The sequence below is a fragment of the Ceratotherium simum genome, chromosome 11 (genome assembly GCF_057802395.1).
Source record: "Ceratotherium simum simum isolate JZ-2026a chromosome 11, ASM5780239v1, whole genome shotgun sequence".
NCBI lineage: Eukaryota > Metazoa > Chordata > Mammalia > Perissodactyla > Rhinocerotidae > Ceratotherium > Ceratotherium simum.
In genome coordinates, this window is record NC_141910.1 from 49,798,261 (window position 1) to 49,903,025 (window position 104,765).

Here is a 104,765-nt window from a genome sequence, read left to right on the forward strand (position 1 = left end):
CATATTGTTTAATCTCCACATTTTTGTCACTTTCCCAGTTTTTTTTTTCATGATTGATTTCCAGTTTCATAGCATTATGGTCTGAAAAGATGCTTGTTATGATTTCAATCTTCTTAAATTTATTGAGGCTTGCTTTGTTTCCCAACATATGGTCTATCCTTGAGAATGTTCCATGCGCACTTGAGAAGAATGTGTAGTCAGATGTTTTTGGATGGAGTGCTCTGTATATGTCTACTAGGTCCATCTCATCCAGTTTTTCATTTAAGTGTACTATTTCTTTATTGACTTTTGTCTGGATGATCTATCCATTGATGTAAGTGGGGTATTAAGATCTCCTACTATTATTGTGTTGTTGTTAATGTCTCCTTTTAGGTTTGTTAATAGTTGCTTTATGTACTTTGGTGCTCCTATGTTGGGTGCATATATATTTATAAGTGATAAGTCTTCTTGATGGAGTGTCCCATTTATCGTTATATATTTCCCTTCTTTGTCTCTCTTAACCTGATTTATCTTGAAGTCTACTTTGTCTGATATGAGTATGGCAACACCTGCTTTCTTTTGTTTGCCATTAGCTTGGAGTATTGTCTTCCATCCTTTCACTCTGAGCCTGTGGTTACCTTTAGAGCTGAGATGTGTTTCCTGGAGGCAGCATATTGTTGGGTCTTGCTTTTTAATCCATCCTGCCACTCTGTATATTTTGATTGGGGAGTTCAATCCATTTACGTTTAGGGTAATTATTGATATATGAGGGCTTAATGTTGCTGTTTTGTCACTTATTTTCTGGTTCTTTTGCATTTCCTTTGTTTCTTGTCCCATTTGTTTTGGACTGCGAATTCAGTTTGGTTGTTCTGTCTTATGACTCTTCTAGTTTTCTCTTTGTTAATCATATGTGATTTTGTTTTGATTATTTGTTTAGTGGTTACCTTGAGGTTTGTATAAAAAATCTTGTGTATGAGATAGTTCCTTATCTGATGGCCTCGTATTTCCTTATACTACTCAATTCAATCACTTTCCTCTTCCCCTTCTAAGTCGTTCTTGTTGTACCTTATTCTATCTTGTGTTGTGGGTGTGTGTTTACAGTGGTGAGGTTATATTTATTTTTGGTGAATTCCTTCCTTTGATATTTGATTTTGGTATTTAAGTGGTTGCTAACCTATTCCTGTAAAGATCTACTATTTTTCTAACTTTCTCTACCTATTTTTCTCCTTGCTCCAAGCTTTGTATTCCGTTTCTTTTCTTTTTATTAGGCCTGAGGGCCTTCTTGAGTAGTTCTTGTAGTGGCAGTCTTGTGGTCATGAACCCCCTTAGCTTTTGTTTATCTGGGAAAGTTACTATATCTCCATCATATTTGAAGGAAAATTTTGCTGGATTGAGTATTTTTGGCTGAAAGTTTTTGTCTTTCAGTATTTTGAACATATCATTCCAGTCTCTCCTAGCCTGTAAAGTTTCTGTTGAGAAATCCACTGAGATCCTGATGGGAGTTCCTTTGTATGTTATTTTTTGTTTTTGTCTAGCTGCCCTTAATATTGTTTCTTTGTCATTGACTTTGGCCAGCCTTACCACTACATGTCGTGGAGTGGGCCTTTGCCTGTTGACATATTTAGGTGACCTATTGGCTTCACTGACTGGTATTTCCAGCTCCTTCCCCAGATTTGGGAAGTTCTCAGCTATTATTTCCTTGAATAGGCTCTCTGTTCCTCTTTCTCTCTCTTCTCCCTCCGGAATACCTATAATTCTGATGTTACATTTCCTAATAGAGTCAGATATTTCTCAGCGACTTTCTTCATTTCTTTTTAGTCTTAGTTCTCTCTCCTCTTCCATCTGGAGCATATCTGTATTCCTATCCTCTATAATGCTAATTCTTTCTTCCATGTCATCAACTCCATTCTTTAAAGATTCCAGATTCTCCTTTATCTCCTCCATTGTGTTCTTCATCTCCATCAGTACTGATTGTTTTTTCTTTATGATTTCAATCTCTTTTGTGAAGAAACTCATAATCTCATTGAATTGTTTGTATGTGTTACCTTGTATTTCGTTGAGTTTTTTTTATGATAGCTATTTTGAAATCTCTGTCATTTAGGTTATGGATTTCTGTGTCTTCAGGGTTGGTTTCCAGGTGCTTGTCATTTTCCTTCTGGTCTGGTGATTTCACGTACCTTTGCATTGTGGTTCCTGTATTGGCTTTATTTTTCCTCATCCTGGAAATATCTGGTTGTAATTTCCATCTGCCGCTGCTGTGTGGGGGTTAAGGGCTGTGTAATCTGAGCCCCCTGTGCTCTGCCCTGGCTGTTCCCTATGATCCGCTGGCCATTTGGTCCAGTCTGGTCGGCTGAGCTGCAGTGTCTGGCATGCGGGGAGGAGCGGGGACTCTCTCTTTTGCATGCCAGGTCCCTGGTGTGGGGGGCTTCTTGCTCACCCCTCATTATCTGCTCTCCTGGGGTGCTCAGATGTTGATGGTAGCCCTGTAGCTGTTCTGAGTCCTCTGTGTGGGAGTTTCTCACTGGCGCAGAGAACCCAAAGAGCTACAGTTTCCCTGAAGAGGGCCGCTCCACCCCCCTCTCTGGGAGCCACACGGACCGGGATCACTGATCTGATGGGGAGGGAGAGGAGTTCTCCTTACTTCTGCCCACTTCCTCCAGGGGCCCGGCACGTTCCTCTTTCAGATGTGTGGCAGTGTGGATCTTTCTGATCTTGCTTGTTGCTGACTAGGAGTCCTTTGTTGGTCTGTGACTGTTCCTTTTGTTGTATCTTATCAGGGGAAGAGTTTATGGGAAAGCTCACTCCGCCATGATGCTGACGTCACTCAGCTTGTGGATAATTTGTTATTCAACAATATATAAATAATATACTTTATTAGTTTTCTAGGGTTGCCATAACAAATTACCACAAACTAGGTGGCTTAAAGCAACATAAATCTGTTTTCTCACAGTTCTGGAGACCAGATGTCTGAAATCAAGGTGTTGGTAGGACCACACTCCCTCTGAAGGCTCTAGGAAGGAATCCTTTCTTGCCTCTTCCAGCTTCTGGTGGTTCCAGGTATTCCTTGGCTTGTAGCTACATCATTCCAATCTCTGCCTCCATCTTGATATGGCTTTCTCCTCTGTCTTTGTGCCTTCTCCTCTTCTGTCTCTTATAAGAACATTTGTCATTTGATTTAGGAACTACCTAGATAATCCAGGATGGTCTCATCTCGAGATCCTTAACTTAATTACGTCTGTAATGTTCTTTTCTCCAAATGAGGTCACACTCACAGTTTCCAGGGCTTAGGATGTAGACATATATTTTTAGGAGTCATCATTCAACCTGCTACATACAGCATCATTATTTCTTCCCAGAGCTGGTGCAATAACCTTTTGACTCATCTCCATGTTTCTATTTTAGACCCCTCTAAAGACACACAAACACCCACAACCAAACCAACACCCACAAACAGAATTTATTTTAGAATAAAATACCAACTTCTTACTATGGTTACAGGGTAGGTAGATCTGGCCTCTGCCTATCTCTGACCTCACTGAGCAGGTACTACTGATATTATACAGGCTAGCAGGTGGCCCTCAAGTGGGGAAGAATAGGAGCTAAGCTGGTCCTGATGAGGATGGGAGGCCAGTCATTCTAAGGAGGAGCATGTGAGTAACACACACCCAGAGGCTAAGCTGAAATCAGTAAGTAAGTTTCATGGAGGTTGGAGGGAACAGCAGGGAGTGGGATGGCTGGGACACTTGCAGGAGTTGAGACTCAGAAGAAGGGGACAGAGCTGACGTCAGAGTGGAAAGTTAGAGACACACTTGTGGGGTTAGCATAGATGAGTGAGTGCATGGAAGAGGCACAGCATCGTTACAGCACTGACGTCAGTGCACTTATTCCTCCTCTGCACATGTGTAGTGGTGCCAGGAAGAGGCAAGACTCAACAGAGGATTGTACCTGAACACAGCAGGCACCTCATGTTCAGGGGATGGGTCTTGTCAAAAGTAATTTGTGCAGATAAGTGAGTATAAGAGCTGTTGAGTAAAAAGAATATGAGTTAAATACATGTATTTAAGTTCCAGTTTTTCCACTTACCAGGTGTGGACTTGATTAAGTTGCCTGCCCTCTTTGGCTCTTGGAAAATTCATCTGTAAAATGAGGATAAAAGCATCTGTACTGGGTGCGCTGGATTGGGTCACTCAGTCTCCATTTCAGCATTGTTCTCGCTGGAGAGGCTGGAGGAATAAAAACTGCATTTCTCAGACTTACCTGTAGCTAGAGTTCAGGATGTGAATTTGATTCTACCAATTAGATACATTTGTATGATTTTTAGAAAGTTAGAGGTGAAATGGAGGCCATTTTCCAGGAAAGAAAGTTATAGAAACATATGGCATTCCTGCAGATGGTTCCAGGGTCCAGTCTCCAGCTTCCGGGGTGTACAAGAAGAGTGTGGGCGTCCACAGCTTCTTGACCTAACTTCTAACCCTGATTGAGGGGGTCCATTCTCCAATGTTCTGGGCATGAGAGGCAGTTGGCAGGGTAGTGGCTTTTTGCTTCTGTGGCTGCAGTGACAGTCTCAAAGGAGTAGTTCCCATGGTGGATCAGTTCTGTATTTCTGGGGATTATTCCAGGAGGACCAGTCTGGAATCTGATCCTTATGCCCTTCTAATGATTTTGAAAAGACCTAATTTTCTGAATCAAGTCCCTTCTTGCTTAAAATTCACAAAGTAGTTTCTGTTTCCCAAAATGAAGAATGAGACTCATAGAAAGGCGTGAGGGGTGTTGCCTGGGAAAGCCAACTGACTCATCATGAAGAAGCCTCACAATGTAATACAGCATTTACCTTGGTGAATACACTGAGGTCCAGGTTGGGCTTTAGCTTACCAGTAGCCTTGTGATATGATATAGTAGGATTGGTGGGCTGGGCTGACTCATGCTGACAAAGCTCTCAAGATGAGAATTTATGAAATAAGAATGCTGATTTAATAATTTACAATGAGGAAGGCAATGCTAAGAAGACTAGATGCAGGTATTAGCCTGACTAGCACTTTTGTCAATTTGGGTCAAGCCACATGGCAATTCAAATTATCAAAGGCTACTCAGTGAGCAGGCAACAGGGGCAAAGGAAGAGCCACACAGGGGTGGACTTGCCTCCTGGGCCAGACTGACCAAGGGTCATGGGCACCCTCTCCCATGGACAGTGCTTGAGTGGACTCTCCAAAATGGTGTCCCTGAGCAACTCCTTTTCTGTGCTCTCAAGGCAGATCAACCTCCCTTCTGATCCTTGACATCTCCCATCAGGTTTCAGCCAAATTCTGAAGACCTGGGAGGAATTCTGCTACTTATGCGATGCTGTAAATCTCTATTTCATTCCATACATAGTGCGTTCTCGGCTTTACATCTCAAAGGGTGCACTTACTTCTCCAATTTCCAAGGTCTTAGAGAAAAACTGCCCAAAGTATATACTTCTCAGGGTTGTTGTGAGGATTAAATTAAATGAAATCAATGTATATATTCAAAACACCTGCCATAATATCCTGCACATGGCTGCATACGCAGTAAATGTTGATTTTGTTTTTCTTTTTTCGCCCAGATTTGAGCTTAACTTTAACAATATTAAATATTTTAATAGAAATCTTTCTAACGCACATTGTTTACTTACTTGCCTTCTTAAGGAGAGAAAACCAAACAATTTGGCTGTTTCTTATTGACTTTTAGTCATCAACAGACAGCCATAGTACTATGTTTCAATATAGTGATACTCTCTGGAGTTCATTTGGGTGTAGACTGACTTGTTTCTAAGCCAGATGGCCCTCCATTCCTTTGTTTTTCTGGTTCCATGTTTCCCACTTAAGATTTATAATTTCCTCCTTTAAAATCATTTGTCCTTTGTTACTCGTGGGTATTGGCAATCTGCCTGTCTTTATCAAACCACTACCTATTTTACTCTAATAATACTAATCTGCTGTAGGTTCCCCAATCAGGTAACCAGCCCTGTCAGAATTGCACATAAAATAAGAACCGCTAGAGCTCTGAGTGAGCATCTAACAGCGTTGCCTATGGGCTCCAGGCAGGGGAGAGACATTCCAGGGAGAGTAGCTGCAGGTGGAGAAGAAGAAGCAAGTTTGAGAGACCCAGACATGATGAAGACAGAGAGGCCAACCAACAAGCACATGCAGGTGTCAAAGTCAGTCCAAAAGGATCCTACAACCAAGAGGTCAGTGCTAACAAGTAGATCTGAGTCGTCCTGGGGCAGAAAGTATTTTCTCTCTGAATACATAGTGCCTGCCAATCAGGTAGAATTTACCATAAAAATGTGAAGAACTGCAGGGAGCAGTGGGCGGAGCTCAGATGATAAGAAAATTCAATAAGAAAATTCTTTTGGAAATTATCATGTGGGATTTTAATCCTACAGGCTACATCAAAAGAGTAGAATTTCTCTTTGTGATTATCAGACTTGGTTTATGGCACCTCTTCGTTTTCAAGCCAATCCTGTGTGTTATCAAGATGTGAATATTAACACTTTTTTTTCTGGCATCTTAACCTTGCCTTAGGTACAGAGGTGAGAGCCCTCAATCAGCACCCTTTGAAGTCCATGCTTGATGGGAAAATGTAACTGGCTTCCAAGAGAGAGTTGGGAAGTGCTGACACAGAGACGAGACGTGGACGTGTGCAGGCAATGAGGAAATTGCAATGTGAACATAGATTGCACCTCTCTAGGCAACCTGCCAGCAAGACACATTACCAGGACTTGGCCCTAATTTCTATCTAACCCTCACTGTCTTTAGAAAAGTGTGCAACATCTGAGCAAAGATCAGCTGTCATCAGGAAGAATCAGCTTAATATTGACAATGAAGAGTAAACTCTGGCTTTTACTGAAAGGACTATGTTTAGCAAAACATCCCATTATGCTATTTTTTGACGTGAAAGAGTAGCCCTGGGAGAATTTTCCGGATTGGCTGGCAGCAATCAAAGAAGATGAAACCATTGTGTACAAATAATGAAAGCAGAATTTTGAGTGTCCAAGGGCAACCTAAGAAGGGACAAAGTGAGGACAGCCCCCATGCCCTCCATCTTTCTCCTCCCACTGAAGACACAAGGAATAGTCTAAGGAAAAGAGGGTGTGTTGGAGAGAGGACCTAGCAGGATGCACACAGCTGAGAAGGGGAGGCAGATGAGAAGTTCTGTATTCAATCCTGGGAGTGTGTGGGGGTTCAGACCGCACTGCCACTCTCCCAAGATCTTCAGTAGAGCTCTCCTCTTCACAGCTGCCTGTGTGGTGGTGCTTTGGGAAAACAAGGGGAAGGGACTGAGCTCCAGGTCTGGGTTGCGGCAAGGTGGAGAAGAAACAGCTGCAGGAGGGAAGATGTTGCAGAATTCTGTGACAGGAGGAGTTGGATCAAGCCACAACCAGGACAAATACAAGTCTCAGAATTCCCAGTGATAGAAGTGGAGCGAGGGCTCTCATCATATGCAGGATCAAGTTCAACCCACCTTTATCTAAATCTCAAGGACAGTCTTTCTGGGTGGTCTGGAGAACATGGGGCAGCCAGGATCAGGGCAGCCAGGAGCTGCAAGGTTTGGCTTAAGGAAGAGAAGGCTGTCAAGTACAAGGCAGTGCAATTAGATCCCTGTGTCCTGCACTTGGAGCAGATATTTCGACTTAATATTCTCTTCATCTCTTGGAAGGTGCTAATAACTTAACTGTCTAGAAGCCGGAGAGGGAAGCGTTTCTTCTAGTGTTTCCTAGACTCTTTCCTTCCCACACTGTGTTGTCTGACTGGCCAACATGGTTTCCCACTAATTCCTAAAAGCTTCCCTGTCCTTTCTTCCCATTGTGCACAGCAGGAGGTTGTGCCAGTTCATGCTTCTCCGACTTTCCAGAACACATGGTACTTCCTCTTTGTGCTTTAAGTCTTAAAAGACCTTTGATGGAAAGCAGTAAAATTCTGTCCCACTAAAGATGCTAATTGCAGGGTTTTAAATACTTGATGAAAGGCCCTTTCCTTTGAGGGGGGAATATCTTCTTCCATTTAGAAAATGGAATTTAGATCCTCAAGATCAGGTTGTGCAGCTCCCTGCCTGGTGCCCACATGAGCCTTCCAAGGAATCCCCGTCTGGTTTTGAAGTCATGGGGTATAAGCGACCTCTTGTTCTGAAAGAGGACAAAGCTGAGCAGGGGAGTAGAATGTCAGACAGCTACATGTGCTCTCTGGAAGGTTCCATGTGGCTGCCAAATGCTTCCCCTGAAAGAGTGGAACAGAGTGTCCGTGACAAATTTTGACACTAGGCTATCTAAAGCTTTTAAGAGCCTCAGTCAGAGCCAGAAGTCCTTATTCATCAGAAAGAATTTTGTGGTTGAAAGGAAAGTTTTGGACTAAGTTTTTTCAACTTCATGAATAGAACCAGAGTGAAGTTTATGGTAAGTAAAGCTTAGTGAGTCATAGCAGCATTATTCACAAAAGCCAAAAGGTGGAAGCAACACAAGTGTCCATCGACGGACAAATGGATAAACAAAGTGTGGTATACGTATACAATGAAATATTATTTGGCCTTAAAAAGGAAGGAAATTCTGATACATGATACAACACGGATGAACTTAGAAGACATTATGCTAAGTGAAATAAGCCAGTCACAACATACTGTGTGATTCCACCTATACGAGGTACCCAGAATAGTCAGATTCATATAGACAGAATGTAGAATGGTGGCTGCCAGGGGACAGGGAAAGGGGAGAATGAGGAGTTATTGTTTCGTGGGTGCAGAATTTCAGTATGGAAAGATGAAGAAAGCTCTGGAGACGGATGTTGGTGATGGTGGCACAGCTATGTGAATGTACTTAATGCCACTGAACTGTACATTTAAAAACGGTTAAATTGATGAATTTTGTGTTATGTATATTTTATGATGCACAACAAAAGCTTAGCGAGGAATATATTGTGCTGTTTGCAAAAGTTTGCATTTCTTTAAATCATGTTTTTCAACATGTGGTCCATGAAAGCACTCATGAGAAAAAGATTCTGTGGTTCGAATCAGCTAGGGAACCCTCCATACACAAAGCACGTTAAACCCAGGAAAGTCCCTGACAAGGCCTGCACTGAAAATTATTATTCTTTGTTTAATCTAGTATTGCACACATGTATTTGTCCCTTTTCCAGTGATCCCTTAAACACCCATTAGAACTGGTATTTTGCAAAATATCTATTTAGAAAGCACTATTTAAATCTTTCTCCAATCTGTATAGGAGATGTGTCTGGAAAGTAAAGGGTGGTTTTCTTCATGGACTTTGGAAGCTCAATTCTTATAGATACACCTAGTGGACTTTGTGATTAGCAGTTAAAGATTAATTAATTTGTTATGCTTTGTTAGTTCAACAAAGAGACCATAAAGGAAAAGCTCTCAGCGTGTAGATAGGTCCTCTGACCTACTTGCTTGAAAATTAGTTGTTCGGGTTTTGCCAATATTGGAGGCAACCTCTCTCACCCTGGTGGTGGCTACCTGGATTTCAAGCATATGACTTGCAAATGTAAATCAGTCAGGTGACAGTAACTGTCCCATAACTGGCTTTTTTATTTGCCAGGGGCTTCCCTTTACTCTGACTTATATAAGTGGTCTCCTAGGCCTGCTTGGATGGAGAAGCTAATGTAAGAAATGGTTTTGCTTTCATATTATTATTTCCTGCTTGGATTTTTTTCCCTGCATTTCCATCTAGGAATAGTTGCAGAAAAAGAAATTATCTCATTGTGTCAAATTTCATATTCTCCATCTCTAAAATAAAGAGCTTGGATTAGATTCCAAAAGTTCCTTCCATCTTAAAAAACAGTTTTTTCAGATAAAAGGAGTAATTTTCCTTTTTCTTGGTAAGCCAACATTTCTGCCTTTACCTTGTGAAGATTTTGAGGTCTAGATATTTCCTCTAAGTATTTGCAATTCACATACAGTGTATATATTTCAAACCTACAAAACACTTTTCTTAACAGTTTCATTGTTCTGCCACTTTGCCAGGTTTTTGACAGATTGTTCTTAGAAAAGGTGGAAGTTTAAAAACCTAGGTTATTTCAGAAGAGAACAGAACATTTAAAAATGAAACAAAGCAAAGTCTTAAAAACACCCATAAATGGTAACATTTAAGGACAACCATTAAAAGAATTGAAGTGGAGTGTAAAACTTCCAAACCAGAAGAGAAAGAAATAGAATAAGAAAACAAACACGACAGGAACTCAATATTAAAAAAAAAAAAACAATAAAAGAGAAAAAAAGAAACATAGAAAAGAAAGCACAAATTAAAATGGTAGGAACAAGCCCAAATATTTAATCAATAAAATGTGAATGACTTAAATATGCTAGTTAAATAGACTTAGAGTGGTTTGGAAAACGATAAAACAAGATTCAGCCATGTGCTTTTAAAAAAAATATACTGAAAACTTACTGACATGGGAAGGTTAAAAGTAAAAAGGATAGAAAAAGATAAAACACGCAAATCCTAAACAAAAGAAAGCTGGTGACAAGACATCAATTTGAGATAAAATAAACTTGAAGAGAAAAATCATCTTTAGGAGTAAAGTGGTCTCTACATAATATTTAGAAAGCTTAAATTACTAGGAAGATGCTTCAATACAGTTTCAAATACATAAAGCAAAATTGATAAGATACCTAGAATTACCAGGAGAAATGGGCGAATTCAGCATCAGAGTGGAATATTGCCATCATTGAGAGGTGAAACAAATACTAGGATTGTGGTTGGGATTAACCAACAAGGTATGTCATTTCACTTATAAAATTTGGCTGAGTGCCTATTTAGTGGTGGGCACTGTTCTAGACTTTGGGTTAGTGTGGTGACACATAGTGGCCCCTCCTCTCATGGATCAGAGTCAAGGTTCTAGGGCAGCATGGAGAAGCGTGACCAAGACACCTTCTCACCATGGCATGGAATTTGGATGTGTAGTTCTCATACTTTGGATTTAGGTCTTGTCTGAGTCTTGTCTCTAGCGCTTAGGAACTGCATGATTAGGGATAGTAATTTAATCTCAAACTGCTCATCTATAAAACGGGATGTAATGCCTACCCCCACGTAGGTGAAGACATGACATATGGTATTTGAAACTCTTAGCACAATGAGTGGCATAAATTCTCAGTAATTAGTAGCACTTATTATTATTTGTTATTTTGCAAAAAGCTTTGAATCCACAGTTGCTGCTGAACCTGATAAAGTTTTAATAACAATCTGATTAATAATGATACTTTGTGGATGAGTATCAGACGAAAACCTATTTTCCCACAAATCCTAGTTTTCCAGTTTTTTATTCTTTTTAGCCAACGTTATAGTATTGCATATTTGGGGCTCGCAGTTGGTGAACCTGAATGCTATGGCCTCTCTTAACAGTTGTTTGTGTGCTTCGACATTCAGAGTCAGGGTAATGCAATGTGTCTTGCTTAGCACCCTGGTCAAAATGGTCACTTTTCCCTGGACATGTCTAGACATTCTAACAGGATGTTTGCATAAAATTCGGAATCTGAAACTATTAACTCTTTTCTTTAAAAAAAATAAAGTTATTTTATCAGTGGCTGCCTGTTTGTGAGCTGCCACTTCATTTTAAGAGATGAGGCCAGGGCCGGCCCCGTGGCTTAGCGGTTAAGTGCTCGCGCTCTGCTGCTGGCGGCCCGGGTTTGGATCCCGGGCGCGCACCGACACGCCACTTCTCCAGCTATGCTGAGGCCGCGTCCCACATACAGCAACTAGAAGGATGTGCAGCTGTGAGATACAACTATCTACTGGGGCTTTGGGGGGAAAAAAATAAATAAATAAAATCTTAAAAAAAAAAAAAAAAAAAAGAGATTAGGCCACACCGAATGTGGCCAAGATTCAAAACAGAGGTCCCAGGGCCTTTCTACCATCTCATTCATTTAATACATCAATAATTTATTACTAAATTCTTCTTAAATGTCAGAAACTTTCCTATGTCAGACATGGTGGAGAATGCAACTATGAAAAAGCCATGATTCCTACTCTGAAGAATCTTAGTGTTTAGTGGGAGAAACAATACAGATATAAAAAATCTCCCTAAGCACAGGAACAAGGCAAGGATGTCTACTCTCACCATTTCTACTCAACATTGCTCTGGAGATAATAACCAATGTAATAAGGTAAAAATTAAAAAAAGAAAAATAAAAGGCAAAAATATTGGAGATGAATAATTAAAACACTTTATTCTCAGACAAAAAACACTAGAACAAGTGAATTTACCGATGTCAAAGGATACAAGGTCATTATACAAAAACCAATTGTATTTCCGCATATTAGCATTGAAGCATTGGAAAAATGAAATTTGAAAAGCAGTCCCGCTTTTACAAGGATATCAAAACAATAAAATACTTAGGAATAAATTTAACTAAAGATGTTCAAGTCCTCTACACTAAAAACTATGTAGCATTGTGGATAGAAATTAAAGATCTAAATAAATGGGGAGATAGACCATGTTCATGGACTAGAAAGCTCAATATTGTTAAGATATTAATTCTCCCCAAATTGTTCTATAGAGATATAATCCCTAAAAAATCCCCGTAGACAATTTTTGTAGAAATTGACAAACTGATTTTAACACTTACATACAAATAGAAAAGATGTAGAATAGCCAAAACAATCTTGAAAAAGAACAGTTTTTGCTTCCTAACTTCAAGATTTATAAACTACAATAATTGAGATAATGTGGCATGGGCTTAAGAACAGACAAATAGACAAATGGAATTGAATAAAGAGTCCAGAAATTGACCCACACGTGTAGGGTCAATTGATTTTTAACAAGTTGCTAAAGGAATTCAATGGGATTTGAAAGTTATTTTACAAATGGTGCTGAAACAGCTGGATTACTATATGGAAAAACTGAATCTCAGCCCTACCTCATACCATACACAAAAATTAGTTTTATGTGGATCATATATAGACACATAAAGCTAAAACTATAAAGCTTCAATGAGAAAACATAGAATATTTTTGTTATCTTGCAGTAGGCAAAAATCTCTTAGAACAAAATTCATTAATCATAAAATAATTGATAAATTGGACTGAAACAAAATTAAAAACTTCTTATCAAAAGATGCCCCTAAGAAAATGAATAGGCAAGCCACAGATTGGGAAAATGTATTTGAGATGTATGTATACTTCAAGTAGATACTGAAACTCAGAACATATATAGAATTTCCACAGCTTAATTATACAGAGACAAAAACCTCAATTTAAAAGACACTCCACAAAAGAAGATATACGAATGGCTGATACACATATGAAAAGATGCTCAACATCATTAGTCATCAGAGAAGTGAAAATTAAAACCACAATAAGACACCACTTTACACCTACTCAAATGGTTAAAATTAAAGAGACTGACACAAATATTGGACAAGACGTGGAGTAGCTACAACTCTTATACATTGCCAGAGGGAGTATAAAATATTACACTCACCTTGAAAATCTGTCTAGCAGTTTCTTATGAAGTTAAACATATATCTATTTTAGAAGTCTATCCAGAATTTCTACCACTGATTATTTACCCAAGAAAAGTGAAAACAGGTCCACAATAAAGATTTGTACGTGAATGTTCAGAGTAGTTTTATTCAGATAGCCAAAAACTGGAAAAAATATGTACTTAATAGAATAATGGATGAATAAACTGCAGTGTATTCTTACAATGCAATACCATTCAGCAGTAAAGAAGAGGAGCTGCTAGAGCACACAACAGCGTGGGTGAATCTCAAAAACATTATGCTGAGTGAAAGAAATCGTATACCAAAGAATACGTACTGTATGATCCATTTATATGAAATTCTAAAACAGACAAAAGTAATCTGTAGTGATAGAAATCAGAACTGTAGTTGCCACTGTTGGAGGGAGGAGGGTGGGATTGACTGAAAGGGGCATTAAAGAACTTTCTAGAATGATAGAAATCATGGGGGTAAAATGAGTGTATTCATTTCTCAAAATTCATTGACCTATAAACTTACCATCTGTGCATCTCATGGCATGTGAACTAGAAAAGAAAGAACTCTATTACTAGGTAACCACTAGAAATTGTACCAATTCCTAAATCACAAATTCAAACATCCTATTCTCAGACTACATTCTTCTTGACCTCATGAAGCTCTCCACTTTGATGGCCCCACCACTTTTTCTGTATCCACCAGCTCTTGTTTCTTCACTTCTCTCTCTATCCAAGTGAGTCTGTGGCCCATTATTATTACCCCTCCCTTGTAAATACTCTCAACTCTTTAGCCTCTTTTCCTTCTCTTCCATTTGCCTGTTGCAACTCAACCCTGCATAAACCAAGCCACTACCTGTTCTGTGCCTGCCTGCATGCAGCTGTGTGTTTCTGGGCAAAAATCCCACAGTTGGGTAGATTGATACAACTTTCAGTCCTGTGATGACCGCTCTTACTCTAAGCTCACGATTTCCAGCCTCAGTGCCGAGATAAGCTCATTCTTATACTCTCCTCAGGGAAAGTTTGTACATTCTCCAGTTTTCTAGCTGCACTCATCCCATTCCGTGTTCCTCTCAGCTAATGGCCTTGCCTTGTATTAATTTTTTTAAAACCCCAAACACTATATAATACAGAAACTCTGTCTGTTTCTCCCCACCACCAAATTCAAACACATGGTGGCATTACCACTCAATTTTCCTCCTCTCTTGTGTCTGGGAAGAGGTGTGCATCCTTCTCTGCAGAGCCAGGCTCCCCATTCATGCTCTGAGTTCTAACGCTTTTTGCCTTAGATGACCTGTAGACAGCTTGTCACATATGTGAGAAATAAACCACTGTTTCTATAAACCACTGAGATTTGGGGATTGATCATTGAGACTGTTTAACCCAACCTAACCTGATTGAGACTCACTTCCTTGAAGTTAGATATGGCCAATGTGACTGGTTTTGCCAATAAATGTGAACAGAAGTCACATGTGTCACTTCCACGTGAGTTTAGCTTGGTCATATCTCTCCAGGCTTCAGAAGTCATGCTCTGGGTCCAAATGCAGTGGGGCAGTGAAGAATCAGGAACAAAATGTGGAGAAGATTAGATATGTATAACTTGGTAAAGAGAGAGAGCACGAGATTGCTTGGAAGAAGATCTTTTGCACCTGATACAAATGTGCCTTGACTCTCTCATCCAAGTTCTTACTGCCGGCTTTGGGCTTCTCGGCATTTTCTTGGACAGGACTGACCTGTAAGAGTCCTGAAGTCCTGGATGTCAGAAATCACTTAGTCCCATCCCTGCGTGGCTCCCCACCAGTGAAATGAAGGAGCATTGTGCACTTACTGCAGTGACCACTACTGATCTCACTATTCCCTCTTCTAAATCTCATCCCTAGGATCTTTTTCCTTGAAAGCTCTTCTGACTGGCCTGCTGTTAAAGGACATTTTTCAGTCTCTTGGAGACGGTTCCTTTGTGACAAAAATTAGTTCTTAGAAGTGTGATGTAAGAGTCCAGAGGGGCAAGCTTTGAAAAGGAAAATAGCAAAACCATCTTTTCCAACTCCTGTCGGTGACTCCAGCACAAGCTGTGCTGGGCTGAGGTTGGAAACCAGGGATTCTTAGAGCTCTCAGCTGGAGTCACTGGTGGAGACAGTTCCCTTGAGGATGCTTCAGACACCTGAGGCATCACCTAACGTCCGTCTGAATACAGTGGAATGCTCCTGAGAAGATGGTAAGCTGCAGGGGCCCTCTCCCCAGGTCACTTCTCAGAAGTAATTGTGGGCTTCTGAAGTCTGAGAGAACACCATAATTAGGGAGACATGCTGGGGCGGCCACAGGCACCCACATCCAAGACAGTGCTTCCCACTGGTCCCGCGGGTTGCCGCCATGTGCCCTCAAGCTGATCTACCAGCTCCTGAAAGTGACTAATGGTTAGGTGGTGGCTCTGCTGGGCATTTCAGGGCCTGCGGTCACTCGGGCCTTCAGGAAGTTCCTGGTGGGAATTTGAATGGCATATTTGTGTTATGTTAAGCTGTGTACAGAAACAGTGTCTTCCTGCCCTTCTCCTCGACATTTCCCTTCCTTTCCGTGGATGCTGGTAGGAAAGGGCTGGATCTCCAGGCCCTTATTGAGGGAGAAGACAGGTGCTAGGCATGTGAAATGGGTACAAAGTTGGGCTCTTTAATTCAGGTCACACCAATTACTGCTTCTTGGAGTTGATATCTGCTTCTCACCCCCTATTATTACACTCTGGGAAACTGGCCTTTACCGACAGGAGACAGGCGTTAACTTATTCCTTATCTCATTTTACAAATGGGAGGACAGCACCATGCTGCTTCCTACACACCGTGAAAGTGACTAACAGCTTCCCTACCTGTGTCCAAACAGAAAGGGATTTGAGTGTGGGGGCTTCTTCTTTCTTAGGCAGCACAGAAGACCCTGGGGGACACAATGGGGGGAAGGGAGGCTCTACTGCAGCAGCCCAGCAGGGCAGCTGCTCCTTTCCAGAATGGGGGTGAAAAGAGTTTATGTTAGCTTTCTAGGGCTTCTCTGGGGTCAGACAAGCCCATGTCTGGCCCCTCCTGCCAGAGCTGACTCCCCTGGCGTGGTGAGTTAGGTTGGCATCATGCCACTGGGAACCATGAGGCCACAGGGTGGGAAGATGTGTGTGGCTCTCTCTCCTTCTGCCTGGGGATGGCTTTCTTTGAGCTACATCCTGGCTTCATTCTTCATCCTCTGCCCAGACCAGTTTTCCCACCTGTCCATTTCTCACCCTTTCTTACAGTCTTCACTTGCCCATTTCTGGACCATTTCCATCCCTTTAGCAAATCTTCTTTCCCAACCCCTTCTGACGTGTTCCTCATGAGAGAGCATCCTGCCATCATTGCTCATCACAGAGTTCCAAATCATGAGGAACTCCCATGTGACCCCCTGTTTTCTGCAAAGTCCTATTTCATGTAAGTCAGCATTTCTGGTGACTGGGGTTTATTTAAGCAGAACTCACTTTCACTCCCTGGATTTTCATTGTTGGTTGTTGCTTTTTTTGGCTGAATAAGAAGTAATCATACTAAGTCAAAGTTTTTGTTAAATCTCAGTACACAGAAACAAACCAGTTATTACAGAAATAAAATCCAAATGACAACATAAGCTCTTTTTGGAAATTTATTTCACTTTCACTTGCTCCACATTGAGAGAGGAGTTTCACCTCCAGATAGGAGAAGGAGGCAGATGATTGGCTGAGTGGGGAGAGTGAAACAATATGTGTACGTTGAACATCTACTGTGGGCAATATATCTAACCCAGGTCTCATTTAATCCTCACCAGAGTGGATTATGACTAAGTCACTATAGTCACCCCCATTTCATAGATGAAGATATTGAAGCCAAGAGAGTGATTTTTGACAAAAGTCACGCAGAAATGGTGGAGCTAAAATTCAAGCCGGTCTAACTGACTCCAAAACCTCTCTCTTTCCTCCCCATTTACCTTGAGAGTTTCCTGGGACTTTGGCTAGAGACCAGCTAAGAGAAAGTAGAGAGCTTGTAAAGCTGGGTGGGTCAGTTAATAGAGGAAAACAGAGGTGTGAGCAGGGTCAGGGAGAACTGACCCATCAAAAACACCACCCAGGCTCCGCTCTCTTGCTCTGCCCACTTCCTTCCTTCTTCTTCCTTCTCGGGTAGGGTATCTCAATCTTGGCTCTGTTAACATTTTAGACCAGGTAATTTCTTTGTTGTGAGGGGCCGTCCTGTGCACTGTAGGGTGTTTACTAACATCTCTAGCCTCTATCAGCTGGACGTCAGTAGCAAACCGCCTCAGTCATGACAATAAAACATTGCCAAATGGCTCCTGGGGTGGGGAATTCCCCTACCCCAACCCTGCCCCCAGTTAAGAACTATTGTTTTATGGTGACCAACCATCTCAGTTTGACCTGGACTGAAGGATTTGCCAGGGATTCAGTGCTAAAATCAGCCTAATTGGGACCAAGCTGGGATGATTGGTCACCCTGCAAGTGAGATTTCATCTCCCGCTTAAATAAAGGCTGTGGTGGGAAAGGGGCATTGTGTTGACAACGTGGTTGTCCTGGCAATCTTCAGGTTCCCTAGGCTGTTGCTGTCCTAGGCACAGCTGCCTAATCCTCCTTTCTTCCCCCTGTAGCCTGCCAGGTGGGTAGGGGAAGTGGCCTGTGTGTGTGTGTTTGTGAGCTGAGAGGGGCAGCTGGGTGCTGGACTAGAGAGAGCCCATGGGTGCTGCCCGGGAGGCAATGTGCGTGTGTGTAACACTGGGATTTAGTGGATACTGGATGTGGGAAGGTTGTCAGCTCCGTGTTAACTTGGTCTATGCCTATGTGGTATGTGCATTTTAATTTATTTGGGATTTTGAAATATCTTTATTATGAGTTGCTCTGACAACTTATCAAGGACATTTTCCTGAGAGAAACAAATGAAAGAAAAACCTCAGAAATGGTTTGTCATCAGGAATATTTTTGCTGTGTTGTTGAGAATACATTTACAACAGTAATAACTATTTTGGTTCTTTGCAAATTTACAAAGCACTTCCAACATATATCATTTGTCCCTCAGCCTTCTGCTCTTGGTATCATTTGCATGCCCATCGACGGAATGAAAAAACTGAGTTCTGAAGGTGACAAGTGACGTGCTGAGGTCAAATGCCAGGTTTTGCGTCTGGGTCACTGGGCTCTGCATCTTGGGACCTCCATATTCCTCCAGGCTGTGGGAGAAGGAGTCCTGCACGTAAGTGCTGAGTCAGGGTTGCGGTGAACATGAATGGTAAAATGACAAGCATAGAGGTGGAGAGTGTGAATCCGCTCTATTGCCATGGCTATGACAACAGCGTTCCCCCTCTCTGTCATCAGCAATTGGGAGGATGAAGCAGGTTCCATGAGGGCAGTGCCCAAGACCCATGGTCACCTGACACCAAGGAACCCCTCCCTTGCTTAAATGTGCGTGCGCCTCTCTCTGTGCTCTTGGACACAAGTTTTGGGGATGTGATCGGCTGTGTTTGTTTGTCTTTTTCTTTTATGTAAACCAGTGACTTTTGCCAGGAACATTCTGTTTCCGGAAGCTCTAAGCTGGTTCCCTCCCATTGGTCAACTTGGTTTCATTTTATTGGAGTTTTTCAAGGTGCAGAGCAGTAATAACTGCCTGTGCCTCTTGGCAGTGAGGTATCTGGAGTTGAGGGACCCCAACTGCTGAAAATGACAGCAGACAAGTTGGTTTTCTTTGTCAATGGCAAAAAGGTAAGCAGGAGCTGGCCTTCCCTGCTCCCTGGGAAGGGATGTGCGTCCTCCAGAAGAGGGTTGTTCTTGTTTTCTCTCCTTCTTGTCCTTGTTTTCTCTCTTTCTTGTCCTTGTTTTCCTTCTCTCTCTCTCTTCAAAGGTGTTGCTGCCTTTGGGGTAACAGTGGGGAAAGAAGACCTTCTCAGTGCAGAACACAGTCAAGATACTCAAGGGGCAAAGGAGCGAGGGGGAGGGAAGCCAGGAGAGAGGCGTCTGTGAGCTCCCCCAAGCCTACCCACTCTGCAGCAGCAGAGACCCTGGCACAAAGCTGAGAAAGGGGGACAGGGTTCTCAGTGAGATTGGAGGTCACCCACCGTGCCCCTATTTCTTGTCTAATCATCTATATCCTAAGGCTTGTTGCTCTCTTTACTGAGAGAAGGAACAGGAACGTGTTTTCTTGCTCATATCAGGATGTAAGATGTACACAGCCTTTGATTCTGATAGTTCATGTATGTAAATATAATAGCTAACTTGTGTGAGGATGTATACTGACATCTTGTGGCAAAGCACGATTTTTTTTTTGTTGAAGGGCATGTTTCCCCCACCCTCTCACTTAGTTCTACATACAAATGTTGCAAATCTCTTACTTTGATAAAAATTGCCCACTGGGATGAACTTCATTGGTGTACAGGGACCTGGGGAAGCTGGGGGTGGGGTCGCGCAGGGAGGACTTATGATGTGGGTACCATCCTTGCAGCCCTGCAAGGATGAGAGTCTTTGCAAATTTTAATGCAGGTGCAGGAAGAGAGGGTGCAAACCTGTTACATTGTCTCCATCCTCCTCTTGCTCTCCCTACACCACTGCAGAGGTGTGGACGTGTCCCACCTACTTCAGCTCCCCAGTTGGGAAGGAAAGGGACGGTAAAAAGGCAGCCATGGTTGCACATTGTAAACGACCATGTGGACAGTTGAGTGAGGAACGTGCCCAAGGAGCCCCCAGAGAAGGGCTGTTTTATTTGTTTTGCTCTGTTGACACTTTTGAGCTGAGAAACTGGGTGACTTTTGAGATAATTTTCGAGAACTGAAATATGCCTCATAGGAGCTTAAAATGTCAAGTATGTGTTGAGTGACTAGCAAGGGAACGCCGTGAGCCATCGCAACATCAGTGCTCCAAAGGCTGTTGGATTCAGTTTGAGTCGTGCCACCAGGAGGCCCAAGGGAATGGGCTCAGCCATGCTCTTTTGGGTTCAGAGTTGTCTCTCTGAGCCAATTTCTTTTCAGGATTGGCATCTGGCAGCAAACCAAGAGGTAGGGCAAAGCTTCCATATTGGTGGTTGTCAGATTTTGCATCCAACTTTTCCAACAACTTTGCTGCATTCAGCAATTGCATTGCAGAGATTTAAGAAATAGTTGCTGAATTGGCTTTCTAGAGATGTTACTTACACAAAGGCATCTTCTGTGGAGTTTTTCAAAGCAATTTTTACATCTAGTGAGCAGCTGGCTTCAGTGACTTCCAAGGCCACCTCTCACTCTAAGGTTTGATTATTTACTAAGCCGTCAATTTGTGTGTGACAGGACAAGGATCTGACCTTCTTTAGGGATGGTTTGCTGTGATGCACTGGATCTGGAAAGGAGCGTTTCAAGGTAAATCTGGCTTGGTGAAAATTGTTTTTCCGTGTATTTTATTCTCTCTTTGGGAAAGCAATTGAAAATTTTTAGATGGTATCATCACGTCAAACCCTACTATCTCTGGAGGCTTCTACTACTGCCAGTTTCTGTGATGAATGTGCATGTTGTAATTTATAAATGTATGGCCTCTTGAGAAACTGCTGGAAAAGTGGGGAGGCAATGCAAGGAGTGAGGAGGTGAAAGCAGTGCTAGAAGAATAAGACCAAGCAAAGGAATTCCCCAGCCAAAGAAGGGCAGCCGTGTTTGTTTGCATTTCTATTCCCAAGATATTCCAGATCTTTTGTTACCGGATGTTGTGCAAAGAAGTTACCAAAGAAGCTGTTGGGATTGGTGACTCACTCTTAAATGTGAGCCTCCTACTCTTCCTGTTTCAGACCACTGTCCAGGACTCTGTCTTCACCAGCGGGGGGCCAGGAGACGGTATAAGGTGCTGACGATCAAATGCCTCACGAGCCTTCCATGGCAGTGATGGGCCATGGTGACTACCGTTTTCACATCTTCTGATCTAGAGTCAGAATTGAAGGGAAAGAGATACCAGGATTTTGGCATTTTGTAGCAACAGGCCTTTTGAAGGGCAGGATCCTTGCGTTTCTGAGCAGTTACTCCTGGTTAGTGGAGATTGTGGCACCTGGAAGACTCTGGGAAGATTCGGCAGGCAGGGCGCAGCTGAATGTGCTCAGGAGTGATCCCCACAAGAAGCAGGTGTCAGCTACAGAGAAGCTCAGAGTGGCATTCCCTCCCTCCCTCACATTTAGCAAGCTCCTCCTCAGGCCTAAGCCTATGGGATATGTATGCACAGGAGGAATATCATCTCTAAGACCAGGCTTCTGCCTTTAGCGAGCCTGTGAACTAGTTAGAGAGGTGGATTATGATTGGGCAAAGTAATATGTTACAAAATCTATTTCACAGAAAACTATCCCCATGAGATACTCTTCCCAGCCACTCAGCACAGTGCTGGCACAAAGTAGATACCCAATTAACATGGACGGAATGAATGGATGAATATTAAAAGCCCTGAGAAATCCTCTATTAAAGAAATTTCTTTGTTAATTTAAAATACAAAGTTTAAAAAACTGAGAAATAAATATATGAAGTATAAAATTTTCTTTCTGAACCATTTGAGGGTAAATTTCAGACATGCCCCTTCACCCCTCAAACTAAGAATAAGGACGTTCTTACAGAACCACAGTCTATTTATAAAAATCAGGAAGTTTAGTATTGATATATTACTGTTACCTAATCTATAGACCTTATGCAACATTATTCCAATCTTTCCAGTAATTTCACTTATCATTTTCCCCCCCAAGCCCAGGATCCAGAATTGTGCCTTGCAGTTAGTTGTCATGTCTGTTTAGTCTCCTTAGATCTGGAACAGCTCCTTAGCTTTCCTTGACTTTTGTGACATTGATGTTCCTGAAGAGAAAAGGCCAGTTACTCTTTATAACGTCCCTCATTTTGAGTTCGTGTCATGCTTTTTTAAAATGAGACTCAGAGTCTGCATTGCAGAGAATTGGTGCGTCTTCCTCAGTGTATTATGTCAGGAGGCACGTGATGCCAGTCATCCCCGTATTTCTGATGTGAACTTGGATCACATGGGCAAGGTGGTGTCCAGCACATTTCTCCACTGTGAGATTACTCTTTTTCCCTTTATAATTAATAACTAATCTGTGAGAAAATACTTTGAGACTATGTAAATATCTTGATTACCAAACTTTCACCTGCTAGTTTTAGCATCCATTGATGATTCTTGACTGGATCAATAATTGTGCTGATTATAAGATGGCCAACTATGTTTATTAGTTGGCATTCTCCTGTCAGAAAGAACTTTCCCTTCTCTCCCATTTGTTTGTTTATCAATGATCAGTTTGGACTCATGAGTTTTATTTTATTTTATTTTATTTTATTTTATTTTATTTTATTTTATTTTATTTTATTTTATTTTATTTTATTTTATGTTGCTGAGGAAGATTCACTCTGAGCTAACATCTGTTGCCAATCTTCCTCTTTTTGCTTGAGGAAGATTTGCCCTGAGCTAAAATCTGTGCCAATCTTCCTCTGTTTTGTATGTGGGTTGCCGCCGTAACATGGCCGCCAATGAGTGGCGTAGGTCCACGCCAGGGAGCCAAACCCAGGCCGCCAAAGCAGAGCATGCCGAACTTAATCACTAGGAGATGGGGCAAGCCCCATCATGAGTTTTAATTTTATTTACTGGATTATAACCCATTTTGGCCATTATTTGTTTGGATGCTCAAGTTTTACCAGAGCAATCTGCTTAACCCAGAGTTTCCTAAAAACTTCCCCACAAAGTATTTTTCCTTTGGAACACCCACCAGCATCCTATTGAGAGGGTTCCCATGAAGTTTGCTGGGGCAAACCCTGCAGCCGTGCCGTGAGCGTGGCACAGCCATTCTCTATAGGAATTCAAGAGAGGGTGGACTGCTCGTGGCTGGGGTGATATGGACAGCCTTTACTAGGGAAATGTTTGGGGTCTTCTGATAAGTCAAGATGCAGGTGGAAGAGGAATGGAATGGTCAGAGGCGTAGGAGTCAGAAGGTATAAGCTGTGTTTTCACTGGAGTATGAAGACCAGCTTGGCAAGGATGTAGGAGGGGGAAAGTCTGAACATAAAGATTGGGGACATATCGAAAAGGCCTTGAAAGACAGCCTGAGGAACTTTAATGTTACCTTGAATTTGTGGGAGGTGGTTGAGGGTGCTGAGCAGGGAACCAGTGTGATGAAAGCAGAGCTGCAGGACTCAAGGAAGGAATAACTTGCGGAGAGGTGGTGAGCTAGGCGCTCTAACTGCCTCTACAAGAAAGGTGATAAGGATCTTCATTTTGTGCATTTATGATTTCTTCTCCAAGAGAAAAGAAATGGCTCCTTGTGTGAATTTTGTAACCAAGACTTTGAAGGGACTAGACTCATGGGATGTAATCGTAAAAGAAAATTCATTTTATCTTCCACTTTCCTTTAAAGTTTATTCAAGGGGCAAATTCTGGCAGTTTCATGACCTTTTTGATTACTCTTAGTCAATGAAAAATCCTATGGTCATTTCTAGGTTTCCAAACACAGTTTCAATTCAGGACAGAGAGGTGAGGGTAGCAAGAAAGTTCTCAGCTAATTGGTGCTGTTGTAAGATGGCGCGCCACCACTGGGAACGTTCAGTTGCACATCTCTTGACTTGGGGATTGTGCTGTTCTCAGGCTGGCTGCTCTCCCTCAGCTTCCAGCTTTGGGAGGTCCACTCCACACAGACTCTGTTAGAGGTCCCATCACCTCCTGTAGTCAGTCTTCTTGAGAATGATTTAAATACCTCCAAGCCAGCTCTCTGTCATGCATGGCCAACTAGTGTCCATGGCTAACATTTCACATCTTTTGCTCTGCCACACTCCAGGAGTGCACTCCGATTCCAACACTACCATTTCATCTTCAGCTTGTTTGGTAAGCCTATCTCCAGCTGTTTAGATAGGCCAGACCACCACATCCCCTGTACCACAAAGGCCGCATTGGTAGCTTCCCACATAGCATTGTAGAAGCCCCCTCACAAAGTCAGAGGTATGAGGCAAACACCTCCTCCTCCCGACCTTAGAAAGACGTGAGACTTCTAGTACACTTCTCTCTGAAGAAACCCTTATCACAAATTCTCTCCCCTTAATCATTCCACACCTAAACCCTTTCACAATTGCTAACACGTGAGCAGTAGTAAAGCAGGTTTTCGTTGATTTCCTTTGATGATTTGCATCGGGAACTAGCACCTCACTTTGTAGACAATCTTCTGCTCCATCTGATTGACCATTCCATTTGCGGACCTTTGGTTTGAGATTTCCCCTCCATTTCTGACATATGTTAATGTTGTTGACTCTGATAACCCAGTGCATACAATACTCTGCTCTGAGCTCCAACAGACTGGCTCTCTACTGGCTGAGAGTACACACTCCAAGAGGCCAAGCCAGAGATCTGCATGCTATCGCTCTCAGCGGTCCCCCGCATTCACAGGTTGCTCCAGTGCCAGGAAAGGAGAGGACATGTTTGATTGGCAGTGGGCTTTGCCTTGGTCAGCTCAGCATGGCGGTTGCAACACCTGAGTGCCTTGTGGGGGTCCTGAGCTGAACACGACCGTAGAATTTTAGAATTGAAGGATGTCAGCACTCACACAGTTTGGCTTGTAGTTAATATGCTCCTTCTTACGGAGTTGTCAGGAAAAACACCTTAGTTTGCATACTACATTTCCACATCCCCATTAACTCTACAAATTCTTGAGGAAAACGATGGCTAAGTAGATCTATGATATACTTTTATTTTCTTTTTGTTTTTGTAGGTGGTGGAGAAAAATGCAGATCCAGAAACAACCCTTTTGGCCTACCTGAGAAGAAACTGTATCCTGACTTTGGAGTGGGGCGAGGGAGAGGGAGGCAGTGAGACTTGTTCTCTGGGCCTTGTGTCATTTTCTAGGGACTGGTGGGGAGGCCGTTAAGGGGAAGGAGAGAGCACTGGGTTAGGGCTCTGGGCTCCTGTGTTGGAGTTGTAGCTCTGTCACTCAGCAGCTATGTGGGAAGTCATTTGAGCTCTCCGAGTCTCAAATTCTCAGCCGTCGAATGAGAGGATTGTCCTTTAAGGTCTCTTCCAGCTAAGACTCTAGTAACGCCAAGGTTTAATCCTGGGCCTGTAAAATGAACAGCTCTGAAAGGCCCTCATTAGCCCTGGAGAGACTCACAGTCATTCCCTCTCAGGAGGAGAGGCACCTTCCTCAGCAGATCTGTGCTAACATCTTTGCTAATACACAAATGGGCTTCCTGGGGAATGTTTCTAGCTCTGCTGAGGAGGAAGGAAAGTGAGGGGAAGAGGTGTTTGATGGGAAGGGGATGCCTGAGGTGAGGAACTGTGTAGAGGTGCCATCCATTGCGGAAATGGCGGGCACTAGGAGGCATGGGGCAAGGGACTCCTGAGGGGGACCTGGGATGCAGCTCTTCTCTCAGCACGGGGAGGGCTTCTGTTAGATTCCCCATACCTTTTGTTCTTTCAGCCACCTGGAACAAAACAACAGTGGCCATATAGTAGGAGCTAACATTTAATGGGCATTTACTATACACAGGCGGAGCTCGAGGTGATGGTGTAGGTTATCTCACTGGTCCCTATAGCAAGCCCTTTTGACAGAGGAGGAAGTGAGGCCTGTGTGGCTTAAGAGACTTTCCTCTCCCTCTTGTATCTTGGGAAGATGCTGGCAGAACCTGGACTAAAGCCTAGAGCTACAATCTCAACCTCCCACACAACTGGAAACTCTCCAGGGGTCTGTTGTCAGGTGACACTCATCTTGACTTGTCAACAAACCCTTTTGCTCCCAGAGGCAGGGATGTCTGGTGTCTTATCCCAGGGACATATTTTGGGACAACAAAGGATTGCTTCAACACTCACGGAAGTGAGCCTGGAACCACGGCCTTACCTCTTGGTCGTTCACCTCCTATCAGATATTGGCTGGCTCTGGTGTACTCTGTCCTGGAGTTTCAACCCAGAGGAGGCAGGTCTGGAGGTTCACAGCACGGGAATGTGGTGGCTTTTTTGTAGAGGTGAAATCACTCTGTAGGATCAGGGGACTCATGGAGCTCCATTTCCAGCCCATCTCCTTGGGTGTTCTGGAAGGAGAGGCTCGTTCTCAGCGATTGTTGACATCAATTTAGTTTTCTAGCAAAGTTTTGAAGGCCCAAAGGCTTCAGATGTTCCTCATCAGAGCAATTGTCTGGTTTAAAGGTCAGCTCTCAAATGAAATCCCAGACTGAAAGTTGGCACATAAACGTGAGTCCTTGTGGCTTGTGGCCACCTGTGCTGAGAGTCGTTTGTGGGAGTGCCAGCAGGAGATAAGAGCCTGAGAGTTGTTTGTGGGAGTTCCAGCAGGAGATAAGAGCACAGCGTTGCCTTCTACCTCAGCTTCCAGGAAGGTCCCCAGGCTAGAAGAATTTGCTAGACTTTGGGCTGCTACCGTTGATCTTCACGTGCCCCCGGACTGAACTGCTGATAACTGCACATATCCTGACTAGTGAAAAGAGTGACTTAGGACATAGAAAGTACCCTCCCCAGATGTGTTTGGAAGGAGGCAGCCCCATGGTGAAGGAGGATCCCCCACATCTGGAGTCAGATGACCATGTTGGGTCCTAACACTCAAGGTGACACGAATGACTGTGTTACCTTGCAGGGCTCACATTGGCTCTTGGGTCTCAGGTTCTTTATCTTTTTTTTTTTTAATCTGTGGGGAAATAGGAGTTCCTGCCCCAACTGCTGACTAAATTATTGTGAAGATGAAATGGGTCCGTGGGCGTAAGGGCTGTTCAAGCATAAGATGTTATGTCATTGTTAGTTTTATTTTGAAAATGAGAGAAGTGACAAGACAATAATGACCTCAGCCCCCTCTGTCCTCAGTAGGTAGCTGGATGGCTTAAAGGCCAGCAGGGCTGAAGGAAAAGCAGCAACGGATCCCAGGTGTCTCAGGGAAAGTGGCCACCATAATCTGTGAATGGCTTATTACATAGGCACTTTTACAAACGCAAAGTATCATGTTATTTCTTCAAGTATATGTGAGAGATGGCTTCAGTATTGGTCCCTGATCTCAAAAATATCTTCATTTTAATTTCTGTTCACATATCCTATGGGCTGGATATTCAAAAGCTCCTGGTCCAGGCCTGATTTTGGTTCCCGCACTTCATCAGCCAAAAAAGTATAGGGTGAAAAGTCGGGACCCAGCAAGTCCCAGAACAGATCGATGTCTCTGTGTAGCCTGAGTGCCTTCATTGCATGCCCAGCTGGGTTGACGTGAGGGCTGCCCCTGGAGTAAAGCCAAGAATTAAAGCCTGGAGTGAAGCCTAGAGCCGCAATCTTAACCTCCCACACATACTGGAAACTTTCCAGGGGTCTGTTGTCAGGCGATGTTCATCCTGACCTCTGTCAACAAACCCTTTTGCTCCCAGAGGCAGGGATGTCCGGTGGCTTATTCCAGGGACATATTTTGGGACAACAAAGAATTGCTTCAGCACTCACAGAAGCGAGCCTGGAATCCCGGCCTTACCTCTGGTTCATTCACCTCCTATGCTCAGTCTTTGAGGTGCCTGATTGACCTGCCCAGTGAGACCACAGTGTTGGGGGCCTAGAGGACCACAGAGGGAATACCCTGACACCAAGAAAATCTTCAGATCTCAAGTCCCAGTCAAGTTCAAGTCCTAGAACTCAAGTTCCAGGGGATGACACTTGGGTGCTGCCTGATAGGACCCTGAAGATGTTCCCCTTCTGTAGAGTGGAGATGGCCCGTTCCCTGCCTTCCTGGGGTGCAGTGCAGGCTCTCTGAACGAGGAGGCCCTGGGGGTCTACTGCCTCCCTGGGGAGAGGGGCCTAAGCCCGTGTGTGGCAGTGGATGGCTCTACACTCGCAGCCCTGCCCAGGCACTTCTCAGCAGCCCAGCAAAGACTCTTCTCTGAGTTCCTCTTCCTTAACCCATGGCCATCCAGTGGGGCTGAGCGGGACCAAGCTGGGCTGTGGAGAAGGGGGCTGCGGGGCGTGCACCGTGATGTTTTCCAAGTACGATCGTCTCCAGAACAAGATTGTGTATCCTTTGCCTGCTGGCTGATTGCCTGTGTGAGGACTATGATGCAGGGGACAGCTTGTGAGTGAGTGCCTGTGTGTGTGTGCACATGTGACCTTTCTAAAATCAAGACTCATTTCACCTCCCAAGAAATCCTTCAGTAGGTGTCCATTTCCCCCAGGATAAAATCCAATCTCTTTGCTTAACACATGAAGGCCTTCCCAGTACGCCCCGTCTTTCCTCTCCAGTTTCCTCTCTCTTCATGAGCCCAGCACTCCATTCACGCAGAGACAATTGTGAACTACTAATGCTCCGTGCTCACTAATTTCTTGGTCTTGGTATTAGCTGTTTCCCAAGTCTTGGATGTCCTTTCTTCCAGGACTTCTCTACCTGGCTAACTCTTACTAGCTTTTTAGGACTGGGCCAAAAATCACCTCCTCCAAGAAGCCTTCCTTGATCTCCCAAGATTGGGTTAGGTGTGCTTTGTCTGTGCCAGTCCCATAGTGCCCTGTGCACAGCCCTCCTGATGTACTTTGCATAAGATGTTTAAATCTCACCTTCACACTGGCTTCTATTTTCCTGGGTTGATTGTAAACTATAGAAGAACAGAGATTTTGTCTTATTCACCATTATTTCTCAGCCCTCAGCAGGGCACCTGGCATGTAGTTGCCACTCACGACCTGATGTTGATTGTATAAATGAATGAGTGATGCATAAAGGAACGGAAGCGAGCAAGCTCTCTCTAAGCGGTTAGTGTCTCATGTGCCCTGGGGATTTTCCCCTCGATTCTCCCCACAGAGGAATGGGGGAAATAGAGGTGGGTGAAGCAGGGAAGCCAAAGTGACTGGAAGTTCTGAAGTTGAAGAGGCTAAGGAAGGGCCCTGCACAGAGAGGAGCAAGTACTGGACCTGGAACAGGCCAGAAACTCAGCCTCCGGGGTCGGGCTGAGTCAGACCCTGGTGAAAGTGACCCTAGCTCCCTTGCTCCAGCTCGGAGGCTTAGGGTGCAGTGACGCCCGACTCCACATGCCTCTGGAGGGGCTCAGGCCTCACCTGGAGGGAGAGCTTCCTTTGTTCCTAGCCCAGAGTCTTGGATGGAGTGGTGAGGACACTTGTAGAAGAGACAAGAACGTGATGTCGAGTGAAGAGAAATGACACAAAGCGTCACCGAGTCTCCCAGGCCCTGCCCTCAGGTTCACTCTGATGACCTGAGGGGACAATGGAATGACCTTAATCTGGGGTTCCAGCCACTTTCCTGCCAATGCCTGCCTGGCCCCCATCTGCTCCTTGCACCACGTTGCCGTGACGACTGTGGAAGGAATAGGAAGCACAAAGTCGAGGCTGCATCCTGTGCAGGTAACCAAGGGAAAGGGAGGCTCATGCCAAGGCTGCGCACTTGGTTTGTGTCCCGGGCTGAATGTCACTGCCGGCCCCCTCCACATCTCCTCAGGGGCTTTGAGGCAGAGAGAGGAGGCGCCCAAGCCTGAAGCTCCCTCCTGTGGTGGGGGTGGATGTAACACCGCATGGCCCTGAGAGAACCAAGAGGTCAGCTGGCTCTGGTGGCCAGGGCAGTCCAGCTGCACCAGAACTGGAGGGAGGAGAGGCAGGGGAACGTCCTCCCCTTGCTTCCTAGATTCAAGATTCCAGATGCTCTGTGCCCCTTGATAGAAAGCACACCTACTCCCTGCTCCCTCGAATGGTAATTCCATTGCACCTGTTGCCTCCCACGCAGATAATACAAATGCGGACTCCACCCTCACTAAATTGGAGGTTAGCAAGGGCTGAGCGAGAGCATAGAGACATACAAGTGTCTGACCACAGCTCTCTCCCTGGTGGTGTCAGGCCACCTGGGAACGGATTGAAATCAGGGATGCTTCTGGCAAGAATGGGCAGTAACCTGGGAGGTTTTGTGGCAAGAATCAGGAGGCTCTTAGTCAAAGTGGAATGGAGCGTAATGGGAGCAGAGCACTCTGGGAAGGAAAGGCCATTGTTCCCAGTGCTGAGAAAACCGAGGCAGGGGGTCTTTGGGAGATTCCAATCACAGAAGGTGCCAAGGCTAGGCCTAGGTCATAACCCTCCCTTGACCATTTGAGGAGACGGCATGTTCAGATCACACCTTCCTTGGACACCTTATGTGAATCTTGGAGTCAGGGCCTCCAATTGAGCAAGGTGACTATAGTGCTTGGGAGGAGCATCTTAGACCACCATGGGAGGTCAGAGCAGGGTGAGGGTGGTATTACTTCACCTCTACAGCTTTGTTTCTTAGTTAGGAAAAGGGGAAATTACTAAATTTGCCCAACCCACAGGAGATATGAGAAGGTGAATTAGAGCTTGTAATTTTCTTTTATTTTTTATTCTTTTATTGTGGTAACATTGGTTTATAACATTATATAAATTTCAGGTGTACATCATTATATTTCTATTTCTGTGTACATTATATCATGTTCACCACCCAAAGACTAATTACGATCACCCCTTTCACCCTCCTGCCTCCCCTCTTCCCTCTGGTAACCATCAATCCAATCTCTGTCTCTATGTGTTTGTTGTTGTTTTTATCTTCTATTTGTGAGTGAGATTATACAGTATTTGACTTTCTCCCTCTACTTATTTTGCTTGGCATAATATCCTCAAGGTCGATCCATGTTATCACAAATGGCCAAATTTCATTCTTTTTTTATAGCTGAGAAGTATTCCTTTGTGTATGTATTATCACATCTGTATCCATTCAAGTCTTGATGGGCACCTAGGTTGCTTCCAAGTCTTGGCTATTGTGAATAACGCTGCAATGGACATAGGGGTGCATGTATCTTTACACATATTTATCTTTGGATAAACACTCAGCAGTGGAATAGCTGGATCCTATGGTAGTTCTATTCTTAATTTTTTGAGAAATCTCCATACTGTTTTCCATAGTGGCTGCACCAGTTTGCACTCCCACCAGCAGTGTATGAGAGTTCCCATTTCTCCACATCCTCCCCAACACTTGCTATTTCCTGTCTTGTTTATTATAGCCATTCTGACAGGTGTGAGGTAATATCTCATTGTAGTTTTGATTTGAATTTCCCTGATAATTAGTGATGTTGAACATCTTTTCATGTGTCTGTTGGCCATCTGTATATCTTCTTTGGAGAAATGTCTGTTCAGATCTTTTGCCCATTCTTTAATTGGGTTGTTAGTTTTTTTGTTGTTGAGATGTATGTGTTCTTTATATATTTTGGATCTTAACCCCTTATCAGGTATATGGTTTGCAAATATCTTCTCCCAATTGTTAGGTTGTCTTTTCGTTTCGTTGATGGTTTCGTTTGCTGTGCAGAAGCTTTTTGGTTTGATATAGTCCCATTTTTTTTTTCTATTGTTTCCCTTACTGAGTCAGACATGGTACCTGAAAATATGCTGCTAAGACCAATGTCAAAGAGCGTACTGCCTATGTTTTCCTCTAGAAGTTTCATGGTTTCAGGACTTACATTCAAGTCTTTAATTCATTTTGAGTTAATTTTTGTGTATGGTGTAAGATAATGGTCTACTTTCATTTTTTTGCACATGGCTGTCCAGTTTTCCTAACACCATTTATTGAAGAGACTTTCCTTTCTCCAGTATATGTCCTGGCTCCCTTGTCAAAAATGAGCTGTCCATAGATGTGTGGATTTATTCCTGGGAGCTTGATTCTGTACCATTGATTTGTGTGTCTGTTTTTGTGCCAGTACCATGCTGTTTTGGTTACTATTGCTTTGTAGTATATTTTGAAGTCAAGGAGTATGATACCTCCAGCTTTGTTCCTTTTTCTCAGGATTCCTTTTGTTGTTCCATATAAATTTTAGGATTCTTTGTTCTATTTCTGTGAAAAATGTCATTGGAACTTTGATAGGGATTGCATTGAATCTGTAGATTGCTTTAGGAAGTATGGACATTTTAACTTTGTTAATTTTTCCAATCCAAGATCACAGAATACCTTTCCATTTCTTTGTGTCTTCTTCAATTTCTTTCAACAATGTTCTATAGTTTTCAGTGTACAGGTCTTTCACTTCTTTGGTTAAGTTTATTCCGAGGTATTTTATTCTTTTTATTGCAATTGTAAATGGGATTGTATTCTTAATTTTTCTGCTGCTTCATTGGTAGTGTATAAAAACCCAAGTGATTTTTGTATGTTGATTTTTTATCCTGCAACTTTATCATATTCATTTATTATTTCTAAAAATTTTTTGGTGGATTCTTTAGGGTTATCTATATATAAAACCATGTCATCTGCAGATCGTGATAGTTTCACTTCTTCCTTTCCCATTTGGACCCCTCTTATTTCTTTTTCTTGCCTGATTCCTCTGGCTAGGACTTACAATACTGTGTTAAGTAGGAGTGGTGAAAGTGGGCATCCTTGCCTGGTTCCTGTTCTTAGATAGATAGCTTTCAGTTTTTCTCCATTGAGGATGATATTAGCTGTAGGTTTGTCATAGATGGACTTCATTATGTTGAGTTACTTTCCTTCTATACCCATTTTATTCAGGGTTTTTATCATAAATGGATACTGAATCCAGATACTGTATCGTGTCAAATGCTTTCTCTGCATCTGTTGATATGATCATGTGATTTTTATTCTTCATTTTGTTAATGTGGTGTATCATGTTGATCGATTTGTGGATGTTGAACCACCCCTGCATCCCTGCAATAAATCGTATGTGATCATGGTGTATGATCTTTTTCATGTATTGTTGTATTCAATATGCTAGTATTTTGTTGAGGATTTTTGCATTGATGTTCATCAGTGAAATCGGCCTGTAATTTCCTTTTTTTGTGTTGTCCTTGTCTGATTTTGGTATGAGGGTAATGTTGGTTTCATCAAACGAGTTAGGAAGCTTCCCCTCCTTTTCAAATTTTTGGAAGAGTTTGAGAAGGATAGGTGTTAAGTCTTCTTTGAATATTTGGTAGAATTCACCAGGTAAGCCATCTGGTCCTGGACTTTTATTTTTTGGGAGGTTTTGTTTTTATTTATTTTTCCCCCAAAGCCCCAGTAGATAGTTGTATGTCATAATTGCACATCTTTCTAGTTGCTATATGTGGGACATGGCCTCAGCACGGCCGGAGAAGCGGTGCGTCGGTGCCCGCCCAGAGTTCCAAACCCGGGCCGCCAGCAGCGGAGTGCGCGCACTTAACCACTAAGCCATGGGGCCGGCCCTTTTGGGAGGTTTTTGATTCCTGTTTTGATCTCTTTACTGGTGATTGGTCTATTCAAATTGTCTATTTCTTCTTGATTCAGTTTTGCAAGGTTGTATAAATCTTAGAATTTATCTGTTTCTTCTAGATATCCAATTTGTTGGCATGTAGCTTTTCATAGTATTCTCTTATAATCTTTTGTATCTCTGAGGTATCTGTTGTAATTTTTTCTCTTTCATTTCTGATTTTATTTATTTGAGCCTTCTCTCTTTTTCTTGGTGAGTCTAGCTAAAGGTTAGTCAATTTTGTTTATCTTTTCAAAGAACCAGCTCTTTATTTCATTGACTTTTTCTATTGCTTTTTTAGTCTCTATTTCATTTATTTCTGCTCTGGTTTTTATTATTTCCTTCCTTCCAGTGCTTTTGGGCTTTGTTTGTTCTTCTTTTTCCAGTTCCTTTAGGTGTACTGTTAGATTGTTTATTTGAGATTATTCTTGTTTGTTGAGGTAAGCCTGTATTGCTGTAAACTTCCCACATAGACCCCCTTTTGCCATATGCCATAAATTTTGTTATGTCATATTTTCATTCTCATTAATCTTTAGGTATTTTTTAATTTCTCTTTTGATTTCTTCATTGACCCAACTGTTGTTCAGTAGCATTTTGTTCAATCTCTATGTATTTGTGGCTTTTCTGATTTACTTCCTGTAGTTGATTTCTAGTTTCATACCGTTGTGGTCAGGAAACATGCTTTGTATTATTTAAATCTTCTTAAATTTTTTGAGACTTGTTTTGAGGCCTCGTATGTGATCAATCCTGGAGAATGTTCCATGTGCATTTGAAAAGAATGTGTATTCTGCAGTTTTTGGGTGGAACGCTCTGTATATATCCCCTAAGTCCAAGTGGTCTAATGTGTCATTTAAGACCAATGTGTCCTTATTGATCTTCTGTTCGGATGATCTATCCTTTGGTGTAAGTGGAGTGTTAAAGTCCCCTACTATTATTCTGTTACTGTCTGTTTCTCCTTTTATGTCTGTTAATAATTGCTTTATATATTTAGGTGCTCCTATGTTGGGTACATAGACATTTAGAAGTGTTATATCCTCTTGTTGGATTGTTGTCTTTATCATTATGTAGTGCCCTTCTTTATCTCTTGTTACAGTTTTTGTTTTAAAGTCTATTTTGTCCGATATAAGTATGGCTACCCTAGCTTTCTTTTCATTGCCATTTGCATGGAGTATCTTTTTCCATCCCTTCACTTTCAGTTTGTGAGTGTCCTTAGGTCTGAAGTGTGTTTCTTACAAGCAGCATATATATGGGTCTTATTTTTTTATTGATGTTTTAATAGTTTATAACATTGTGAAATGTGGGGTTGTACATTTTTGTTTGTCCATCACCATATATATGTCTCCCTTCACCCCTTGTGCCCACCCCCTAACCCCATTGCCCCTGGTAACTGCAATACAGTTTTCTCTGTCCATGTGTTGGTTTATATTCCACATATGAGTGAGATCATACAGTGTTTGTCTTTATCTCTCTGGCTTATTTCACTTAACATAATACCCTCCAACCCCATCCATGTTGTTGCAAATGGGACGATTTTGTCTTTTTCTATGGCTGAGTAGTATTCCATTGTATATATATACCATATCTTCTTGAATCAATCATCAGTTGAGGGACACTTAGGTTGCTTCCACTCCTTGGCTATAGTGAATAATGCTGCAATGAACATAGGGATGCATAAGCCTCTTTGGATTGTTGATTTCAGATTCGTTGGATAGATTCCCAGTAATGAGATAGCTGGATCATAGGGTATTTCTATTTTTAATTCTTTGAAGAATCTCCATACCATTTTCCATAGAGGCTTGACCAGTTTGCATTCCCACCAGCTGTGTAGGAGGGTTCCTGTTTCTCTACATCCTCTCCAACATTTGTTGTTTTTTGTCTTGGTGATTATAGCCATGCTAACGGGCGTGAGGTGATATCTTAGTGTTGGTTTGATTTGCATTTCCCTGATGATTAGTGATGTTGAACATCTTTTCATGTGCCTATTGGCCATCTGTGTATCGATCTTCTTTGGAGAAGTGTCTGTTCATTTCCTCTGCCCATTTTTTGATCGGGTTGTTTGTTTTTATGTTGTTCAGTTGTGTGCGTTCTTTATATATTATGGAGATTAACCCCTTGTCAGATATATGTTTTGCAAATATTTTCTCCCAGCTGGTGGGTTGTCTGTTCATCTTGATTCTGGTTTCATTCGTGTTGTAGAAGCTCTTTAATCTGATAAAGTCCCACTTGCTTATTTTTTCTTTAGTTTCCCTAGTCTGGGTAGGCATGTCATCCGAAAAGATTCCTTTATGACCAATGTCAAATAATGTGTTGCCTATATTTTCTTCTATGAGTTTTATACTTTCAGGTCTCAGCTTCAGGTCTTTGATCCATTTTGAGTTAATTTTTGTGAATGGCAATAGCAGATGGTCCACTTTCATTCTTTTGCATGTGGCTGTCCGGTTTTCCCAACACCATTTATTGAAGAGAATTTCCTTTCTCCATTGTATGTTCTTAGCTCCTTTGTTGAAAATTAGCTGTCCGTATATGTGTGATTTTATTTCTGGGCTTTTAATTCTGTTCCATTGACCTGTGTGTCTGTTTTTGTACCAGTACCATGCTGTTATGATTACTATTGCTTTGTAGTATGTTTTGAAGTCAGGGATTGTGATGCCTCCAGCTTTGTTGTTTTTTCTTAGGATTGCTTTAGCTATTTGGGGTCTTTTGTTGCCCCATATGAATTTTAGTATTCTTTTTTCTATTTCTGTGAAGAATGTCATTGGGATTCTGATTGGGATTGCGTTGAATCTCTAGATTGCTTTAGGTAATATAGACATTTTAACTATGTTTATTCTTCCAATCCATCTGCATGGGATATCTGTCCATTTCTTTATGTCATCATCGATTGCTTTCAATAATGTTTTGTAGTTTTCATTGTATAGGTCTTTCACCTCCTTGGTAAGATTTATTTCTAGATATTTTATTCTTTTTGATGCAATTGTAAATGGTATTATTTTTTGAGCTCTCTTTCTGTTAGTTCGTTGTTAGCATACAGAAATGCAACTGATTTTTGTAGATTGATTTTGTACCCTGCGACTTTGCTGTAGTTGTTGATTGTTTCTAATACTTTTCTAGTGGATTCTTTTAGGGTTTTCTATATATACAATCATGTCATCTGCAAATAGGGAGAGTTTCACTTCTTCGTTGCCTTTTTGGATTCCTTTTATTCTTTTTACTTTCCTACTTGTTCTGGCCAAAACCTCCAGTACTATGTTGAATAAGAGTGGTGAGAGTGGGCAGCCCTGTCTCATTCCTGTTCTCAGAGGAATGGCTTTCAGTCTTTCCTCATTGAGTATGATGTTGGCTGTGGGTTTGTCATAAATAGCCTTTATTATGTTGAGGTACTTTCCTTCTATACCCATTTTGTTGAGAGTTTTTATCATAAATAGATGTTGTATCTTGTCAAATGCCTTCTTAGCCTCTATTGAGATGACCATGTGGTTTTTATTCTTTGTTTTGTTCATGTGGTATATCACGTTGATTGATTTGCAGATGTTGAACCATCCCTGCATCCCTAGTATAAATCCCAATTGATCGTGGTGTATGATCTTTTTAATGTATTGCTGTATTCAGTTTGCCAATATTTTGTTGAGGATTTTTGCGTCTATGTTCATAGAGATATTGGTCTGTAGTTTTCCTTCTTTGTATTGCCTTTGTCCGGCTTTGGTATCAGGGTGATGTTGGCCTCATAGAATGAGTTAGGAAGTGTTCCATCTTCCTCTATTTTTTGGAGTAGTTTGAGAAGGAGGGGTATTACATCTTCTTTGAATGTTTGGCAAAATTCACTGGAGAAGCCATCTGCTCCTGGGATTTTATTTTTTGGGAGGTTTTTGATTACTATTTCAATCTCTTTACTTGTGATTGGTCTATTCATATTCTCCATTTCTTCTTGGTTCAGTTTTGGGAGGTTGTATGAGTCTAAGAACTTATCCATTTCTTCTGGATTGTCCAATTTGTTGGCATATAATTTCTCATAGTATTCTCTTATAATCCTTTGTATTTCTGTGGTATCTGCTGTAATTTCTCCTTTTTCATTTCTAATTTTATTTACTTGAGTCTTTTCTCTTTTTTTCTTAGTCAGTCTGGTTAAGGGTTTGTCAATTTTGTTTATCTTCTCAAAAAACCAACTCTTTGTTTCAATAAACCTTTCTACTGGTTTTTTTTTGGTCTCAATTTCATTTATTTCTGCTCTGATTTTTATTATTTCTCTCCTTCTGCTGACTTTGGGCTTTGTCTGTTCTTCTTTTTCCAGTTCTGTTAGGTGTAATTTATGGTTGCTTTCTTGGGCTTTTTCTTTTTTATTAAGGTGGGCTTGTATCACTATGAGTTTCCCTCTCAGGACCACTTTTCCTGCATCCCATATGATTTGGTATGGCATATTTTCATTTTCGTTTGTTTCCAGATATTTTTTCATTTCTCCTTTAATTTCATCAATGCTCCATTGGTTGTTGAGTAGCATGCTGTTTAATCTCCACATTTTTGTCACTCTCCCAGTTTTTTTTTTGTGGTTGATTTCCAGTTTCATAGCATTATGGTCTGAAAAAATGATTGTTATGATTTCAGTCTTCTTAAATTTATTGAAGCTTGCTTTGTTTCCCAACATATGGTCTATCCTTGAGAATGTTCCATGCATGCTTGAGAAGAATGTGTAGTCAGATGTTTTTGGATGGAGTGCTCTGTATATGTCTACTAGGTCCATCTCGTCCAGTTTTTCATTTAAGTCCACTATTTCTTTATTGACTTTCTGTCTGGATGATCTATCCATTGATGTAAGCAGGGTGTTAAGATCCCCTACTATTATTGTGTTGTTGTTAATGTCTCCTTTTAGGTTTGTTAATAGTTGCCTTATGTACTTTGGTGCTCCTATGTTGGGTGCATATATATTTATAAGTGATATGTCTTCTTGATGGAGTGTCCCTTTTATCATTATATATTTCCCTTCTTTGTCTCTCTTAACCTGTTTTATCTTGAAGTCTACTTTGTCTGATATGAGTATGGCAACACCTGCTTTCTTTTGTTTGCCATTAGCTTGGAGTATTGTCTTCCATCCTTTCACTCTGTGTCTGTGCTTGTCTTTAGAGGTGATTTGGTCTTATTTTTTTTTATCCAATTGGCCACCCTATGCCTTTTGATTGGAGCATTTAATCTATTGACATTTAAAGTAGCTATTGAAAAGAATGTACTGATTGCCATTTTGTTACTTTTTTTCTGGGTGTTTTAGTAGTTCTCTGTTCTGTTCTTCTTCCCCTGCTCTCTTCCCTTGTGGTTTGATGGTTTTCTTTAGTATTATGTTTGGGTTCCTTTCTCTTAATTTTCTGTGTATTTAAAATAGGTTTCTGGTTTGTGATTACCATGGGGTTCGTATAATAACTTATGTATATAGCAACCTATATTAAGTTGATGGTCTCTTTAGTATGACCTCTTGCTAAAAGGTCTACTCTTTTACTCCCCTCCGTCCACATTTTATGTTTTCGTGTTCATATCTAACCTCTTTTCTTGAGTGTATGTATCCATTACCCTCTTATCATGGAAATAGATAATTTTAGTACTTTTGTCTTTTGACCTTCATATTAGCTTCATAGGTGGTTGATCTGCTACCTTTATTGTATATTTGCCTTTACCAGTGATTTTTTGTTTGTTTTATTGATAATTTTCTCATTCCTATTTGTGCTCTTCTCTTTTCCACTTAAATAAGTCCCCTTAGAATTTCTTGTAAAGCTGGTTTCTTGGTGATAAACTCCTTTAGTTTTTGCTTGTCTGGGAAACTTTATCTCTCTCTATTCTAAATGATAACCTTGTCGGGTAGAGTATTCTTGGCTGTAGGTTTTTTCCTTTCAGCACTTTAAATATATCTTGCCACACCCTTCTGTCCTGTAAGATTTCTGCTGAGAAGTCAGCTGATAGCCTTATAGTGTTTCCTTTGTATATAACTTTTTGCCTTTACCTTGCAGCTTGTAGGGTTCTCTCTTTATCTTTAATTGTTGACATTTTAATTATAATGTGTCTTGGTGTGGGCCTCTTTGGGTTTATCTTGTTTGGTGCTCTCTGTGCTTCCTGTATGTGGATGTCTGTTTCCTTCCTTAGGTTAGGAAAGTTTTCAGCTATTATTTCTTCAAATAAATTCTCCACCCCTTTGTCTCTCTCTACTCCTTCTGGGACACTTATTACATGGATGGTAGTGTGCTTGATGTTGTCCCAGAAGTCCCTTAAATTGTCCCTGTTATTTTTAATTATTTTTTCTTTTATCTGTTCAGCTTGGATGATTTCCTCTAAGGTTTCATCTAGCACACTGATCCGTTCTTCTGTATCGTTTACTCTGCTATTGAGTCCCTCTAGTGAATTTTTCATTTCCCATATTGTAGTCTTCATTTCTGATTGGTTCTTTTTTATATTTTCCAATTCTTTATTGAATTTCTCACTGAGTTCACCCTTTCTTCTCCCAAGGTCAGTGAGCATCCTTATGACTATTAGTTTGTACTGTTTTTCAGGTAGATTGTTTATTTCTGTTTAGTTATTTTTCTGGGGTTTTGTCTTGTTCCCTTACTTGGAAAGTATTCCCTTGTCTCCTCATTTTGCATCTTTCTCTGTGCTTATATCTATGTATTAGGTAGGTCAGCTACGTGTCCTGATCTTGGAGAGGTGGGCTTATGTAAGAGGTGCCTTATGAGGCCCAGCAGTGTGCTTCTCTCTCATCACCAGTTTCAGATGTTCCAGGAGTGCCCCCTGTGTGGGCTATGTGTTTCCTTCTGTTATGGCAGGGTTGCTCTTGCTGCAGGTGTTTGGGAGCCTAGGCTGTCCTCCTGGCCGGCTGGTTGCAATGCTCAGCTGCGTGTGGCTGCTATGGTTCTTTCAGTCACTTTATTGGGCATGGGGGGCCCCAGCACAGTTGGCTGCAAGGTCTAATAGCACATTCCTGTGGCAGTTTTTCTGTTAAGTGAGTAGGCCTGCAGCATGGCTGGTTGCTAGGCTCAGGGGCTTATAATTGCAGCAACCCTCTGGCGTACAAAGCTGTTGTCAGCTCTCTCAGGGTTGCAGCTGAGTGGGGCTAGCCCCAGACTTGGGAGCACCAATTGTTTCAGGCTTTGTTTCAGGAAGGTGGGGCTGATCCCTTATGTGGCTGTTTGAGAAGCACAAGTCTACTGCAATTGACAGACCCCACCACCCACAGGATCACACACCCTGTCAACACAGTCCTGTTCCATGCATGTGCCCTGACCCACTGAAGTGGACTCAGTCACCCCATGCAGGGGCCCCACACACTACACCAGTGCAGACCCACCCCTCATACACGTTCTTGCTTGCAGAGGCAGACCCACTCGCCAGGCTACAAAGGTTCCAGGCACCCCACATATGCGGGCCCACAAGTTGCCCAAGGCTTGCTGTTGTGTCAGTCCAGAACTTAGGGCAGGCTGCCTGCCCTGACTAAACTGGATTAAATTGGTGCTCTAGTTGGGGGGTCAGGGGCAGACCCTGGGCTAACAGAGCAGGGGAAGAACTTCAGTGGTGTCTGCCAGTGTCTTTGTCAGCACGCCTGTACCAGGTCACAATAATGGCTGCCACAAATGTCTCAGTCTCTGGGTAGGTCTCACCTCTCACTGAGATGCACCCAGAGCTATCAGGTGAGTCTCTTTTCACCACAGGACTGTGCACCTTTCTTTCTGGTGATTTTAGTTTGCTTTCTGAAACAGGTGAATTTGTGCATGGGACCTTTAAAAACAGGCTTTTTTTTCTGTTATGTCTGATAGCTTTTCTGGAGGTATTCCCCATTGTTGTTAATAGCCAGCAAAGCCAGTTATTATGACTCTTGTCTTAGTTGTGCTGAGTCCAAAAGCCGCTTATTGTGGTAACGCTCCCCTGCTCAGATCCCCTACTCCTCCAGGGAAGGCTTCGTGCCTTAAGGTTCCTCCAGCTGGCCATGAAGCCCTCCAGCTAGAAGGTGGCTTCTTTCTCTCCAGAAAGGAATTTCTGCCTCTTCCACCTCAGTCAGCACCATCCCTTGTTGTAGCGGTTCTTTTTACCCAGTTTTAAGTTCTCTCTTAGGGGTAATTGTTCCAAAAATAGTTGTAAATTTGTTGTGTCGGTGGGAGGAAGTGAGTTCAGAGTCTGCCTATGCTGCCATATTGACACCGTCCGGGGCTTGTAATTTTCTTTGAGGCAAATAGATGAAAGAAAGAGTGAACAGTTTAAACACTGGGATCATATCCATATCATCAGGCTAAAACAATCCCTTTCCAATGGTACAGATCCTTATGCTTGATGTACTTATTTTGGCTCCAGATAAACTATAGAGCCAGATTCACTTCTCCTTGTCTATTTATTTCTTTTCTCTAAGTTTCTGTGACACTAGGTTTTCATTTTCCTCCTATCTCTATGTTCACAGCATGTGCTGCCTCCTCCTCTGCTCAATCCTTAATTGCTACAGTGCCCTCTGGCCTGGGCCCTTGCCCTTCTCCACCTTCAGACTCCTCCTAGGTGAGTTTAATACTATCTACATGCAAATGGCACTCACATTTGTATCTTCAGCTTTGACTGCTTCTCGGAGGTTAGATTCATTATTTCCAACTCTTACTTGACATCACTATATGGATGTCTAATCTTAAACTTCACAAAACCCTATTTTTCCCCTAATTTTCTTCCTCAGTCTTCCTCCATCTGAGTTAATGGCAAAAGCATCCACCCAATTGCTCAAGACAAGAATCTAGGAGTCACCTATGATTCTTTCTTTCATATGCCACACCCGGTCCATCCAGTATTGTCTACTCTACCTCCAAAACCTGCCATGAAACCTTCATTTTCCTGCCATTTCCCCTATTGCTGCTTGGGCGGGGCCACCACCCCCTCCTGCCATGACCACTATAGTGTCCTGGTCTCCTGTTTCTACTCTTGCCCCCTACAACCCTGTTCCACCCAACAGCTAGAGTGTTTCTTTAAAAACACAAATTAGATCATATCATGTCCTGCTGAAAATCCCCTAATGGCTTCCCGTCACACCTAGAATAAAAATCCAGATCCCTACCCTGGCGTATGAAGAGCTGCATGATCTGGCTGCTGCCTGTTCCCCCGGCCCAATTCTCTTGTCCCAGTGGGTTCCTTTCAGCAACTCCAGCAATCTAGGCTTTTGTATTTGCTGTACTCAACGTCTTTGCATCTGCTGTTTCTTCTTCCTGGAATACACTCGTCCCTGATCCAAATCATGTTATTAAATTTAACTTAAAGGTCACCTTTCCAGAGCGTCCATTTCTGACCACTCCAAGCAGCCACTAGTCACTCTGGGTCATGTCATCTGGTACTAATTCTCTACATAGCACTGACTTCCACGTGGCGTTTTCTTGTTTGTTTTTGTCAGTATCGCCCCTACTAGGACATGAGCTTCGTGAGACCAGGGACCTTGTCTCCCTTCACTGCTCTGTGCCCACGGCCTCTATCATGTCTGGCACATAACAGGTTCTCAGTCAATATTTATAAAATGAATGACTATACATACTAGGCACTGGGGATACAATAGTCTAGCAATTTCACCTAACGTAAGTACCAAGAGAGACTCTCAAAAGGCAGAAAAAAAAAATGAACATGGAGAATCTCCTTGTGATAAAATCTTGCAGGTTTGAATGCCAATTCTGTGACAGTCAATGCATATAGCAAATTCTCTATGACACATTTCCCAATTCTTATGTCCACAGTGGATGTCAAGGGCTTCCTTCACTTAAGAATACAATGGTACTCTGTTTGGAATAAAATGTATTCAGGTGGTTGTTAATAAATGCTGGTTGGGTTGGATTGTGGGATAGTGTAATTACAAGAGCAGGACACAGGTCTTCCACTTGGACAACTCTCTTAAATCTCTGGGGCTGCTCCCTCCTCTGCTCAAGGATGTGCGAGCAGCTCCTTCTGGCTGTAGTCATTGCTATTCCTTGAAGGAGCTTTGCTACTAATAACTGACACTAGTTGACCATAACGACATGCCGGGTGTAATGTCAGGAGTTTTACGTGAATTATCTCGTTGAATCTTTGCCACAGCTCTAGAGGTAAATATTAGGACGGTCCTCATCATACAGACAAGGAACCTATGGCTCAGAGAGGCTTGGTAACCTGGCCAAGGTCACAGATGCTGAGAGGTGGCACCAGGGTTTGACTTGGTGGAGTGACTGCTACTCCACACTGTCTGTCAACATGGGCTGACTGCAGTTCAGCCATGTAGGGAGCCCAGAAGGGGTTTTGCCAACACAAATGTCCATGTCATCTGTCCCTTTTAGGAGAGAATTGCCAAAAGCCACGGGTCCCAGTGCGGGTTCTGCACGCCTGGCATCGTCATGAGCATGTACACACTGCTCCGGAACCAGCCCGAGCCCACCATCGAGGAGATCGAGGATGCCCTCCAAGGTACGGGCCTCGAGGCACAGCCGGGGAGGTGGGATGGCAAAGGGGGCTCTGCAGAGGTCAGGGCAGGGGGAGTGGATGCCGGGAGAGGGCTAGGAATTCGAGGCGCTGCCCCCTGGAGGAAAGGCTCAGGCCACCCCAACGTGGCGGCTATGATCTACTGGAAGGTTGGCCCTCTCTTGGAACACTTGGGTGGTTTGGGGACCTCCTGGGGTCTCCTGCTTTAGTGTTTGTCTTCCTGAGGTGTCTTCCTACCGTCCACCCACACTGAGATGTGGTGGCAGTGGGTGCCTGGCATGGGAGGAGACCATTTGGAAAACTCCACAGAAGCTAGTGACATGGCTTCCTTCCCTCTCAGCTTTCACCACAACAGGACTTTGCAGGGCAAAGGCCACATATGAGGAAGGTGGCCATGATTCTGACCTTGGGCAGAGACTGGCTCCCCACTTTGCCTTCTGTGAATGGGCCCAGAAGTCTGGACAAGGTGTCTGTTCCTCTGAATTGAGTAGAGAAGGATACCCCTCCATTCACCATTCAACCCATCATTTATTCAATCAGTTATATTGAGTCCTACCACATGTTAGGCACTGTAGAGTGTACAAGGGACAAAGGGATGAAAGACACTGTCCTAGTCTCAATGAGTCCACATGCTGAGGAGGAAGACAATATAGTTTGATAAGCTCACTAATAAAGCTATGAGTAGGCGCCATGGGAGCTTGTAGGAGGGACACTTGATTCAGTCTGGGCATTCTAGGAAGGCTTCCTGGAAGACGAGTTAGATGTTTTGAAGTCAGGAACACAAGGAGGAAGACAAGCATTATAGGTAGAGACAACAGAACGTGCAAAGAGAGTATCTAACCGAGCTGGGAGCAAAGCCACAAAGCCCTCACCTGCCCCGGGACCTGTGCTGACACCGCGGATTTGTCTTTGTCCCACAGGGAACCTGTGCCGCTGCACAGGCTACAGACCCATCCTCCAGGGTTTACGGACCTTCGCCAGGGTAAGTGGGGGCCCCGGGACAGCTGTGGCCCTGCTCCTGTTGCAGCAACACTCAGCAACCGCAGTTGGGAGGGATGCCAAGGGCCTCTGGATTACGGAGAAGAAAGATAAGATCGCCAGCTGGCGGGCCCTCCAGCTGCAGACACCTGGCATGGGCCGTGGACCCTGCAGTTCTTATTCAGGGAGGGGTTCTCATCAACAGCATGGGGACTTCCCTTCCTGGGAAGGCCTGGAAAGCTGGTCCTGGAAGAGGCATGCTGCCCCAGAGCTAACTTCCTCCAGGGCAGTCGGGCTTGGCAGCTTCCCTTGGAGACTGTCATGCTCAGCCACGGCACAGGTGCTGATGGTGGCATTTAATAACAACCCGGTCTGACTCAGCACCTGCGCCCCACCTCCCTTCCTCTCCCAGCTGCTTTCTGCAGTTGGCACTCTGCTGAGCCTGTGAAGCTGCTAATTAGATCTCCAGACAGTTCGTGAACCCCCGCAGTGTTCATATAACTCTGAGTGAGAAACCACAGCCGGATCTGCGAACATTGATTAATCAGACACAGACACACACCTGCCATCTGGCAGGGAGGACAGAGGGCTGGCCTCTCCTTTCTTGGCTTAATCTGCCCAGATTTCACTGATTCCCTGACTGGGTCAAGTTGATCCTGACTGCAATCAACCGTCCCCTCTCCATTTGATTCAGGGTTGAGGGGACAGTGACCGACTCCTGTGCTTTCCACTGACCTTTAGGGTGGGCACATTACAAAAAGGAGTGTTTCATCCAAATAGCTCAGCAGGGGTGGAGATGGAGATGGGCCCATGAGGATGGAAAACCCCACACCCTGAGTGCTGTTGATGATGAGGAACAAGGAGGTGTGGATTTAAATGGAAATGATTGAAAGCTCAGATTCAGACTCTGCAGACCTGGGTTCAAATCCTATTCCATCACTTAATCGATGCATGACTTCGGGCAAATCTCCTTGTTTCTAAAATGGGGATTATAATAATACCTACCTTATAGTGTTTGTGGAAAGTACTTCTTGTAAAGCTCTTAGAACAATGCCTGGCACATCTTAAGTATTAAATAAATGGCAACTATAAATTATGATGCTGATGCATGTCTTTCATTACTCAATATTTGATCTTCATAAATCGCTCAGGCTTCCCTGAGAACCAGGGATTGTTAATCTCACCCATGTATTCATTTCACAGGAGGCTTCTCAAAGAGGTACAGTGTAACCAACGCTCCTAGTTTCTCAAAAGGGAAGGGCTTTTGAGTGTAGCTGACAATTATGGTTCTTCCCAGGTTGGAGTTTTATTGTCATTGAGATGGTTCCTGATTCCTCTGTAACGCAGCACCCCACTCAGTCCAGCTGGCAGAGCAGAGCAGAGCAGAGCTGAGCGGGGTGCTCTGAGCAGCCAAACTGACTAGCACACAGGGTGTGCTCAGAACTCATGCACATTGTTCATTGGAGGCCCCCAAGGCCTTCATTCAGAGTCTTTTAACTCTTACTTTATACACGGTTCTAACTAACTTGATTCTCCAGTTTTCATGGCCATAGCACACTCTAGAAAAGGGTAAGGAGGGTCTGCTAGAGGGAGGCACACTGTTCCAGCAAGAAATGACAATGACCATCTAGCAGCAAGGAAGGAAGTGGAGGAACCATAAAAATAAGCACAAACTCAGCAGTCATTGAGAAAAGTAGACATCTCTCTGGGGAAAAAAAGGCATTATTCAGCCTCAGTAGACCTAGAGAGCAGTGACCCATTACTGTACAACACAATAATTTATGTCATGAACACATCAATGAATTATCAAGAAAAAAATCTACGTAATAATGTACTGGCACTTTAATTATCTGGAAAATGCACTTCTGTCAAATATATCCTTCCCCACAAGGACGTGGTGAGTGAGGCTGATGCCTTACTGTGTATAGATTCCCCTCTCTTCACTTAGGGCCCCCGGCAACACTCCTTCTCCAAGAAGAAAGACCAAAAGAAGCACTATGGGAAGTCCTCTTTCTTTATGCCTTTTTGTTTAAATATGGAGGAGAAGAGCAAGGTGATGGAAGGTCCAAAATAGAGCAGCTCTGAGATCCAATGTCAAAGCATTGAATGCGGGAGGGGTCTGCACGCAGGGCAGCATGTGCAGGGGGTTGAGGCAAGGGAGGGTTTCTCTCCAGAAGCCAAGTCTGATAGTGCTTTTAGATTCTCCAAGGCTATGGCAAGAAGTGCCTAACAAGTACTGGTGAGGCCATCAGGCACACTGGCTGGACACATCTCTGGACCCAACACTGCTCTTGGACATCCTTGGCAGGAGCCCACAAAGACCTCAGCCTGAGAGTCCCCCACCCAGGCCCCATAGCACTTGCCTGATCTAGAAGTAGAGCTCTGGAGTGCTGAGAGAACCAATGGGAATTTCTCTCAGAGGCTTCCTAAGGAAGCAGCACTGAAGAGAGTAAATGGGTCTGAAGATGTTTTGATAAAGTAGGACCTAGCTTTTATAGAGAAATTTCCTTAAAGGTAAATTTCCCTTTTGCTTTCAGGAGAAATCCTATTTGTTTATCATGAGTTATTTAGTCTACATTAACTAAGCAAGAGAAACTAGTCAAAGCAGAGGCAAGTGGGATAGGGTGGGAGTCTCTGCTATTCCTGTTGATGGTCGCATAGTTGTCAGAGCTCGAGTTCATTGGATATTAATAATCTAGGTTCTTTAACTCCTGTGAAAACTCTTTGCAAATATTTTTGTGTGAATGTTGGTCATCTCTCTAGGATGGTGGGTGCTGTGGAGGAGATGGGGACAACCCCAAGTGCTGCATGAACCAGAAGAAAGACCGCACGGTAAGGGGGTCCTTCTCTCGCTGGAAGCCTGGGGGCCAATCTCAGATCAAAGGAGCCTGTGGGCTCTCTCCTACTCCTGGTGTTGGTGGCTGAAAGAGGAAACGGTTATGCCGAGACTATGAGGGCAGTGAATGTGCACATCAGCCCTGGGTCCTCTGAGAAGACCTTCTTGTTCCTGCCTTCCAGGAGCTGCCTGCCCCTCCACCAGCCTGCTGGGGGTGCAAACGAGCTCTCTTGGATGAAGGGCTGCACTGGTCCTCCAGGGCACCTTAAAGGAGGGGATATTGTATCACCCATCTGTTCCCTTTTCCCCCAGGTCACTCTCTTGCCATCTTTATTCAACCCAGAGGAGTTCACGCCCCTGGATCCCACCCAGGAGCCCATCTTTCCCCCAGAGCTGCTGGTAGGTGACGCCCCAGAGAGAGGCCCAGCCAGGTCTCTGTGCCTGTTTCGCATCCCTGGGACCTCCGTGTCCTGGTCCTTTAGGTTTCAGCCTGCATTTCCCTTCCTTTCTCTGACACCCAGAGCTCAAGTCCCTCTGCCACACACTCCCACAGGCACCCACACTTCCCTCCTTTTCCCACGTGTCACTCTGAGGACAGGGAGTCAAGCTCTCTGGCACATCATGTACAGTAACAAATGCCCCAGAAGTACCTGCTGGCTTCCTGGCTAAGTCTAATGTGTAAGCCCCCCAAGCAACCCATTCTGCTCTCTGTGAGCAGTCCATTTATTTAAAAAACAAACAAACAGAAAAAGAGAGCCTATTCAAAGGGCACGATCCATGGCTTGCAGCTCTGTCTAAGGACACCTCTCACACCCACTTTCTCGCCTTGATGATTCTGCTCCTGCACTCCAACCATGGCGAGGAAAGAATCAAGCCACTCTCAGAGTTTCTCAAATGCAGATTTCTCGGGGGTGTTGAGCACACGAAGACTGCCTTATGAGTTCAACGGGCCAGAGAGAAGGGCTTTGCAGCAGGCAGCTGGAACATCTTTCTCTGGATTGTGAAACCTCAAAAAACTGTCTGTTTAATTTGGAGTTTCTCTCTCCCAGCCCTGTGTCACCCCTCATGCACTAGAACCAGCCCCCCCGGTGTCACTTCTGACACCTCTTCCTTCACTGCCTCTGTCCCCTCCCATATTGTGTCCACTGCACATCCTGGAGACAGTGGGGGGCAGTGCAAGGAACCTGGGCTTTTGCTCAGGACAGTTCAGGTCACCTTGTGGGGGGTGACCTTCGGCAGGTCCCCTAACCTTGATGCTCAGGTTCTGCCTTCACCTGTAGAAGATGGAGCTGACGATGCTTTCTTCACGGGGGTCTCCTAAAGACCAAGAGGGAGAACGTATGTAAGAGCTGTAGTGTAACTCCTGCCTCGATGCACAGTAGTTCCCCTCACTTCTGTCCTGATGTGTATTTTCATTCTGAATTCAGCATTAAACAAATCAGTAGAAGAGCTGATTGCACTGCAGACTTAAGGCAGTTTATCAGGGGAATGGCAGTGGGAAGGAGGAGACAGTGCAGTAAGAAAACTACATCTTCCAGAGACTGAAAGACGCTCCTCAGAAGCAGCTGCGTTTTGAAGGGGAACGTGTGACCTGGATCCAGGCCTCGACCCTGACGGAGCTGCTGGACCTCAAAGCGCAGCACCCGGAGGCCAAGCTGGTGGTGGGGAACACGCAGATCGGTAAGGGCCCAGGGTTGGCTTGGGGCCGCCTGCGGGCCCGGGGACCCACCGGGGAAGATGGACACTTGAATTCCTGCAAAGACCCCTGGCTTTGGTGTGACACAGACCTGGTCAACCCGTTGCTGGCTGTGCGAAGTCAGAAAAGTTACCTCTTCTCCCCTGCCCTCATTTTCCCATTTCATATATGGGGTAATAATACCTCCTTGAAGGGTCGTTCTGAGTATTAACTGAGATCCTTGCTGACCGTTCTCCATAAACGTTTACAGGGTGCCAGCTATGCACCAGGTACTCTGGGAAGGGCTGGGGTACCCAGATCAAAAGGACTCGGTTCCTTCTCTGGCGTGTCTCCCAGTATGAGGGAGGAGGGAGCAATGTAAGTAAGGTGTCTAGGCTGGTACCTGATGGCCGCTAGGGGTTCCAAAAATGTCACTTTCTTGCCCCTCCACTTTTCCTGGGAGCATGTGGTAAGGCAAAGGAGAGGAGATGTCCAAGTGTGACTGTGTTTGTGTCGCCTGTGACTATGGCCACCTCCACTCTTAGGACATGAGGCCCACAACATGCGAACCGGCCAGGGAGACTTGAGATGTACAGCTCTCAGTCGCGGTGCTTGAAGAGACAGGAGGAGAGGTGCCCAGGTCCCTGCTAATCTCCATCCGTTTCTAAACCTGGCTCGGCCCGTTTCCACTGTGCTGGTCCCAAGCCCAGCCAGGACCCAAGGAGCAGACTGTGGTGCAGTCGAAGTCTGCCTTAAAGGACCTCTGGTTTGGAGGGACAAGACATGCTTTTAAGCAGCAAGTTCAGCTGGTGGGAGACTCCTGCCTCTGGTTCTGGAAGGAGGCCCTGAGCCCTGGGTTCTGGTTGGACCAGCAGAGCTGGCCCCACCCTTGTGAGCACAGGTGCAGTAAAGTCTCCAGCTGCAGTGATGTGACACATTGGGTAGGCAGGGTGGCTTGTGAGCCGTGCTCAAGTGGCGTGATCATGATTGCCGAAGTAGCCATGGCCTGAGGTAGCATGAGTTAAGGTGGAAAATGACTGACTGGAAGAATCTTTGAGGTCCTTTGACATATGACATGTTCCTTGCTGTGTCACACAACGTCCCGGACCCAGTTAGATTCCAACAGAAAGGAATTCACAAAAATTTTATAAGCTCCAAGTTAGAACTAACTGCTTAAGTCTACTCCTTCTGCACCCCCTCCTCCCTTATACACACAGCCCAAAGCGTAACCACCCACAGCCTGGGCAGGGTGTTGGGGGAAGCCGGGCGTAGAGAGAAGCTTACCCAGATGGGCCACTTTCGGCCTCCATCTGCATTCTTTGTCCTGGGAACTGATATTCCAACTGGACAGACTCCCCAAACCCTGCAGAAATTCCAAACAGCACATGAGAGGGTTGGGAGGATGCTCACACATTTCTTTTTTAACCTTTCCTTCCATAGCCCTGTGGGTGGGGCTGGGAGTGGTGCTGGCTAACTGGTCTGAGAAACAGAGCCCTGTCTGTTCACAGAAGTTTCTACCTTCAGTAGCCGGGAAGGACAGAAACCAGATCAGGACATGCTGTCCCGCAAAACCATGCACCTTGAGGAACTCAGACACCTGTTCAGACTGGGGGGCAGATTTGAAGTTTTCTCTCAGTCAATTTTCCCTTCTGTCTGAATGTCCGACTTTCATGTTATTATTCCTGTCATACCCCAACTCTAATAATAGCTCAAGTACCAAAATGTGCCCATTCTTAGCTGTGTAGTTTGGGCAAGAAACTTAACCTCCCTGTGCCTCAGTTTCTTCATCTATAAATAGAGAAAATCATAGTATCACATAGGGCTGCTGTGAGGATTAAATGAGTCAAAATGTGTCAAGTGCTTGGAAGGTTCCTGACGTACTTTGATATTCTGTGTTTTCTAATATTGTTGTTAGACACACACAAAAACACCACACCCACACACTCACACACACACACTGATCCCCCATCTTGTCCACTGCCCTCCGAATCTTGAGACGCCCGCAGAACATGTCCCGACTGTGCATATGTCATACATCCCGTGTGCAGTGACGGAAAAAGTGCCGAGGCTTGTCCTGGCGATAAAGGACGAGCCTGTAACTTCAGGCTTCCCGTTCCCCTCCAGGCATCGAGATGAAGTTTAAGAACAGGCTGTTTCCTGTGATCATTTGCCCAGCCTGGATCCCTGAGCTGAATTCAGTGGAGCACAGAGCCGAGGGTAAGGGGAGGTTCACCTGAGCCCACAGAGGGGCTGGGATGCTGGGAACCGGTTACATGGGGTGAGGGATACCAGGAAAGCCTCCCTTTGGTCTTGTGGCCCCTGCTGCTCCTGAAGCCACCCTGCACAGGGGACAGGGCCCACCCCTTCACTGCCTTCCTCCACTGAGCATCGTGGTAGGGTGTCAGCCCCAAGGGCTGTGAGATTTTCAATAGTTGTTTTCAATCCCGGCTACACGTTAGAATCTCACATGTGGGTAGGGCGTAGGTGGGGTGAGTACTTGGGTGCTTTTTAAAAAGAATGCCAGGACTTAGCTGTCAGAGATCTGATTTTATTGAGTTGAGAGCCATTGATTTATGGAAAAGAGCACTCTGATTGTAGAATCAAGAGACCTGGGGTTGAGTCCTGGCTCTTTTATTGGCTGTGTGGCATTGGGCAAATCACTTAACTTCTATGGGCCTTAATGTCTTTATCCATATAGGGATGTGAGTCCTGGTTTGGCCTCACTTTGGTAGCTGTAAAGCATGATATGAACTGTGTGTGCAAGTGTTTTCCGAGCTGAGAAGGGGATCGCTGTTATTCTGAGCCTGTGTTCCCAGGTATCTCCTTTGGAGCCGCTTGCCCCCTGAGCTGTGTGGAAAAGACCCTGCTCGATGCAGTTGCAGAGCTTCCTGCCCACAGAACAGAGGTGTTCAGAGGCGTCCTGGAGCAGCTGCGCTGGTTTGCTGGGAGGCAGGTCAAGGCTGTGGCGGTGAGTCCCTGTTGAGGGTCCCACAAGGCCCAGGGGACGGGGCCTTTCCTCACAAGGCTGGGGAGCTAGTCTGCCCTCTGCTGCAGACCCAGTGGGCCTCAAACTTTAATGTTTAGAACCATCTGGGGTGCTTGTTAAAAACGCAGATTCCCGGGCCCCGCCCTCAGAGATTCTGACTTGGTAGGGCTGGATGGAGCCCGCTGGCGCTTCTGATGAAGGCGGACTGCGGACCACTCCGGGAAACACTCGCTCTGGGGCTCAGTCTTGACCCCTGAGGTTGGAGAGATGGTGCCGCCTGCCCATCTCTTCCTGGACTTGGCCGAGGTTGTCAGCAGGTGGATGAGAGAAGTTAGGGAGCAGCCAAATAGGGAGCGGGACTTCCTTTCAGAGTCGGGGGAGAACCAGAGGGAGACCCCTGAGAGGAGGGAGGGGCCCACCTGGTGACTGTTCACAATCAGCCTTCAGACTGACCCCCAAGTTCCCAGTTTGCAAATGGTGTTCACACCCCCGGGGCCGTTTGAGGCCCTGCGAGGAGAGCTATCCCTTCTGTTTTATTTTTTACTGTGTTTTAAATTAAAATAAAAACCCAAATAAAGCAAAACAGCTACTCCCATTTCCTGCACGCCGCCCCAAGCACCGGCCACGGCCACTTGTGGATGAAGAAAGAGACTCAGAAAGCCCTCTGCGTCCCCAGCTCGGCTGGAATCCGCTTCGAGGGAGGATTTGCTTTCGTTGTGCAACTGGTTTTCTTCCTCTTTTCTAACAAGGAGAACATTGTGCTTGATTCTTTGCCAAGTTGCCAGGAAGCTCAGATCCACTTGGAGCAGATTGTTCATCCCTAGGGCTTCCTCTGCATTTTCCTTGATCTTTATCTTATATTTCTATTTTCCTGACTCTCCATGGCCTCAGTGATAAACCACCTCAACCTTCTCAGAAGAAGGTTGGCTGAAGCCAAACAAACAAATCTGAAGGGGTTTGCCGACTGGGGATTGCAGAGCTGGGACCCACGCCCGAGCATTCAGATCTTGAGTTTTGCACGTTGTTCTGAATGCGCGAGTTCTCATGGCGCCAGTCTTGTGTCTACAGGGGCTGGAAGTCCTCAGGGCTTTCCATCTGCAGGTGTCACCTCCCATCCTGTGTTTGGGAACCAGTGGGGTGAGCCAGGCTTTCCTGGCTGGGCTCTCACACATGGTCTCTGCTTGTCCTAGTCCATCGGAGGGAACATCATCACTGCCAGCCCCATCTCCGACCTCAACCCCGTGTTCATGGCCAGTGGGGCCAAGCTGACCATCGTGTCTAGAGGTGAGCTGCCTCACGCAGGGGTCGGGAAACAGGGTCGTGGGGAGAAAAGGCTCTCCAGATAGGTCATGTTCTGGAGAAACAGAGCCCAAAGTTCAATGACCCAGCTGTCCTGAGGATCCCCAGAAGCTGCAAGAGAGACGGACCCAGGCTGGGGGCCAGGAGAGCTGGGCCATTTCCTTGTCAAGAATTCACAGCAGGCTCCGTCACTGATGCCTCACCCAGTGGTGAGCTGGAGCCAGAATGCGCAGGCTCACCACAGCTGATGGCAGGATTTTCAGGAGCCTGTGGGTGTTTGTTAAATTTGGCCATTGTTAAAAATTAAATTATATAAACTCATAAGATAAATTATATTAAAAACAAAGGTAATAAACACACAAAATTTACCGCTTCCTGATTATTCTTCTTCATTTTACTATGTCTGTGGTCTTGAGGTTATTCCCATCTATTGTACCTGCAGAGTGGAAACGCCAGATAGTGGTACGCTACTGTGCCCCTTTCCTTGTTGGAGGGTCCCCAAGACCTCCCCCAGGTTTGATGACTTGCCATGAGGACTCACAGGACTCAGCACAGAGTTGTACTGATGGCTACGACTTATTACAGTGGGAGGATACAAAGCAAAATCAGCAAAGGGAACAAGTGCATGGGGCAAAGTCCAGAGGAAACCAGGCACCAGCTTCCAGAGTCTTCTCCAGTGGAGTCGGACAGGGCACACTTATTTCGCCCAGAGACAAGCTGAGTTGTGACAGCATAAGTGAAGTCCTGTCTACCAGGCAAGCTCATTGGAGACTCAGCATCTAGGGCTTTATTGAGGGCTGGTCACATGGCTCTGCCCGGCACACACCAAAAATCCAGACTCCAGAAGGAAAGCACATGTTCAGCATAAACCATCCTGTCTGTGCAAACAGTTCAGGCAGAGTGCATCCTTCTTATCAGGGAATGGTGGGAGCCCTCCTGGATCCTAGTTCCCAGAGGACAGCAATGGCTGACCTTGTAAGCAGGCCTCTCAGAGGATACCAGCCTGCTGTGTCAACCCTTTGCTACCCTCTTTCTGGCTTCACAGTCAGTGACATCACTCTGGTAGCTTGAAATTAGTATGGTGGGAGTATTTATACCACAGAAACTAGCAAATACTACAATCACGGTTTTCTCTTTTTCCCCCCAAAGAATTGATTATTAAACATTTGTCAGATACCATTGCTTAAAGACCTCAGATGGAGGACCTTGGCCTCCATTGTGCCAGCCACTCCCTCTGACTGTGGGCATCAGAGACCAGGATGGAGCACCCACTACTGGATTGTCTACGCTCTCCCACTGATCCCCCTTCATCTGGCCTCTGTACAGGCACCAGGAGGACGGTTCGGATGGACCACACTTTCTTCCCCGGCTACAGACAGACCCTGCTACGTCCGGAGGAGGTGCTGCTGACTATCGAGATCCCCTACAGCAGGGAGGTGAGACGCTGCGCCTGAGTCGCTCCTCTTCCTGCCGGGATCCGGACAAGGAGACCAGAGTCCCCTCGGGACAACCTTAGCATCTCTCAACTTTAAGTTGGTGCTCTCGTCTCTGAACTTTGCCTTTAACCAACCATATTCCTCTCTGGACGGTGACAAGTCCAGAGAGGAATCGGGGTGCACAGGGCGTGGACTGTAAAACCAGATGGCTAGATGTGTGATCCTGAGCGAGGCCTTTCACTCTTCTGAGCCCCAATTTCCTCATCTGTAAAATGGGCATAGTGGTACCTACTGGGCAGGTTGTTGTGAGGACTGACAAGAAATAATTCATAAGGTTCCTGGCAGATGTCTGGGGGCCAGTGGAGATCACCAGCTGGTAGCTCACAGCACAGAACAGAGGAGACTGGGTTTCACGTGGTGAGGCGTGGGGTTTGTGTGCTGAGTGGATAAGCTGCCTGTGAGTCAAATGCTCACGTGCAGACCTTGGGCTTGAGCAGACGTTTATTCGCTGACCTTGCTCTGGGTTGGCTTGGGCGGATTTCTCTTCACGAGCGGGATTTCTGGCCTGTTCGGGCAGGTCTGGGCGCCTCTGGCTACCTTGCTCTTCTTCCTTGGGGCCTGTGGTGGCTCGGCCTGGTGAGGTTCTCTGTCTCTCTGCAGCTCTTGATCACACAGCTCAAGACACGTTCCGTGACGGGCCTTTTAGAAGAGTGAGCGAGGCCGGGAACCAGCCCTGAAGGAGAGCACTAGGGCTTCACCACAGCTAGTGCTTTAGCCAGGGTTACAAGGCCCGTTTTGCCCTTGCTAATGTTGGCCTCCTAATGAGAATGCTAATTAAATTAGAGCAATTATGTCCCTGAGGTGGTTTCTCAATGATTCCCTAGCTTGTCCTTACAGACCGTTTTGAGCAGTGATTCCCAGAGGTTTGTATCTCACAGATCAGTAAACATTTTAAAGACATTAGGAGGTGGGGAAAGAAGGAGGAAACAGGCAGAGCCCACCCCGGTTTTTATTTTGCCAGGTAGGGACATTAACAACAAAAAAATCATGTCATGAAAGAAAGATCTTAACACCCAGAATTAGGAAAGCTTTCTCAAGAAGGAACAGTTGATGACCTGACAGCGACATGTCACCGCATCGCAGGGAAAACATCACCGTGGCCTGTCACAGTCTGGAAGTGAGTGCTGGAAGCTCTGTTCCAGAACCAAGTTCACACTCTGGGCTCATTGCCCCAGGGCGGTGTTTGACACCCAGGAATCTAAACTAGCTTTTTCATCAGGTGGGGTCTCCATGGCTTCTTCAAAGAAAAGCCTGTGGCTATTTTGTGGCCTCAACAGTGGGCCTCCTTGTGCTTTCTCCACTAAACCTTTCCTGAAACCTCCCGCCTTTGATGTTAATCACAATTTGTGGTGCCAGGGTGAGTTCAAACCTCGAGTGGAACATGACACAGAAAGGGCTTCACATCAGATGGTTCTTACCTGCAAAGCAACTCACGCTCCCCTCCTGTCCCCAAGGACAGAGCCTGGCTTGGACCAGGGGGAAAAGTATGTTCAAAGCACAGAGGCAGCTATCGTTCCATAGTGCGATTCTTTCAGGAAGATTCTAACTGTAGCCAGTGGACTGGTAGGAGAGACGAGTTAGAGAGAGTGCTGGGGAGGCCACAAGCTGAAGGTGTGTTTCAAACACCCTTTGGCATCTCGTTGTATCTGCTCGAGAGGCAGCCAGGCCAACAGAGCTTTCAGCACAGCCGCAGAGAGGCCGGGCGGGCTCTGACACTGGCCCCGGGATGGGGAGCCGTGGGGGCTGAGGGGTCTCTGAGGAGACTTTGTGCAAGTGCCTTCCCTCCTTCCAGCTGTTGGTTTGGTTGAGAGCACCCGGTTCTCCTTTGTCCGTGACCTTCAGTCTCCCTGCCTAACAGGGAGAAATCCTGACGCTTTCCCAGCTCCTGGGAACGTTATCTGGAACTTCTCCCGACAATGTGATAGCTAGGCCTCGATCTTTGATGCCCGCCACCAGCTCCTTGCTGATCTGCAATGGTATTACCGCCTCACCTCACCGCACGTCCCTGGGTTTCAGGCTCACCATTTTGCAGTCCTTGCAAAACGAGGTGGGACGCAGGTTCTTCCCTGTTATTTTTAGGGTGAATATTTCTCAGCATTCAAGCAGTCCTCTGGGAGAGAAGATGACATAGCCAAGGTGACCTGCGGCATGAGGGTCCTGTTCCAGCCAGGAACCACCCAGGTAAAGGAGCTGGCCCTTTGCTATGGCGGAATGGCCGACAGGACCATCTCAGCCCTCAAGACCACTGAGAAGCAGCTGTCAAAGTAAGAGCTACCAGTAAAATAAAACTGCTGCTGCTACAACTGCCATGCTAGTGCTGCTGCTACTACTAATATTACCCCTGCTGCTGCTGCTGCTCCTACTACTCTGACGGCTAGTATATTACTTTTGCTGCTACTACTATGACTACTGCTATTACCATAGTTACTACTACTGCTATGATACTGCTGCAACTAGTAGTATTAGTACTAATAGCACTACTATTAGTATTGCTGCTGCTATACTACTATTACTGTTGCTACCACTGCACTACTCTTAATACTATTACTACTGCTACTGCAGCTACAACTGTTGTTACTATTGTTACTACTGCTGATCTTTCTACTACTATAATTACTGCCAATAGTGCTACTCATAGTATTACTGCTACTACTACTACTGTTCCTGCTACTATCACTACTGCTATTATCACTGCTGCTATTCCTACTACTATCACTAATATGACTAGTATTACTACTGTGGCTACTGATACTATTACTACTACTATCACTGTCTCCTCTACAACTAATACTATTATTACTGCTACTACTATTACTGCTGCTACTCTGGGTATTGCTGCTAATAGCATTACTGCTGCTACTCTTAATGCTATTACTACTGCCATTACTACTACTGTTATTGCTACTGCCACTATTACTATTGCTGCCACTATTACTACCAATAGTATCACTGCTGGTACTACTACTTCTACTACTAGTAGTAGTAGTACTGGTATTGCTACTATTACTACCACTGCTTCTTCTACTACTACTATTACTTACGCTTCTACTAATACTATTACTATTGCTTCCTACTACTAATACTGCATCTGCCACTGCTAGTATTACTACTATTCGTATTGCTACTGCTACTACTGCTATTGCTATTGCTACTGCTACTACTGCTATTACCATTGCTACACTATTACTATGACTACTAAGAGCTAAGAGTTCCCATTCTTATGGCTGCTACATGATGGTAATTGTACCAAGCACTACACGGGCACTATCCTATGTTATCCTTACAATAACCACATGGATAGATAAAGCTTAACATTGGATTTTGGCTCCTTGGTTCCAATTCCTGGCTCCAAAAGGTACCAGATGGGTAATATGAGTCAAGTTACTAATCTTCCCATGCCTTAGCTTTCTCACTGGTAAAATGAATATAAAAACTTTGCCTACAATGCTTTTTAATTTCAATTAAAAGTAATGTTTCATATAAAGCACTTAAGAAATTGCTTAGTGCATTGAAAAGACTCAATAGATTTAACTTTTATTATTTTTTTGGTCTTTCTTTTATTGTATCTATTTTTAAAGATGAGGAAACTGAGGGTCACAGAGGTTAAGTAACTTGCCTCAAGTCACATAACTATAAATATCTGAGCCAAATTTTGAACCAAGGTTCATATGACCCCGAGGCCCTGTGCATACCACTCCACACAAATGATTCTGAGGACTGGGTGGGAGCCATCTCCCATGACCTGCTCTCTGGCAGTTTCTGGAATGAGAAGCTGCTGCAGGACGTGTGTGCAGGCCTGGCGGAGGAGCTGCAACTCACCCCGGACGCCCCTGGTGGCAAGGTGGAGTTCCGGCAAACCCTCACCCTCAGCTTCTTCTTCAAGTTCTACCTGACAGTGCTTCAGAAGCTGGGCAAAGAGGACTTGGAAGATGTGAGTGTGGGGCCTGGGCAAGGAACAGACTCTCTGCAGCACTTTTGTTTGGGATTTGGGAGGCTGTTCTGGGTGAGAGAGTGCTGGGGACCAAGTGGTAAACTTGCTCCTTTCCTCTAGATGTGTAAGGGCAGAGGGGTAGGGACCAGGGACACAGCCCAGGGAGCCACATGGAGATGGGAGCCAACTGGGTGGCTGAGAAGCAGAGCACTGAGCTAGGAGTCAGGGACATGGGTTCTTGTCCTGGCTGTGTCATTACTTCATGTGAAAACTTGAATAGGTCACAACTCTCTTTAAGTCCCAGCTGTAAAATCTGCAAACGAGCCTCCTATTAGAACGGATGATCTTTCCAGCAGTATAGCTGATACAACTGTGGCTTTGGAGTTAGAATGGGAATGTGGAGTGTGGAGGGAGAATGTAGAGTGGGGCTGCTACAGATGGGGGGGAATGTGGTCACTGAAAGGGTATGTGTTCAGGAGAGGGTGCTGGCTGAGGTGGAGCTCAGCTCCTGAGATTGGTTCATTTATTTTGCACCTCTTATACAGCAAGATTGCACCAGGTGCTAGGGGGCAGCCTAGAGTGGGAGAGAACACGGTTAGTAAAGGTCAGCCTAGTGTGGCGACTGAGGAGATGGAGCGTGGGGGAGCACAAAGGAGAGAAGGCTTCACAGACGTGGGGACAGCAGAGTGAAATCCCTCTTTTAAAAACATTGGTAATACCTATTTTTTCTGATTATAAAAGAAGCAAACTTGTGGACAACAAAAAGTACAGAAATGTATAAAGAAAAAGTTAAAATTAGTCTCAGATTCTAGAGAAAACCATAGCTAATATTTTTCCTTATTCCTCTGATCTTTTTCCTACATTTATCTGTCCATCTGTCCTTCTGTTTGTCTGCTCTCTCTCTCTCTCTCTTTCTATTTGTTCTTCCATCCGTCTATGTATCTATCATCTTCCTACCTTTTGATCTGGGTATATTATTTTCTAAACAGATTTGGGGTCATGCTGTATATAGAGTTTTATGTCCCCCTAGATTTCATTGAGATTATATTGTGAACATTTCCAATATCATTAAATATTTCCCACAGAATTGAGCAGGGAAAGGAAGACTTTTGCATGAAGGCTGGGGGAGAAGGTTATTCCCAACAGAGAGAGCAGCATGCACAAATGCAGGAAGAAGGGAAATTGTTTGGCGTGTTGGGGGGAAGCACAAACCATTCATTATGCAGGTGCAGGGGTGGTAGGAGAGAAGCTGAGGCTGTTATTAAATACTGAGATCTCAGAGCCCACATTCGGATGTTGAGGTAGGTCTAGCCGGTGCTATGAGTGTAAAACGAGGAGATGATGGGAACAGTTGTTACTTTTACTACTTGAGAACAACCAAGGATGGGATCAATGATGTAAATAGTCGTGATCACCTCTGTTGTCTTGCCTCCACAGAAGTGTGGTAAACTGGACCCCACCTTCGCCAGCGCCACCTTACGCTTTCAAAAAGACCCTCCTGCCAACGTCCAGCTCTTCCAAGTGAGTACAGTGGGTGTTCAGCTGATATCAGGGGCCCGTGCAGGCCACATCAGATGATGCTAACCATTGGCGAATGACCTACTAGAATTGTATGTAGGTGCTTAAAGCTCCTTGCTGTTGTGCATAAATATCCAGAGAAGAAAATGGAAATCATATATTAATATAAATGAAGCTATTTCCCCCTTGCTCACCTAAATTTCTCTCTTGAGATTACTCTCATCTTCACCCACTCCTTCAAGAAAAATTTTTTTTTCCATTTTGTCTTTTCTGGTGCCTCTGTAGGGCTAATGTGCAAAGCCAGGAGTTCTCTTGAGCATGTAAACAGAACAAAACAAATAACAACTTTCTATCAACAGTAACTTTTTGAGAGACACTAGGTAAAGGGTTAGCTTTTCCTATAACATGTTGGATTTTGTGGGCCATACAGTGTCTGTTGCAACTTCTTGACTCTGTCATTATAGCACAAAAGCAGCCAGAGGCAATACATGAATGTATGTGGCTATGTACCAATAAAACTTTATATATGAAAACAAGCAGTGGGCCAGATTTGGCCCATGGGCCATAATTTGTGGGCCCCTGCACTAGAGTGTAGTGGTCCAAAATGTGAACTCTGGGCCCAACTGCCAAGACTTGAATCCAAACTCCGCCATTCACAACTGTAACCTTGGACCAGTGACTTCCTCTCTGTGCCTCTTGGGTGAGTTAATTGTGCCCAACTGCAAATGTGGACAATGATGGCCCTTGTTTCATAGGATGATGTTAAATGTGTTAGTAAAAGTAAATAGCTTAGATAGTTCCTGGCATATAGCAAACATTCAATAAATATTAGCCATTACTATTATTACTTTGAAGATACATAAAACAGAATTTTATTATAAAATGAATACATTTTAGAATATTTTGGAAAATACTGAAAAGTAGAAAGAAGAAAATAAAAATCACCCAAAATCCCACCTCCAAGGGAAAATCATTATTATATTTCTTACTTTTTTCCATTTTTTCCTATGCATATTTTGACATGTATATACTATATTTACGATATATTTTTTCTACAGAATTCAAATCATTATACACACACACACAAATACATAATGTTTTATGTCTCGTTTTTATACTTAATGTGATCTTACTTTCCTTCTAATTAAAATTCTTCAGAAGCATATTTTCACAGTTGCATACTACTGCATTGTATGAGCACAGCATAATTTACTTACCCAGCCGCCAATGAATGGACATGGAAATTCCTCTTTTTTGTTGCTATTCCTGGGTAGAGTGATACTATGACGACCTGCTCAGTCACGTCTTATCTGCCTTTCCGTTTCTTTTGCTGGGTGCCCTCCTGCCTCCTCCATTCACTCCTCAGGTTGCTTTGGCCTGAAGCTCTCCAGGGCTTCCCTGGGCCTGTAGGGGAACAGTGTCCTCTGCAGCTCAGCCTGACTGGTGACCGTGTTGTTCCAGGAGGTGCCCAATGGTCAGTCTGAGGAGGACATGGTGGGCCGGCCCCTGCCCCACCTGGCCGCAGCCCTGCAGGCCTCTGGGGAGGCCGTGTACTGTGACGACATCCCTCGCTATGAGAATGAGCTGTCCCTCCGGCTGGTCACCAGCACCCGGGCCCACGCCAAGATCAAGTGAGTGTAGTAAATACACCCGGGAGGAGGGCGCTGGGAGCACCTTGCCAGGCACTGGAGATGCCGAGATAACGAGGGTCCCCCAGGGTCTCCCGGTCTAGAGAGGAGCATGGGGACTCATCTGAAAACCAGTCTGGAGAGGAGCAGGAGAGGGTAGGGGCTCGGGGGTGCCTGGGAGGGGGAGGTGATGATGCTGGTGAGATAGGCAGGGCCCGTTAGGAAAGTGCTGATCAGGGAGATTACACTTGGCCCTGGGCAAGCAAGGAGGGGCTGCTGAAGATCTTTAGCAGGACCAGGCTAGATCTGCGCTTTGGACACTGGGCTAAACTCCAGTACAAGATGTCAGGAGAACTGGAGTCAGCGCTGGGGGGAGGAACACGGCCTTAGAGTCTGACAGACCTGGGATTGAATCCCCACCCCAGGGCTTAGCAACCGTGACCTTGGCCTGCGTGCTTCAGCTCTCAGTTTCCCCATATGTAACAGGGTGTTGCTGTGAGGATCAGTGTCCACAAAGGACCTAGCAGAGAACAGCCGCTTGTACCTATTTGTCGAACTTTGAGAGCCCAAATGGCAAGAGTTGCCATCTCTATAATGACAATAATACCTAACACTCATATGGCATTTAATATTTGCTGCAGCCTGGTTTAAAGCGTTTCACATATATTGGCTCATTTATTCCTCACGACAACCCTACAGGCAGGTCCCATTTTCATCTGCATGTTCCAGATGAGGAAACTGAGGCCCCACAGGCAGGGTCAGTTACTTGCCCCAGGCCACGCAGCTCACAAGCGGCAGAGCCGGAGCTGGAGGCCAGGCAGCACTAGCGCCCGGGCTGCGCTGCCCCTGGATGTTCAGGCCAGAGACTGAGCTTGATTCCCTGGTGGGCACAGACGCACACCCTGCGAGTAGAGCAGCGAGCAGAAACCCCCCTTGGGCCCTGCCACTTCATGGATTAGGGATCAGATCTCACCATTGGTCTTTCCTCTGCTGCTGCTCCTCGCCTGGAGATAGGCTCCAGGAATGGTGACCTGGACACAGATAAAAGCTAACAGAAAAATAAACTTTTCTGGGTCCCTGAAAAAGAAAATGTTTGTTTCAGAGGATATGGTGTCCAGCCACAGGGTAAATTCATTTGCCTTTCTCCTTGTCTGGAGCCCATATTGACAGTACCATGACCTGCACCGTCTACACTCAAACAACTTTGCTCCATCCGAGTGATATCTGAATGGATGCAGGAGGATGGGGGTGGTGGGGGAGGGACTTTGTAGTAACTGCACCGATCAGGGCTTTCCCGGCTGCACGCTCCTGGAAGGCAGTGTGTAGAGCAGAAGCGGCCCTGACTTGGGCATTCTTCATGACTTAACCTCAGTCTTAATCCCAGCTACGCTGCTCTCTGGCTGGTGACTTTGGACAAGCTACTTAACTTCCCTGAGCTTGAGTTTCCCCGAATGTAAAATGGGGATAATGGCAACGACTTTCTGGGGCTCTGGTGAGGGTTACCTGTTTGGAAGTTGGCTGGTACTTTCAGAGGGGTTTCCATACGTTTCTCTAGGAGCCTCTGCCCTATTTCCCCATGGGGACATGGGCCAGAGTGAGCAGTACGTAGTTCAGACTGTTAGAAATGATAAACTCTCCGGGCAGTCTCCCTTTGAGGTTTGAATTGCCTATTTATGGCCGGGGTGCCCCAGCAGGCTGGGATAGCTCCCTGAATGTGGGGAGAGAAATCTGGCTGTGTGATGATGTCCAGGGCCATTGGATCGGTGGGACAGAAGGGCCCCCATGTGCTGATTCTCGATGGGCATTAGCTGTGATGTGGGTTTATCTGGAGCTCTCCGAGTAAATGCTACACATTATGACTTGGTTCTCTTGTACTTGGAGACCAGAATAGGGCCTTGTATAAGGTCCATGTGGGTGGGCCTGTCCTATTCATCTCCTATCCGCCGCAGCACTCAGCACAGTGGCCTCACATGGTAAGCATTCAATCAACACTTGCGGGATAGGATAGGATAGAAAGTGGAGAGGGGAGGAATTAGAGTGGAAGAAAAACCACCAAAACGAGGACAGGATTATCCAATCGGGTGACAGGTTTTTCTCTTCGGTTTTCCTGCCTGGCGCCTCACACATGTCATTCTTACAGGTTCATCGATACTTCAGAAGCTCAGAAGGTGCCAGGGTTTGTTTGCTTTCTCTCTGCTGATGATATTCCTGGGAGTAACAAAACTGGACTTTTTAATGATGAAACAGTCTTTGCGAAGGATGAGGTATGTCCTGGATTTTTTTTTTTTGAAGTTAGTGGAATGAGTATTTAAGTTTAAATTTGCACTCATTCCTTCAAATCCATAATCTTGAAAAGATGATACATATGCACATCTTGTGGCTGTCATCCAATTGGCCAGTATTCAGGACAATCAGTATAAGGGTGGAACATGCCTGGTAGCACTTTCAATTTTAACTTAATGTTTACTTGTTTATTTAATCGATGGCTGCTATTCGTGCACGGTAGGATGATTCCACACCAAAGTGACGTTAAAACAATGGTGGTGATTATATTTGAACTAACAATCAGGTTCTTACAGGTACAGTATTAATCTCCTTTATTACAAGAAAATAAAAATATATTAAAGAAACTAGCCAGAATAGAAATCATGATACCACTACGATGTGTATTGATAATTCACTTATATGAAAGTTCATCTATTGATTTCAACTATACAGGGACTTCTGCCAAAAACAAAAGTTTCCAAACATTCCAAGAAAGACAGCTACTACAAAAATCCATATACTTTTAGGATAGTTCTCAGACAGTCACTTTATAATTCCAATACAGATCAAATGTTGCAAATTGGTGGAGGGTAGGTGTTGCAGAAGGGCAAATTCACCTTGTTATTGATATAAAAGTGAAGAAGAAAATGAAAAACTACAACCATGAGACACAAGGACTCCAAAAGGAGAGCATTTGAAGGAAGAACAAATCGCTCTACAGGCTTCAAGAGCCTCTAAGACCATTGCTAGCATTATGGTCAGTGAGAATCAGCCAGGTTCAACAACCACTGTCCTAACCAATTAAGTCAATAACTTAATTGGGTCCTGAAGAGATAAATATCAGAGACAGGCATGCTAAGGATTGGTTTCTGTTCTCATAAACCTCATATTCCAAAGTGATGAGTTGGACAATTTTTCTGTCGTTTATTGTTGGGGGGATGTTGGAAGAAAATTATCTCTGAAGGAGATCCATTAAGCTTTTATAGGGACTGAATTATTAAATGAAAAGAAAACAATAATCATTATTCTATAAATCTAACAAAAAAACTGGTTTATGGGTCATCAAGTCTAAGAAACAGCAGTTGGGAACTACTGCTTCTGGGCATCCAGATGAAGGATAAGACATGATTGCTGCCTTTGAGAAGCTTTTGGTATAAATCTGGGAAATGGAAGATAGAAGAGAGTGGGGTGGTGGCAAGAAAATGAAACTGGGATCAGGGGCTAAGATTTAGTCATGGTCTAGTAATGAGCCAATTGTGATCTTGCCTTCTGGGCCTCTGTCTCTTCACATGAAGAACAAGGGTGTTGGAGTAGGCTCGAGTTGACAGATACACTTCATGCTGCCACACCTCCCATTTTGCTGCTCATGACAGACATCACTAATCAATCACCACATTCTATCCTGGGCAGCCTCTCAACAGGCCACCAGTACTAAGTCATCAGAATTGGCCCTAGAATTGAAGCGAGTTTGCCATCCTGATACTAGAGATGTCCAACTCCTATTTCGGTTCTACTGATTCTAAACACTTATGAAGAAGCACATAACCCCAAATAGTAGGATAAGGAAATGAAAAGGCCCCAGGGCATTCCTAAAATTTGCCTTAACAGGAAATTGTGGGAGCAGGGATTTCATTGGCCTTTTTGAACAACCCAAAATAATTTGCTTCATGAGGAGTCTAGTTATGTTCTTCACACTCTGGCTCTGTTTCTAGGTGACTTGTGTTGGGCACATCATTGGTGCTGTGGTCACCGACACCCCAGAACATGCACAGAGAGCTGCTCAAGCAGTGAAAATCACCTATGAAGAACTTCCAGCCGTTATCACAATTGAGGTAACTAGGACGGGCTGCCTGTGGAGAGGAGAGCTCCCTGAAGGCAGCTTTATTAGGATCCTCTAGAGGAGATTCGAGCAGAGACGGGATTTGACTAGATAGGTTTTTTTTTTAATTATTTTAGTGAGGTCATATTGGCTTAGAATATTGTGTAAATTTCAGGTGTACATCACTATATTTCAGTTTCTGTATAGACTGCATCATGTTCACCACCAACAGTCCAGTTTTTATCTGTCACCCTACATATGTGCCCCCTTACAAACACTTTCACACTCCCCTCACCCCCTTTTTCTCTGGTAACCACTGATCTGTTCTCCTTAACTATGTGTTTGTTTATCTTCCACACATGAGTGAAATCATATGGTATTTGTCTTTCTCTGTCTGACTTATTTCGCTTGGCATAATACCCTCGAGGTCCATCCATGTTGTCACAAATGACACGATTTTGTCGTTTTTTGTGGCTGAGTGGTATTCCATTGTGTATGTATGCCATGTCTTCTTTTAGATAGGTTTTAAAATCTCTTCCAGCCCTGGGATTGTGTGGCCCTATGAAAGCTTCCCCATCAGGATCCTAGACTCAGTCTACTAATGGACAAAGGGAGCTTCTCCTTCCCAATTTCAGCTCCGGTTGGTTCCTTGAGGGATTCTTTGCTTTTCCTCAAGATCCAAGGTTGTCCGTCTATATCTGAGGAGATGGAGGAACATGACTTCCTTGGCTGCACATGAGCTTACTTTAAGTCTGTATAAGAAGCTTATAGAGATGCCTATGTGAGAAGGGAAAGGCAACAATTCTGAGAGCTTCTCATCCCCCAGTTGGAAAACACCTTCCTTCCCCTGAAAACTAAGTCACTGAAGCTTCTTTCTGACCCTCAGGATGCTATAAAACACAACTCCTTTTATGGATCTGAGGTGAAGATTGAGAATGGAGACCTCAAGAAGGGCTTTTCAGAAGCAGATAACATTGTTTCAGGTACAGCTGCACCATGCAGCAGTGGGGATTGGGCGGCCCTGGTTTTTGAATGAGATTCAAGAGCTATAACTTGAGTCCTGGGGCAGAGAAGTGATTTCCTATCACTTCCTAACAGAAGAGCTCCTCTGATGTTTGTAACAAAACAGTAGACAGTTGGCTGGGAAAGAATTTCGGTCACCTTAATCTCCACTCTCCTGACTCTAGGCTGGATATGTCTAAGTGATTCTAGAGAGATGATAGTGTGTCAGATTTGGAAGACTGTCTAGGGAAGATAACTGTCACAGATGCCTGGCCGCCTTTGGGTCTGCTGGGCCTCTAACCACACAGACCCCTGGCCCACCCCGTGGCCCTTAGGGCTAGTGCTCCCCGCTCCCTTCCCCTTCTCCCCCACCCCCCACACTGTGAAAATACGTCCATTGTTCTCACCCAGGGCAAGGCTGCTGCTCAGACTCCTTTTCGAATTGTTTTCTACTTTGGCTATTGTGCATCACTAAGTCACTAGAAAGTCAATTCTCTAATAGGCCTGATAGCTTCAGTTCTGGAAGACATTTTCAGCTCTTCAATCACATCTGTTAATTCTTTACCTTTTCCAATATTTTACAACTATAGTTTTAAAATCTTCAATTTCCACTGGCTGCAATGAGAAGAGAGCTTCATGCCTGATGCATTGCAATGTCATTCTAGTTTCTTTGTTGGAGTGGGGGTTCAGCTCCCAGATGGGTAAGACTTTGAGACCCTTTTCCACCCCTAGCTGGGGAACCTAGAAGCTACCTATGAACAATTGATTCCTGTATGGGGCACTTGACAAGTACACTCTCTCCTTAAGCAAACTCACCCCCTCCGTGACCTGGGGCTCACTGTGGGAGTCTTATTGCTTCCCCAGGAGAGTTGCACATTGGCGGCCAACAGCACTTCTACTTGGAGTCTCACTGCACCATTGCTGTCCCAAAAGGCGAGGCAGGGGAGATGGAGCTCTTTGCGTCTACACAGAACCCCATGAAGACCCAAGTAGGTGTCCTGTGGGTCAGCTCAGGGGCCTGGGGTGGACTTCAGAGTTCCCGGGAGACCAAGAGTGGCATTGTGGGAATGTGAAGAGGGAGACCTGTGCTGGTCCAGAAGGAGGTTTGGGGGTAGTGGTCCTGCAGCCAGACTCTGTCACCAACAGGCTGGTGTCACTGAGCTTATTACATAAACTCTCTCATCTATACAATGGGGCTTGGAGGGGTTGTTATAATGATTATATTATTTGTATAGAGCCTAGTAAGTGTTAGCTGTTATCATTCCAGTGCTACATGGCATTGGTTAAATCATATCTGGCCTCAGTCTCCCCGTCTGTAAAATGAAGGGGTTGGGCTGAGCAACAGCCACAGCGACCATTAAATTATCTGCAGCAGCTCAAATAAATTTCTGCAGCAGAAACATCCCCCGTCTCTCTATTGCCTGTGATGTGACAGTGGTAGCCAGCATTTTTGGTAACTGTCCTGCTCTCATGACCCACCAGCTCCCGGTCAGATGGAATGAGTTTTGGCTCTGAAAGTATGCTGTGACCAGCTGCTTGCCCCTCTGGTTAAAACAAGTGTCTGAATTCAGTCTGCAGTGACTGCTGGGTGCCAGACCCCAGCACCACTACCCAAGGGCTGCACTGGGAGGAGAGGGGGATCATCAAATCAAGGGATTTCAGAACTCACAGCAGTAATTAGGCCTGTGCATATTAGGCAGGCTCTGGGTCAGGCCTGAAGTCAGTCCAGATGGTGCATTCAGTGCAAGTGATTTTTATTTTGCCCCCAGTCCTTTGTTGCAAACATGTTGGGGGTTCCAGCAAATCGAATTTTGGTCCGAGTGAAGCGACTGGGAGGAGGCTTTGGAGGGAAGGAGACCCGGAGCACCTTGGTGTCCACGGCAGTGGCCCTGGCTGCATACAAGTGAGTTATCCCAGTGGACTCTGGGAAGAAGAATAAGGTTGCCTCTTCCAGGAAGACTTTCTGGTTTCCCCCTTTGGGAATTAGATTCCCCTTGCTTTGTATATCCACAGCTCTCTGTGTTTGGAACTCTTGGGCATAGGGGTGAGGGAAACCTCGCCTGGTTCTTTATGTCCCAATGCACATGTCCGTGTCTTATCTTCCCGACCTGGCTGTGAGGGCCCCAAGCACAAGGACACACCTCACCTCCTCATGCTCCTCACCTGGTACAGCGCAGGGCCTCGACAGTGAGGCAGCCCAGTGCGGGTCTGCGCCCTGTGCCAGGTGGGAAGAGAAGGTTTCCTTGCTGTTCTCCTCCCTGAGAATCACAGGGCTGGGCCGTCCTAGAGACTCCCAGGTTTCTCACCCTCTGCTGCCTCCCTCAGGACCGGCTGCCCTGTGCGCTGCATGCTGGATCGTGACGAGGACATGCTGATAACCGGCGGCAGACATCCTTTCTTGGCCAGATACAAGGTTCTCAATGTTGGGGGCTGTGCCCAGGCGGGCAGTGCCATCTCGTTGGGAAACCTGGGGATGAAGATCCAGGGATTCTGGGATGTGCTCTGACCTTTTCCATGACTATCTGTAGAAGTTCAAAGAAGAACTAGCAATGAGAGAAATTCAAATCAGCCAACAGCACCTAGAGGGGTGATGCTGGGGAAAGCTGGTGGGCCATCTCCCAAGCAATGCCACAGGGTGGTGTTCACGACTTTTGTGAATTTGAGGGGTCTTTGTCCGCTCAGGTTCAGAAACATGACTTGTCAGTAGACCCGGGGCAAATCCATCCTGCAGCATGGCCTAATGTTAATGTGTTCACAACCTGATGTAAAACTCAGAATGACCACTTAGTAATTTACAACGAGAAGTGATACTTCCCATGGGCCTGGACTGGCACTCATTGTTAGCGTGGGCATCTGCCCTGCCAGACAATGTGCGGCTGGGCACTGCCCCATTTCCCTGTGGGATAGTCCTTTTTCTGGGCTTTTATGGATGACCAGTTCCTGTTCTGACCATGTACCCTTCTCTCTACATGCTAGTATAACCTTACAGGTCCCATCTAGCTCTGTAAACCTGGGAGCCCTCTCTCCCCATGAGCTGGCTTTGAGCATTTCCCCTTTGACCTCCTCTGACTTTGTTTCATAATTTAACTCCCTAAAAGTGATTGTATTTCTCCCACTCCCCAATTTTAGTGGGCTTGAATAAAGTAACTTGGTCTTTTGGGATCCGTTTCCTCCCTTACAAAATGGCCTGTAGGATTTGTTTTGATGGTTACATAAGGTCAGGGAAGTGAAAGCACATTCATGCTCGTGCAAAGTGTAACTTTTATTGTTTGCTGGCCAAGCTGTGAGGGAACTCTCCGGCATCTTTCCTACTTTCTCTTCTCAGCACCACCCCACTCCCACCCTTTCAATGCCAACATCCTCTTTTCTCCCTCCTCACTCCCTCCAGTAGAGCCAGAAGCCGGGAGTAGGTAGAGAGAAGGAGGAGTCTGGGGAGAAGGTGTCCAGAGGTGAGGAGCCAGGTGTGCGTCACTGGGGAGATGTTGGTTCCTCTCCTCTTCACCCGTTAAGTTCACCTTGTTTTCATGGTGTGATGTCTTGTTCTTTCCGTTTCCTCCAGGTAGCGTAGATGGGAGGAAATGATTAGAGATAGACAGCAAGGGGACTGTGGAGAAATCACTCTCCTTTTTGGCAGGTTGGCTTCATGAAGACTGGGAAGATTGTGGCTCTGGAGGTGGATCACTACAGCAATGCTGGGAACACCATGGATCTCTCTGAGTGTGTAAGAAGTACCCACATCTGCATCCCGGGGGTGACCGGGAGGTCAAAGGCACGCCCCACAACCTGTTCACACATGCAAGCACAGTCTGCCTCAGTTCTTGCCTGTTATTGCTGCAGTAGTCTCCTATATGGTCCCTGCCTTTATGGTTGGTTAGGATGGTTCTCCATCCTTGGTTGAAGCACAAAGATGATCCTATTACTTCTGCAGCACAGAGATGATCCTATTACTTTTCTGATTAGAAACTCATCCTTCTTATTCAAGATATTTTGCCAAGCAAGCAAAGTTAGTTACAAAACTTTATGTACAGTATAGTGATATTGTATGTGTGTGTATGTAATGTTAATTTTATATATACATATATATACAATGATACGCAGGGAAAATGTGTGGAAGAACATATACCAAATAGTGATCAGATGAGATTAAGATGGACATACACTGTCATTTTCTACATTACACGTTTCTACATTACACCTTATTTAAAATTTGAGTTGAGGAGTTGAATTACTTTTTTATTTTTAACAATTTCATTGAAATATAGTTTACATACCATAAAGTTCACCCATCGAGACATATAACTTAATGGTTTTTGTAAATTCAGAGTCATGCAACCGTTATCACAATCCAGTTTTTGAATGTTTCCATCACCCAAAATGATCTCTTGTGCCCATTTGTAGTCACTCTGTTCCCGCCCTCCAGGCCCAGACAAACTCAAATCTACTTTCTGTCTTTATAGGTTTTCCTTTTGTGTGGTCTGTTCATATAAACAGAATCATACGCTATGTAGTCTTTTGTGTCTGCCTTTTTTCTCTCAGAATCCTGTTTTTGAGGTTCATCCATGTTAGAGCATGTATAGTTCTTCATTCCTTTTTATTAATGAAGAATATCCCATTGTATGGATAGACTGTATTTTCTTTTCCATTCACCACTTGGTGGACATTTGAGTTGTTTCCAGTTTTTAGCTTTTATGGATAATCTGCTTTGAACATTCTCGTATGAGTCTTGTGTAGGCCTATATTTTTGTCAATTTTGAAAATTAACAAGATTACCTTGGTGGTACTACTTTTAGAGTTTTTTAAATTTTGATTTTATAACCATACTAATTACATATGTGTAAATTCTTGTTGAAAAATCAAACATTTCAGGACAAGTAGAAGTTCCCATTGTCCCCACTAGGGGTGCTGCTCCTCTCTGCCAGGGGCTGTCTGATTGGCTCAATTAGGAAACTTCACACTGCAGATCTCAGGTAAAAACTTTTCAAAAAAGGAAACACTTCTAGTATTCTCACCATTTATAACACTTGCTTCTTGGTGCTGTAGGAAAAGTCAGGTTGAAAAAGATACAGTACTTGTCCCCAAAGATCTTACAAGCTTTTTAATTCAATCCAGCAAATATTTATCGGGAGCCTAGGGTGGCAACATAAGGAAGAACATGGCATTGTTTCTGTCCTCAAGAAGTTCACAGTATGGTGGGGGAGACAGATAATAAAAGACAAAATGAAATAGAAGTACAAGTTGACAAAGTGCTAAGGGAAACAGAAATGGAATTAATTGAGACATACAGAAACCATCTAGGATGACTAAGACCAAAATAATCAGAGACACAAAAAGAAACCTGTGGGAAATAAACTAAAACCAGGATGAAACACAAATAGAAGCTACCATTTATCTCATCAGAGAGGTGAGTTATTACACCTTAGAGAAAGAACAGCATGCCATAAAAATGCAACAGTTGGAAAATAAAAATGAACTCTGTGAATTAAAACTGTGAAAGCAGAAGAGTTGAAAGAAACTTGAGGAGCTCTCCTCCAAAAAAGGAAACAATGTGGAAAAATAGGACAGAAAATACAAGAAAATTTGAGGTCCCGTCCAGGAGATCCAAAGAATAGAAGTTTCAGAAAGAAAGAATGGAAAAAAGATAGAGGAGAAAACTATCAAGAAGTAATTCAAGAAATTCCCCAGAACTGATAGGCACACATTTTGAGATTAAAAGAGCCATTCCAGGAACCAGCACAATGAAGGAAAATGAACCTATGCTAATTTACATCATTGTGAAATTTTAGAAACCTGGAAACAAAGAAGATTTTACAATTTTCAGGGAGGAAAAAAGCAGAACTCATTCCAAGAATTGGAAAGGCATTGATTGGAGTTCTCAATACTGGGGAGCTAGAATGCACTAGTAAAATATCTTCAAAATGCTGTGGGAAACTGGGAAACTTATTTCCAACCTAGAATTCTATATGCAGTCAAATCATCAATTAAGGGTTAAAGACATTTCAGATGTGCAAGTTCTCAAAAACGTTCCTGTCTATATACCCTTTTTTGAGAAGATATTGAAGGATGTACTCCAGCAAAATGAGGGTGTAGAACTAAGAAAGAGGAAGACACAGGATCCGGGAATAGGAGATTCAATATGGAGAGAGGCAAAGGGAATCCCTGGGATGCGTGTGAGGGCAAAGTCCCAAGGGAACAGCGGAACGGCAGGCCTAGTGGAAGCCGGTTTAAATTGGAGTAGGCCAGAAGGCTTCAGGAATGATTTCTTCAAAAAGGTGAAACTGATAGAAAATCTAATGAGTTTGAACATATTGAGAGCAGATTTTTAGAACTGGGGAAATCTTTAAGTTGACTTAGTAATAAGTGCACAGAAAACTAAGCAAATGAAAAAAGAAGACAATATTAACTCCAGAGGGGAAAATGTTATCAAGAGAGAGAGAAGTAATGACAGTATCACTACATGGTTCAGCTGTAAGTAATGTTTACAGAACTATCATATTAACCTGACTATTGATCAGATCAAAATATAACTATACGGGAGATAGGAAGCTGGTGTGTATGCAGGAAAAGGGGGTTAGGTAGGAACTAAATTCTCCTTTTCCATAATCAGAAAACAATATAAAAGTCTAAAACTGAAAAAGACAAGAAGTGGCAATATAAACACATTATTTAGAGATGTGGAGATTACTAATGTGAACAGCTGATAAAGAATAAGTGGTTGCCTCTGGGGAGCAGAAGGAAGGAAAGTAGAGGGGACGGCTGTTTTGCATAACATGACTTGTGGAAATATTTGACTCTAAGCTATTTGCAGTACAACTTTAATGGGAATAAAAGCTAATTTAAAATTAATTAATAAAATCATCTATTTTTTTAAAGAGGCTAGTGATCAGTTCCAACTAGAGGATCTGGGAGGGCTTCCCCGTGGAGTTGGTGAATGAGGATTTTAGTAGGTGGGTAAGGTGAGGAGGGGCATTACAGGTGAGGGTAACATGCAGTCAGAAAAGAGGATAAAAAAATATATCAGGGAAAGGTCATCAAGTGTCTTGAATTCCATGCTTAAAGATACATGGACTTTACTTTGGAGGTAATAAGTGCCATTTATAAGCAAGTGCTTGAGCTGATATGACCTTATATTTTAGTATGAGACATAGATTGGAGGGAGGAGGCACTGAAGGCCAGGAGTGCAGTAAGGAGGCTGTTGCAATATCGCAGGGAAGAAATAATTAGGGCCTGAGCAAGAGCAGTTCACAGTGGGGCCTGGAAAGGCTGGGATGGGTGCAGCCATCGAAATCCCTTTTTGAGGAGCCAATGAAGTCAACGCACTCTTCTCTCCCATTTCTCTCCTTGGCTTCAGGTAATGGAACATGCTGTATTCCACATGGACAATTGCTACAAAATACCCAACATCCGAGGCACCGGCCGACTGTGCAAGACCAACCTGCCCTCCAACACGGCCTTCCGGGGCTTTGGGGGCCCCCAGGGGATGCTCATTGCCGAGCATTGGATGAGTGAAGTTGCAGTGACCTGTGGGCTGCCTGCAGAGGAGGTAAGCTGGGAATTTGGTGGCACAAGTCAGAGTGGGTTAGCCTACTTTGAGGGGACAGTGGCTTTGTATCTTGGGCATCTCCACTGGGGGTAGAGGATGGGCAGGTGCTGCTGAAGGGGCTGGAAGGTTGACTTTGGGTTGTGCCCCCCTTGTCTCTTGACAAAGCCTCAGTGTCTCTCTCCTTGGGAAGGTGCGGAGGAAGAACATGTACAAAGAAGGGGACTTGACACATTTCAACCAGAAGCTTGAGGAGTTCACCTTGACCAGGTGCTGGGATGAATGCCTAGCAAGCTCTCAGTATCACGCCCGGAGGAGGGAGATTGCCAAGTTCAACAAGTAAGCACCAAGAGAGGAGGAGTCTGACGTTCTGGTGCTGTCTGGGGTTTCATATTCTATAGCCTTTTTGCTGAACTCAAAATATGATGCTGATAGCTTAATGGATAATGTATGAAGCTGCTGAGTTTGCCAGCTCGTTCATAGCCATCTCTTTAAGATCCTGAAATGATCTTCAGCCTGGGGGCAGGTGGGCTCACAACACTCGGTGTCATAGCCCATCAGTGTGGTTCATCTTTACACATTTGTCTGCCTTCTGAGCACACCGTGTTCTAGAGAACACCAGCCCAGGACTAAGAACACCACAGTTATGCACCTGCCTCTGATATTAATCTATAAACGTGATCTTGGCAGTCACTCCATCTGCCTGGGCCTCAGTTTTATCATTTATAAAGTGGGCATAATTATACTGGCTCCGTCTTCCTCCCTGAGTCACTCGGAAAACCAAATACAAAACGCATCATTCTCATCAGTGAGCCACAGTTCCTCCCTGAAATGATCACAGTCTAAGGTCACCAGGGCACTCTGACCCAGTCCGAATTCCACTCAAGGAAGAAGAGTGATGATACTTTAAAGCTGATTCTCTCAAGGGTGGGCCCTGCTCCAGCTGCACTGAAGGACCCAGAACCCAAATTCCCGCCCTTCTCACTTTGTCTCCGTAACTGGGGCAGAACTCAGTTATGACAATGGCTATATGGGCAGCTCCAAGGATGCCTTGTTCCAATTTTACAAAGTTGTTGACTGAAAATATGTCCAATTGAACATAAATATGGTCGAGAACATCCTATGAGAATGTTCCTTTTTCTCTAGGGAGAATTGTTGGAAAAAGAGAGGATTATCCATAGTTCCTACCAAATTTGGAACACACTTCTCAGTTAATTTTCTGAATCAGGTAATTGCTTTGTATGATTTTGTCCCTCTCTGCCAGACTGGGGCTCTGTTTTCCCCTCTGTTTGCAGTATTGCAAAGTAAAACCCATGGTCACTGGTAACAGAGCTGACTAGAGGAGCTCTTTGTTGTTAAAATGAAAGTTGAACTTGCATACCCCCATTTGCCCCATATGTCGTGGGACAGTGAGAGCAGCATGAGACTCAGAGATCTGGGGTCAACTTCTAGTTCTTACTCCTCCTGACTGTAGGGCTAAGGGCAGTTACTCTGCCTTTCTGATCGTAGTTCTTCATCTACAGAGTGAGGACAAAGATATTTGACCTACCTCCCTAGGAGGATGGGAGAAAGAGAGAGAGAGAGATATGAAAAAATTTTGCAAACTCCTGAAGGGCTATATAATTAAATCATGAGATTTATACTGCTCTAATTTCTGTCTTGGGTTTATATCCAAAATGTTGCTGCTGGGTTTTTTTTTTTTTTTTCCCTAGGCTCTAGCACCTTTGCTGGACTAGGTCCCTAGCCCTAAGCTGAGTTCGGATTTACCGAATTTTGTGTCTGGCATCCTTCCGTTCCCTTAGGCAGGAGCCCTGATTCATGTGTACACAGATGGCTCTGTGCTGCTGACCCATGGGGGCACTGAGATGGGCCAAGGCCTTCACACCAAGGTGGTCCAGGTGAGCAGCCGGGAGGCTGTGGGAGTCCTCTCTGGCACTGTGGTGTCTGTGTGAGGGCAGATGCTGTGTGAGACTGAGCAGTGGGACACACCAGAAGCAAAAGCAGGCCTAGGCGCTGGCCTTGGCCCTGTTGCTCATTTACATGTCACCGTGGGCAAGTCTTCTCCCTCTCTTGGCCTCAGTTTCCTCATCTGTGGAAAGGGGTTGGCCAGGTGATCTCTGAGATCACAACATTCTAGGGCTCTGTGACTGTGTGTGTCAGGTGGGTGTGTTGTGTGCATAAACGTAGCCAGTTCTGCACACACAAGACTCTTTACAGTGGAGCTGGGAGGATGTGGCTGGATTAGAGTCGGCACACCTGCTTGGCTCATGGGACTGGCCAACTGGATTTTTTAGAACAGCCAAGGTTAGCTTAAAAAGGCACTGTTAGTCAACATTAGGTTCTTGGAATTTTTTATCCATTGAAACCACTCCATAAATTACTGCTTCAAATTCAGACACGTGAGAACATGCCAGGCTCAGTAGAATTATATTTGACAAAATTATTTTCTTGCCTGTAGCAGTGAACCTGAATCCTGCCTTGGGAGAAGGTGGCCAAGCCGCGTGCTAACCCCTTCCCTAGAGAGTGATGTCGTCTCTCTTGGCAGGTGGCCAGCAGAGCTCTGAAAATCCCCACCTCTAAGATTTACATCAGTGAGACGAGCACTAATACCGTGCCCAACACCTCTCCCACGGCTGCCTCCGTCAGCACTGACCTCAACGGACAGGCCGTCTACGTAAGGAGCCTCGGGAGCCGGCAGAGCTGAGGGCCAGCCCGAGGCTTTGGGCCTGGAGTGTCCCCCGGGTGGGAGCTGGAATGACCCTTGCAGGCTCTTTGGCTGTGGCCATGCTTGTGGCTCTCTTATCCAGGAGGAAAACGCCAAGCTAAAAGAGAGTCCCAAGAACTGTAATTGCTTCCATGCAAGTCAGGAAGGATGAGGGTAGCATGGGGAGGAGAGTTGGAGGGAACACAAGGGGTTCTGGGAAGACATACTCCCTGCTGTTAGAACTGGCCGCAAGACAATGGACTGAAATTGGAATTCGACTGTGGGGTCGGCCAGTTAAGACCCACCTGCTTCTCCTCCCACATGGGAGATGTAATCAAATGAAGGAGTTTGATGGGAGAAGTACCTCCTTAGGGACCTCTCAAACATTTCACCCTCTGTCAGCCTGAGAACTAGGTCAGGAAGTGCTCTCCAAGCAAAGGTCAGTGCTTGCCCGTTTGGCAGGGTCCTCTAGCTTCCACTCTGGCCCCAGTCGTCCCTGAGAGGGTGGCAAGGCTGTTAAAGTGGGACCTTGGGTGCAGCATTAGTAGGAAGTGGCCTTTGCCTGTGTGGGGATGCAGAGGATTGATGTGTCTGGTGTGTGGTGGATGTGTTCTCTAGAAAGCTTGTCAGACCATCCTGAAAAGGCTGGAACCCTTCAAGAGAAAGAATCCTAGCGGCTCCTGGGAAGACTGGGTAAGTCTGAGTTCATCCAAGTCGCATTTGCAAATGAGAGGGGAATTAAGTGCAGAGCCTCTGTCCCGACCCCAGCAGGAATAGGAGGTCATGATCTAGTCACTCAGGCAAAGAGAAGCTGAGGTGGTCTGTGTAATTTCACAAGCCCAGGAAATGCTCAACCTCGCTGGGCCCCTTTCTCTGCAGTTTTCATAGTTGAGGGAAGACACTTGAGGAATATTTTTGATCCAGGATCTTGACAACCCTGTAGGAATAGGGCTTTGGCTGCTCTGAGCCAGAGAAGATGGGGGTGACTGCTGGACATGCCTCCCTGTAAAGTCTTGGCTCACTCGACCTGGTCCCACACCCCACTCGGCCGCAGTCTTGATGAGCCTGGTTTTCTTCAAACTTCCTTCACTCAGAGGCCTGCCCCAGCAGCATCTCCCCCTCCCCGGCTCCGGAGTCTGGGTCCACTGAGATTCCATCTGTGAGGGGGCAGGGGAAAGACATGGCCCGAGAGTTGTGTCATGCCTGTGATTTTAGGAGTGACAGAACAAGCATCATACGCAGCAAGAACAAGCCCAGTTCTCTGATTTCTGGTTTGGAGGCCTGCCTGTCAGAAACCCTCAGAGGGATGCTGCAAGGAAGCATCTCTCAGGTGGGAGGCTTCTGCTCCTCCAACAAGCAGAAATATCCATGGCAGCCCTGCTTCACCATTCCCTGGTGTTGGAATAGGAGAACTGGGCACAACAGTAACACATAAAATGTGCCTACATACAACCCAGCTCAGATAGTACAAGTCTCCCTTAATATATTCAAGGAAGATAAACTATTTCTCTCAGACCCACCCATCTCACTAGGACTCACATGACCTCTACTTCCCTTCCCACACTCATGGATACCACCCACATAAATACCACATGACCGTCGATTAGTTTTGGTAGTTTGGATTTTAGCATGGATTTGTCAGGCAACGTTAATGTTTTCAACAACGTTACAATCTGTTGAGCTGAGCTTTACAAATCAAGCCTTTACAAGCTGTTGACCTGAGCTTTGTCCTCAATGACTGGCCATGTAGTCCAGTGTTCCTTGTAAGGAGATAACCCCAATATAGGCCATTATCAAAAAGGTGTGATCAGGAGATGACAGGCATCAAATCTCTTCAGTGTCTGTACCCCACTGAAGAACAAGCCTTTATTACCACCACCACTATATATGTACATATTTGGTACCATATATGTATGGTAAGGATCCTAGAGAAATTCTTTATCTAAGCCTTAGTTTTCTCATCTGTAAAGTGAAGATAATTATAATACTGATCTTATAGGGTTGTGTTGAGTATTAAACAAGATAATGCATGCGAAGTACTCAGTAGCATCTGGCACATGGTAAAGAGGTTCGTAGTTGACAATGATCATGATGCAAATTATATCAACTACAAATTAAATCTTAGTGTTGTGCTAGCGCTGGGGATACCAAAAAAACTTATTAATGTAGTTAAAGAGATAGAATGAATGGATAGATAGACAGATAGCTTTATTAACAGGAAGGTATAAACAAAAACACAAGGTTAACAGGCTAAGTATCAAATGATCAATATAGAGAGTTGCTGTTATAAGGCCAGAGTAGGAAGTGATCACTGGGGAGAGGCGATTGGAGAGGCAAGTGTGAGCTGGTTGTTGAGGGAGGAAAAGGATTTGGACAGATATAGCAGAGGAACCGCATGAATGAAGGTGCAGAGGTGTGGGGACATGGAAGGGTTGGCAGAGAGTTAACACTCAGGTTTGGGTGGAGTAGCAATGGTGTGTGTGCTACATAAAGCCAGAGAGAAGACCAGGGTCCTTAATGTCAGGCATTTGGTCTATAGGCGATGGGGAGTCATTGAAAGCTGTAGAGTAGGGGAGTGACATAGGCTGTGTGTTATGTTAAGGTGTTTTACTCTGGCTGCTCTGGGCTACACGGCAGGGTGGGGAGGCGACTTGAGGCAGGAAGACCAGTTAGAGGCTACCGTAGTCCTCTAGGCTTCAGATGACGAGGACCTAGTGCAGGGGGTGGAAGTGAGGATTCGAGGTAAGGTGTGGAAGTGAGTCACTAGTGGAAGGAGTTGATTGGCTTCCAGAAGAGGAGGACGAGCTCATGAAAGCTTAGTGCTGGGTTTCTGGAAACCATGCTTACCCCTTCCTGATGGCCATGTCCTCTCCTTAGGTCATAGCTGCTTACCAGGATGCAGTGAGCTTGTCCGCTACTGGGTTTTATAAGTAAGTATGGTGCTGGTCTCGCCCATCTCACAATATGTTGTCATCCTAACCTCTGTCTCCTCCAGCACTGAATTCTGTGTGCCTTTGGTCAGGAGAGAACAGTTCCACCAAAACTCTTACCTCTTCAATGGACGTCCGCTAATTTCAATTTAAAGATGCTCTAAAATACATGCGATTACCAAACGATGTGCCGAGGAGGCAAAAGCACGTGCTGCCGTATCAGAAGATCTGCGTTTTAGTTCTGGTCTTAAAGTGCGCTGTTCCGCTTGGGGAATCAGTGGTTCTCTGAGCCTGTTTCCTCGTTTATGACATAGTGGGACAATTACCAACCATTCCTCCCTCAGCGTTCTCCTGTAAGAACCAGGGGATCCGGTGTTCTGAGTTTCCCATGTGTGTTACTTTGTACTATGCATCGGATTTCTTTACGGAGGCTTTCCTTCAAAAGAATGAGAGGAGGATTTAGAGCACGTGATCTTGTTACAAAATGCAGAATTCAGTGGAACTTAAAGTGAGAGTTAGAAAAGAGCACACATCTTCTGCAACTTTAAAATTCAGTAGCAGCATGTAGAGCTAGAGACCCTGCCCATCTGATTTAGAAGCTATGTATCAAAAAAAGATATGATCATATTTACTGTCAGCCATAAAGTTTTAGCTTTCTCTGGGAAAGTTAACTAAGACCTTTTCTCTCACAGACCAATGGATTTGGAAAATAGTTTAATGTTTGCTTTAAAAAGTCTTGTGTGAATGTATGAACATATATATAATATACATACGTTGTACATTTTATGTATATTTTACATAACATTTACATATACATTTTATGTATACTATGTATATGTCTTATACATAAGTACATATATGTATGTATTAGGCAAAGTAACGTTTTGCCAGTGGTCCCTGAGTTATGTAATATTTGACTTACACAGACACAAACTAGTGAGACTTTCTCATAAGTTCCTATTTCATTTTTGGAGTTAATGAAACTGGCGTTATATAAGGAAACGCCCAGATGAAGATGGTGAAGTCAGAGGTCAAAGAAAGTAATGGTTTCTCCTGGGAGAAGGCTTTTCCCTCAGCCCTATGTTGGTTTTGTTTTCATGCAGATTCTGATCACGTCAGCTCACATTATTTCTATGTAATGTGTAGAATAACATAGATACAGAGTACTATAAACTCTGGGTGTGAGAATACACACACACACACACAAACACGTACACACGACTCATGCAAAATTGGAAATGTATCAGATACTCAGGATTGAAAAAGAAAAAATTGTATAAGAGAGCATCTGCTTTTATTAATAACACTTTCCTCAAATCACTTGTTGAAATTTAGAAGGTGCCCGTAGATGAGGAGTAATGCAGGCAAATGCTGCTTAAAGATGCACCCAGGCTGCAGGAGATACTGATCTTGTTAACTTTCACTTTGAGAAAGGTGTGCAGCCCTGTGAGCAGGTGAACTTGTGTGAAGAGACGAGGAGCCAGAGCAGGCAGAAACTTAGGTTCTGAAGACCTTGAATTCTAATTCAGTAGTAGATCCTTTGGAATGTGACTTTCATTTCTTTCATGAGCTCAGGCAAATCTGTCACCTGTTTCTACCATGTAGAGGAAAGTACGTTGATACTAAACACTGCTCGGCTGTACGGGATGAATCATACAAGGACCATTGGTAAAATGGAGCAGAGACAAGAGACAAAATTCTCTGAAATATCCGGGTTTCATTAACGAGTTCAAAATATTCAAAATATATGGGCTTTTTTGAAGAACAGCTGAATGAAAAAATAAAACCTTGGGAGTCTTAACATTTTGTGGGACAAGCTGTGTGTGTGTATGTATGAGTGGGGGGCGTGTTCATCTTAATACAAGTGCAATATTTTCTCTTTTCTCCCCCAGAACACCCAACCTTGACTACAGCTTTGAGACAAACTCAGGAAATCGCTTCTACTACTTCTCATATGGGGTGGCTTGCTCTGAAGTGGAAATTGACTGCTTAACAGGGGATCATAAGGTAAGAAGTTTACAGACCTTCAGTACCAAGGGGGAAGGAGAAACAACTCAATTGCAATACCAAGAGCTGATAGAGACAAACTTTCTGGTTGGAAAAATAATGCCTTACAGCACAGCTTGGCAAACTTCCTATAAAGGACCAAAGAGTAAATATTTTAGGCTTTCTGGGCCACAAGCCTGCCTCGGCTACTCAACTCTATCATTGTAGAAAACAGCCCTAGACGTATGTAAACAAATGAGCGTGGCTGTGTTCCAATAAAATGTTACCTATGCACACTGAATGTGAATTTCATATAGTTTTCACATGTTACAACATATTCTTCTTTTTATTTTTGTCAGGCATTTAAAAATGTAAAGACTATTATTAGCTCACAGGCCCTACAAAAACAGGGGACGGGCTGGATTTAGCCATGGAACATAGTTTGTTGGCTCCTTCTTACATGATCCACCCAGACTCAGGTTAAAAGCCCCAGGAACCTGGGAACTTGCTGTTCCTACTCATGTGTGGGTGTGTGCACACTTATTTCCAATTACTGAGAGAGCATTGCCACTCCCATCTCCTCCCCAGCTGCTAAGAACTCAAACTTCAGCAGTGACAATGGCAGTGGACACTGGCGGGGACATGAACAGCCCTGCCTGAGCGAGCCCAGGGCGTTCTGCCTGTGAAAATGCTGTTTGGGTTGGCATTTAATAATCTGAGGATCACCAAGACCCATCTATCATTCCCCACATCCCTTTCTTCTCAAACTGCTTCCATTTTGCTGTCCACTTTAGAACCTCCGCACAGACATCGTCATGGATGTTGGCTCCAGTCTGAACCCTGCCATCGATATTGGACAGGTAGGCTCATGGGGGACCAGGGTGGTGATGGACTTGGCCACTGATGCGCCCCATCCCCTCCTAGGGTCACCAGCCGTGACATCTTGTCCAAGTTCTGAACATGGTACCAAATGAGTCTCTCTCTGAGTGGGATTGAGATAGATGAGAGCCCGCCTAACTCTTGAGGCAGAAGACAAATTAATGTGAATTAACATGGAAAAGGCTTTCACACCTCGGAGAGCAAGATGATGAATGGTGAAAGCATTGGGCGCACACGCACACACACGCGCGCACACACACACACACGCAGAGATTGAGAGGGGGCACAACGTGGAACGGAGATTGAGTTTGGCATCGATACGCAGGCAGTGAGGTCTGAGGTCAGAGGAGTTTTCTCCCCCCTCATTCCTCTTCCACACAGGACAGGTTTTGTTCTCCAGGAAGTAAATGCTACCAAGCATGGGGCGGGGGGCACTGGGGGCAAAAGAAGGATTTGAGCAAGAGGAGTAAAAAGATGAATGTCCTGAAGAAAATCACTTTTGGAAAATATGAGAGTATTGGGCAGAGCAGGTTGAACAGGAGGAAACAGAGGGAAGAATCCAGAACTGAAGTACTGAGCATCTGGTAGAAAATTAAATTGTATCTCTCAAAAATGGGCAATTACTGAGTACACAGAAACTTAGTTGTTAGTCAATCTGTTCACTAATTCATTGAACAAGCATGCGGGGGCCCCTACTATGGCAGGCGCTGAGCTCAGCACCGCAGACACAGGATGAGTAGTGCCTGGTTTCCCCCTGGAGCACGCTTGTGTAACTACAGCAGTACCACTTGTCGCTATTCTGAGCACTGAGGCTGGGAGTACAGACGCGTGGGCAGCAGAGCGTGGCAGGTGCCCTAAAAGAGATCTGTAAGCTACAGCAGGAGCACACTCTCTCCCAGAGGGCAGGCAGGGCTGGGAGTTCAAAAAGCCTCCCAGGAATCTGGGAATCTACTATCCAAGGAATTCCCCGTCTCTTGTGGGGCTGCTCAACAGCGCATGGTCCCACTCAGCGCACAGGAGGAGCGTGGGCCCCTGAGGGACACTCAGCAACCATTAGCCTATGAGCTGGCTTCTAGGCTTGGGGTCGCCATTTCTCCGTGGCAACATTGAAGGAACATCTCCACCTGCCCCGAGGCAGGTTTTAATGGGAAATTATGCCTACCACTGCGTGACCCTCTTGGAATCGCTGACAAGTTCTGAAACTGACCTTCAGCGTTAATGCCTTCACTCTGCCCATGCCAGTGCCTGGCGAAGGCCCAGATAGGTTATCCTGGGCCGGGGCAGGAGCCAGGTAAGCAGTGGAGGGATGTTTTCAGCTTCTTTCCAGCCCCACTCCAGGTGGGGATTGGTGCCCATTGTGGGAAGCAGTACATGTCCTTGGGGAGGGGAGAGGCAAGGTAGCCACGGTCTCTGTCTGCCCTGCAGGTGGAAGGGGCATTTGTCCAGGGCCTTGGCCTCTTCACCCTGGAGGAGCTGCAGTATTCTCCTGAGGGAAGCCTGTACACCCGCGGCCCCAGCACCTACAAGATCCCTGCGTTTGGCAGCATCCCCACTGAGTTCAGGGTGTCCCTGCTCCGCGACAGCCCCAACAAGAAGGCCATCTATGCATCCAAGGTACCATTGCCCTGCGTCTGTGCTGCCTTCTGGTCTGCATGGTGGGAGACCACGGGTGGTGACCAGGGGCTCCAGCCACTTGCTATGTGGCTCTGCAGGGGCTTGTCTGGAAGAGAGAAGAGGGCTTGATACTAGCCTTGGTGAGGACAGTGGAGGGGTGGGCAGTCCTGCCTGAGAACCAGGGAACTGGGCTGAGGATGACACTGCCTCCATGTGGCCAAATGCAGCTCCTTTGTGTGCACTCAGGGGGATTCCTTAATCCAGTCCTGTAGGTCAAATCTTGACCTACACCCATGTCTCAGGTTTGCATCCCTGATGCTTGGTCCTAGAGACGATCTCACAGGTACAGCACCCCTCTAGTTCCATGAGAAGCAGCATATTCCCTGCAGATGGGGCAGCACCTCCATGAACACCCCTTCACCTCCTTCAGTGGCTGCCACCTGACCTTAAGACTTGATCAGCATGCCTGAAGGATTATAACCATCCTCTATTTCCTCCTTGTCCCCAATAAGTATGAAAAAATGGTTGAAAATCAATTAAGCTGATTGATATAGTCCTAGATCTAAGAAGAAATACAGATAATCACTTGTAACCAATGAAACACACCCATTTGCTCATCTCATGGTTTACTTTACTGTGGGAGGGTCTGGGCCACTTTGTGATCCTTGCCATTGGCTCTCACACTTTAGCAAGCATCAGAATCATTGGGAGCTCATGAAAAAAATGCAGTTCTGTAGGGCCCACCTCTAGAAATCTTGATCCCATAAGTCAGTGGTAGGTCCCTGGAACATGCTTTTTTTTTTTTTTTTTTTTGCTGGGAAAGATTTGCCCTGATCTAGCATCTGTTGCCAATCTTCCACTTTTTTTCCTCCCCAAAGCCCCAGTATATAGTTGTATATTCTAGTTGTAAGTCCTTCTAGTTCTTCTATGTGAGCCGCTGCCACAGCATGGCTACTGACAGATGAGTGGTGTGGTTCCGCCAGTGTGAACCGAACCTGGGCTGCCGAAGCAGAGAGTGCCAAATTTTAACCACTAGGCCATCAGGGCTGGCTCTGGAACTTACATTTTTAACAAGTGCTCCTAGTGATTCTGATACAGGTAGTCTCTGATCTATGCTTTGGAGGACAAAACAACCTCTGCTAGAAAATGTTTTAATTCCTGTTTGTCATGAGGCCTATATTCCAACAGATGCTGTAAGTATAATATGGCGCCTGTAACTGTTGGTGTCAGAGTTGCAGGGAGAGTATTCCCATAGCCTGATAACTGTAGAAAGGGTTAAAATTCATATCAGATTTTTTTGTCTATAAAATATAATTATTTAATATAACTTTTTTTTTTCCTTTTGTGAAGGAGATCAGCCCTGAGCTAACATCCATGCTAATCCTCCTCTTTTTTTTGCTGAGGAAGACCAGCTCTGAGCTAACATCTATTGCCAATCCTCCCCCTTTTTTTTCCCCTTTTTCTCCCCAAAGCCCCAAGATAGCTGTATGTCATAGTTGCACATCCTTCCAGTTGCTGCACGTGGGACCCGGCCTCAGCACTGCCAGAGAAGTGGCCCGTCAGTGTGCGCCCGGGGTCGAACCCAGGCCGCCAGCAGAGGAGTACATGCACCTAACCACCAAGCCACGGGGCTGGCCCTAATATAACTTTTAATGGTACATTATATTTGCATGGTGTCATCAGAGAAAATCACATAATAAGCGTTAAAAGAAATGTGCTAACAAGGTTGAGTCATTTACTAGATCCATTGTTCTCAGCCCCTGATTGATTTTGACGGCCCTTCCTGCCGTGCTTGGTGTGGTCTGTTACCGCTGGCTGGGGTCCCTGGCAACACCAGCCCTCCTGGTGTGGAGCCTGGGGCCACTGCCCTTGATTCTCTGTCCTGTGCTCTGTCTGCTCAGGCTGTTGGGGAGCCGCCCCTCTTCCTCGGCGCCTCCATCTTCTTTGCCATCAAGGACGCCATCCGCGCAGCTCGAGCTCAGCACACAGATTATAATACGAAGGAGCTTTTCCAGCTAGACAGCCCTGCCACCCCAGAGAAGATCCGCAACGCCTGTGTGGACAAGTTCACCACCTTGGTACGATGCCTCTCGAGCACCCCCTTAGTCCTGGGGAGGCCAGGCATAGGCCTGCGTACTGCAGGGGAGGCTCTGCAGAGAGGAGAGGGAGATGTTAGGTTCTCTCTCAACTGGGCATCCCTGGGTCAATGCCACCCTTCGCTATGCCGTTGAGGCACCACCCTTGAACTTGCAGGAAAATAACAAGAAAGCTCCTAAAGCGTAGCTTGTAGCTGAGCCTCCTTAAAGGAAGGAGGGCTGTTTGATGCTCAGCTATGACCCACAGATTTCATTATTTTCCATGAAGTTGAGGATGATGGGTAAAACTCCAGAAGAACCTAATCTTTAGGGTCCATCACTAGTATATTTGAGACCCTTCTTTGTTAGGGATACTGTGTGAGGTTCTATGGAGATGAGAGAAAAAGAGGAATTTATTGATTCATTAGATGGACCCCATGTGTCCTGTGATTACCATGTGCTGTGCTGATAGTGGGGACACATGGCTGCCCTTGGAGACTTTGCAGCCTTTAAGGAAACCAGATGACTGCATTACATTGATGGGTTACTAGCTTGGAGGTGTATGTAGCAGAATGTAACAGGAGTTCCATGGTTGTTGGAATCATTCTGGGAAGCCCCTGTGGGATACTTGTAGTGGACAATGCCTGGTGAAATAAGACCATGCCAGGACAGTGTCTTCCACGGTTGGAACCTCAGAACCAGCCCAGACTCTGAGTTGCGCTGACGTGGGCACTGCACACATTGGACTCTCCAATTGCCTTTGCATGGCAGCCTTTGTTGAGTTAGCAGACCGGGTTCTTCCTGATACCCAAGTTGGATTTCCTTCTAGGTATTTGATAGGAAATTTGATAGGCCTTTCGGGTTTAGAGGTGAAGTGTGTACTCACGGACACAAAGCGTTTCAGGGACGGGGAGGCTACAGGAGAGCCCTCGGGGCAGGCAAATCTGCCATCCCAGACCTCAGCACTGAGGATGAGGGAGGCAGATGGGTCCCCAGTCAGGCCACACTTCAGGTCTGCCAATAGCTTTAGCTGTGGAGTGAGAATCACACAGACCATGTGTGGAACTCCCAGGCAGTGAGGATGCCCACAGCTGTGCAGCAACCTGCCCACAGCCCAGAACCTTCCCACATGGCCCCGATGCTGACAGTTACCCAAACTCCATGCCCTGAGAGGAGAGGTGCTGCTGGGCTCCCAATAAGCTTGCACAAGTTGCAAAGTTAGCTCCTTGCAAACAATCTGATACAGAATTCAATGATTTAATGAGCCGCTCTGAGGCCCCAGACCTAAAGCAAAGATTCAAATCCAAGCCCCTTTGCTATGTTTCAACACACCAGTGATTTAAAATGCCTGCAATGGATTTGCATGAGCAGCTGAGTCTTTGAACCAATCATGGTTTTGAAGGACTGTGAGTGCCACGTGAGAAGGGACCACTTCTGTATTTGTCCATCCCTGTATCTCCAGAGCCTACTGGAGTGCCTGCCACATGGAAAGTGCTCCATAGAAGTAAATGATTGACTAGGAAGTTAAGAGGCCCTGCCCTGGGGACATTCCCAACAGTTAGGACTGCAGAGTGGTGTTTGTCTTGGAATGGTGGTTGGCAGTGATGGGAGGTGGCATGTGCGTGAGAGGGCAGGAGGGGGCACTGTGTCCCATGCTATGGAAACACTTTGGCAGTGAATTTTCTATTGTTCTTCCCTAGTGTGTCACTGATGTACCAGAAAACTATAAACCCTGGTCTCTGAGGGTCTGAAGAGAAAGCCCCCGGTGGAGTCTTCTTATGCTAGACTGGGGCTTACATGGAGTGTGGAACATATCCTGCAGAACATGAATCTATAGAAGTCGTAGGATGGCACCGCTGTGAGTCATCAGGATGGTGTTTGGAAGAACATTGATGCATTGGAAGATTTTGATCAAAAATAGATTTGCAAACATAATGATAAGCAAATTCAGAACTGTTGGGCCCAAGTGTTTAGTATACAATTAGGGTCATTTCATGTCTGTTTTAATCACTTATTTGAAGTAGGTTTAGGAATTATTTGTGCTATGTCTCAACTCACTGTGAAGCCTGTTTAACCTCAAGGGGTGACAGTGTCTGTCCTTCAAAGAGGATTCCCACAAACCTCCAGGAGCTTAAACCAAAGTTACTCTAAATCCATGTGCTTTTCCTCAGAAAGCCTTTCCTTCAAACAAACGTATGTCATATTATAACTCAGATCCATACTTAATTTCCAGTGGGACAGTGGGGTGAGAGTCAAACCTCTACTCACCTTTGGGTCATTGGAAGAGAATAAAGACTGAAACAAATTCAAGGTTAATGGATCCAATCTTGTTAAGCTGCATAAAGTAAGATTATTCTAGAACACCAAAAGCCGACCAGCCCAATTATTGAGCACCTACAGTGTGCTAGGTTTCTTCCTCTTCCACGTTGTGCATTTCAGAAAAAAGATCAGGTTTAAAAATCTTCATTTGAAGCCAGAGTAATTTCCACCTAGAAAAGATGCTACCAACATCAAGATCAGCCAGAGGAAAAACGGTCAAGGAGCCTGGGTTCTCATCCCAGCTGTGTCTCTAACTGTCTGTGTGACCTTGGACTGTCACTTCTCTTTTTCTGTGCTTCATTTTACTGCAAAATAAAGGATTCAACTGGAATAATCTCTAAGGTCTTCTCCAGCCCTAAAAGTCTATAAATATGTGACCTGAAAACTCCAGTTGCATAAGGGATCTGTAGCTATCAAAGATGTGGCTCCCTCACTACAATGAGATATCTGTGCCTAATGCACTCTTCTTAGATCCCCCCAAGTCCCTGAGGTTGGTAAAGAGGACAGGAGAAAGGTAAATACCCGCTCTCGTTGCTCCAACAGTGATTTCATCACTATGTGGTGCTGGGTGGACGATGTGACATTGCCATGTGCCTTCACTGAATAAAACACCCAGCCTTCTGCCAGACGGGTCCATGGTTCTGGCCATGGAAGGAGGATAGTGGAGGCCATGCAGTCGAGCCCAGTGCTTGATGTCACTAATACTGTAAATGAAACTGTCAGCTGGTCAGCATGTGAGAAACGCGTATTAGTCATCATAATCACACCCAATGCTAATATATGCTGTATCTTAGCAGCCTTCATTTCTAGAGGATGCACACACCAAACACTCACATGCACTTGCATTGACACACACACACACACACACACACTTCCTTACAGAATTCTCTTCCTCAGAGTATTTTAGACGTGCCTCTGTTTTTACAGCACAATTATAACTGAAGAGCTTTAGGAAGTGAACCAATATTTACATTGAGGTCCACACGTCTGTTTCATTGATTTCTGGAATATTCTAGGGCATAGCCTGAGACTGAGACATGTCAGCTGTTATTAGTGAGGCCATAGGGCTGAACAACGCCTGAATTCCCTTCTGAGCTTAGGAACAGAGGCAAGGCCAAGTGGTCATGAAAATCAAAAGAGCAAGTGCCTTGTGAACAGTCAATCGCCGTGTTATGCTGGATGTTGTCCTCTCTAGACACCTGACCTTGCCCTGCTGTCTTAATCTGTGAACTGCCTCAAGTCTACACTATAACGTGAGGGTCCTTGGTCTTGGTGACGCACAAGGGGTGCAGCCAGCGCTGCCTGCAGTATGGCACTGCAACCTGCAGAGGGCGGTGGAAGACTGGACGTGAGACCATAGTCTCCAGCGGGCCCAGCAGCACCAGGTCTATGGTTAGTTACTAGGGAACTGATTTAGGATTTCAGGGTAGCCAAGTGTCTTCAAAGGTCTCTCCAAGAGCTGCATTTGAAGCTGACTTAGGGTTTCAGGCTGACAAAAATCTCCTCAAAGGAGCTCTCTGAAGACGTGGGTCAGTGGTGGGAGACGGAGCTCCTGATGAATGGCTAGCTGTGGGAGGGCAAGTCTTCTTTTCTGAGTGTCTACAACCTCCCAGGTGCCAAATTTAGTGTTTTATTTACAGGGTCTCATTTAATCCTCCCAGTGGTTTTGAGAGGTAGTACTTTAATGTCTGTAACTCCATGAAGGAGAAGCCTTACTCACAGCCATGCAGAGGGCTTCCTCAGAGACCTTTACTCCTGCAAAACCACCACAGCCCATGGGCTACAACAAGACCATACAGGCCAGGAGTCGATCAGCCTGTCAGAGTGGACCCATGCTAAGCAGGCCCACAGAGGCTGGTGGAGGCACTAGAAGGCCTATCTGTTCACCTGCAGGCAGGGGTAGGATTCTCGTGTTGGTGAGCAAGCTGCTAAACTGTTGTCTGAAGGCAGCTGGTGAACCTCGTCCTACTCCAGAGCTAAGGTGGCTGGGAGGCCAGGACAGGGAGGACAGGATGGACGGAGGTCGTAGGAGGAACCCCGGGCAAGGGATAAGGACAGAAATAGTCGTAGCTGATTGATTTATGACTGGGAACATCCCCGAGCCCATGATATTTTTATCTTTAGCTGAGCGGGAGCCTGGAAGCCATTCCCTGTGCTGCCTATTTTAGATCCTGGGATAAGGCTAATCAGAACACGCAGCTTCCTTAACTTGCTGAGGTTGACATCACCCTGGGGCCCTCCAGACCCAGGGGCCCACCCTTTTGTCTCTATCCTGGACTGGGGGAGTACATGTCCCTAAAGCAGGAGACGGATCCTGTGACAATCTTGTCACCTGAAACAAAGCAGCCCACTGATGGGAGTGGAAATGTCAGGCAGTGCTCGAAGGCTTTTGGCATCATCTCTGCCCTTGAACTGGCCCGGCCCTGGCCTTGCACAATCCCCCAGACCAGCTCAGCATCCCAGAGCTGCACAGACCTTGGGGACCATCAAGCTCAAGCTTTGTTTTAGGGCTGAGAAACAAAAGCCCAGAGAGGGTAACTGGCTTTTTTAGGGTCCCACAGCGTTTTAGTGGGAGAGACAGGCTTAAGACAGGCTGCCTGACTCCTGGTCCAGACTCTTTAAACTAAATTATACATCCACTTGTCCAGTGAGCCTTCTCTCATGCAATTAAATCATATATCCGCTTCAAGTGAGCTTGTCTTATGCAGTTGGGTCAGATTGCTGGGGGATATGGGAGAAATCTAGTTATGCTGGTTGGGAGGAAAATGTGGAGAGCTTGGGGCCCAAGACAAACATGGCGGCAAGGAGGGGCATAAGCTTACTGCTGCCTAAGCTCCTAGGACAGGATGCTAAAATGGGATTTTTCTCAAGGCCCACCAGTGGGAACAAAACAGTAAGTGCAAAACATCCTCTCATTCCAAAGTGAGGTGCTAAGTCATTTATGCAAGACCTGTAGAGGGGGTGGCTGGCAGCTGATCTGGCCACCTTTAGCTCATCACCTATCTCAAGGGAATAAAGGATTGAAATATAGAGTTTGAGAGATTGGAGAGAGAGGGTTTCTTTGAAGATAGCAAGCTGTACATCCTCCCTGCCAAAGAGCAGGGAGAGAGACTGTGTGTGTGTTGCGGGAAGGAGGATTCTCCCCAACCAGGCCATTGGAGGGGGAGCTTCAAGTGAACCACTCAGAGACCCAAACCTTGAGAGCTGCTTGAAAAGCTGTGGTTGGATCAGCCTGACGTAGCAGGACAGTGACAGGAAGGAAGCAAGTGTGAGTTTCACTTCCTCCAGTGCCAGGGCAAGGATGCCAGTTGGCCACAATGGAGGAATCCACCCAGGAGGACTGCCTGGAGGGGGCGATGTAACCCCAGCAGAGGGTGGGGCAATCTTATGCCCAAGGATCAACATAGCCTCAGGTCAGCCTGCTCCACTGTGGCCCATGAGAAATACTCACACATCCTTGCCTTGCCTCCTCTGTTCCTGCCTGACATCCACTCCCCCACCACCTCCGTTATACATATGCATGCACCAAACATCAGAGCTCCAAAATATATGAAGAAAACATTTACAGAATTGAAGGGAGAAGTAGACAGCTCTACAATAATAGTAGGAGACTTCAATACCCCACTATCAATAATGGATAAAACAACTAGACAGGATCAACAAGGAAATAGAAGACTTGAACAACACTATAGGCCAATTGGACTTAACATACGTATACAGATCTCTACTGTGCCTTTGTGACAGCCTGAGAGTGAGACAAAGGGTCCCTTTCCTGAGATTGAGCACTGCACGTTGGGAGGAGGGGCGTAAGAACGGTGGTGTCCAGGCTGCTCCCGTTGTTCTGATGTGCTCCTGCATCAGCCCTGGGAGCACAGAGCACATCTCTGAGAGTCTGAGCAGCATGTAGCTTGCTCCCCTCTCCTCCCACCTCCCCACCTCCAACACGTCCTGGCAGGTGTGGAGGTGCCTTCCCCTGTGCAGCCAACTGTCCTAACCTTTGAGCTGTTGACCAATATTGAACCGGCCCATGCATCTGCCCTGTGTTCTTCCTCCCACGAGGGGGTCAGTGCATTTCCGGGGGTCCTCCTTGCTGCGTGACACCCTTGAGGGCGCTGCCTCTCCGTGCTTCCCACCTAGGCTAGACTGAGTCCTGCCCTGGGGCAGTGGCAGGCACCACGCTTCAGCCCATGCTTGGCTGTTTAGGAACTGAGCATGACACGTGTGGGGCTGGCCAAGCCCCTCTGCTTCTCCTCCTCTTCCTTCTTCTCTCCCGGGCAAGTCGCTTAGCTCCTCTGAACCTCAGTCTTTCATCTGTGAAACACGCATGGATAATCACACCTACCCTGCTGCTCTGGTGAGGCTTAAAAGAGGGGCTGGGCTTACAAAGCATTTTGAAGAGTGCAAAGTTGTCCTTTCCAGGCCTTTGACTGTGCCTTAAAGGGGACGGACCGCCGGGAGATCACAGGTGAGCTTTCCAAAACACGGTGAGAGGGAAGGTGCAAGAATGAGTCAAACTCTTGACCATAATGAGGTGTGGGGCGATGGGGAACTGGCAGCACACAGAGAGCTGTGGTCTCAAACCAGGGGAGACCAGCTCGTATTATTATATTTTGGCACAAAGGACAAAAGTGCTTGATTAGCATGTCTCAGCTTCTCACACAAATGTGATTTTCCCAGCACACTGGGGAGGAGGGCTGGCTCTCAGCTCCCCAGGGCTGACTAAGTGGCACAGAAGAGGTGAGGGGAAAGGGCCCACCAGGCTCACCCAACTGTCTTCACAGGCCTTTATCAGAAGGCTGGGAGGAGACAGTCCTTCTCTTTTATAACACATGCTGTTTAATCTTGTCTGATAATGACAACAACTTACCTAAGGTTGGTAAGGTAAATTTACCTTTACTTAAGGTAAATTGGCAAAGCAATTTACCTTTACTTAAGGTAAATTGGCAAAGCAATTTACCTTTACTTAAGGTAAATTGGCAAAGCAATTTACCTTTACTTAAGGTAAATTGGCAAAGCAATTTACCTTACACTGTTTAATGTAACTCTTGCAGTAAACCTATGAGGTATGTATTACACTCATACGCATTTTACACATGAGGCAACAGAGGCTCAGGGGAGAAGGTAGTGGTGCAGTCAAGAGCACTAGCTGTGAAATCAACTGATTTGCTCCAATCTTGGTTTCCCACTCAGCTTCAGTGTGATCTTGGACACAATGCTTAAATCTTTGTACTTCTACTTTCTCATCTGTGAAATGGGGATAATCATGGCTCTTCCACAGGGTTGTCGAGAGGATGGCCTCAGAAAATGCAGGTAAAGCACTAAACTCAGTGCCTGACAGGGAAGCTTCTACTCTTACACACTAAATGCCTGAGCAGTGACTTAAACCCAGTTCTTCCAATGCCGTAGTTTGAGGTCCTTCAGTGGGGTGGTTCTGGCTCTTAATTTTTATTTTATACACTTCAGTTGGCTGCTAGCCCTGGAAAGCACATGCACACTCTTTCTTTCTCTCTCTCACACACACACACATACACACCCCTCTCTACCTTCCTATTCCTCTCTAACCCAGACTCTGAATCCAAGGGAAATGGGGGGACCTGGTTTGTTACCAGATGGAAAGTACCTGCCACAGAAAGAAGACTCTCTTCATCTCTTTCCAGACCCAGAACAGCCACTTCGGGCCAGAGGCATGTCCTGCAGGTCTCAGGAGGGAGAGGGGAAAGCACCGCTGACAATCACCCTAGGATGTCCTCCACACTGCTGGGGGCCCTGATTCTCACTGGGGGCCCTGATTGTCACAGGAGGAAAGCCCTGTTGGGCTGGCCCCAGGTGCAGGATGTGTGCACAACAGAATGCAGGTATGGGGTCTTGCCGCCTTTCTCCATCCTCTTGGAGAGCCATGGGGCCCAGGAAAAATCAAGTGGAAGTATTCATTGTCCTCTTGGAGGTGGGCCAAGGGCTTCTCGAAAGGACCCTATGCACTTCACAGGCCCTTTGGGATTGGTGACTTCGGTCCCATGGTAGCTGGTGGCTCTGGAGTGGGTCTAGGCTGTCCTGTGAGCTACTTTAATCTGGCCACAACCTTTCTCTTCCTCTCTCTCCCCCAGCAGGGATGCCCCCGGGGGCCAGGAGTACCCCCTCTCTGGGAGATGTGGCTGTGGTAGAGTTGCTGGTAATTTGCGGACCTCAGCTGATGAGAACACTGGCTTTCAAGGAGCTCAGTCCTCATTTCTTTAAGCCCCACAATCAGGTTCTCTCCTTCCTCAACTACACGTGCCATTTGCTTCTTCAGGGCGAGGCACCCGGCTGAGCTCAGGGTGGCAGTGGAAAGAGCACGGGCTGCAAATGAATCCTCTACTCTGCTCTGGCAGCATGAGAGCTCTCTTCCCTTGGGCCAACTCCTCATCCTCTGAACCTCAGTTTCCTCATTTACAAAAGGAGGATAGTAAGACCTACGTCAATGTTGTAACATTAATGAGATAACCTATGGAAAACCCCCAGCACAGTGTCTGGCCTCTGTTGAATGCTCTATAAACGTCAATTTCTTGCTATTCCAAGATTTTCTCAGCCTCTGTCAAAACTTTTCTAAGTTTAGTGGCCAAACATGTTTATACTGTGTATTTGTAGTAGACACATTTGGAAATCCTTTTACTGGGCTGTGAGTTCCCAGTTTCTGTAAGTGTTGGCTGTTAACGGCTCATAGCTGCTGCTGTTATCTGGAGAATTGCCCTCAGCTAAAGCAGAAGCCACCTCATTGGGGAGGTTATTCCCCCTATACACTCCTCACCCATTGGGGAAGATCACAGACAGTGACTGACTGTCACCAGGTACAGAAGAATGGACCCTTGTCACCAGGTACAGAAGAGTGGTCCCTTGCTTCAAGGTGTGACCACCTCTACCACTTGTGCAATTCTTGCTCCCGACTGCCTGAGGGATAAGACTGAGACTAGATTCTAGCTGAGCAGGCATCCTTGCTTAGTGTCTTCCTCTGCCCTGCTGTGCTTCTCTCGTTCTCTTCATCCTAAGAGCAGTCCCCCAATAAGTCACTGCATTCAGTCCTCTGTAAGTCCTTCCTTCTTGGGAATCCACCCTATTGCAGGTCGTATGCCATTTCTACTCGCATAATTTAAAAACACCTTATATTCTTGCATCCCTGCCCTCTGGGTATTGTATGGCTGGGAATCCCCACCCTCTTGTAATGTAATGTGTGGCTGGGAATTCCCAATTTATTGGGAGCTGAGACTCAGTCTAACGAGATCAAGTGTGTGTGCTTGGTTGATCTCGACAATACTTTAAATTTCTCCTGAGTCTCAGTCATTAACCGTGGTCGCTTGCCCCATACTCACAACAATGTCCCCTGGTCAAAGCATCATCAACATCCTCTGCTGTTCCACTGAATGCTCTTCTTTGCCTAAGATAGCAGTCGAGTGCCCACACAAAAGTGACCAGAGCTGTCTGCCTTGCCATTGTTGGTTTCTCACACATTAATGTTCACCTGAGAAACTTATATGTGTTGCTCAAATGGTATAACTGAAGTGTAACATTTTAGAGCTGGAAGGGACAGCCCTAAGGGGCCTAGCCCAGTGGTCCTCAACGGGGGGTGATTTTGTCCCTTAGGGGACACTTGGCAATGTCTGGAGACCTCTTCAGTTGCCACAACTGGGGAAGGGGTGGTGGCTCCTGGCATCTGGTGGGTAGAGTCCATGGATGCCACTAAACATCCTACAATGCACAGCACAGCCCCCTGAAACCAAGAATATTCAGCCCAAAGTGACAACAGTGATGAGGTTGAGAGATCCTGCTCTATCCTGTCACCTTGATATCAGGGAGGTGACTGAGGACTCCAGAGGTGGCAGAGGCAAGATTAAAATCTGCCTTGTTCTTTCTACGATCTTACTGTCTCCTTATGTTGTCATAGCATCAGTCCTACATAGCAAGTGTGTGGGAACAGTCTCTCTATAGGATAGAAATCTCCCAGTGCAAGAGCATATCAAGAAATTCTTATTTCTAAATGAACACTCATGAGGTATCCACCCCAGCATGGTGAATTACCTTCCCTGCAAAAAATTATAAACGATATTCTCAACTTTGATATTTGCTTCTAGTCCTTTATCAGATCCACATAATCATTTATTTTGTACTATAGTTTCTTAAAACATTTCTATATATTGAGACAATTATACCCAGAAGTGGAATGTCTGGTCTATTAGCCATGTTTCAATTGTTGGGTTTATAACCAGATACACTGTGAATTTGTTTGCTTCCCTGTGGAGGGTCTATTTTTTCCTTTAAGAACTTTTTTCTTAAATAAAAAAATTTAGTTACAGTATTTATCAAATGTAAGTAATACGGAGAAAAATAAAAAACATATATACGTCCTACCTCACTCTAAAAATGTTTGTTTGCCCATGTATGTTTCTCATGTTTAAAAATTAATGTTATAAGTACTTTGAAGCCTTCCATTTTATCCCCCACCCTCAGATGTTCCCTTCTGCCTTGAGGCAATCAATATCCTAAGGTTGGCATATATCCTCTTCATTCATGCTTTGATGTTTTTACTGTGTGTGTGTGTATATATATATATATATATATATCCATAGGCAGTGTACAGTACTCGTGTATGCATGCGTTTTAAAATTGACACCCTCCAACAGTCAGAATAACTAAAATTTAAAATACTAAAAAATCAAGAGTGAATAAGATACAGAGTAACTGGAACTCTCATACACTGCTAGGGAAGTAAATTGGTAAAACCAATTTGGAGAACTATTTGAGTCTCTACTAAAGCTGAAAGTATGCATACCACCTGACCCAGCAATTGCTGAGCATATACCCAAGAGAAATGCATGCACATATGCACCAAGATTGATCATAGAAGCACTGCTCATAATAGCCCCGAACTAAAAAATTCCCAAATGCAGATCACCAATAGAGTGCATAAATTAATCACGGCATATTCTTACAACGGAACCCTAGCACAGCAAAGAGAATGAATAAACTATAAATACACACCACAACAAGGATGCATCTCACAAACATAATACAGAATTAAAGAAGCCAGACACAAAACGAATACACACTTTCTGTCTGTATGGTCTCAAGTATATAAATTGCAAAAATAGGCAAAACCAATCTATAGGGATAGAGGTTATGACAGTAGTTCCCTTAGGAGGGGTACAACACCTGGAGGAGAGCTACGGGGATCTTGTGAGATGCTTGGCTATGTTCTATTTCTTAATCTGGGTATGTCACTTTGTGAAAATTCATTGAACTGTTCATTATGCCTTGTACATTTTTATGTATGTACATTATTCTTCAGTAAAGTTTCCTTAAAAAAAACTACACCCATGATATCATATGGTGATCTCCTTCGGCAACTTGTTTTTCCATTCAACATTATGCTTTTAATATATGTCCATCTGGCCTGCATTTGACCTAGTTCAGTCATTTATCTGTTATACAGTGTTTTATTATATGTATATGCCAAAATTTATTTTTTCATCCCCATACTAATGGATGTTTATGCTGTTTCCAATCTTTCATTATTACAAACAACACTGTGATAAACATCCTTGAACATACCTCCTTCTGCAATGTGTGAGAATTGTCCTCTAAGGCCCACACCCCAAAGTGACATTTCTGGGCATGTCTTCTCTGTTCCCTTATTTTTAACTGTTCAGGTAATATTTTAGTTGGGCCTCTTATAAGTAGTATATATGATTGGGGTGTGTGTGTGTGTGTGTGTGTGTGTGTGTATTTAAATGCAATTTGAGAATCTTTCTCTCTTAACTGGCAAAATAATGTGCTTACAGTAATTATGATTAATAATATATTTTTATTTATTTCTATCATCTCCTTTGGTTTATTTTGTGATTAATTTGTGATTTAATTGTGATTAATAATATATTTTGATTTATTTCTATCATCTCATTTGGTTTATTTGTGATTTAATTGTGACTAATAATATATTTTGATTTATTTCTATCATCTCCTTTGGTGTTTCTCTGCTGACTATATTCTTTCTTTCTCTTTTTCTCATTGTCTTCCATTGATTTAATCAAGATTATTCTTTCCTCTCCACCCCTCCTGCCCTTTTCTCTCCACTAGTTTGGCAATTCTACATTCTATTTCTACACTTTTAGAGGTAATCTTTAAATTTTTAACATGCACACTATATTTTGCAAAGCCTGTGTTTAATTAACATTTATATGCTTTCACCAAACAGTATACCTCAGAAGGCATTAATTCCCATCTCCCCTCCCTTCCTCCACATCGCTGTAATGAAGTAGTTTCACTACTCAGGGAGTTGTTTTAGCTCTCTCACTAGTCATCATCCTTGTTATTCTTGTATAGGTGAGTATTTAGTTCTCCTTATATGTTTACCTTTGTTTTTCTCATCATTGCTTTTACATCCCAGTCTTTTCTTCTGGGTTCAATTTCCTTCTTCTAGAAACACATCCTTTAATCATTTTTCCGTCAGAGTTTGTGAATGGTAAACTCAGTCTTTTTGCCTTTATTTTGCTCTCATCCTCAAATGATGATTTAGCTGGGTCTTGAATTCCAGGCAGCAGCTATTTTCGCCCCGTCTTTGGAATATCTGTTTCTGATGTCAGTCTAATTGTCTTTCTTTTGCAGGTGATATATCTTCTCTCATTGGCTGCCTTGCTTCTGTGAAGGGATTTTATTTTAAGGTGTTTCATTATCTAGGAATGGATTAACTTTTTATGTGTTATGCTTGGGATTTACTCTGCTTCTTCACTCCTATGTCAACAGCAAGCATGTCAGTGGGGTCCACTCCACACAGTCACCCAGGGACCAAGCAGAACAGAGGCTCCCCCACCCAGTAGCTGCACCAACTGGAATACGAAGTCGTTTGGGGGCTCTTCCTTTTGACATTCTGACTTTGAGTTCCCTCTTCTTTTCTGGAACTTGTGGTTTCCCCTTCTTTCTTGTGATCTCAGCTGCATGTTAACAAATTATGTTACATTTTCTGCAACATTTAATTTATATCCATTTGAAGCAGAAGAAGAACATTTATTCAATTAAACCTTCGTGTTGCCAGAAGTTGAATCTTTTAAGAGGTTATATTCTAAAACATTTTAGATCCCAACTTTCAATTTCATTTATTTTGTGTATGAATTTACATCTCAGAGCCGACTGCCAGAGCACTCAGATTCCAAACATCCAAAAATTAGTATATCCTACTTTTGCACATTCCAGTTTTTCTTGTGCTGTCAGTATCCATCATCAATCAGCTATTCCTTTCTATGTTTACAAATATTTCTAGGGTCCATCTTTGTATTCCTAATTGTCACAGCAATTCATTTTATTTAATAATAACCATCCATACAGGTTGTGAGTCATCCTTCCAACAAAAACTTAGCGCTGACTGCATATGAGGTCTGTGCTATGTCCTGGAAGGAGAATAAAGATGAATACGCCTAAGATACTGCTCCAAGTAGCAAGCAGTCTAGACAGAAAAATACGATGTGTAGACAAGTAACCCTAATGTTTGTTGGACCGTGGTAATGGCTGAAGAGACTCAGAGGCAGAATGCTTTGAGAATTCAGAGGGGACACTCACCCATGGATGGAGGAACCAGAGAAGGCTTCATGGAAGTGGCATTTGTACTGGTGCTGATGGATGATGTGTTAGTTTTCTATTGCTGCCATAACCAATTGCCACAAATTTAGTGCATTAAAACAACTGCTTGTAATGTACAGCATGGTGACTGTAGTTAATAATACTGTATTGCATAGTTGAAAATTGCTAAGAGAGTTATTACCCCACAGCTCTCTCAGTCAGAAGTGTGGGTACAGCGTGCCTCTTCTGGGGCCTCTGCTTAGAGTGTCACAAGGTCAAAGTCAAGGTGCTGATAGGGCTACATTCTTTTTTGGGTGATCTGGAGATGAATCTGTTCCAAGCTCATTCAAGTTGTTGGCCGGATTCAGGTCCTTGTGGTGGTAGGACTGAGGCCCCGTTTCCTTGCTGGCTGTCAGCTGAGGGCCTGTCTTTGTTCCTGGAGGCCACCCACATTCCTCCTCATGCCTTCCATGTGGCCCCCTCCAGCAATGGGGGTTGAGTCTCTCTCATGCTTTGAATCTTTCTGACTTCTCCTTCTGCCACATCTCTTCTGACCCCAGCTAGAGAAAGTTCTCTGCTTTTAAGGGCTCGTGCGATTAGATTGGGCCCACTGGATAATCCAGGATCCTCTCCCTATTTTCAGTAACCTAAATTACATCCACAAAATTCCTTTTGCTATGCAAGCTAACATATTTACAGGATCCAGGGATTAGGGCGTGGACATCTTTGGAGAGCCATTATCCTGTCTACCACCATAGGCAGAATTTACATATGCTGAGCCATCCCAGAGGGCTCTTCAGGCAGAGGGAATGGAAAGAACAAACCATGGAGGCAGGAGACCACGTGCAAGGAGCAGTGAGAACAGTCAGCCTTTCTCGGGGTGTAAACCCGCCAGTGTCTTCCAAACGATGACATATGTGTGCCAGCTCTTGGACAGAGGAAGATCTTCTGAATGAGAGTAAGGCAGCTGCAGACTCCTGACCAGAGGTGTGTGGGAAGTGCAGTACCGCTAGGCTCAGTTCTGCAAGTGAAATTGCTGTTGTAGCCTTTCTATTCTTCCCGTGTATGCTTTGTTCCTCAAGATTTAACAGTGTGAAGCTGGGCACCTTCAATAAATAAGTTTTATTTAATATTCCATATTCGTTGCACAAAGTATTGGCAAATCAGAAGAACATAACAATCACCTGTAATCCTGACACTCAGACAGAACACCTGTTAACGCTTTGTTGTTTTGTAAGCTGCCTTTAAACTTAGCAATATATCCACCCAGCTTTCCCTGTCTGTTAATAGTCTTCCTCGATGTTGTTTTTAATGGATACGTAGCTTTCTATTGTACAGATGACACCATGGTTTATTTAATGAATCCCCCAGTGTTGACATTCAGCTCGTTGCCAAGTTGTGTTACTATCATAAACAATGCTGAGATGAGCATAACAAGGTTTGTTTTTACGGACATGTTGAGCAGGATGTTATCAGACTCTAAGCAGGACTGCAGAGGGGGGGGCCTGGGTGCAGTCACAGCTGTTGGGGGAACGGTCCCCTGACCAGCTTTTTCATCCCGGCCTCTCGGCTCTACCCCTGTGTATTGTTTTGTTGCTAACTTGACCCACCTGCACCTGAGGGTGCCTGTTGGGACTCTGGAGCTGCGGCATGAGGAGGGGGCATCAGAGCAGCAGCTGAGGGCTGTTGAGGACAGTGGGAGCTCAGGCGGGTGTGAGCCCCAAGGGTAGGGGCGGGGCAGGCTCCGAGTCCTGGTGAGAAGAGCCAGCAGGGAGACATGCTGGAGCTTCCTGGGACCCTCTCTTGGAAGCTGTTTCCTTCGGAAGAAAAGGGGAGAAAATAGCAAAAGCGTGTTGCTTCCGTAGGATGAAGGGAAAATGAACAAGCTATTGCTACTGGTGCAGCTAGGGCAGTGACAACATTTGTGCTCCCTTCACTTTGTCCAACTCCTGCTTCTCTGTTTTCTCCTCTGCGCTCCTTCCCCTGCTTCCGGCTGCTGGAACAAACTGGAAGATCTTAGAACTAAATGCCTTCCTCAGCAGTTTCCTCTGGAGGGTGGGGACTGACTGGAAAAGAGCACAAGGGATCTTTCTCGGGCGACTGAAACATTCTGTTTGTTGAATGGGATGTGGATTGTTCATCTGTCAAAACTCACTGAATGGTGCACTTAAGAGCTGTGCATTTCACTAAATGAAAACGTATCTCACTGAGAGAAAACTCTGCAAGGAGGCAAGGCAGGTGCCCGAGGTCTCAGCAATTCTGATGGAAGGAGGTGGGTCCAGGTGCAAAGGCAGTAAAAAGGAGTGACAATAGCTATGCACTGCACAGGCTGGTTTGATGGCTCTGCTTGCAGCCAACCAACCCCATTCTTTATACCTTCACATGGAAAATGAACCCGATTACAACAATAAAGTGTCAATCTAAAGCAAATTTTGGATGGATTTTATATATATATATATACACACACACACACACACACACACACACACATACAAACACACATCTGCTTTAGCTTTAAGATTATTCATATTTGAACAGCAAGCTACATGTCTTAAAGTCCAGTTATTGGGAACATAGAGGGTCTGCACCCTACATACTATGGGGCTCACTGTGCAATCCATAATAAACTACATCGATAGTGATGAACCAACCATAAGTTATCATTAAAGACCAAGAAGAGCAGCAATTTAAATCATGACCAACTCAAGACAAAAATGATGGTCCTCTGGTTACAGTGAGTTCTTCTAAATGTCCATGGGGACCTCCAGGAACTGTTGTGGACCCGCCCTGTGGAAATCCACAGGATGGCCTCGTACGGCATAGCTGCCTTCCTCCCTGGGAGAATAGTGAGATGGATCCACCATAAACCTCAGTAAGTGTTTGATGTGAGTTTATGAGTCCCAAATAATAGTAATTCGTTTAATAACTCACTAGGTAGGTATTTGGTAAGTAATATTCTGATGTAAAAATGAAATTTTCTACAAGTTAAAGGGAGGATTAATGAGCGACTTATCAGAAGAACTCTCCCAGTGCTCCATGGGGCTAAATGTTACACACTGAGAAGCCTTGACCTAGAGCAATAGACGCACCTGAGCTGGTTATTGCAAATGCAGCTTCCGGGGCCCCCTTGCAGAGATCTGATTAAATGGGTCAGGAGTGGGGTCCAGGAATCTGCATTTTAAACAAGTACTGGAGGGGATGCTGATGCAGGTGGTCCACAGGCATGAAGTGATCAAGAACAACCTAGAAAAACAATGGGACCACTCTAGGCTGGGAGCTGTGTGCACCTGCCATTCTGAGATCATTTCTGGGACTGGAGTGTGCCTTCATGAGGTCTGGTGGGGACTCAGGCCGGTTTATACAGCCAGAGATGGGGAGGGCAGTGATGATGGGCCCAGACCATGTTGGCTTTATGTGTTGGAGAAATCTTTTGGTTTGGTCCTTGAGTTGTGGCAGCTTAAAAGCCTCTTAGAGGGGGATGGGACTGAGGGATAAGAGACTTAGAGGCCAGGGCCAGAGATGCCGTGTGAGAGGGAGAGGACCACAGAGAACCTGGAAGAATAAAGGGGAGGTGATAAAGAAAAGGAAATGTGCATACATGCAGCACCAACTGTGTGCCAAGGGCTTTACCTACCTCTTTCACTGCTCACACAACACTCTGAG

At 44.9% G+C, this 104,765-nt stretch overlaps 1 protein-coding gene across 1 annotated transcript; it reads left to right on the forward strand.

The window, feature by feature from the left end:
• Positions 1 to 28,143: 28,143 nt before the first annotated feature.
• LOC101394861 (xanthine dehydrogenase/oxidase) lies at positions 28,144 to 89,903 on the forward strand. Its single transcript, XM_087436957.1, has 33 exons — positions 28,144 to 28,428; positions 29,652 to 29,760; positions 43,904 to 44,030; positions 44,966 to 45,027; positions 47,787 to 47,855; positions 48,172 to 48,258; positions 49,398 to 49,539; positions 51,659 to 51,751; positions 52,351 to 52,502; positions 53,711 to 53,804; positions 55,146 to 55,255; positions 57,395 to 57,579; positions 59,072 to 59,246; positions 60,684 to 60,767; positions 62,226 to 62,395; positions 64,533 to 64,656; positions 66,370 to 66,489; positions 67,363 to 67,459; positions 68,343 to 68,467; positions 69,248 to 69,381; positions 69,804 to 69,891; positions 71,113 to 71,199; positions 74,827 to 75,018; positions 75,209 to 75,354; positions 76,162 to 76,243; positions 76,818 to 76,913; positions 77,561 to 77,689; positions 78,338 to 78,412; positions 80,597 to 80,649; positions 82,542 to 82,656; positions 83,430 to 83,495; positions 84,940 to 85,128; positions 87,030 to 89,903. Exons 1-33 carry the CDS (start codon positions 28,238 to 28,240, stop codon positions 87,357 to 87,359), a joined length of 4,098 nt encoding a protein of 1,365 aa, XP_087293083.1. The 5' UTR covers positions 28,144 to 28,237; the 3' UTR covers positions 87,360 to 89,903.
• Positions 89,904 to 104,765: the final 14,862 nt, after the last annotated feature.

What these genes read in the sequence shown, in the direction of transcription:
- LOC101394861 (XM_087436957.1), top strand. Translation starts at nt 28,238, where the DNA reads ATGGCTCTACACTCGCAGCCCTGCCCAGGCACTTCTCAGCAGCCCAGC. An exon ending in GTTTACGGACCTTCGCCAGG is followed by an intron (nt 45,028 to 47,786) that starts GTAAGTGGGGGC and finishes TCATCTCTCTAG; the next exon opens with GATGGTGGGTGCTGTGGAGG. An exon ending in GAGATTGCCAAGTTCAACAA is followed by an intron (nt 75,355 to 76,161) that starts GTAAGCACCAAG and finishes CTTTTTCTCTAG; the next exon opens with GGAGAATTGTTGGAAAAAGA.